This window comes from Ischnura elegans, chromosome 2 (genome assembly GCF_921293095.1).
Source record: "Ischnura elegans chromosome 2, ioIscEleg1.1, whole genome shotgun sequence".
Taxonomy (NCBI): Eukaryota; Metazoa; Arthropoda; class Insecta; order Odonata; family Coenagrionidae; genus Ischnura; species Ischnura elegans.
This window is the reverse complement of record NC_060247.1, coordinates 135837361-135981539: the sequence shown is the minus strand read 5'-3', so window position 1 is coordinate 135981539 and position 144179 is coordinate 135837361. Positions and strand designations below refer to the sequence as shown.

At 38.7% G+C, this 144179-nt stretch overlaps 2 protein-coding genes across 2 annotated transcripts; both read left to right on the top strand.

The window, feature by feature from the left end:
* Window positions 1–11850: 11850 nt before the first annotated feature.
* LOC124154668 (cuticle protein 64-like) lies at window positions 11851–18037 on the top strand. The gene is made up of 2 exons (XM_046528531.1): window positions 11851–11893; window positions 17104–18037. The coding sequence occupies exons 1-2, from the start codon at window positions 11882–11884 to the stop codon at window positions 17785–17787; spliced, it is 696 nt and encodes a 231-aa protein (XP_046384487.1). The 5' UTR covers window positions 11851–11881; the 3' UTR covers window positions 17788–18037.
* A 24106-nt stretch (window positions 18038–42143) lies between these two features.
* LOC124153261 lies at window positions 42144–119056 on the top strand. Its single transcript, XM_046526359.1, has 7 exons — window positions 42144–42234; window positions 49607–50239; window positions 94639–94815; window positions 97734–98484; window positions 100897–100949; window positions 115231–115320; window positions 118000–119056. Exons 1-7 carry the CDS (start codon window positions 42223–42225, stop codon window positions 118939–118941), a joined length of 2658 nt encoding a protein of 885 aa, XP_046382315.1. The 5' UTR covers window positions 42144–42222; the 3' UTR covers window positions 118942–119056.
* Window positions 119057–144179: the final 25123 nt, after the last annotated feature.

Sequence of the window (144179 nt, the reverse complement as noted above, 5' to 3'; positions counted from 1 at the left end):
ATCCCCGAAAAGCAATCGCTGCAGCGATCATTCTGAGAGAGAAAATCATCGAGTGATTCAGCCATTTCCGTTAGCAAGTTCTTGCCTGTTGAACTTTAAAAAGTTTTCTCTAATTCCACATATACAATTTTAAAGAACCATGATGAATTCGTTCATTCAGGGCAGACATCGCAATTTATGTAGTTGGAAGGGAAAGATACGTTTAGACGAAAAGTCAATCTTACTCATTTAGTCATTCCCTAATTCGTAACATTCAAGGGATTCGGGCGCGATAAAGCAGAATCTGGATTCATGTAAAATAAAGTGTAACCGCACCTTTCCAGAATTATTTCAATGCTTTCGAAGCGTTTCGTCTCACGGAGCCATCATCTGGCACATCTCATCTCGTATCGGATGATGCCTCTACGATTCGTATCGCGTCGTACGCATATAATAATTGTAGAAAAGTGCAACTAATTTTATCTCTATATTCTCTCGTAAGTTTAAAATAATAAAGTACGTAAGATGCCGCCCGCTTATTATTCAATCACTTAACTTCACGTATGTGAAGGTTTCATACTAACTACGCCAATACAAACGAACATCCGCTGTAGTTAAGCACTTAAACTTCATCACTGAAATCACGCATGATCTTTCAATAATATCAAAGAAGTATGATGACAATGGCAGGAAAGTAATCCAAAAAAGTTTTTTAATCCGGAGCGTTTTCAAATGTCTTTTATAAATGAACTGAACATGAATAGTTCTTATTAAAACATAAATTGGAGGTCAAATAAAAATAAAATCTAATAATAAGAAAAACATTAAATAATTAATTGCTGATGAAAGACACATCACGATTGGGAAAATGGGAATGCCAGAAAAAGTGGAGAGGAAGGAAGGATATTAGGGAGATACTCAGGGTATATTATAAAAATGAATTACCCTTATGAAAATTGCCGTAAGGTATGGGAGCAAAAGGTGCTCGATCACGAAGACGAACTGCGGGAGGCCAACTCCATTGAGAAAACTGCTATTCGAAGAATGTATCCTTTTCTGAATTAAAAGTCTGTAACATCGCTTTCACAGAATATCGTTTTCACGTAATCTATTTAATAGCAGGTAAAATATCCTCTCTATTTCATGTAGTATCTATTTGACAGCTAATCTAAAAATACTTTTCGCGGTTAAATTTTCACAAGTTTTATGTCTTCTTCATTTATTTTGACACCGCGGAAGGAATAGTATTTTTGCCGGTATGGATTAACAAAAATTAAAGTATTCACAAATCACTTCATGGAGTGTGGCATAGGAAGAAGTTGATCGAGTCACTAATAAATGTTACATTTTAGTGACATGACCTTGATGCCAATGAACTTTTGGGAAGGATCATTTGCCATTTTCCATGAGGTATCTGCCTCCTCAAATATATCTAGAGAGGAATTCTATCTCTGATTTCATAGGTTAAAAAATGTATTAAAAATAGATATACTTATTATTAATACAGAAATATATATATCTGAATCAGGAAACTATCTCCGAAGATGAGATTTCGTAAACATGATTTGATCCTCAAATATGGAAATTTTTAATCCTTACATTATAGTAACTATAAAAAATATTTTTTGTGCTTATTCTTGAGATATTTTGCGCTTAATCACTGTTCCCTGTAGTAGAAAAAATATTTGGCACTTTCCTCCAAGGAGCCTAAGCTTGCTCTTGGTAGTACTGGTGGTGATGAATGGAATATCAGAGGCTCAGTGTCGGTATCCTGCGTATTTTTACTCCTTCCCGACCACTACTCCATTTCCGCATTCCAATTCTTATCTGGCCTTTTAATCTCCACCGTTCCCTCGTTCAAACATGGTCCAGCGGGCTCCCGTTTGCCACTGGTCTACTGCTGGTCATGATGGAGGTACTTATAGATGCACTATGCACTGGGCTGCTTTTGCTGATTGCACCGGTCGCTTTGCAATATCGCCTTGTGGCGTAATAAATGAGATCTCATTTCATTAGCACGGAAATATTTTTCATTTTATACTCTTGAATCGAATACTCAAATCTTTGAAAGAAATGATGAATTTATAAGTCAAGCGATGCTATCAGATTAAACGCGATCATCAATCTAGATGTATGTGAAAGTCTCTGACCTACTGATTCCGTAATCTATTCATGAAATAGTTTCCGAATCGCCTTTAATGCAATAAAACTTGATGTGAAAACAATGAAAAAGGGAAATTCAGTGGAGGAATCAACTCCATAGATCAGGTACGAAAACCGAGACTAAGGAAGGCATGATAAATTATATGGATTGGATGAAGGTGCGGCTAACTCACTTAATTACCGTTGTCAAAGCTGGATTTTCAAAATAATTTACCATACAAAATGGGACATTATTCTCTAAAGTTTAGGCTGGTCCATTTTTTCCGAGAAATTAACTTCCGAAATTTTGATGAATGTTTATGGCTAAAGAATTATTTTGAAAGAAAACAATATTTACATTATATCTAAAGAAAACGACTAAAGAAGGGGATTGCCTCTGGTACTATGAATAGTTAATGATAGATATTCTTCAATCGTTACTGATAATCTTTTTGAAGAATTGCCTAATAACTGATATTTGTGAAAATATCCATCGAAAATAAATGGCGAATTCATGCAGTAAATTCTTCATGATCGGATTTCCTTTTGGCGATATCATTTAAGTAGACCTTAATTCGAATAGGAATCCCAGGAAATAAAAATTAAATTATAAGGGAGTTTGAAACCAATTGATTGAATATCACTTGGTTAAATTCATTCTAAATGAAGGTATACAAAAAACCATACCAAATACCACTGTAGATTTTCACAAATTTTTCTTAGGATAGATAGTTTCTTTGATTAGAGCCAACGGTGGCAATTTTTCCGGTCTTAGTTCGAAATAGGTCAAGGTAAATGTCCATTCCTCCGTGAAAATGTCACTCACACAAATTACAGCCAACATTGCTTTAAATTCAGTAGCCTAAAGTTGTAAAACCTAAAGTGGCTGATATCGAGGGGTTCAGTTCTGTTATATTTAGTTCTGCTTATGGTTTAATTCACGATGGGCTATACATAAATTGCTTTTTACCCAATTATCAAACACCCTTTCAATGCAGGAATTATTTCTCCACGTAACACGTTCATCTCTAAGTATCATCAAGCTACTCAAGAATCTTGATTGAGACTTAGGTGTTACGTATCACATTCTGTCTTAAACATCATTCGCGAGGCTCCAGTGATCAAATTAAGATATAATTCCTGTACTCAAACCTATACCTCCTTGTTAGCTAATCAATTTTTTGCCCTTAAGAATTTAGGAAGGTGATGATTATGTGCGTGGAGTTGATTTTTTACGGCGCTTACGTAAAAGCTCTTTCTTAACCGCCTTGTTTTTGTCGAACCGTGCTCTTGATTCTGCATAATATCAGTCGTAATATTTCTGCTTTCTCTGAGAGAGCATAGAGAAAGTGAAAATCGCGAGAAATGGCTCGATTTCCAATGCCTTCAGAGCTGAGGATTGTCCCATATCCCTCCTCCCTTAACCCCCTCACTTCCCATAAATATTTGCGCCGACTTGGTGAAAACGTTTTGCTTGAGCGCTGTTGATTGAAATAAAACGGATTTTATTTATTGATATTCGAAGAATTAATTCGGGCATTTTGTAGCCCCATTTTAATTACACATGATTCTTATTGCTGCTTAGAGCGGTGTAAGATTGCCCTCTATAAAATACTTCACTACTTCTTCGTCTTTCTCTGCAGCTTGGGGTCGTTATGGGTCGCTGATCCAAACTAGTCACCCCATAGTCACATGATCTTGGATACTCATTACTTTCAAACTTGTTCAAAAATTTGATTTCAAACTTCGTTGTCAAACCTTTCTCCCTCAAATCCTTCCTCCCTCTTTGATCATCTCCTAGTTCTCTTCTACATACTTAATTTCTAATTCTATTCCCCACGTACTCTTCATCCCTTCTTAAAATACCATTGCGTCCTTCCCTCTTGCCCCTTCCTTGAGATCATTTCAAAGCTAAGCTACCCTACCAAAGATAAGCGACACACCCGATCTACGTCTTTACCCCACATTGCTACACCCAGGGTATCTGTAATTAAGCGCTCACTTTTCCATAGACTCTCTTTTCTTATAAATTCTCTTCCCCGTGATATCGATCCGTTTGCTCTGACACTTAAAATTTTTTACTCACCTCGCTTCAACATATTTATCGCATTAATGACTAGATAGCCGGATAAATTTTTGCTGTTTTCTTTTATTCTATTTAAATTTGTAATAAATAATTATTATTTAATTATTTAATATTTGTTGTTATAAGTGCACTTTAAATTGGCATTCTTGCTGTATGTGTACGTCTTTATTAAAATAAAAAAATAAAAAATACCCATCGTGGTTGAGGATCAAAATCTCATATCATTCTATTTATTTAAATGATTTAGCGGTTATCCATCAATTTTATGGTTGAGAATTTCTTCAAATTCCATGGTAACACGTAGGTACAGCGTCGGTTCATCAGAATTATTTCCTGATGGAGGTCCACCGCACACGCCTTCAACTACTCATTTGAGGCATTGTTCATGGAGAAAGGAGTGTTTAGAATTTACGCGACCATGTCCAGTGAACCGCGCGACGTCAAAACCAATTTTCTCCTCTCAGGCGCGCAGCTAGGAATTAAGGCTAGGGGATGTTTTAGGAGCAACTAATACTGGGGGGTATGGAATACAGGAGATGCGGGTGCCCTCCACCAGAAATTTTTGAAATTAAATGGTTCAAATAGTGAGTTTTACGACTTTTCGAGGGATATTTTATTAATCCTTACACTATTCTATGCGTAATATTCATCCAATTAAGTAAAATGGATTAAATTTTAAAAATTTTCCGAGTTCTGGGGGGGTTTTTATCCCACAAAACTCCCCCCTTGCTGCGCCACTGTCTCCACTCTTTTCATCTTCTGGCACACACTTCTCTCCAATCGTCCCGGGCCTCCATTCAATGCAAATCCTGTATTACTTTATCCATCCACGATTCCTTCGCTCTTTCACTTGGTTTTTTTCCCTCATAATTTGCGAATTTCGGATACATTTCCGTCCACATCCGTTCCCAATTCAATCTCCTGCTTTTTAAATATCCACCGACCGTATTATCCCCATAAACATTATGTATTTGCTGATTGTGTTGCTTTATTTACTCTCCTGTTAAATCGTCCTGAAGTAGACCATATATTTTCCTAAGCGCCCGCCTCTAAAAAAAACTAGTAGTTTATTCAAGGGTCGTTTCCTTGTGCTCCAGCCTTAGCAACCATAAAGAACTATAGGGTTAATTAGTAACTTGTACATTCTTATTTTTAGTTGTGCCGAATTGAATAAGGAGATAATGTAATCATACGCGCATTTCATCATATAATATCGGTTTTCTTTATTTTTCTGCTCATTCTCAGACCAAAATCTTGTGGCCGTAAAGTACTTCCAAATGGTTGGTATTTGCTTTGAACCAACCTTCATTAGCCGTTCTGCTTTTCTGTATTTTTGGCTGCCTCACTTTGTAAGAGCTACCCTGGTCCATTTCTTTTATTAACTAAAAATGTCATTTCTCGCATTTGAAAAGCGAATATTTTATTTGGAGTCTTTTCCTCAACTACATGAGTGCAATACTATTTTCTGATTTTGTTTTTCGGTTTTTATTATATTTCATTGGCTTCATTGAAAATTCTGTTGGATGAAATTTTTATCCGTTTCGTGTCTGCAGTATATTCACGAATACAATCCGAGAAAAAATTTTCACGTTCATAGTTAAATGAACTTTCGCAATTTTCATATACCCTTATCATTTTTCCGGATCTTTTCCTTTTCTGGTACTTTCCCTCTTTCGTATAAACTTAGAATTGGCTACGCCAGAGATCAGGACCAGGGTATTTTCCCCTTTCAATACATTAAATTTTTCCCCTATAATTCAATCTCAGAATGAGCAATTCTTGTCATCACGAGTTATTCTAAGAAGTTATTGTTACCATTTTTCAATTTCAGAATGAAATGGATTTTCTTCTACACCATTTTCTCTTTCTATTATTTATTTATTTATTTATTTCAGTCCATCGTCAATAGTTGCCGAGCGAAAAAATGACCAAAATAAAGACAACCTTGTCTTCATTAAGTGCCCTGAAAAAAATCGGGTAATCGCCATGATTTTCATTGTATTTTAGCCTCGAATATTTTTTTAAAAAACTTAAAATTTTAAGAAATTTATTCTTTTAAAAATTTCGTTGCTCTGGTGTTATGGCACGTATTTGGTTGACGATGAATTTGATATTAGAAAAATAAAGCCAACCAGTACAATAGCGGTAATTATGACCATTGTGGAGAGGAACTTAAAATATGACCGGGGCGTGTATACCTGTTTCGTGTAATTGAAAAAGCATTTGATGGAGTGGACTTGATAATTTTAATGGACATTCTCAAGAAAATAGACCCCGATTGGAGGGATAAGCGATTCATTCATAATCTGTATGTGGCCAAGACCGCGCAAGTGATGGTAGCGGAGGAAGACTCAGGGTGGACAAGGAAGTCCACTTCAACAATTTCTTTCTAACGGGTACGAAGTAAAGATGATAATAGAAGTGTGGGATGATCTGGAAGTAGGAGTAAAAGTTTGGAAAATGATGTTTGAATCAATGATGTTCGTGGACGATCAGACGTTGATTAGTCAATCAGCGAGAGGGCTTCAGGCCCTAGTGGATGCGGTAAACAACCACTAAGAGGAGTATGACATGACAATCAATTACAAGAAGACTAAGGTTATGAGGTTCTGCAAAACATCGCAAGCTATGAATGTGATATTCAAGATAAAAAGCAGGTGGGCAAAAAAATGGAGCAGGGAGAGCAATTTAACTTCTTGGGGAGTACATCAGAGGAAAACGAATACACATGTATGAACATCAGGATGAGAATTACGTTAGCAAATGATGCGTTCATAAACAGAAGGGAGCGTATGAGAAGATCTTTAGAAAATAGTGGAAAGAAGAGGCTTATGAAGACTGATCCGCATCTGTAGGACTTTATTTTTTATTTATTTATTTGCAATAAACCCAAAAACAGTACATGAGACCTTTTACATTGGATTTTTAAACAAATGGATAAATAAGAAAGTGGAACAAGAAACAAAGACAAAAAAATAAAACTTGATTTAATATACTCAGATATACATAATACTCCTCTTCTATGAACGCCTCATCCGCTCATATGCTATTTGGGAAGGGTGGACGGAGGTATGGACAATAGGGTATTTTCCTTCATCAAAGAAAACGAAATGCATTGATTGCGATTCCTTACCCACTATTAGTGTATTCATAACACAAAAATTATTTGGCTTTAGAAATCCCAGTGTTGACGAATGGCAATGGTCAATTTTAACCGCATTTGAAGAAGGCCAGATAGGCGCCCATGCGATGCCACTCCGCGTGACGTCACAAGGGCCTAGTTTCTATACGAGTAGATAGGAGTTTTACATTGCATGAGATTACCAATGCATGCATGAGGCACAGAGCTCAGGGAAGCATCTCTTAATAATCACCCCTTAAAATTACCTAAGTTCGGAAAGTTTCCTTCGTTTGATAGGGGAATAATAATCCTAATTTAAGCCAAGCGTTGCCTGCTAGCAGCCTGCGTCGTATCAGCGCTAAAGCCTCGCCCCAAGGTCACCTCACACGCCGACAGCTGGAACCAGAAATACGTCACACGGACTTTCCCAGTATTCATACTTAGCCGTCGCGTTTTCGCACGCTTCAAAATTTTCACTTTTCGTTTAATCGCGAAAAGCAGATATCGTCAATCGAAAAACTAAGAGCGTAAAATGCGTACTCCAGGAGTAATAATCTTTCGATTTAGGCAATAAAAAAATAATATGAAACCACCCTATTAGGAAGAAGGACGAGAAAAGACTGGGGAAGGACGAGACATGGGTGTGGAGAAGACTGTAGAAAGTGAAGATGACGAAGAGAAGGAGGAACGAGCAAGTGCTGTGCATGGTGGGTTAGTAGAAGCATCTTCCAAATCAGATATGGAGGATACACAAGATTTTGGATGGCGAGAGTACTTTGGCGGGGAGGGTTTGTTGAAAACAACGAATGGGATTTTTTAGATAGAATGAAGGCCTTATTTTGAATTGAAGAGGGAGGCCCATGAGGGGATGGGAGACTGTCAGAATACTTCTTAAATACTCCATAAATCCTAACTTAATCGGTAGAAAACCTTAAAAAATATATTTTATTAAGATAATGTTATATCTATTTTATCGTGGGTTTTCAATAAGATGAAATAAAAATTTTCTTTAGCCATATGCATTTAATTCTTTCGTTCACCACATACGTGATTATATATGAGAATGTGACCAGCATCGGTCGGGAAACATTGGGACCAACCCAACATCAGCGCGGCGAAATGCAAAAAGGGAAATCGCATTTTAATTTGATAGTTACTCAGGGCCACTTATATCATTTCAATCATGCTGCTCTATCTAGCTGAGCAACAACAGTGGTCGGGGAAAAATTTCTTCTTTTCATATAATTGCTTCGACAATTTACTCGATACACTGTTTTATGCATAATCAATCGCAATTGCTCCTTTATCTTTTGTTCCTTACTTACAAATAAGGGTTTCCAGTGATAAAATATATGTTTTTGATTCAGGTGGATAAGTTCTTTGTCGTGATATGACTTAATGTCACTCCGTAACGCAACTCCTTAAAGTCAATTCATGTAATTAGTGTCACTTCTTAACCCTTCAGGAAGATATACGGCATGAAAGGTATACCTTTTCTTCATGATTATGTATGTTGGAGGAGAGATATGTTTACATTTAAACAGAATATTCCTGTCACTATTCTGGAAAAATAAATTAAAATTAGTTGAAATTAAGATATTTAATCAGCTGCATGCACTTACATTTTGACTGCTACCCTGTGATGGTGTCAACCGATAGGGTCCAAAACTATCTGGTCATGCTAAGGAATAATTTCGCGTGTGCTTGGACGATTTGATGAATACTTGTTGGATTTCATTGCGGATGGCCACGAATAAAACTGTCAAATTAACTGATGACTCGCGTAACATATTTGCTGAAGGAACTTCGTCAGTACGTGTTAAATCCCTCTCGTACTCCGTTATTAATTTTCGAGGTAAAATCATAGGGAATTATTGTTAAATACTTGAAAAATTATCACAAAATTAATTTAAAATTATTAAATTAATTTGAAAAAGAAAATTAATTTTTATCTACGGTTGTAAGAGAACCGTACGAGTATTTTTTTCAGTTTTTAATGATTTTAATTAGAATTTTTTATTCCTTCTCCACAGAAAAAGGAAAATAATTTCTTCTTGTTATTGATCACTCAACACAAGGAAAAAGATTTATTTTTCACTAATATTTTTACAGTGGTATCCAAATTACATCAAATTTACGGCGATCGAATCGATACTTTACGGATTTTTAATCACCAATTGAGGTATCCATGGAAATGGATTACCCTTACGCCGATTTGTGGAAACGGTCGCTTAGCATTACCGCTTGAATGTTTTGGAAGACTTCTTACGGGCGCGCGATCTCCCGGTGAAACAGCCTCCGTTGACCACTTATAAAACGTACGCAACTCAAATACCTGTGTGTGAGACTGCAGCAAGGTTCACGAGTACACATTGGAATTCTGCCGCGAGGAAAAGTTACCGCCACTAAAGAAATTCACTCTCGCTTGCGAGCTAGCCTGAGAATTGCCTCCTCGTGTGCTGCTTGATAGGGCCAACAGTAATTACGCATCACTCTCCGCCATTTGAACCACTCGGACATTTATTTGAATGCCGGCAATTCAAGGAATGAGCGTTTCAACTCATTTGAAAAGCGGTAATTCTTGAGAAATATATGGGTAGGGAAAACTGAAATACATTACAGCAGACTGTCAGTGAGTGTATAAAAAGTCGGAAAGGTAATTGAGTTAAACGAAAATATTACAATAATTTTTTTTTAAATATATACAAAACACGTTACGGCTCACGCTAAAAATATGGTAACCACGCTGTCTCGCCACATGTTCCCACGCATAAATTTTACAAAAAAAAAGACTACATGCTCAAATTGTAAAACATGGTGCGCATTTGACTTACATTTGACACAGTAGAGTGATATAAATTCATCATCATGCATTTTATGTTTTAGTTGTAGTAGTGTGATGAATATTTACAAAACTGCACAAAGAATTTGATTTAAGATATTTTGAGCAAATTTTTGTTTTTGAACATATAATCTTTTTTATTTTAACGCAGGGCCGGGGAAGGTTGATTTATTTTCTCGTTAAGTATTTCGAATAAAAACGTGGATTATATATTTAAGTTCTGATCGATATTATTTCATTTAAGTTTTAGTAAAACGTAGTTTTTTAAATAATTTTACCATACAGTTTAGAATGAACTTAAGGAGAACAAAATAATAAACTCCATGTAATAATATAAAAGAATTTATCTACATTCGGCTTACTTGTCTGGCATTCAGCTTGTCAATTGAATAACTTTATTTTCATACTAATTGTTTGCCTTTAAACTCTGTGGAAATAAGTTACTTACCTTAGGCCCCGTGCACAGAAATGGTCATTGAAATAGGGATCTATTTACTTTAATTGTATTAGTATAAAATGAATTGCTTAGTTATATTTTATTCTTTGGATTGTTTTTTTCATGTCTTAGAAAAAATACTTGAAGGCCTTATGGATACATGTTTGTACCGGAGCGATTTCAAATATTTTTTAGATTTACCGGCAATGATCCTAATGAATAACGGGAAATGTTTTCGTTCTTCACAACTAGTATCACTGTGAATACAATGGCGGGCTACGCAGAAGAAATCGATCCCTGGACCCGGTGCGGATTCCGGTAACTCTTCCTACTATCAAAACTTTAGGTAAAACAGAGATCCTTCGTTCTCCCAAATGTTTACGACGGATATCAGAGCATCACTATGGATTTTAGTGTACCTTCCGAGATCTTCGTCGTGATTCCGCTCCTCGTGAATATATTATGTCTCAGGACTTGTTCTAAAAGGCAGAATTCACATTAAAATTAAAAATCAGGCCGAAGTACAACCTAAAGAAGACTTCAGGATAGCGGACGAAACTGTCGCCCCTCAAACCAATCTGACGCGACTGAACACTCGGAAAGTAGACTGCTTACATCTGTTACGCCGTTCACTTATAAAAATAATTTTTTTAATAATATTTTTTGTTAAAAAACTATTTAAAACCAAATAAGGCACGTGAATTTATAGGGAAAATCTTTATAAAAATTTTAATAATCATCTCTCGTGAAAGGTCCCCGAAAGAGGTCAAACTGGATTTTGACAGTAAATTTGTGAGGGATAAATTTATCCCCAACCTTTTAAAAGAAACCAGTGCATTGCTGTGGTAATAAGGGATGACATAATCTTGGGAACAGTGCTATCCCAGGGCCAAGGTATCCTAAAATTCTTCTCTTATCTGCATCCGACCGATGGAGCATAGATAGATGGATCTTACGGCACTCGGCTTGGCCCGCAGCAGTTATACACTCTGTCGCGCCCCCAACCGTCGCGACGCGTCGCTCGGATTCCGACCGATTCCTGGCTGCTCGAGACGAAAAGGGTTGCAGGAGCGTGAGAGAGGTGGATTATGTAAGAGCAGAACGCCTTAAACGTGGAATCGGTGGGTATGGGGAAAGCGGAAGAGCTTCGAGAGGTGAAATTCTTTCAACGGAAGCAAAGCCCCGACCGGCCGGGGACACTATATAAATGCCTCGCCCTGGGATGTCCAATCATTCGAGTTCACCACGCCAAGCACGCAACCACTCGCCGAGGAAATGAATCGACTGGTGAGTGAGATCCATCCCCCCTTATTCGTACTCCTAAGCCCTCTCGATTTCTCTCGATAAAGAGCCAACGTTTAAGAGTCATCTTCCTATTCAATCTGCGCCATCCACCCAAAGACGTCTATGTTCGTATTGCGCTATTTATTCTGCTGTTGGATGCAATCAAACTATTCGCTTGTGTACTGTTTTTTTAATCCATTGCTGGTGGTTACCAGGGAATAAAGATTGTTGCAAATCCTCAATTGACTTTGCCGAGCCAACTGTGCATTTATACTGCATTTTTTTAATATAGTACACTAATTTTCTAAGGGGTTGATTTTTCTCTTAGTTTTTGCCCACTCCTTCAGCACAAAATTATCCCCAAAGCTTATAATATGGCTGAATTACAGTCACTGTTGGACCAACGATTGCCCAAATGATCTAATTAAAATAAATAATCACACTTCTTCTCAAATGATAAAATTGCATCCGGCTCATCAATCGGGAATTTCATCATGCTGGGACTTATAATGACTTTCTAATATTTTACTCAACGTTTATTCACCCCACTAATGCCATTGTCTACTGTAGGACAAGGATGCAATGGAGTTCTCTCTTTGATATTGATTCTATTAACCAGTGGGGTGCATAAACGTTGAGTGGAACGCCAATAAGGCCCCATTACTATCATCATCTTCTCTCCATGATTTTGCGTAAAATTTCACATATCCAATTTCCATTATTTTTGCAACATATTTTTTTTCCTTTAAGAATTTCCTCGGGTTTTCAACCGACAGAGGCGACCCATATACATCTATAACTACATAAGTACCTTCCAGCCACCAATAGGGTATTTGGCAGGGGAGATCAATCGAATTCTAATCGAGATTTTGATTAACTATTTGGTCATAATCATCGAGGTCACTTTTCCCTTCGATGAAGATGATGAGTGCCTTACCAGGTTGAAGACCCGAAAGATTTGACTCATTAGACACACAAAGATGGTGTGACATATTTCTTGCTTGCCCCTCACTGAGCATTTGGTCCGTAACTACTGTTTAGGCAATATTTTTTAAGAAAACCAATACTATTTAACGATTATCAAGTGATTCACTTTATAAATAAAAGTTGCGGATTAAGTTAAGATAACTTGCAACTTTATAAAGATAATATACCGGCAAAAAGATCAGGAATTAATTTTGCAGCAGAAAAGATAAATATTTAGAATTATTCAAGAAACAGATTTCAATAAACGATGTTTAATTTAGGAGCAGATATGTCCCCAGAAAAAATTCTTTAATTCTTGGTTTTTCATATTTTTCACTGAACACGATTAATATTCTCATCACATTATGCTAAGTAAAGACAAATGTAATTATTTATTTTAATTAGATCATTTGAGCAATCACTGCTCGAATAGTGTTTGTTTGTTTGCTCACAATCCATTTTGCGGCATGAAAACAATTCACCCGTTAATGAAAGATCTCGCACTCCTTAGAGACTGCCTTCACTTTAAAAAGTAAACGGCCTACGACAGGTAATAGGAAACCATGATACATAGCGACCGTATTTCCAAACTAGGAACGACAATACTATATTTTATCGTGAAAAAATACTTTTGTACTGAAATAAGGAGTCTCAATATGCACTCTAAACCGTAAACAATGCTAAGAAGAACTGTTTTATTTTTGTATGCCATGCGATTATGTTCCGTGAGCTACTTCCTGCCGATCACTTTTTAACACTGACGTTGTTCCGTGTATGATATTTCCATGCAGTTTCTGGTTTGTCCATCATTGAGCTTTTGGTCCGCAATAGAGTATGTGCACTCGGGAGGAATACGATTGAAATGCAGTTTATTCGATAAAGTGTATCGTAAATATCATTACTTTCGATTAACAGCATTAATTGTTGCTTAGTTTGTTTAATAATTACTATTTAATATGCATTGTTTTCGCAACGATATTAGGCAGACGAAAACGCTCATCTATTGGCTCCTCGGTATGTGACGTCATTCTGGTCTATCTCATCAGCGTGCAAGGTGTTTATCGTGTTATGATCGTGTTTATGATTCAATATACTACGTGTGCATTGGAAAAAGTTGGTGGATCTGATCTGTGTAAAGGGAAATACGTTTAAGTGCTTATCATGGAATCAGGTTTCGTGAGGGTTTCTTCAAATAATATCCCGAAGGTGGATGCTTCAATGATTGACCGTGCTGATTATGTTGGACTATACCTACATGCCTCGGCACGAAGTTTTAATGTTGAACTGGAGATTTTTTGTTGTCTTGTCTCATTCATAATAAAGAGAAATGGACGGGAAATCTCATCGGAAATTAGGTCTAACATAAGTGAATTAAGTAAGATTGTTTACAGTAGGTAATTGGCCAAAAGTTTGTTAGCACGATTCGAAGGTTTACGGAAGTAAAAGTGCCGGTAGGTAGATAACTATCGATATTTGTATTATTGTCATTTCAAATACCGATCATAATTTAATTTATCTATTTAACTATTTTCTATTCTATTATTATTTAACCTACTGACTCGCGAAAAATAATTTTTCATATTCAGTTATGGCCCGTGGTGAATGGATGAATATCCATAGTTAATTATTAAATTGCCGTTACTGAGCTGGGCTCTTCTTCTTCTGGGCTATTTAAGGTTTTAAACGTAAGCACAAATAACTGAAGTTACATTTTGGTCCAGTTTAAGCAGTAATCTGATCTTAATTTCTTAAAAAAACGCACTTTTAGTCGACGTATTTGTTCTTTCGTAGAATTAATGTATTCAAAAGCAGAGTTCTGATTATCTCAATGTTTCTACAAGTTATTTTCAGTTCGCTAACAAAGATATGTCAGTCAGATGTACATTTGCTTCGTTGAGGTTTATGAATAGCATTTGTGAGGCATATCTAAAAATTGGTTATTGAAAACTTGGTCCGGATGAATGACGGAAATCTCTCGGGCTGGAAATCAAATGTTTGATAGTTAGATCAGACGATTACTTTTCATTCATTCGGTTTCAATATGTTTCTCGAAGCATTTGTTAGCACAATTTAATAATTGGTTCATTTTATATTTCTTCACAGCATAAGTTTATTGGTTTTCAAGGTACTAAGCGTCTTAAGCGAGGAATTAAGCGAGGAATCCCTGCGCGCGGTGCATTTCCAAAAAGTAGTCCCGACTTGTGATACGTAATAATGAGCTTATTTCACATCCGATTTGGAAAATATTAGCATCACTGTGTTTGGAATTAAATTACAAACATTTTGAATGCCCAAACTATCACTTTTTATCGAAAATTAATTTTCCGTTTTTTTTGTTAGTAGTACGGGTACAGTTACTAAGTTAGTTACTAATTAGTGACTTAGTTTTCACGAATTAAGTCGTACTATTTTCAAGGATCATCACTGTTTAAGTGTCTCTTAATTTTAATGTCACTATAAATCTGCAAACGAACGCAAATGCGAGAACCGAGGAGTAAGAAATACGATTAGGTAGTTCGAGGTAGAAAAGTTGATAGAGTCTCGTCGTCAGCGTAACCGAGAAACAAATGAATTAAAAGATGTAGATGATGGCATGTACACACTTTAAATCTAGTTCATAAGGCATTCCATGGCTTCTTTCCAAACTCAGTATACGCTGTAGAGGGGCTCACCCTAAAGAACAAGGAATGCCTGAGAACACGTCGAACAAAATGACGTCACAGCCTTGAGAATATGGCCGACTGGTGTTTCAGCGCATCATTAATTTTGCAAATTTTAATAATTAATATCTCGCTTAAAAAGTACCTCTCTATTCTCAGGCTCGAAATTTAGCCTAATTGAGGTGTAAATTCTTTTTTAAGATCACTTCCCAAAAATGTGCACATACTCTATTGGGTATTTTCCTTCATCAAAGAAAACGAAAAGCATCGCTAGTGATTCGTTACCCACCATTAGTGTATTCATAATATACAAATTATTTGGTTTCAGAAATCCCAGTTCAGACGAATGGCGATGGCCAACTTTAACCGCATTTGAAAAAGCCCAGATTGGCGCCCATGCGATTTCACTCCACGTGACGTCACAGGGATCTAGTTTCTATACGAGTAGATAGGAGTTTTACATCGTTTGAGATTACCAATGCATGCATGAGGTACAGAGCTCAGGGAAACATCTCTTAATAATCACCCATTAAAATTACATAAGTTCGGAAGGTTTCCTTCGTTTGATAGGGTAATAATAATCCTTATTTAAGCCAAGCGCTACCTGCTAGCAGTCTGCATCGTATTAGCGCTCAAAGCTTCGCCCCAAGGTCACCTCACACGCCGACAGCGGGAACCAGAATGATGTCACACGGTGTTTTCCCAGCATTCATACTTAGCCGTCGCGTTTTTGCGCGCTTGAAAATTTCCACTTTTCATTTAATCGCGAAAAATAGATATCGTCCTTAAAAAATCTAAAAGCGTGAAATGCGTACTCCAGGATAAATAATCTTTTGATTTAGGCAATTTAAAATTAATAGGAAACCACCCTAAAAATGTTTTGGTACTATTTTTTAGAGTTGAGCAATATTTTTCCACCATGATCTAGTGATTCACATCATCGATAAGTGCGATGACTGAGCAAAAAATTATCTGCGACTTCGTAAACATTATTTTCGGGAAAGAAGAATCGCAATAGACTTAAGTAACGGAAAAATATATTTATATATGTACTAGCAGGCTTGGAACCCACCAACCCCCGATATATCCCACGGTTGACTCAGAACTGAGCGGAGGACTGTGAACAACCAACAATGGTGAAAACGATTTCCGTATACTTCGCACGGAATCGGCTCATTTCCCGTTCCACGACATTGATCGATATGAGTGCCTACGTGCGCAGACCGAAAACGTCGTGTTAACGTTTAGCCCAGCAAAATGAATCAGTAACCTTTGAGTTATGATTTACTTTTGAGCGCGTTAATAGGTGTACCAATCCACAAGGATGAGCACTCGCAGAAATTCTATAATGTGACGTAACAAATGGCAATAAGAAAACAGCGCAAAGGAGGCGTCGGACGCAACCGAAAGTAGCACTACGGGCTTCATGAGTATGAGAAGTACTTTCGCACAAACTTTGGTTGAAATCGGTGCAGTCAGAAACGTACAGCGGACAGAAAACAGACATCCTTTTTTTATATATATATATACGTAGATGGATTAGCTTCATATACTATGAGCAACCCCTTTTCTTTTTTTTCTACTCAGGCACTCGTCTTCCTAGTGGCTCTGGCCGTCGCGACTGTGACCGCCGAGGAAGCCAAACAGGAAACAAAACAACACGAAAAGCGCGGAATCTACGGCCTAGGATACGGAGGACACTATGGAGGCCTAGGATACGGAGGACACTACGGAGGACTCTACGGCGGACACTACGGCGGACACTACGGCGGCTTCGGCTACGGTCACGGCTTGGGCTACGGCCACGGCTTGGGCTACGGTCACGGCTTCGGCTACGGTCACGGCTTCGGCTACGGCCACGGAATCACGAAAGCAATCACCGTCACCAAGGAGATCCCCGTCCCCGTGCCCCACCCCGTCCCCTTCCCCGTCGTGAAGAACGTCGGAGTCCCCGTCCCGCATCCCGTCCCGGTCCCCGTGGAGAAACCCTACCCGGTGGCCGTGCCAAAGCCGTACCCGGTCCCCGTGGAGAGGCCGGTCCCGTACCCTGTGGAAAAGCCCGTCCCGTACCCCGTGCACGTCCCCGTAAAGGTCCCCGTGCCTCACCCGGTGGCAGTCCCGGTCCCCAAACCAGTCGCATACCCCGTGCACGTCCCGGTTAAAGTGCCCGTGCCACACCCAGTCCCCATCTACAAGAAGTACCCCGTGTTCGTGGGTCACCACGGCTACGGCGGCTACGGTTACGGCGGCTACGGAGGTTACCACGGCTGAAGCGGGTGACCCCAACGAGCCCTTGAAGATCTTTAAGACTCTTACCTCTGTCCCGTCCCCATGAGGATCTGTCGTGTGTCGTCGTCCCCTCCTATTATTTTTGTGTGCGCGCTCACTCTTTCCCCAATCTCTCGCAAGATGTCACTCACCATTGGGGAGAACGCCATCGGATTCGCCTTTTTTTCTGTAACCATTGTTCCATATCTCATGTAACATGTGTTTTGTACAATAAATGTATGTTTTGTGTGTATATCATTCGAATTTATTTTAAAAATTAATCTGAATACCCTCTCCCCGAGCGAACTAAGTAAGTTAGCAATGAGTAGAGAAACTAAGTAATGAGTAAGGGTCATGTTTTAAAAATTAATTTTACTCATTTCCATACCACCGAAAACAGCTCATATTAGACTTCTACTTCGTGGTTTTTCAATAAGATAATTCTTACACATGCACAAAAAAACGGTACCGTCAATAGGGTCCAATTTCTCTAGCGGAACTGGAATGAGCGACCTCATGTTTTGCAGGCGAGGTCCATCGAAGCCGGCAGGATTAGACATTTAAAAACGAAAACTTTAAGCGAAATAAAACTCAACAGTTCAAATAACCTTAGTGAAAATTTTCAAAAATAAAAAGGCCTTGGAAAACGTCGGCACTGGCTCTCAATTTGTGCACATATGCGGACTTTGTTTTGAAATTTTATGCAGAAAATATCGATTGAATTACATTGTTCAGATTGGGCATAATTTTGTGATATCTTTATTGATTCAGGTTTTGAGTAGCATAAAATTAAACCTGTATTGGCATTTTCATTTCGCAATTGAAATAAAAACTCCTAGAACACTCTATGGCTGCTGAAGATGAGGACTAGTATTAAAAGAGTAGAAGTATTCTCATTCTATCGCATACCTCCGTAAAATAAGGAAGCACTTTCATTAGAATTTAAACTTTCTTTCTATTGAAAACTATTCGCATCGCTCCTCTTCTTAACTAAATATTTTGCACCACTACTTCTACATAGACCATGAGGGAGAAAAACTTAACTGTAACTTTACTATAAACTATGGCTATTTACGGCGTTTTTTCAATGATTTTCATTTGGAAAGAATTCCCTATTGTAAAAATACATTTTTTTTCGAAATACAACTGAAATTTAGATGTTTTCAAGTTGCGGTTTCACGAGGGAATCGAAAATTGGATTCCGTTCGCAAGCCACTATAAGCGTGAAGGGGGTGGAACTACACGTGCAACAGTGGACAAAGCATTTTCTTTCACCTTTCTTGGATTTCGAACTAATTTTTGACCATAGTTTCACTGAATCATGGCGGCATAATGAGTTGATTATTCTCTAATACTTATCTGGTCTCAATAGACATGCGATCAATTGCAAACCAGCAAATCCTCAATTGTAAATCCTAATTTGTGGCTAAGACAGATATATTTGACGGATATTTGTGGCAGACAAAAACCTCAGCACACCCTGTGTTTACTTCATATTCACTAACTCCTCCATCCTAATACATGGTAGTTTATAAGATAAACAATTGTAAATTCCAGTTTTTCAGCGCACCCACGACGTGTATTATGAATGTAAGTATCTCCTGGAAGATAATTATCAAAGCATTTTCATTAATCCCCACTTTAAATTTAGCCGAGCCGATTTTCGCTTAAATCCTTCACATTAAATTTATTGGTTAACTACACAACTTCAATATTCGCTAATAGTTTGTGATTCACTAAGTTCTACAAGTGTGTCCATACAATTAATTGGTCCTACACGTAGTCTATATGTGTAAGTGCTGTAATAGTTTAAAAAATGAATATTAAGTATTGAAACAACAGAGAACACAACATTAGTATCGTTTTCAGGCATTAGTGAACATCCAATGTATAATAGAGAGATTGTGCGGAGAGAGTGACAAGGTTCCACCTAAGGGACAAACACGAGAAAAGATAACTAAGCAAAAAAACTGTCTAGAGTAAAAACTGTGCAGAATTCTCAGGAAATACAGGAAGGAAACAATTAAAAATCCGCCCCCGAAGCTGAAGAATCATCTGAAGTTAATCACTAATCGTTTGAAGTCCAATGTTTCCATTTGGGAACAGATTCATAAAAAATCATGAAACTAATATTTCGTATCTGTGTTTACTTTTATGGCTTTTGTTGTGCAAATAAAGTATATTTAAGTGTTTTTTAAGTGAAACACATGACTTGTGTGTACATTGGTCGTTAATTTTAATAAATTATACATAATTATGCTTTTCAAAATTGATTATTTTCATCACCTCTATAGTGAGTGTGAGTTTATCATTTATTCGATAAATTTCCCTAAACTCGCTCTCGAGTGACAAATGCTCATTTATTTTTAAAAAATCAGGATACATTCATCATCAGTAGTCAACAATCCTAAGATTGGTTTGACGCAGCTCTCCATTTCTCTCTCCTATCCGCTAATCTCTTCATAGCTACATATTTATTCTCTTTTACATCCTTTATAACCTGTCCGATATAACTCATTCGGGGCCGTCCCTTGCCCTTTTTCCCTTCCACTATTACGCTGTTAAAATCAGTTTTCTTTGTTCGCGTGAACATTTATTTTTCACGCAATAGCAAAATTTAGGTGGAGTGTTCCCGTTTGGGAGCGTGATTACAAAGCATTTAAAAACTTCTTTCGCCTTTTCTTTCATGATATTTCTTAATCAGTTGTAAACTAAATAGGATACGCAGGAAATAATAAAACTTATTAATATAATAAATTAGTTGGTAAGTTAGTTCGGTCTTTGAAGGGTTAAGAGGAAACTTGGACTCAAAACTCTGAACTCAGATAAAATTTAACGAAAAAGATACGTTGGAATTGGTAATTTTATTCCCTTAAAAAAACAAATGTATTGAATTATATAAAATACCGGCTGACTCGGCGAACGTTGAACCGCCTAATAATCTATGAACAGTTTAGTTGTTTAGTTACACCATTTATAAATCAAGAGAGACTGTACTTATTTTGATAATTTTTGAGTTATTGTAATACATTAAGAAAAAATTCAATGAAGCTACAATAATAAGCGATATAATGGCTTGTTAGAGACTTAATAACTACATAATTCAATCTACATAGGGTAGACGGAGCACGCATAAGCGGATTTACTTCAATGAATTTTCTAATTTTTATGTCTTAACTTAGGAAATTTTAGACATTGTGGTTTCAAGAAGAAGTAAATATAGCAGGAGTATATCGATTTTCGTGTGAATGTGGGGAGACTGGCGGCCCGTTCGAAACTAGAGTGGAGGAACATATACAAGGTGGCGGTGCAGGCTCTCTGGTGATACACTCTCCTCCTATTACCCGGTAATCTCCCCCATTACCCAGTGGAGCACTCGAGCAGCCTTCACTGTTGGCATTCGCCTGGAAAGCATGAGATCTTTTTTCGTATATAAGGTGTAACATAACACTACCTTTTCTACTTTGACAAGACGTAATCGATCTGTAGGGAAGACGGATATTGAGATAGAATAACAAATGAAGCAATTGAGATCCAAATTGAGGGAAATGAACTCATTAGAGATTCTGGATTTGAGCTTATTAAAACAACTTGTCTGTTTCCACACACTTTTATTTACACCGACCATGGTTTCGGCAACTTGTGCCACTATCAAGGTTTCGGCACAAGTTGCCGAAACCATGGTTGGTGTAAATAAAAGTGTGTGGAAACAGACGAGTGGTTTTAATAAGCTGAATATCAAAGATTTCCACCGTATCACGCCGGACACTGTATCTTTTATTCTGGATTTGCTTTCAGCCAATCGTGGAGGCCCATCCTTCGTAAAATTAGGGCAGCAGGGAGTGACAGGAGCCAATCAGGAGCCACCTGAATCGGAACTGACGATTCGGAAGCGAGAGATATATACAGGCGAGAACATCCCGCGACAATGACCATCACCCCCGGGCTCCCACTACGACCAAAAGACAGAGGCAGAAACGGAACAAAACAGTGAACCCCCAGCCCCACCCCAGAAAGGACGACAGCGTGCTAGTGCCCCTCCCTCCCCCCCAAACCCCACAGTGATACCAGTGAGGACTAAATATCAATACCAGTGAAGGAGGAGTAGAGACTATTTGTTTATCTATTTATTTATCGTTGCCAGTGAAAGAGGAGCACAGACTATTTATTTATTTATTATTTGTTATTCGTGTATATATCTATCCTTGTTAATATGTTAACGTAGTTTATCCTTGGCACGTTAATATTCCATAGTCTATTGTACCGTGGTGGCCTGGCGGCGGTTTTACGGGTTTCCCGTCGTCCTTAGGGTAAATGCCAGGCCAATATCCATCTCGTACAAGTGTTCAACCCCAGTAGTGCTGACGAGGCGTGTGCCTAAGCACCTTCGCGAGATGTATATTTTTTGTTATCATGTTACTTGTTATATATTTCATATTTTATGTAATGTTATTATCTGGTGAAAATAAATTTTGTTGAACTGAACGTAGCAGAAGACCTGACACGGTTGGAAACTCGAGAAAAATTCGCTTAAGGAATTAAGAAGATCACCGCTAACAAATTAGATCACCTTCACATTCGTAGGAAGATCATTGTGCTCAAAATAGTGAAACATGCGTAGGTGGCATATATAAATCTTTAGTACCTTGGGAAAAACATCAAAAATTTTGTAGGCACTTGGCAAGAAAGGAATCTTCATTAGGTGACGTCGAGTAGAGTATTCATTGATTGTGGTCAACGAGAAATTTCAATTCTTATGAAAGACTTTGCTTCTTATGAAAGAGATTGCTTAGCTGGTCTAATGAAAGTTATACAAAATATTTCCTCTTAAATCTTGTTTGGTAGTTTATTATGTAATTTAGGTCCCATAAATACGGAATATGAAGTAATTGTACAATATTTGACTTTCAAATAGTAGTCAGAAATATGTAGAGTACCATGGTGGCATTTCATGGACGACATCTATAAAATTTAATTGGAAACCAGAGGAGTGAGCAGGTTGACATGAACGAGAAAATTTGCGTTAGGAGAAAAATTCGACGGAAAACGAAATGACTATCAATCCAAGCAGCGCTGACATGCAGAGAGTCACGAATGTAATCCATTGTTGTTGAAAACGCTGCTTATGTTAATAGCACTATCGTAAAAAACATGATTTTCCAGCATATTCGAAGTATTTCAGGTCTTTCAGGAGTCTCAGTAATTAGACGCCTCAGAAATATTTCAGTAGAGATTGAGGGGAACGAATTAGTGATAAATAAACAACATCAATTCCTTGCTTTTCAGTTCTGAGATCCACATGGATTGACCTTGTTTCCTTAATTTTATATGAAGCACCATTCAACAAGGTAAAAGATTTATTTTTCCGTATGCTTCCATCAACTATGATCTTTCACGTAACAGACGTGAGTGTCCAATCTTCCTTGCTGTGCCTTGGCGACAAGCAATAAGCGGAATATTCAAAACCGCTCCTTTCCCTATCATAATTAGAAAATATACTGGCGACCCACTAGGGCTAGATTTAATAGCCTTGACCCGGCAGTAAGAAGACGTTTATATTGTGAAGCAAAATAGGGAAAAATCCGAAAATCACCGGTTTTACGTGTGCCACTTGTTTTAAAAATTAATTATGGCTCATAAATAAAATTCGTAAATAAAAAATATGACTACATTTTAGGAGCTAGGCATCTCAACTCTGACTTTAAAAGATTTCAAGTGTAATCTTCGGAAACGTAATTTTAATAGTATAATATATTAAACACATTAATTTATTTTTTGTTGACCGTGAAATCATGACTGAACGTACGTAATCAGAACAGACAGCTATTGAATTAAAAAAAAAAGAAGAGCTAATTCCCAGCGCCTTGAAAGAGACTCGCTTGTGAGATCGAGTCGCAAGGACTTCTTGTGGCCCAGGGTAGAGTTTGGTAGTGTGCTCCCCCTTCCCTGAAGAGAAATAGCATTTGAACTTTTACTAATCTAAATTATCGGCCCCTTCACTCTGTAGCCCGGGGCAATATGCCTCCCCCCTCTGTGGGCAGTCCTGCCCGTAAAAACCGTAAAAATTCCACGTAAAAACAAATAACACTGGACGGCAAAAAATAATTTTTTCTCGAGCCCTGATACCATTCCTGCTGATTCTTGTGTAAAATGACCTCCTGAATCCGAATATGACATCCGTTTTCCTCCATCACCCACCATTTTCGGGGGAAGCCCCCCTCTAATTTACAATACTTTCGCAATAAATTGGAGGAACGAAAAGGATTATTTTAGCATTTTTTTCTTATTAGGTTTTTTAGAGTGGAAGTTCTAAAACATGATAATCAATGGTAAGGATGTAGATTCGGGCGGATTATTTTCCGTTAATGATTAAAAAAACACATTAAAAATTATCAACCTTTCCCTTTTTTCGCAATTTTTTCACTTATTTTCTTCATTTTTCAGCTCCCATTCCATCTTTCCCTACCCGAAATATCTCAGAATGATGGAAAAATACATCAACAGCTCATATCAGCAATAATAAAAATATTTAACAACACGGCATAGAAAAAATAATGAAAATTTGTGCCAACAGTTTAGAAGGTACGCTACCACGCTGGCACCATCAATACCACACGCGCATCAACCAAGAGAAAAATAACAAATGTGAAGAACGATGAATAACATAAGTAATTTGGTATTTGACTTCCCTATACACGCTGAGGTAGAAGTCTCTCATACAATAACCAGCAGTAGGCCTACTAGTAATATACATACTAACATGCCCGCATTCAACTTCTCTGAAAATCTCCTCTCCTTTGGTGATATCTTCATGGAACCGTTCCCAATGTTAATTTGAAACTGCTCCAAAATATTCTATGAAAAGGTCCAGGTGTGAATGAAGGAAATGCATTTTTAGTGATATATTACACCCCATGGCCTAATACGCTGACAGCAATTCCTCGACATGGGCGACATAAACATCACTTCTTTGTCACCCAAAAAGTTCTAGCACACGTTTCAGAATCCAAGGCAAGCTCAATTTTCGTTATGATTCAGGTGTTTCATAAACGTCGAATCTTGGAAAAGTTTCCTAATCTGGGGGCCCATGAATTTCTTCCTTGGTTTTAGCATCACTAAGACGAGGACTTTAAGTTAAAAATTGAAATTCAGCTCCTGTCTTGTCGATTGGTTTCACAAAATATTTCATCTGCCCTAGTTTGATGTGCAATAGTGGCAGGTTAATATTTTCTTTCGGAACCAGGGAAACATGAGCGACATTTTTGTAACCATGAGTGAAGCTTTCTCGCAGAGGCCAGTTCCGTAAGATGTCATGTTTTTCTCGGGCGCGGCTGTTGTATTCACAAAAAAGCAGTTCAGAAGCAGCAATAGTAGTTTTACCAAGTATTTCGTCAAATTATTGTAACAAGTGGTACAGCAAACACTTGGAGCTTAATCCTAGCTCTGACAACCAATTTGGCAGCCAGAGTAAACTTTACATGCAGTTTTAAGAATTAAATAAATAGGTTATTGTTGCGATGTTTAAGTCAATTCACCGCAAACGTAGCTAAAGGGATGAGGATGATTTTTACATACGCGTAACATTATTACAAATTAAATCACGGTAATAATCACAACTCAAGTCCACATACTGAAATTCACTTGTAAAAGCCGGAGTAAAACAACTTTTAATGTTTTGCATAGTTCAAACTACTTCGAAAAAAGCATCCTTGTCCAGAACACCGAAAGAGTTGACTCTAAGATCGCGAGAGGTGTACCGAGGGAAGGTGACGACAACTTCAATATACATAATTGATTTGAGAGGCTGATACTTTGTGGAACTCAATAATTAAGGAGAAATAATACTTTTTAACTCCAATGTGAACCTAAAAATCTCAATATTATATTTTTCGTAGAATTAGAAGGTAATACTTGTACTTTTTTAGCTGCGAAAGCAAGAGAATTGCCGCCCAAGCCTGAGCGGGAGAGACACTGCGAAGGCCAGCGTAGTATAGTGAATCTTCCGAGCTATTGCTACATATTTTAATTACTGTTGCTATGCTATGCAGCAAAATATTTTTATAATTACTAATGTTTCTTGTTGTTATATGTTTTTATTATTCGGGGGAGGATGATGTGAAATGGAAGCTGGAAATTTTTAAAAATACGTGAAAATTTGCGAAAAATGCAAAATTGATCATTTTTAAAATCGTTTTTACACAATTTACGGAGACTACTTCCCCCCAAATCAACCATCTCTACCATAAATATTAATTTTTTAGCATTTTGAACCCCTCAAAACCCCTAGAAAAATTTAAATGCCAAAATAATCCTTTTAATTCCTCCAAATGACCGAAAAGTGATAAAAATTGGAGGGGGGGAGCTCCCCCGAAAATGGTGGGTGATTGGGAAAAACGGACTTCATATTCGGATTTAGGAGGTCATTTTACATAAGAATCAGCAGGAATGATGTCAGGGCCGATTTTCATGCCGCCCAGTGTAATCGGCGAATTATTCAACCTGATTACTGAATCATCAATCGACAATATTCGGCACACTTGGCCTAAAAAATGTAAAATTTTGAATAGCAATCCTTCGCTCCATGAATGCTCGTAAGAGCACACTTTCCCGTTAGAGCAAAAACTCAGCAAGGTCTCAAGATCTTCGTGATATTGTCCGCTGTGGTTTTTTTCTGTAAGGCCGAAAGAAAAAGTTGGCACTGGAGCGTTAAAATAGAGCGGTGCAAAATCAGACGGAAATCCGTTTTCCTTCATTCATCATCTGTGGATGCCATCGAGTGAAGTAATTAATCATTACCTAAAACTGCTCGTGAAAAAATTTTCACCAAAACAATCAACACCATGTAATATGGAGGGGGGCCAAAAAAGTCTGAGTTGACACGTTAATGGAATGATTCCATCAAATATTTTGAATCAATTAGGACAGTAATTTGTTTTCATCCTGAAGGGATAGCAGTCACTCAGCCACTAAATACTCATTGGTCACTGATTTCCATTAAATTCATGTTAGATTGGGATTTTATTTATATTTATACCTTCTAAATTTTTATTTTAAGTACTATTGAATTAATTTTTCACCAGTAACTTTAACGAAAGAAAAATTATTATAACAAGTTATCAGCACTACAAATGATGCAAAATATAGACTGGGTGATAAAAGCAGAAAAATATGATAAAAGTAGAATATTTTTCAGGAAAGAGAAACAATTCAACACAGATTGTAAGATGTTGATGTTGTAAGATGGTTGTAAGATGTTAACGAATATCAGAATATCTAAGTAGATAAGTCATTTCACAAAAATTATGCCTCAAAAAACTGTGCAACTAACATAAATATATAGATACCAAGACCCCATACTATGAATACCACCCTGAAACTGTGCTTGAAAACAGTTCATATAAACTACATGACCATTTGCCGATTCAAGTAGATAAAACCATTATCAACTCTCGACCATATATGATTTTAATTTACTAGAAAAATAGAACTTGTAACATCATTGATATTGCTGTACCACTCTCACATCACATCGGAAAAACAATAGCCGGAAAAATGAACAAGTACCAAGAATTTGTTATAGAAATAAAAAGAATATGGAACAGGTTTTTATAGCACCTATTTTCATCTATGCTACCGGTATCAACCAAACAAATACAAAATGTTTTACAATACTCAATATTAATCTATTTACATATATAAACTGCAAAAGGTCATTGTAATTTTAAATTGCCTCAATAAGAGAAAATTTAGCAACCCACCAACACAGCGAAGAGTTTCTTTGGTGAGATTCCTTCGTAAACACAACTTAAATAGAAGTGAAAACTGAAAAAAAATTGGCAAAAAAGATAAAAATAAAAATAATGAATTAGTAATTTTATTCCCCTAAAAAAACAAATGGATCCAATATAAAATATTTATGAACTTACTATTTCAGGTGTCTTTCTAGGCAAACGGCCTGGAGGAGGTTATCAATAAGTTTTTACATGTATTGCTCCTATTATGTAAGGATATTTCATTATATATATATGAGTACTTTAACAGAAGAAACGAATAAACTATCTTCGATAAAATATAACTTGACTCAGTTTACAGAAGAGAAAATCTTAGCGAGGTACATTTTCAATTTTTATGCAAGACTAGCTAATCTAATAAAAGTTATACAAAATATTTCCTCTATAACCTTTTTTGGTAGTTTATTATATAATTTAGGTCCCATAAATACGGAATATGAAGTAATTGTACAATATTTGACTTTAAAATAGTAGTCAGAAACATATAGGGTACCATGGTGGCATTTCATGAACGACTTCTATAAACTTTAATTTTTTTGGTAGCTTATAATGTAATTTTGGTCCCAAGAACACAATGGATCTTTTGAAAAGCGTGAGGCACCGTTTAGGCCTACGTACCCAGCAGCATATACGACGATGATACGTAATATGTCTCTCCAATTAAAACACAAATGGACTCAACATTAAATATTTATGAACATACTTGAATGTTAGGCGCCCTAGTCTAGCTAGCTAGCTGAGTCAAGCATTTCTGTGTCGATGTATATTAATATCCAATTATCATTGCGTAAAAATCTTTGCCTATTCACGCAAATATTTATTTCATGACTTCATAAATATATCCTACACTCGCTTGATTCATGGCAAAAAAACAAGTCAATGGACCTTTGCGTATTTAATCATTTAAGCATTCAGCGCGTATTGAATTTAAATGCTGGAGTTATTTTCTCCAATGGGAATGTAAAAACTAGCTCGGCGGTAATTCGAGAGCAATGATTCCATTAACCTTTGAGTCCGAGATGAGTGACGGGAAGAAATTAATAATATCCTACAACTCAGGCGACCCGCGTGACAGACAATATTTCCTCAAGGAGACGGAAAGATTTGAAAGCATCGGATGAGGTGCGAAGGATTTGTTATATCATGATATTGGAGTTTTCCCAAGAGCGTTATTTTAATAATGGCATAAATTCAAGCATTTATCATGCAAACAGTAAGATCAAAGTTTAATTGTAAGAAAAGTAACTGAATTAATTTCTGAGCCAACTGCGCAAGACCTACGGCTTTCCGCGTAATTCTTAAGTAGTTTCTTGCTATGAGATATATTCAAATAATAGGGATTAAATTACACCGACGACTCAAAAAAATAAAGTAATCTTTCCGGGCACGGACAACCGCGATTTCAACGAAGAAATGAAGCAAAAGCCTACAATCCATGAACTTAGACATTTAACCGAAAATCGATCGTTTGTGAGTTCAATTTAATGAAATATTTGCATGATAGATTTAAAAGAAAACTTTATTTTATTCCACACAGTATTTATTTTAAAATAAACTGCTATTTGATATATTCAAATGATAGGGATTAAATAACACCGACGACTCACAAATAAAGTAATCTTTCCGGGCACGGACAACCACGATTTCAACTTGGTGTTAAAGCGGCTCTCACACATCTCTGCGGAACTTATAGGAATTAACGCTTGACATGGGGGAGGGAGCAGACGCCGTGATACTTTGCACATGCAGCTAATGGCTAGGGGTGCTGCAGCAAAGCTGTACGAAGCGGTATTCGAAATTCACTCTGCAGTCAACTGCCAAAAATGGCTATGCATTGTAGAAGGTGAATTTCAACAAATAAGCCCATAAGAATTAAATTGTCAGGCGACATCTTCTGGGTCTCATAATAGACTGTGCCAAGTTATTGTTATTAGAAAAATGCCCATTTTGTGTATGCAACAGCCAATCTTCCGTACAACAAATTTGATCTTTAAAACCACAGGTCCTTAGCGTGATAATTTACCCACTACACCATAGGAGCGATTATACTCATAAAAATGTTTCATTTAGAAATGAAGCTAAAGCGCTCGACCCTGCCGTTAGTTGCGGCCTGTCTAACAGGTAATTCTAAAATCCATGAACTTAGACATATTACCGAAAATCGATCGTTTGCGAGTTCAATTTAATGAAATGTTTGCATGATAGATTTAAAACAAAACATTATTTTATTCCACACAGCATTTATTTAAAATAAACTCAACCAGTTTCGACCTTGTCAGGTGATTATCTCCACATATTATTATGCTCACCTCTTCATAATGACGCGAAAAGATCGAAGCCGGCCGAGGTTTTTAAAATAAATAATGTGTGGAATACAACAAAGATAACTTTATTGATCTGTGATTTAACTAGAAGCTGTTTTTGGAAAGGGCGCCCCACACGCGCGTAAATTTCACCTTTTCTGTTTACAGGAGTCAGAACTTTCCTTACTTCACCCCGTACTTCGAATATTTTTATTAGGTCACTTGAGAAAGTTTCAGCCGACAATTGAACTCGGGACCCTCAATCAGCAGCCAAGTTCTCCATGCAACCACGACCCTCTATGACCACGATATATGACTTTAGCAGAAATGCTTGACAGCTAAAACAAAAACCTGGAAAACGGTCGCTCCATCGAGTGTTCCACGAAATTGGGCGAATATTCTGTGCTGCTGAAATACTGCTTTGATAAATGAGGTTACTGTGATGTTATGTTTCAAGAGATAGCTGTGATTTTACAAAGAAAATCTGCGCAAAAATGGGTATGGGCATACAGAAGGTGTAAAAAAACAAACTTTTAAACGAATTAGGCTCGAAGCCGCTGGAGACTCAACTAGATCTCAGATAAAGATAGATCTTTAAGACAGATATCTCGCGCGTCTTGCGGGTAGGTACGTAGTTGTATTGATAGTCTAACCTTCCTCAGATTCACATTTGTCTCATCCATCTCCATGTACTCCTAGGCAATGCTCTGTGGAATCATTGTTGGAGGCCAAGGAAGGAAAAGTGGAAAGGAGACATTGTTGCACGCTAGGCTTTGGTAGCTTGACAAATTGAGAATATAAATGTTTCAGAGCGGTTTGGAGAACATCACATAAGAACCCAACTTTATATCCAGGTCCAACGTAAATGATAAAGATAGATCTTTAAGCGAGATATTTCGCCGAACGGATGGGTGTAGGAGTTCGTTTTACCCTGAACAATAAAGGACTTTGGTAAGAACTTGGCGGAACTTTGTCAGAGCATTTCCTTTTTATTCGCAAATGCCCAGCGACCTTAACAACCCCCGCCATACGACTATCGAGGCGGCTTAAGGGGTGTGGTATGCAGGCGTAGATGAAAGGAGTGATGCTTCTGGAGAATGTATTTCACTGCAACTACGAGCCTCGGTGACATTATTGCCTCTGCTACCTGTCCGGCGACCTTAAATGAGTGGGTTGGAAGCCAAGGGGTGCAAGTCATTTTTTTCTCATCAGAGTTATGTAAAGTCAAGCGTTAGAATAAATACACAAAAACCTGGTTGCCAATGGAAACGAGTGAGTCTCTGTTCTGTGCTGACATCCAGTGGATAATCAAATGCACTGCTAAACATCTAATTGATCTCGTTTGTTTTCTATACCTGATTGCTGTACCTAACTCTGTATAGAAAGGAGAAATCACTCGTACCTCCTTGCTTCCAACCCACTCATATATAAAAATATGGGTTTCATACATACAGGCACCAGAAATGTAATGTGTTACATTCTCGAGCCTAAATTCTCACTCAACGGCTTTCCAACGAGGATAATGCCGAGGAATAAAATATTGGCCACAGTATTTTTTTAATTATTGGCATAGAAAGAAGCCAGAAGAGGGATTATAATAATTTAGAGGCACAATCACCTCTATAAACTCTCTCGGTGGGCTGCGCTGTAATTGCTTGAGAAATTAAGAATAGATTTATTTCGGCGTGTCCATGAGAGCATAATTTAAAACCGTACAGAATTTCCTGGTCCACCAGAAATGATTTAAAATCGAGTTTAAATGATAAACATATTTTCAAAACGGATAGGTGTGGGAGTTCTTTTTCCCCCGAGAGATGAATGGCTTAAATGCATGCTAGTTGGAATTTCGTTCGCGCATTTACTTCTTGTTTTGTAAACGGTTAGTGTCCTAAGGCCTCCCGCCACAAGCCCATGGAGGCGTCTTGCGGGTTGGTTCGTGGATGTATTGATAATTTAATCTTCCTCAGAGTCACATTTGTCTCATCCATCTACATGTACTCCTAGGCAATCCTCGAAGAAAACAGTGTTGGAGGCCAAGGAAGGGAAAGTGGAAAAGAGGCAGAGTTGCACCCGCGTTTGTCATTAAATCAAAATGCCGTTGATAAATGGAACTGAAATCGCTGCCATAAAAATTGTACTAGTAAAAGGGGTTTTTCATTTAACGGAGTAGTTTAGGATTTCGTATTCCCCTCAGGAAATAAAAAATTCTGGTAGGCGCTAGGTCAAATTCTTGAACACAACTCTCTTACAACGATCACCTTTATTTTATTTTCCGGTTAATGGCCAGAGTACGAACATATCCAGCCACGCGCCTTATGAGGCTGCTTCTGAAGAATGTACGTATATGATGTAAACGAAGAATCCGAAAGTGTTTCAAAGCAAAACACGTTCATTAAATTTGGTGAACCGAAGCACCCCAACTATGATTTGAAAATAAATGTACATTTGGCTTACTTTAGAAAATACTTATATGCATTTTTTGCCGGTCTTAAAATCATGATAGATGGATATAAATCACTCTTAATCAGCATTATCATAATTCAACAATCCTAAGATTGGTTTGACGCAGCTCTCCATTCCTCTCTCCTATCCGCTAACATTTTCATGGCGACGTATTTCTTCTCTATAACATCCTTTATAACTTGTCCTATGTAACTCATTCGGGGTGGTCCCTTGCCCTTCTTCCCTTCCAACTGTCCACCTACGATTATCTACCGATTTGATCGTTGGATTATTCTTCCTCATAGAATAATCCTCCAAGGTCGTTAGTATATTAATTGCGTATGCTTGGTTTCGCTTATAGTAGGGCCCGCCCGCCTTGTGACGGTGCGGGATTCCTCATCCCTTCCCTTCCTTCCCTATCCCCTCCCCGGAGGCGTCGTCGGGCTCTCATCTCGGCGGCGCCTCCTTCCTTGCTCCTTCCCGTCCTTCCCCTTCTGGGTGCAGAGGAGAAAAGCTCGCGCTTACAGTCCCTGCCCCAGGAGTGTATCCCCGCGAGCCCGCCCTAGGGTTTCGTTCCCACTGTCCTCCTACGATTGTTTTCATCAGGCCATCATGCCTCATAATGTGGCAAACTAAGTTATTCCATCGCCTCCTTAAGGTTTTTATAAGAATTCTCTATTCTCCTATTCCCCTTAGCAGTGGCGCAGCGAGGGGGGGTTTGGGGGATAATCCCCCTCCAAAGCTCAGAGAAATTTTTAAGTTTAATCCATTTTACTTATTTGGATCAGTATTACTTGTAGAATAGTGTTAGGATTAATCAAATATCCCTCGGAAAGCCGTAAAACTCGCCATTTTGAACCATTATTCTTAAAATATTTTCTGGAGGAGGGCCCCCGCAACTCCAGCCTACCCTGGTTATTATGCAATACCCCCACACCCGTAAGTATTAGTTGCGCCTAAAATCTCCCCTAGGCTTAATTCCTGGCTGCGCCCCTGCCCCTTAGAAACTCTACCATTGAGAATCATGCTCCAATGTTCCATGTGTAGCATCTGATGAATGTTTCCCTAACAACTGAACTACTATTTTCATCTGTGTGTACAATTCTTCTTTGTGTTGCCATAATTTCACCATATCAGTACGTAATCATACCAAACATTTATTGCGGCAAAAAAACGTGAGCTGATTTCGCGTACAAACAAGCAATTAGTAACTTATTTGACCTGTTTTCTGAGCCATTAATCGGCAGTATTCAGCGCACTTGGCCTAAAAAATATAAAATTCTTAAAAGCCGTCTTTGTCTCCATAAATGCTCATAAGAGTTCACTTCCCCGTTATAACCGAATCTCAGCAAGGTCGCAGGATCTCCGTGACGCTGATCGCCGTCGTTTGGTTTTGAAAGGCCGAAAGAAAAAGTTGGCATTGGATCGATAAAACGGAGCGGCAAAAAAATCAGACTGAGTACCCGTTTTCCCTGATTCAACATCTGTGAATGCAATCGCGTAAATTCATTTATCATTACTTAAAACTGGTCGCGAAAAAAAACATTTGAATTTTCATCATTACCTGCCCCAACATGCACGTGAGGCAACAGGAAATCAGATACAAATGAAACGAATGTGAGATTAAGGGAATACAGTCCAGACCCTGACACCAACTTGAGTCCTCACTCAACCTCGGTGGTAGAGATCTCAAAGTGGAGTTGAGTTTGGGTGAGAGTTTGAGCTTGCATTTAAAAAACTAACTTCAACTCAACTCACGTGTGCTATTGATCATATATTACTTTTTGGCACATTGCGATTAGCAGAAACATGGTACGTGATGGAACTAAAATAAGGTCGTATTCAGTGTATCAAGATACGTAGCAGTCGCTCATCAAAAGTAAAAAATAGCAGAACCATCTGCGGCTGGAGTAATAGGGTAGTTTCCTTCATCAAAGAAAACGAAAGGCATTGATTGCGATTCGTTACCCACCATTAGTGTATTCATTATATACAAATCACCTATTAAAACTGGCTTAGGTCGGAAAGTTTCCTTCGTTTGATAGGGGAATAATAATCCTTATTTAAGCCAAGCGCTACCTGCTAGCAGGGTACTCAGCTACCTGCTAGCGGTCTGCGTCGCATCAGCGCTCAAGCCTCGCCCCAAGATCACCTCACAAGGCGGAAGCGGGAACCAGAACGACGTCACACGGAGTTTTCCCATCATTCATTCTGAGCCGTCGCGTTTTCGCGCGCTTGAAAATGTTCACTTTTCATTTAATTGCGAAAAATAGATATCGTCATTAAAAAATGTAAAAGCGTGAAATGCGTACTCCAGGAGTAATAATCTTTCGATTTGGCAATAAAAAAATAATAGGAAACCACCCTATTCAATGCTTCTTTCTTTAATGTAGTGCTGTTTGAACAGTGATGAGTATTGGTGTAGTCTTGATGGAGAAAAAGTGTTTCGTATCTCCAAATTAGAATAATATAAAAATTTGTGATCCGTACTAGTTTACATTAAATACTAAGTTCATTTAATTGGTGGGTCGCGTGCGAGGAAAAAAAATAATAATGGTACTCATAAGGTTGAGATACAAAAAGGTTGTATTTATTGTGAAAACTTCTTAGCACTTTTTGGATGCGGCCAAATGTAGGAACTAGTTGTTCGTGGATGAGTCGATAAATTGAAATTCTTCGTATCCGGTATCTACCGCGTCCGCTGCTGTAGCGAGGACAACAGATTCACTACTGCCAGCGTCTTCAAGTCGAAGGTGCTGGAAGTAATACTGGAGAAGCTGTTGCCTTCGTCTCAGCGACCGGCGCGGTAATGATCGAAAATGAAAAATTTCATCGCACGCCGCGCAAATCTCCGTTCTCACATTTTTGGGCTCGTTCTTTTTTTAATTACTCTCTTATCACTAATATATTTTTCAATCCATTAAAGATACAAAACCAATTGCCGAAAGTCATTGTTAGACACCCGAGTCCAATGAGTGACTATGGCAAGCTGAGAACAGGTACATTTGGCGAGAAAAGGAGGGGTGAAATATGATTCTATTCGCTTACGATTTTCGTGTAACTTGATATTTTATTTCGTAAGTAATTAAATCTGGTCATTGTAACATGAACCCCGCGCGATCAATGATCTTGGGGTGTCTGAGGCCAGTTGGGTGGTCTTAGGGAAGAGGAAAGGGTCAGAGGGGGGCCGAGGGTTGATGGAAGGGCAAATTTAGGGTAAGGTGCGACGTAGTTACTATCCTACGCCGGTGAGGTTCTCCCGTTGACCGTTCCATCTCTTGGGGAAGATTCGCACTACATTCCCGTCCTATTTAGACTCAAAAGGTACTAAAACAGTGCGTCCAGCTATTTCCACAATAGGGTAGTTTCCTTCAACAAAGAAAACGAAAGACATTACCCACCATTAGTGCATTCATAATATACAAATTATTTGGTTTTAGAAATACCGGTTTAGACGAATGGCAATGGTCAATTTTATCCTCATTTGAAAAAGGCCAGATTGGCGCCCATGCGATTCCACTCCACGTGACGTCACAGGGACGTAGTTTCTATACGAGTAGATAGGAGTTTTACATCGACTGAGATTACCAATGCATGTATGAGGCAAAGAGCTCAGAGAAACATCTCTTAATAATCACCTATTAAAACTGGCTATGGTCGGAAAGTTTCTCTCGTTTGATAAGGTATTAATAATCCTTATTTAAGCCAAGCGCTACCAGCTAGCAGGGTACTCTGCTACCTGCTAGCATCCTGCGTCGAATCAGCGCTCAAGCCTCGCCCTATGGTCACCTCACACGCTGCAAGCTGGAACCAGAAATACGTCACACGGACTTCTCCCACCATTCCTACTTAGCCGTCGCGTTTTCGCGCGCTTGAAATTTTTTATTTTTCGTTTAATCGCGAAAAATAGATATCGTCATTTAAAAATCTAAAAGCGTGAAATACGTACTCCATGAGTAATAATCTTTCAATTTAGGCAATAAAAAAATAATAGGAAACCACCCTATTACGTATATTCCTTAACCTATTGCGTATTGCTTCCTATTGCGTATAGGAAACCACCCTATTCATCACCGTGAGTAGATGAAATGTGCGTTCGTCTTGTAAGCGACTCATGCTAGGCAGGGCTGGATTTACCGTAAGGCAAAATAGGCACGTGCCTGGGTGCGTCGCAGTCCAAGGGGCGCCTTCTGTCACCTCTTGCGAGTGGCTATGCCTTCTTATAAAAATTAAATAAAATAATATAAAATTAAATACATTTTTTTAAATAAAAGGGGGGGCTAAAGGGAGGAGAGGGGCGCTCAATGGAGAGGTGCCTGTAGCGTAACTTTGTGTAAATCCGGCCCTGATGCTAAGTGCTAGCCTCATTTGCTGTTTTTTTTCCAAATCCGGGCATATTTTTACAGCTATTTTTTCTGCAAGGAAATGTGGTCATAACAAGATAAGGACTTCATGAAAAAATGGGCGAACAAATTCGTCAAAAAGTCAATAAAAATAACAATAGCAGGGAAGAATTAATTAAATCTCTATTATGTACGATGCAAATATTTACGAACTAGTTCGTCCATTAATAACAATACTTAAGTTGAAGAGAGTTCATTAACTGGTTTTCCTCTTGTTCTGAGGTACCATCTCATTTCTTTCGAGTACGTACGTATTGATGGGAAAAATTTTATTTTTGAAGAATATCATCATTACATTATATCAATAATTGGCGCATTTTACTCGAAAATAATGAAATATTTGTAGAAATCGGATATATATCAACCCATGAGGTATAAAAATCCGAGCACATTATATTTAATGAAATTAATTGCATACCAAAATGATCATTCGCTCGTGGGGACATTTCGTCACTACCTCACACAGTTCCAGCACGGACACCGTCCCAGGAGAACCCGTTTCTCAACGAGAGGTGGCTCTGTAGCACTTCAGTCTCAGTCAGAACTGAATACCTAGCGAAGACCGCGTCGGTGAATTTGAAAGAGATTGATGTGGACATAATAACTCTAAAGAAAATCCTTTTCTCCTATATAAGGGTGCCGAGGTAGGGTCATGCAATTGGAAAGATTTGACGGCCCAACTAGAAGGAAGCATTCGCAAAAATTAATGGCCAAAATGAAAAGGATATACTAAGAAGAGACCTAAAAACATGACCCTCTACCGATTAGTTGCTTTACTAAATATGGCGGACCGTTGTAGATGATCGAACTCCGGTTTTATTTGTATACTGTTATGGATTCTTTACTCATTTGTGCCAAAATGGAACACGAAAATCCATTCTTCAAGTAAGGCAGGCAACTTGTGTAGTGTAATATTTGACAGGAATTGAAATTATGTGCAGCTACGAGGAAGCTATGACGTGCAGTGAACTTGTGCCTCTAGTGTAAGCGAACTTAATTTGTGCAATTGGAGTGTCCCAAAGTAAATTGATTGCACGTAGACGATGAAGTGATTTGTGAGTGTATGAGCTTCGGCAAAATCATTTATTTCTTCCATACTTTTATGAATGGAAGAAATAAATAAAAATAATATCAACCGTATACATTTCTATCAAAGGTATATAACTGTTGCGAAGGGGATATGTTTCATATTTGAAGTAATTGTTCTTTAGGAATACAGCGAACGCGCATTAATTTTCATTCGTTTGTACGCTTACAAGTTCTGTTAGATTTTATTATTAATTCTGGTCACTTCATCGTGAGCTATAACCAGTGTTTATATGTCACGCATTTTGTTGCGCTGTTGTTTTTGTTTTAGTTACGGTACGAGAGATAGTGAGATTGGAAGTTTGTTGATGTTACAATAACTGGTTTAGCAATTTGTTTCAGCCTATTGCCGCATCATTTTCTTTTGTTCGATAGTTTTACGAATTTTCCTTGCCGCAGAGGAGTCGGCTGAAGTGTTGCCAGACGAAACCTAGCGGGTTGAACACAAACCGCTACCGAGTATCGGCTGCCGAGCTGGCTGGTAGCATACAAAGTTAGTAGCTCTTAGTTGCTCACTTAATAGAATCCATGAATACCATACCCTTAGTAGGAGACTTAAAGGTCTCAGTAGCCGACTAAGTTAGTCTCTCCTCTAGCGTGTTTTAGCGGAAATCTATGAATACAGCCGTAAGTCTGTGTAGTGAGCTATGTGAACTGTAAAGAGGTGTATTTATATATTAAACAACCAACAGCTTGTCCGCGAAACTCAGGCGTACTTGCTAGCCAAATTGAGTGATGAAATGGAAAAGAAAATCGTAGGATTTTAGGTTTCTCAGCGGATTAATATCAAGATTTGTAATAGAGTTTCACCTCGCGATGGAACAGCGCAGGAAATACGCAGAAAGTCAATAAATGCAACGGCATACGAGCGGAAAAATCAGAATCGAGTGGGACTGAAAGGCACTCGAAGGCATACATGAGGTATGTATTTACTATTATTTTATTTATTAATTTTGATCCTATTTTCACTTGGGCTCTTGAATAATCGTCAAGAGAGTAGCTACACGACTGTGCTATTAAAAATACTTATCGCATATCCTACCTATTTAAAAAGTCTTTGCCCATGAAAGACAGTAAACCATAGAGGTTCCAATCAAACAAAAGAGTTCCGCGAATGTTGATGAATTAATCGTAACATTTAAAGTTTGCGCATTTACCAGTAATTTTGGTGGACAGTTGCGTCATCATCATGGAACTAAATGAATCATTACTTCAAATACAGCATTTGTTGGCTAATAACTCAAAAAAGGAGTCCGGTGAAGAGAAGTTTTACAATTGCCATTATTCCTAAAACACAACAAACATAAAATCAATAAAATGAAGAGTTTTGGTGTGACTTCGTGAAATTTCTTCACTTTCACTGGTTATTTGCGCACAAATAATTTTACTCGACCTTTTTCTTCGCTGCAAACGTCATTTGGTGGGAAATTCACAATCATAAATTGAATGAGATGAATGGTGGTGGAATGGTAGCGACAAAAGATGCTGGGAATTGAGTAAAGGAATAGGAGTGGAAATGGAAGGAAAGGCAATAGGAAAAAACCCTCGTAAGGATCTTCTGAAAATGGGGCCAAGGGGAGGGGTTGATGTTGAGCTGGGTGGCCGGTTGGATGGGGTGGGGGTATTTCCAGGGAGGGGGAAAGCTAGGATGATTGATACAGAGTGTCCTTAACCATGGCACTAGGATAACCTTTAGATACTTCCGTAGTACAGATTTTAGGTACTAAAAGTCTACAAAAGCTTTTCATTTAACAAATTTTCGGAAAAATTGTTATTTTCAAGGTTAGGGAGTTAACAAGGTTCAAAATGGTTTTCTTGCCATTCTTTTCGGTATTGGTTTTATTTATTTATTTTCATTTCAACGCTACATCGCTATCAGTGAAGGTTTATCGGTTTTCACATCGTGTATAATTATCCCTATCTACTTACTCCGCTTCGATGGTGCACTTGAATTCCTGTGCTTCTAACGATGATGGCTGAGTCGCTCGTCGTCGAAACTTTGGAATATGAAAAATCTTACTTGGTGTGAAATCCGATAAATCTTGACTGCCATCGCTCGCCAGGGAAAGACTAAATATTCTACATCAGTATTTTGCCAAAACGACGTATATTCTCTAGGGTTGACCAATATTTTTCGAATACATGGACCACATACGAAGGATTTTTCATTGTTATTTGCAGAAAATAAAGCAATTAAATCCCATTATTTGTTTACGTCAGTGAATGTGGAAAGATTGTAATAATTGTTAAGTTTGTTGACTGGTGAAATTGTTGAATTAGCCATTTACGAAAATTCACAGTTTTAATGTATATTTTGGGAAATAATAAAAATTCTTGTAATACTGGTTATAAGTCTTTGCAAAGCTTAGTAAATCTTATTAGAATTACGTCAAAGTTTCTGCTAAAGCACTCGATTGACAAATAGAAAAAATGGCATATAAATACTAGTGCATATTTCATATATAGAAAATAACCTCTTGGATGTATTTTCAAAATAATAGACTTAACATACTTATTAACAAAAATGATGGAATAAGATTTCTTAGTCGCATATTGGAAATTAGCATTATGTTTCTACATATAAAAAAGCCAGAGTCAATGCAAAAGCAAAGGTGGTTTCCCCTTAAAGTATTCTGGATTGTATTAAATAGGTAATGTTATTGCTAAGCATAGTTTTCAATTAGAAGAGCATACTTTGAATATTTCATTACAATCACGAAAAATGAAAATGCTCTTGGTTTTTCTCGGTCCCTAATTCCTTAATTTGATTAAACAAATGTTTCATCCGTGCTCCTTCCGTTCCTTTCTCCATCAGTTGAATAATCTCGTCTACATTCCATTCATGGCCTCCGTGACCTCACCTGTCGGCAACCTCACACGTAACTAGTGCAGTTTCCAAGTCTGGGACAACTGCCGAGGCCGCGGCCTTCAAGCCCACGAAAGAGAATGTTTCTCAAGACGAATTACCACACGAAGCATTACATGATTTCAAATTATTTTGAAAAAGCAAATTCACAAAAATCAGATAAAAAACAGAATTTTTGAAGCCAGCAAGCCGTAGTAAAAATATGAATTTGGTTTGCGTAGTAGCTCTGAATTATTTAAAAATAAACACATGAATAATATTTACTACTATTCAAGTATTCAAAATGTTTTCGATATGTAACACTTCGAATATTGTTCCACATTTTTCACACTTTCATATACTTTCTCAATCCCTTATTGTATTTTGGCTCCAAAAACAAGAGGTGTAAAGGCTTACAGCCGAAATGTGGATGGATGAAGTTGAGGAGAAATAGAGGGCCAAAGCTTTAAAGGAATTTCTAGTTACCATCAACTAAGACTCCTCTCATTAAGGACCCAACACTCGCACAAAAATGCAAGCAATTTTAATTTTCCCGTTTTTTATGGAAAATATGGGGATGAAGACATCATAAAATAGCAGGCGTACTCTATTAATCAGTTATTTATATTAACGTGCTTTTCAATGAAATTCATTTGAATACAACTGCTAAATATAATTAAATACCAATTATATTTTAGCCTCTAGCAGGTTATTTTCATCAAATACATAAATATTTTGCAGGGAAAAAATTATGGACTTACTAATGGTTTCCATTTGCGGAGTTACCCGTAAGTGAACGTACAGTGCAATGCCCAGAGAACTAATCACAAGCGTGTAATATTTATTAATATATTTTTATTTCATCCACATAAAGGCATGAACGGTTTACACCCGGAAGCGAACGTACGATGCTAAGTTTAGAGACGTAAATACATGCGTATGATACAGTTGTTTATGCATATATTTTTATTTCATCCGTGTAAAGCGATGAGCGGGCTCGGATTGCAGCCGTCTAATGGATAAGGTGTGTACCCAGTAATAGGAGAGGGTGTGAGCGAGCTGAGAATAAAAATCCCAGCTCATGAGTGCGATTCCGGCTGCGCAACTTTAAGAATGAGCCTCGAGGGGGAGTCGCCGTAGTGCACACGCACACCCCATTGGCCGACGGCGAATAGAGAAAAACAGTCAGGGCGTGTGCCGCCGTGTGGACACCCGTGTGTGTGTCGGAAGCTGCGCCCGCGGTCCCTGCCAGACGCGATCGCTCGCCTTGGACGGGTGGGAATGAGGAAGGGGGTGGTTTTGTGCACATACAGCTCTATCCCAATCTCCTCTCCTCCCCCACCTACACCTCTCCACGCACGGGGAAACAAATCCCACCTCCCCTGAGTCTCGTGCCGCATGGCTTTGTCGATCAAAGGGGTGGGTGGGGGAGTGAGTGATTCCCCCCCCCCCCCGCAAGCGCTCTTTTCTGCGGCAATGGGTGAGAACAAGGTATAAATAGTGGTCGTGCGGTCGTTCGCGGCACCATACTCGATCGCAGGACGAGAGAGACGATAGGACACCGCATCATGAAGGCAACGGTGAGTAGACAACCCGCAATCGCTCCCTCTTGCACTCCTTGGCCATAAGACCAGATAGATACACAGCGACCACTTGCGCTGATTATTCAAATTGCTGACATAGGGCGTGTCCCGAAGTATTACTGCCGGAACTGACTTCTGTCGATTATTGATAAATGCAGCACTACAACTACGGTTAACGCTGTAGATCATAGCTTAATTTTTAAACGAGCGATAGATTGGTAGACCAGTCCATCGGAAGTGATACACCTTCTTAAGCCTTAGAATACTCGAAAAAATTAACCTCAGACGGCCTAGGCCAAGATACTGAGCCTCATACCTTGAATTGGGAAATATCCCACGCCTTCAGAATAGACCAGGGTGAAGTCCCATCCTAAGCCTTATATAAGTCCGTGCCGTAACCTTTTTACAAGTAATATCTTCATAAAAACGAAGATATTACTTGTAAAAAGTGAATCTACATACTATCTCGCAAGCCACATCAAAGGGCCTCCTTTTACTTTGCTCCAAACCAACTTATTTCTCGTTCTATCTGCCCATCTCATTTTTTCCATCTCTCTCGATACCCACGTTTCGTAAGCTTCTTTTCCAGTTCTTTCCTTCTTGTCCATGCTTCATAGTCATACTTGAAAATGCTCCATGAGTAGCATTTTTAAATAATTTTACAACTTTCAATACAATAAATATGCGTCAACGTCTTTTAAAAAGTTCCTCTCAGAATATGCTAAGGTGAAGTAATCAAATTGGAAAAGCTGGAAAATGTTGATGAGGCCTTTACATGCGGAAGATTTCAATATCATAGCATAATTTTTAAACCAGCAATAGGTCCTTAAAATATACCTGTAGATCGGAAGTCATGCACCGTCCTAAGTCCTAGATCACTCCAAAGAATAATCCTCAGCTTAACAATGCCAGGGTAATGATCTCCATAATCGATTTGAAATATTCGCTCGCCTTTAGGATAGACCAGGTTCAGCGCCACCCTAATCCATACCTAAGTCCGTCCCTTACAAAAAAACTACACATGACTTGAAGAAGTGAATAAGAAAGTGAGGCCTGAGTACGTATTAGTTCCCAAAGGAGGTGGCAGTTTCTATCATTTGCCTTGATTTTGAGCAAGATTCCACAATTTTCCCTCTGCTGGAATTTCCTTCTTCGAATGCGCGAGTGACACCTTAATGGTTCACCGATGGCTAATCTAAATTGCTTCATCACATTTTTAAAGGCAAAATTCTCAGCAGGCAGTAAATTGTGCGAATTACAAGGTTTCCTTCAATATAGTGCGTCTAGGTTTGCGCATCCGACCATCCCCTGTACACGTGCGTCATGGTGATGTATTCTTTTGTCTGATGACCTAAAGTGGTTGTACTGTATTAAAACACCTGTAGACTTATTTGTGAATAATTCATTGACAATGGCAATATACCAAAAGTATTGTATGGGACCATAAAGTCTCCATTTTTTTACTCAATTTTTCACTGTAATAACAAAATAGAAATCATTATAACAAATTTTTACGGAATTTCTATCAAATCTGCCCCTAGACAAGAGTTTTAAAAACTCTTTCGATGAGAAGTAAGACTTCGGGAAGCGAAATAAATTTTACATCAACCGTTTCTTGGAATCTAAAAAAAAAATCCAACGTAGACCAGATTCCTATCCCTAGATTTCCGATCCCTAGTTACCAATTATATTCGTGATGCAGAGTTGCATAAGAAAAAACAAAGGAAATTGCACGTCGTAATGTTTGTTGGAATTTGCCAAATGATTCAGTACTCAACTACAGTCTCTCTTGGTTTACAAGTACATGAACTTTTTACAGAATAAATTCCTCTCTTACTCGGATGCACTACCATAATCTAACCCTCAGTATTTTCAGCAATGAACGTTCTTGCTTAGAAACATTAATTAATTTTCTCTTTCAAACAGAGGTGATTTTTCCTATTTAAAATGCTCTAGGTTCATGAAAAATTTCTCGGGATTCCCACCGGGTGTGGTATTGGGATAATTCTCCCAACGTTTCAATGGCTGAGTCTGCCATCGTCTTCAGGGGTTTACTCTTAATGGTACTTTTTTACGGTACTTATTTATTTATTTTATGGTAGACTAAGCCATTGAAACGTTGGGAGAATTAACCCTATACCACACCCGGTGGGAATCCCGAGAAACTTTTCATCAACCTATACGCCGGGAAAACCGAAAATGTTACATTGCTCTAGGTTCAGTTCAGTAGAAGTATTCTCATGAAATTTTCATGATATCCCAAAACGGATGCTTTTTCCACACCCTACTTTGCTGGGAAACGAATATGTCCAGATGATGTGAAATGTTTCATTGTAAATGTTAGCTGTTACAGAGGAGGAGAAGTGTTCTCACGGGAATACTTTCAAAAACCCTTAAAGCTTGAAATAATGGTTATCTAATTACCCGTCTAGAATGTCCCTCTAAGGGAGCCAGGGCCTTGAGTAAAAAGAACGGCTCGGCAGCGCCACGGCAGAATGGATTTATAGGATGTCACGACTCAGTAAATCCTGTCAATGGAACCGTTACAACCTTTTCACTGCCAATAAAAGTTGCATTTGAGCGGTGCCGACCTTGGACACCACTCCCTTTCCTAAAGCGACGGCCGCTTAAACTCGTGAGAGAATGGTGGCACGATGGGCGAAGCGTCTTTCATTTTATATTTCCACATACCCCGAAAACCATCTCGCAGTGGCCTTTCACATCGAGGAGCCCAACAATTAACAGGTGTGCAAGCAGGAACACCCAAGTCGTGGATAGAGGTAACTCAACCAGGCGGGACTCGAACCCCGAAGGGCAGATAAGCAGGCGAGGACGTCACCCTGCAGTGACCGAGGCTAGCAGACATCATTTAGCCTTGGGGCTCGGGTTCAAATCCCGAGGGGGAAGCCTTTAGATATCCCACAGAGAAATAGCCACGTAATGGTAAAGTGAAAATAACTCCTCTCCCCCACCCAAGGGGAACGGTTAATTTTACACACCTTAAGCTTTGCGTGTAATGAATGTACTTCGTCTTCAACTAGTTAAACCAAGCTTCTTGTTTGCAGTAATGTAATGAGCCTTAACAATTTGTAGCAAAAAGCTAACAACAATAAGAAAATCAAGAAGCGAAGAAAACTTTTACTATTTTCAAAACATTACAATCGCTTCAAATGCAAAAAAATCCTCCTCCTTTAAGAATGTCCTCACATTACGAATTCTCTCTTATGTCATAACGAACGTACCTAATTTGCAAGGCATTTAAAAATACATACATTGAATTTCACAAGGGTCAATAATTTCAAATATTTTTCATATCTACTGTGCCTCCTGTTTTGAGACCTTAGGAGGTTAAATGATTGGACAATATCTCCATCATAAGGGGCAAATATGAAATGCTTCATCTTAAAATGGCAGAAGAGCACTTAATGTAACTCATAATTTTACTCGAATCATAGTAAAAATGCTATAAAGATTGGTAAATGTTAGAAATAGTGTGAAATTATAAAATAAATTTCATTTTAAAACTTATCATTACAAATTCTATCACAATTAGAGAAAATTTCCACTGATAATAAAATACTGTGTGAATGAGTTGACAATACAGCAATATTCCCACTAAATTTATATTAGCGCGAAAATAAACTTACTGGAAACAATTCAATGTCTTATAAAACTAATATAAATAGCTTCCACTTCATCTTGCCACAAATCATACAAGATAATGCGCAGGTGTTGACGGATATGGGAGTACTTCCAAACCAGTTCGAATTCTTGACGGAGTATCATAAAAGGAGATTGTTATGATATTTGGGAATAAAGACAAGCCTTTAGAAACGCAGTGACTGCACAACAACCCATTTGGTGGTTAAGAAATAGGAAAGACATGGAAGGTGAACCACTTGCTAGACATGAAATTGTACTCCTGGCGGGTAAAAATAGAATGTTAACAAGTATGCTAGCTAAGATGCTCAGAAAGATTGGCTAAAACAGTACCGCTTCCATAAAGTTAATTGATATAATTTGTAGCTTTGATGCACTTAAACCATAGATTTCGTTATATTAAAGGATATTTTAAAAATACCATGAGCTACTGGAATATAGTTATTTCAGGCTGTACTTCAAGGAATGTGATCAGGAAGGAATGTGATCAGGAAGGAATGTGAAAATAGATTTTATTTACTCCAATGCATCTATATCCGAGTGAGCAAGGCATCGATGTGAAGGCCAAGTAAAGGATCTGAGCCTTAGTCTCCGCTAACTTAAATTTATGTCAATATTGCCGCTATATAAGATTATCTTCTCAAGGGAATTAGGGTAATTATCGAGTTTCTGTGATAATATAAAATAAATTCAGGGTTTGCTTAGTTGAATATAATTTTCCGATAATGAAAAAAGGCAACCTTTATTGATACCACGGATTTTATTCGAAAATCATTCAACTAGAATTTCGAGATAGGTTCACGCAATCATAAAAGCCTTATGATGTTAATCGACTTGCTGATCTATATCTACATAATACTTCGCAAGCCGACTCAAAAGGCGTGTGGCGGGACTACTTAGGAAACCAGCCTTTATCCAGTAGGAGACTACTACCAAATTTAGGTGCAAGTCGTAGAACATATGCTCTGGGGAAAAAATCCATGCATCCTATCCTTTCGGAATAATATGCCATTTGTTGCTTCCGTTCAACCTGGAAATATAGCACGGTTCTGGAGTGATGTTCTGCGCATCACTGTTAATCATATACTTTCTTAAGTGCTCATGCAATCAACATCTACATACAACTCTCCTCATTTATTATTAGTCTTTATAGTCCTTTATTGTTCTAAGGGTAAAGGAATTCCCATAACTATCCGTTCGGAAATATTTCTCTCTTAATTCATTGGTTCTTTCGGAACAGGAAACACATTGGGTTTTTCTAAATTGATGTTCTTCGAACGATAACTATTCTCAATTTCTCAAGCAGACTAACCCTAGCGCGTAACCTCCGAATCTCTAGCAGTTCCCAGCCTAATTCGTTTAACATCAGTTCAACGCTTTCTGTAGGCCCTTAGCAGTTTTTTTTACGAATCCCACCGCTTACCTTAGTATTTTATTAAGTTCACGGATTAAGTCTTTCTGCGCCGGATCCCATCAGCTTGCTGAATATTCAAGGTGTGACAGGACGAGTGCGATATAGCACATCTCTATTACCTTTCCATCCGAAAGTCTTCCCTCAACTCTCTCGACCGCGTAAACTAAGCCTTGCACGTGGCATACAAGTATCTAGCGTTTGTCATCTTATTCCATGCTACATCTATGTAACGCCCTTTGTTGGCTGGCACCAGTTCTTAGCGATGTTCGTCCAAAACAGGAATCAGACCTCGTAAAAATAAAGTCAAGTAAAATTTATCTTTTTTCATCCACAATATGCCATTCTTTTCTTTCCGCGGATATAAGTTCGAACATTAATGGACTTAATGGGGATAAAAAGCAACAATAGGCTCCGCTTCTGTTCAGGTGAGCTATTTACGCGATTGAAAAAGTTCCAATTCACGCCCAGGCGCTAGAGGGTGTGGGGGCGAAGGCCGTTCGTATGCCAGTGCTACCGATGCGGTTACGCAAGCAGGAGGCCATTGAGACAGTGAAAGGGAGAATTGCCCCGTTAATGATTTCCGAGAGTGGGATATTTCTCGGTCGAGTGATTTCCCGGAACGACGCGTGTACCCCACGCACGTCTCTTAAAGAGGGGCGTGCTTTTTAAATGAAGTGGGCGTGCCAAAGGATAAGAGATCAATGGGCGACTCTAGGAAATTCCTCGTGAAATTAAAATTCCACGGCGGCAGAGGAATTTCTTCTGGAACTATATATTTTCCTTGGAATCAGTCACTCGGTTTTCCATACCTCACTTTGTTCTGCTGACACAGCAGTGAGGGAAACGGGAGAAATAGATACAAGTGAATATATCGGTCGAGGCGATGCTCGAAACATGGTGCGGAAATGTTTTTGTATGTGAATGAAATTAACTGCCGGAAGATATATTTTAAATTGATAAATTATCATTGCACCCTCATCAAATACTCATCGCATTGCTTATTCATTGTTTTTAGCGAATCCATCCATCACGCAATCGAACGGGATATCGAATGAGTGATCAAATTTACTTATACTTACACAGCCGCCAAAGAAACCACGAGGCATTTGGTATCAACATTGAATAACAATCTAATTTAGGGGTAATTTAATTTCGAATGAGTCTCTTAGTCTTCTACTTAACCTATCTTTCCTTCCTAAATTACTAATTTTCTTATAAATAAATTGAGGGTGGAAGCTTAGTTCAATATTTTTCTCCTAATGAAAGAGAAAATTGACTGTGGATAGTATAAAAGTGAATTTCAGACAAAAATAAAGTTCAAATTTTACTTAAATTAATTTTTCTCAGCTAGGGTCGTATTCCTTTTTTGTTCTCCAAGGTTATTTGAGAGGTGAAATAGACAGGTATTAAAAGCTATCAGAGTGTTGAAGGCTTACATCATTTCTAACTAAGTCACAGCTGCAGCAATACAATCATAATAGGACCCAAACCATCACCTTAGCCAGCCCTTACTGGAAGATTTTTAAAAATAATCATCGATTCCCATTGCGTTTAAATTGGAACTGATTCAACTTTGCCAATAGATCAACACAAGGTCAAATCGTCCTGAATCGATTTTAGCTTGGATCATTTTGCAGTCACATCTACTGGTTCGATTCCATCTCAATGTTAGTTAATCGAATGTAGTAGCACTAAAGAGTCCTTTGATGTTCAGTCTACGTGCCACTCACATATAGCAGGGAAGAGTACCACAGTAAAGGCATAAATGGTCACCCATCCAGGGGCGCAGCCAGGAATTAAGGCTGGGGGAGGTTTAAGTGCAACTAATACCGGGGTGTGTGTGGGTATGGCATACCGACCAGGATAAGAAGTAGGTGCGAGATTAGTAAATTGTGGAATTTTAAGATATAAGGTTCAAAATGGTGAATTTTACGGCTTTCTGGGGGATATTTCATTAATCCTTACGCTATTCTATTAGTAATATCAATCCGATAAAGTAAAATGGATTAAACCTAAAAATGTCTCTGAGTTCTGGGGGGGGGGTTATCCCCCAAAACCTCCCCCTCGCTGCGCCACTGCACCCATCCACCCTTTCGGGGTTGAAAATGGTATTATGTGCGAAAAACCTAGTTCGGTCGAAATAAAAAAAGGTTAGGAACAAGACTAAGTGGTTTCATTAAGTTAAATAATAAAAATTACTGTGGAATGAAGCCGGAACTGCATCTTTTAGCGCATCTAAACCCTGCCTAACGATTGTCCTCCACAACTCAAACTCAACTCCTTTGATCCTTACAGATTCTGGTCTGCCTCGTGGCATCGCTGGCCCTGGTCAGCTGTGCCGAAGAGAAGAAGGAGGAGGCCGTGAAGGGAAAGCAGGAGAAGAGGGGCCTTTTGGACCTCGGCTATGGCTACGGCTTCGACCACGCCGGCCTCTATGACCACTCCAACCTTCTCCTCGACCACGGCTACGGTCTCGGCTACGGCTACGGCGGACTCGCCGGACACGGCGTCGAGCACGTCTCCAAGGTGATCACCGTGACCAAGGAGGTGCCTTATCCAGTGCCGCACCCGGTTCCCGTCCCCGTCATCAAGCACGTTGGAGTCCCGGTCCCGCACCCGGTCCCCGTCGCCGTGGACAGGCCCTACCCCGTAGCCGTCCCCAAGCCGTACCCCGTCCCCGTCGACAAGCCGTACCCGGTCCCCGTGGACAGGCCGTACCCCGTCCCCGTGCACGTTCCCGTCAAGGTGCCCGTGCCCCATCCAGTGGCCGTCCCGGTCCCCAAGCCGGTGGCCGTCCCCGTGCACGTCCCCGTCAAGATCCCCGTCCCACAGCCGGTCACCATCCACAAGCCGTACCCGGTGTACGTGCACGGACACGGAGACGCCATCCACGGCGGAGAGTACCTGGGACTAGGCACCTACCACCACTAACTCACCACTAAGTTATTCCACCAACCTAAGGCGATCCACGAGACAACTTGCCAATCGCTGACATAACAACACATGCAAACAAGCACACGCAATGTCGAACCCGCGAGGCCACAAGTCCACCAACCAATCTTTTGTTTCAGAAGACAAAACAAACACTATTCCCCGAAAGAGAATTACTTAAAATCTATGGGAGCAATGTTTAGGCTTTTTTCCAAAATAAGATCCTAATAAAATCCGTAATACGCTTCTATCGACCGAGATTTAAATCTTCCTTCTGAGCTGTATTACCGAGATGGCATGCTTGGTTATAGCTCTAAAATTTTATGAGAATGAAGTCTAAACCAGACCAATTACAACAATAGAATGGCATCCCCTTTAATTATGGATCACCTAACGCCAATATAGCGTAATTTTCATCGCATTAAAATTTCGAAATCGTACAAAATAGAGCCCAATAAAAATAATTTGCTTCGTCGTTGCATCAAGTCTTTGACAAAGCGATATCCACGCATAATGCTATACTCACGCACTCGTTAGTTGGCTACTACTACCACAGGTACCACTCGCATAAAAGATAAAGATAAAGATATTTATTTCACTGCCCCAAAATATTACAACATATGTCATACATTAACAGTGAAATTAGACACCCCTTAAGATGAGTCTTGATTAGGGGTTGCCATTACATACAAATAAGGCAATGCTCGGCAGTACATTTTATATTAACTTTTAAACAAAAGTGGCTCTTCTAACTCTTGGAAATTCTTCATATCGATCCAAATTGCGATTGAAGATTACGTTCCATTTTCCATATCCACCGCGCAAGTGTGATATCGAACTTTTACTATTTCTGTCAGCTTACGACCTTCCTTGATGACAAAACTCTCCATGTCCTCCGATGACCTACTCTTTCCCTGGTAAAAAACAGCGCAAAACGGAAAATTAAGTGTCTCAATTTCCGTCAAAAGGCGAGCCCTTTTATTTTTTCATGCAATCCCGTTTCCAGGGCACGCAACGATATTCGGACCGTGCTCAGTGGAGCGTGATTCAGCGCTCACGTCACACATATGCGCACGCGAAGGGAAAGTGTGTTCTGTATTTCTGCTCGAGTGCGGTTGTTCGGAGGGAAGGTAATAACACTTCGATACTTCACACGTTTCCTTCCGTTCCGCGTCGGCGATCTTTGAGACATCTAGCGGAGGTTTGACGACGACACGCGACCGCAGAGAAGACGCTTACACAAACACAATCGGCCGACATGATGATGTTCACTCCAGGGGGATGAGGTTAACTCGGACTCCGTGGGAAGGGGTTGATGTGTAAGACCACAAGCCATTTGCCCCGCTTCGTTAGCAGAAGAGGACTTCGGCACGACCGTGTGAAAATATTTCGTCATCTCGAAAAATGAAAGAGAAACTGTATGAACATTTCATCCATCGAATCCTACCGCACTTTTTGTACCATATATTGTAAATAGACTCAATAAATGAGTTTTAACAATAAATATTACGGTGTCATTTCTGTTCCTGAAGCTGTTGATAAAAGGAAAGTGGAAATGGTGTTCCCTCGTTAACTTTAAAAAATTTTACTCCTTTTAAAAACGTGTAATCAGGATGATTTGCACCTTTTGAGAGGCCTCTCCACCATTTGAGAGTCCAGATACTTCAAAAAAATTCTTCATACAAGTTAAAATGAACATTCTAGAAAAAAATCGCGCATTTGATGCTGTAGCTGGCAGAAATTCTTTTTCAGAAACAAGTCTGCTGCAGTCAAATACAGTAGAAATTGAGTATTTTTAAAATAAATTACAACTTTTTTCATGCAAAGTGCAACAAATCCAGAAAATCAGCTTGTATCATAGGAGCGTTCTGATGAAAAACTTCCTAATCATCCAATTTACTCTGAATAAATTTAAATTATAAATATTTACCAGAATTATTTATTTTTCAATAAAATCGGCCAGCAGAGAGGAAGGTGAGAGGGATACCTCACATATTTAGCTTCACTGCTGGAGCGGCTGGAGGGAGATACCACCACAGAGTAATTCACAGGTAAGTGAAATCACAGCATAAGTATATAAAATCCATTTTACCCCTCGGTTTCCTTTCTCTACGAGGAATTTCATTTTCAAGGCGCGTTCAATGTCTTCACCAGGAGTTGAGCCCGAGATACTTCAATCAGTGGTCCAACGCTCGCATCATGATTAGTGTACACACCAATAGTAAATTTATGGAAAACAAATAAACGTTATCCAAACTTCTTTGATGGTAGACATTCAATAAGTTATTTTTTTCAGTCCTGTGTCTATTGCTACTGTGCATAACGTTTTTAATAAAATATCCTAACCAAATACAAAAATATCCCAATATCTATAAATCATATGGACTTGAAATAGCAAAAACCTATACAATAACATAAGTTTGTGATTATCCAAATAATTTTTCCACGGTGAAGTCCAGCACACAAAACTTTGCATCGTGCGCGTGACTGCGCACAAAGATAACACAGGCCAACAAAAACATTTTGTTTGAAAACATTATTTACTTTAATAGCTGATCTTTATAGAATTTTATGTGCCGAATTCAAACCTGGCCTTAGTTTTTTTGCATCACCCATAGTTTTCAAGCAATTTGTATTTAATATTTAGTCTAATACCCCTATACGGTATATAGGGAAATCAATGAAACACTGTTTTACATCATAAAATTGTTTGTATTTACTGTTCACTACATCGAGATAAAATTGTTTGTATTTACTACAGCCTGATAATACATGGTTCACTTGTCAACTGGAATTGGTCTACATTTTTTCCCTTTTTTCCTTGAAGCTTCTTGTGTAGCTTTTGCTGCGATGAATCGCTTGCTGAACTTCTCGGTAAAGTACCAAAAGTAATCCCCATTATCTTCGTTCATTAGACCTACTTTTTCAATTTTATTATAACTATAAAAAAAGCTGTTAAATTCTAAAAATATTGCTTGATTTCATAAATTTAACTGTAAAATGTGAATAAATGGTGGGTGATACAACTTTAAAACCATCATATTTGGATTCAGCAACTTTAAAAACTAAAAAATTAAGAATAAGGTATTTTCAGTAAAAAAGTTTTTTCATAGTTGGCCTGTGTAATTGTTTCATGCAGTGCTTTGGGAAACATCCGTCGCGGAATAGGGGGAAAGTAGTGTTTATTTCTCCGACAGTGGCTTAGTAAGCACAACCTCCGTTTCCTGGGCCACAGTGTGGACTTGACACGCCAAAACTTTGTTCGGTAAACCAAAGACTCAGATTCGCCTTGAAAGAAGGTGTTGTGTGGTGCACGCGGTAACATATCTTACCGGCAATAGAGAGATTCGGGATCCGGGCACACAGCTTTGCACCAAGACACCAACGGAATAACATAACTTTATTACGCAATTCAAATTGCTCATTTAAGAGGTAGTATAAAAGTAGACCAGTAGCACTGTATATGGTTCGCTATCCACCATGCGTGTCATTGAGCTATGTAGGGATATAATGACAATCAAAAATGCTACCTTGCTGCCTTGACGATGAATTATAATTATTTCAGCCGTCATGAACTTTCGACTCATTTCAATGCACGAAAAATCTTACTCCGTTGGCTATCCTCAAATCAATGAGTGAAAATTATATATATCATAAAAATCTTGAGGAAAGCGCACTAAGCGATAATATATGTATGTGGCCGATCGAGGAGAACGGACAAAAATGGCACTTAGAAAAACACAGAAACACATAAAGATGGACACTCACAAAAACTTCGCAGACGTTTCAGCGGGTTGACCCGCTATCTTCGGTGCCGAAGGTGAACTATATATAAAGAGCTCCCTAATATTTCCGAGAAGTCTTCTCTGAAATTTCGCCGGTTTATGTCATTATCCATGACCAACGTTTCCGATAATCAACTATTTCACGCGGAAGAAATCTTTTGAAGAAATTTATGGAAAAGTATCCACGCTTTTCTGAAACAACGAATAAATCACACCAGCATCCAATGATACTTTCACAGATAAGATCAAAAAATCCCGAAAACTATGACTTATTCATTTGGAATAATTATATTTCAATGGATCATTTTATACGTGCCTCATGAATTTGGCGCCTCTAGAGGTCTTCCCATAAAGTTCGTCGATTTTCAATGCTCAATCAAAAGTCGAAATGAAAGTTTTCTCAGTGATTCACATGATCAGAAATCGTGTTCAGGTACAGCATAAGAATGAAAATACAGTTCAAATGCCTAATAATAAAAATTATTAACACTTATTATTACGCGTTTGAATGAGTTTTCCTGTTCAATAAATAGTATTTTTGTTCATGAAGATGAGAACAATGCTCCTAAGTTCAGGAAATAGAGGTAAAATTGGTGCCGCCTAATTCAGATAGGAGTGGATACTCGGGTGATAAATTCAGACTGGTGAGCCAATGATCCGCATATGAAAATCCTTACATGCGGATTTCATACTGTTATTAAAGGCTTCTCCAATGTGTGGGGCCATATTTTTCTATCTATTTTATTTATTTTATTTTAAAGAAAATGGTACACAGACAACAAGAATGCTAACTTTAGGTGCACTTAAAACAGTAAAAATGAAATAAAGAAGATAATTACACTAAAAATCAAACAGTAAAAAAAGCAAAACAACAAACCGATATAAAGCCCAAATCTTCTGTATTTTGCAAGTTACTTTGCCGAATTGAATTAGATGATACCAAGTCATTAAATGTTTTAGTTGATGAAGGAAATGGATTACTATCAGTCGGGAAGGATTAAAAAAAAACCTAAATCAAAACTTTTTATGCTTCGTTCTATATCAAATACGTAAAAGAGTGTTTTATCGTAAACATCTTCCCACAGGGAATTAAGTCAGTCAGTAGCGGGTTTTGGAAGTATTTAATAGACAACCACTCCCTTCTCCCGGCAGCCAAGACAGACCTTGCTGAAAAAAAAGCGAGCTCCTGTGACAAGTGCAGCCTTCTCGATTTCTTCCCACTCTCCAGATGTATATTCGCCGCATATCGATGTGCAAGCAAGTCCCCACCTACGTCCGTCCGCTTCTGGGACGTCAAGTTTAAGCCATGCACTCCTGTCCCCTTTCGCCGAGTGAACGGCAATTCCAACAACACTGGCTTTCCTCCATATTTCCTCCTTTCTCGGAGTGAGCGACGTCTTTCAAAGTGTCCACTTGTGACTAGCGGTGAGAATTCACTCAAATGCGCGCTCAATTCACTCCATTTCCAAACTAGCTACACTTTCATCAAGGCAGATTTCGAGGTGCAATGAAAAGATTTTTGACGACTATTTTCTACTTACAAAGTTAGTTATACATAGAAAATTACACGCATAATCCTAGCATGTCCCTACTGCCACCGGTTACCTACTTTTCAATTCCACTCACAAAAGCCATTACTGTCCATGATTAGTGTCTTGGAATGTACGTCTATAGGAATCTAATGCAAAATTTTTGAGCCACGTTTCGATATAGTTTTAATACCTTTATCAGGGTTTATAAATAAATCATTTTAATTGCAAATAAGCCCCGATGAATGCATAAATATTAACCGAAACTTTGGCAAAAACTTTTGTTTTTAATATTTAAAGACCTACACTCCAAGACGTTAAAAATTGAGGTCAAAATAAAGAAAAAACTCAATATGATTACCAATATTCCCTTTGATTCCATTTATTACCCTTTTTTTCTTGATCCCTCTTCCCCACTCATCCAAAATCCGTTTAAATTAATTAATTAATTTGAGTTATCATCCAACAAGCTCCCTTCACTAATTCCTCCATTCACACCCATTGTGCCCGCGTTATCTAAACCACCAGTCTCTTCTTCACATCGTTTATCACTCTCTAGTTCTTTGTCCTCCACATCAATCTCACCCCTCACCTCCTCCATACCCGCATATCCAACGCCAAAGCTCTTTTTTCGTCCTCCCTCCTCAAACTCCAGACTTCCTCTTTGTAAAGCATGCAACCGGCACAAAATACTCTGATTGATATTATTAAACCCTTACCAAATATAAATTTGATTTATCACGTCAAATTTTGCTCCAAATCTATCTCCAATACAAGTATCCTTCTGATGCCTTTTCAGTTGGGTCATTTACGTATTCATAATCATCGGTTAACAATGCTAATATTGGTTTGTCGCAGTTCTACACTTAATTCTCCTTTCAGCTAATATTTTCACCTGATTATTCTCTGTTTCAAATCCCTCCTTAAATGTATTTTACCGAGGTCTAATCTACTCTTTCTTGGCATTCAAATGTCTCTGCACAATAGCCTTCAATAGGCCATTATGCCTTTGGAAATGGCCAATTAAGCTGTTGTTCGTTATGTCGTCGCATAAAATCATTTATTAATCTACAATATATTGCGATGTTGTTTCCACTCTTAGTAAATTAAAACGTGACGGAAATTTTCTACAAATACTTATGTATTTTTTCCACAAATACTTATATATATTTTCTACCAGACACAAGTCTCCTCCATTCCCGACATATCGATCATCTTCCCCCCCCGTCACCCTCACTCCCCCCACGTCTTCCCCCCCCCCCCCACCCTTCTATTCCCTCCCCAGTCTCGCCCTACGCTCATCACCTAATGATAATATTACATGCATTGAAACGAAAAAAGTTAAGTATTAGTCAGTTCCACCAGGTTAAGCCTAAATCAACTCTCTAAATTGTGTCCACCAACACACCTTTTCGGCCAATCATCCGTCTCCGTAAACCTTTCGCATTGCCTCAGCCAATATTCAACGCTCCCAAACATCTTCAACACAGTAATATAAAATTATGTTTTTTAAATCTATAATATATTGCCAGGATTTACACTGGTTTCCACCCATTCAAATTTGCCAACCATCTGTCTCCACGATCCTTTCACATTTTCTCAGCAAACTCTCCTCCTTCCCCAAACATGGACATGTACAATTATATTTTTTTCAATTTACGATACATTGCGAGGACTGCCAAGCTACCTTTCTCCCCATAATAGATATACAAAAGTGTATACTAGAAAAAATATTGAATAAATTGCTAGGATTACAATTATGTCCACCCATTCGTCTCCGTAATACTTTCTCATTGCCTCAGCTAGTTACTTAATGTACCACTTTTCCCCCGAAAAAATACATAAAACATACATTTTTTTATTTACTACTTCATTCACATTCACTCGGCGCCTTAAGAGCAAACATACAAATAAATTCAGAGGTAAGGAAAGAAAGGGATAGGAACATATAATGGAAAAAGGACGAGGACAACGGTGCTGTGGTGGGTGGAAAAAGCCAGAAATCTGAGGGTAAATATGCGGCCTGACAAGGACTCTATTTTTCATCTACAATATATTGCGAGGGTTGATGTTGTGTCCAACCGTTCAATTTTGCCCATCATCCGTCTCGTAATCCCTTCGCATTGCCCCATCCAACTCTTCAATGATCCCTTCCTCCCCACACAACACATTGCTCCATTTCCTCCGACCCCTCTGCCCTCCTTACGCGGATGCAGACTCCGACCGCGGAGCAAAGCGCGCGTGTTCACTCGCGCGCGGATTCCCATGTGAGGATGCGGACGAGACGGATGGACGGGACGAAATTATATCAATCGCAGCGGAGGCGGCGTTTATCCTCCTCTGCGCTACATACAGCGAATCGTGCCATAAATCACTATCCGGCACGCATAACAAACGTCGCCTAAACGGCTGGACGGAGACTCGTAAATCCTCTACGCCCGCTCATGGCCGAGGGAATGTATTTGCAAAGCGAGCAGTTAGTTAACCGCAGGACGAATGTCCCTTTCGAAGCCGCCGCGCGTCAAGGTCCGAGAGGAGGGAAAAGCGATTGAAAAACACTTGCTTCCTCAACGTAACGACGAGAGGGGACGACTGAAACGGCCAAACGGATTGACTGAAATATCGAGACGGTTGTGGAAAATTCCTCGTCTCCTTCAAAGCGTTGTTTTCATCGCGGATATTACGATTACATTGTTTTCCTTGCCCCACCCACTATGAAAGGAAGCTTACATAGATTAAAATCGGCGGCGGTTAAAAGAAAGCATCACTCCAGCTCCAGTATTTTGCTTCCATGGTCTCGTGGCCTATGGATAAAGTCGCCTCGCTTGCTACAGACGGTGTAGAATGAAAAATCTTGTAGTACCCAATTTTCTACCCTTTATTCCACGGAAAGAGTTTCTCTTAGTCACCTTTAATGCAATAACTGGCTCTAATTTAAAAAATGATTTTGCGACGGAAAAGCCAGGATATATCGTGGCAGCAGTTATTTTAGCTGGAATACGAAACGGGGAGGATTGTGGACCTGCTATAACAATTTTTTTTAAATCAACGAAGAAATGAAACTGCTAGATGAAACACTACAGAAATTCCTATCTATAGAAACACAACAATTAATGAAGGATATAGAGGGGGCTGTGACCTAAGTATGCTTGTTTCTTCTTAGGAGCAAGATGACTGATTTGTATTGTGACTGATTAGCTCCAAATATTTACCCAACACTGGTGGCGCTGCCAATGTGGATGAATGTGAATTCAAGTGTTGGATATCTTACGCTGCCTAGCTTCCTCCTTTACTAATTTAAATGTAACGGAAAAATGTTTTTCATTAGAATTTAAAATATTTTTTTTCATTTCTTGCCACTTATTGCGCATATCTCAAAATTTTCCGTCTAAATACAAATTTTTAAAAAATTCTGTTCTCCGATTCAAAAATTAAGTCACTTTCTCTGATTTTCCTAGCCTTCTTCTAGGCATCAGAGTTTTTCTTTCAAGTTTTAAATGTATCATTAAAATACAAACGAAATGTGAAAGAAGGAACGAGGGGGAAAAACTAATGGGGCAGAGTTTGATGCGGTAAATGAAGTGCCTTATCAATGATTTAACTCAAGCTCCAAACTGAAAAGATACTTTGTGCAAGTTCTCAATTGCGATATCTTTTACTGCTGCGATAAACCCCTGGAAAGTGCCTCTGTTGGCCATTTTCCCTTTCCATCACAATATCTCTCACCATAGTTTTCCCTTCATGTCTATCACACATCACTTCCTACTCCACGACCCCATCCTACTATATAAACAAAGTCCGAACAACCAGCTGAAAACTGAAATCACTCTTGTGTACAGATATAATGTTCTAAAGTATCGATAATCATAAACTCACTGTTCGAACAAACTATATAGGGGAAAAAACTGAATTAACGGCCTTCAAGAAACAAAATTACTCTCTTCTTTAAAGAAAAAACATAAATTGTTCCTTGGTTAAACTCCAAAAGTATCGATGTCCTGGCATTCTGTTATGAAACGGCCATGAGGCATCAAATACCTTGAGCGAAAGAAAATTATGGCCCAGCACGACCTGTCATTTCACTGAGAAAAACTCCTCTGTGAATTATTCATGTCAATAGTCGAGATAAGGCAGGAAATTCACAAACTAAGCAGGAGAATATGTGTGTCTGAAATCTTAGGTTTATTAGAAAATTTACTTTCAATTCCTGGGTATGGCCAACTACTACACTGAAATAACTACGAATCCTTCATTATTTTGTCCTACGTGATGCGAAACGAACTTTTGTCGACAACCATTGGAGTGCGTTTATGCGGTTAACCAAGTAGCTAATAAATAACTCAACTTAAGGGGTAAGATTTTACACTTTCCCGGCGAACAACATGTAAAAACTCTTCTCGGGATACCGTGCGGGTAAGATTATATGAGAGCGCCAACTTCAGCTTTAAACTGAAATGGTTTTGAGAGTCAGTTTCTAATAGCGATAGCGGTTACTGCTATGGTACACCCCCCGCGATTTGCTTTTGTCTAATTCCATATATACCTTTGAGGTATTCCTTGCGGTCACAAGAGGTGCTAAAATAGAAGTCTACTGACGGATGGATGGAAGGAGGAATGGCGCGTGGGTGCACGGCCGCGCCCCAGGGTGACTCGGAGCCAACTGCCGACTCCACTTCCTGCTGGGTGCGAGCTTCGCGTTGGGGTGGACAGGGGGGTTGGTGGGGGTGAATAGGGTGGGGAAGGGGAGGGGAGGGTGCTGCCCGTTGCGTACGCAACACTCGGGGTCTCTCTCGAGAAAGTATTAAATCGTAACGAGCAATAAAAGATGGACTCCCGCTCGCTTTCCTTCCATTGGCGACTGAGCTTTGCTCGTGGCCTTCTTTCCCTGGACAGGAGATTTGGACGGTCGCACAGTGGGCGGAAATCGGAAAAAGCCGGACAAAATTACAAAATGGCTTTTTTTGAGTTATAAACTTGAAACTTCGCAGGTATACTTAAAAATGATTGAAGATTATTGATATGTACTTCATTTGACATAGATCCTACCCGTTACTGAGATACAGAGGCTCAAACGTGAGCAAATTTCCATAAAAACGCCCGTCTTCAATTTTCTCTGAAAATCTTCCAAAGTAAGTGAATGGTGAAGTTATGGGTGGATTCTTGCCGAATAAAAAACCACATAATCTGTTAGCATGGTGTTCTTTCTTTAATTTTCCGTAATCTTAAAGAATACAGCCCATAAATTCTTACCGTGCAGTAACAAAATGGCGGATACTGTTTTTCGACGAAGTTTTACATTTAGGTAGAGTTTCAAATAGGTTTTCGGCAAGGTCGCGCAGAGTAACTTATATAAGAGCATTGTTTGAAGATTTCTTGAGGTCTTTATGCAGTTTTCTTTGAAATAAGTTTGCGTCGCCGGAAATTACAATGATTTTTCGATCGCGCGGCAGGGTTCTTCTCCGCGCGTCGGGAGTTGGATTAGCCGCGCCGCGGTAAGGTTATTGAAGCTGTATGGGTTTTAACGCTCAACATTCACCGTTTTTATGTTTTGCTTCAAGACACCGATTCTCAAATGCTCTATGGTGAAGACAGTGGAGGTTTTTCATGCGATGTACTTGCACGTTTCATCGAAGTTCATTTCGTTATCTTTGGATACTATCGAAGACCATGCTTCTATTAAAAGCGTTCAAACCTCGACAAAGTGAGTTGTTTTACTGGGACTCATACAACAAGACCTACCAGAAAGATACCAGCTGAGACCCTTATACCTTCTTCAATCACCGATCCCTGACCCTCAGGATTCTAATTTCGAAAACGGTCGTTTTATGACACCCTGGAGCGGAGCCTTTGGCCGTCTTAACGGAGGTATTTCCATGGGAACTTCTAGCTTTTTTAAAATGTGCATCATACCCTGTTCTACTTTGACATACAGATTTTCATGTCTTTACACGTTTACCATGCGTTCCTCCCCGTGTGCGCATTATGGCATTGGATAACCATAGGTTCGACAAATTTATTATTTCTAAATTTTACATAGGCTCCATCCGCCATTCCATAGAAAATGCCACCTCACATTATTACATGACTTGATATCTACAAGATAATATGCTACAAAATTCATATTATATTTGCCAGGCATTCCAGGGCGGCCAAAAAAATGTCGCACCTAATGTGTTAGATCACGCAGAAGAAAATTCAAACTTTAAAAACTACTGCTACTCATGCTGAGCTTGCTCTCGCGGAATCTGTGAGTTTGAGAGAGAGGGGAGACACTGCAGCAGCTCACCTAATTGCAGAAATAACAACTACGACCCCTACTCGGGCTAAGAGAGTTCTTTCAAAGTGGAGGACGAGTGAAAAGGTCCACCCTGAGATGACAGTGGAAGAGGCACTGTCATTGATGATTGCCTCTGATTTGACCAAGCGTCAACATCGGTCGTTTCGTAGGACAGCTCTGAGCCATGGACACGAATTGTATCCCAGTTATGATAGAATAGCGATAGCAAAAAAAGGCAGCTTATAACGAAGGAATAAAAATAACTGAGACCATGTGCGAAGTAAACCTTCAAGCACCACTGAACCACACCATATTGGGAACAATAGCCTGCTTAGCCACCACTTCCACCTCTCAAGATTCAAATGGGGTGGTGAACTACAGATTAATCTCTAAGTACGGTTTTGATGGAAGTTCGGGCCACTCTCAATATAAGCAAATGTGGCAACAAGTGGATGCTTCAGATAAATTCCTAGTCATGAGTTCCCTTGTATCTCTTAGTTTGATTAAAAAGCAGCAAGTAACATAGGCGCTACAGGTAACGACTGTTCTCACATATAGGCTCTACAATTTCAGATGTCATTATCTGGGAAAATCCACTGCCGACGTCGACACGCTTTTGTCATCCCATCGGCTTTAGGTGAAAAAAAAGAGACAAAAGAAGTTACAAAATCAGAAAGACATTACCTATATCGAAAGGCAGGTGGATGGCCTTAATGATTTCAACTCTGGATTTTACACGATCAAGTTCTGTTTACTACTGACCATGATCAACGGAAAAGAAATGCTTACATTGCTTACCTTATTTTCCTAATTTTTTCTTGATCTTAAAACCCATATAATTTATTATCCTACAGGGAAGTATAGTCATTTCGAAATTAAGAAAAATGATAGTTTTTAGTTTGCAACACACTGAAGGACAGCTGAATCATGGGGTTCTAAATCTGCGGTGCAATAGCGTCAGGTATTTTTAGAGGATGTAAAAATATCGTTCACCTGATATCGAAAAATATTCTGTTGGTTTGTGTACCCTGCACTGCCACATATGATTTTCTGAATGCATATTTGATATGTCGTATCGATTGGAATTTAAACAGTGGCATTTGATAATTTAAATTTTAATTTATTTTAGTTAGGAAAGGAATGCTAAGAAAATTTTCAGCTAAAATTGATAATATAAATTAAAATAATTATTTTGAAAAAGATGTTCGGGGATTTGTTCAAAAACGTACTCACAGGCAAGTGGAAGTTTGAAATTTCTACGCTCCACAAGCAAATTAAAATCACTTTCACAAATTCTGCGCACCCAAGACAACTTAACTTTCCTTCACCACAGTCAAAGTAGAAATGAGCGTATGATACACGTTTTAAAATATCTAGAAGTTCCCGTGGAATTGTCTACCTAAACTACCCTGTCTTCATCGTATCTGCTTCAACAACTTTCTAGTGCTTACTGTCGGTGCAGAACATGAGATTGTCACCCGATCCATAATTTTCGTCCATAAAATTTTGATTATTTAGTTGCCATCAGTAATCTATGTTCATGATTAGTAATGTCAAGTCACTGAACACTGCATTATTAGCCATCTTTTTGAACATTATTCTCTTCATCTGAAGAGTAAAACATTAGATTTAATGACGCTTTTTGCAGTTCGTTATTTGTTCAATTTGCCGACTTGGGTGGCGGCGGGGTAAAATGCTCGCCTGTCAAAGAAGTGTCGGGTTCGAGTCCCGCATGGGTAAGTTTCCTTTATCAAGCGCAACGTTGTCGCAGAATAATTTATTCACGCTATTTATGTCAATATTGATCCGTCGGTACGTATGAATAAAGTATGAATTTTGTAACGTAAAGCTAAATGTGGAATAGTATTTATTCAATAAATTTGAAAGAAATAGATTTTTACAAAAATACCAACTCCCGTAGAAGTATTGAGAAAGTAATGCAAAGCATATTCCGGAAATGTTATGGATTCAGCGAGCCAATTTTTATAGCGACACAAAAATCGTTCATTTTTTCGTTCCCATGGAAATACCTCCGTTAAGACGGCCAAAGGCTCCGCTCCAGGGTGTCATAAAACGACCGTTTTCGAAATTAGAATCCTGAGGGTCAGGGATCGGTGATTGAAGAAGGTATAAGGGTCTCAGCTGGTATCTTTCTGGTAGGTCTTGTTGTATGAGTCCCAGTAAAACAACTCACTTTGTCGAGGTTTGAACGCTTTTAATAGAAGCATGGTCTTCGATAGTATCCAAAGATAACGAAATGAACTTCGATGAAACGTGCAAGTACATCGCATGAAAAACCTCCACTGTCTTCACCATAGAGCATTTGAGAATCGGTGTCTTGAAGCAAAACATAAAAACGGTGAATGTTGAGCGTTAAAACCCATACAGCTTCAATAACCTTACCGCGGCGCGGCTAATCCAACTCCCGACGCGCGGAGAAGAACCCTGCCGCGCGATCGAAAAATCATTGTAATTTCCGGCGACGCAAACTTATTTCAAAGAAAACTGCATAAAGACCTCAAGAAATCTTCAAACAATGCTCTTATATAAGTTACTCTGCGCGACCTTGCCGAAAACCTATTTGAAACTCTACCTAAATGTAAAACTTCGTCGAAAAACAGTATCCGCCATTTTGTTACTGCACGGTAAGAATTTATGGGCTGTATTCTTTAAGATTACGGAAAATTAAAGAAAGAACACCATGCTAACAGATTATGTGGTTTTTTATTCGGCAAGAATCCACCCATAACTTCACCATTCACTTACTTTGGAAGATTTTCAGAGAAAATTGAAGACGGGCGTTTTTATGGAAATTTGCTCACGTTTGAGCCTCTGTATCTCAGTAACGGGTAGGATCTATGTCAAATGAAGTACATATCAATAATCTTCAATCATTTTTAAGTATACCTGCGAAGTTTCAAGTTTATAACTCAAAAAAAGCCATTTTGTAATTTTGTCCGGCTTTTTCCGATTTCCGCCCACTGTGGGTCGGGTCGAAAGCAGGAGTAATTGAAACTCAATTGCGTTCTTACCAGAAATATTTGCTTGTCGATAAAATTAGCGTTTCATGATTGAGTTTCGCAACATTATTCCTTACTTTAGGGCGATATACGTAGCAAGTGGAGTCAGAAATGAAAAGTACGGACTTAAAAGAAAGTGCGGCAATTGAAAATATTGCTGTATCAACGAAATGCGTCGTGCGAAAATAAAAGCAGTGGAAGCATTGCGATGTCTTATCTAACTAATATTTCATGCTTTGTGGCCAATAGTAAACGATAGTCAAAAGACTTATGTTTCATGGCAAAATTTTAGTTTTTAAAATTATTGGACAGTTTCGGCAGTTTTAATTCATTGATAGATTCACCGATATAATGATATTAGGTTCTTTGGATTCGTATCAGCCCCGGATGACATATAGAACATTACAAAAATAGGAAAAGTTCACCAAAAAAATCATCTTTTTTTTCGGGATATGTTTCTAGGAGTTAGTAACACTACAACACTTGAAAAGTCGGTCAAAACTACAAATTATTTTATGTTTTGTTTTTGACAATTTAATGGCTGAAATTCGTAACAATATATCATTTAAATTGTTAAATATATTCAAAGTATTGAAATTGTATTTAAAAAATTTTATTCGAGCTAATTGTAAGCCCAGCTCGAGGTGACACCTCACTACCGTGTTTGTGAACAAATCTCCAAGCAATTGTTGACAATCGGTAATGTCTGAGTTCCTGTCAACGAATCGAGCAGTTTGATTTCACTTCCTTGGAATGCTTGCAAATTAGTTTCATCTGAAGGTGAGCTCATCAACAAAGTATTCCTGAATATGATCGATCACCACAAAAATCACAAATGGTTGATTGAGCAAGCAATTTTGACAGCCTAGAACGAAGATGTGGAGGACTCAAACTAGGTAAATCAGGATCAAATACTTGGTACTCTGCAGGAATTCACATATTTTAACAATGTAACAAACGAAGACGAACTCACCACTATCTATCTGAATATTTAAAATCCTTGGACGTACCTGGCTTACCACGGCACGATTTACAGCTAAAGGTAGGCTCTGTGTTCATGATCTTTCGAAACCTAAATCAACCAAAACTATCCAACGGAACGCGTTTGGCGATTAAAAAAACTGATAATGAATATGATTCACGTGACTATACTCAAAGGAAAATTCAAGGATGAGGAAGTTGTCATTACAAATCACAAGGTCGATCTTTCAGTGTTTGTGCTCATATGATCATGAAAAACCCAAGATTTTATATGAAGTATGTTCACGAGTAGGTAAACCATCCAATTAATCTCTTTCTTCGCTTCGCTATATTTATTTCGATTCATCCGCCTTATCTTGCGCCTGATTAAACAAAAAACTGACATATATCAGAAGGTGCGATTTTGAGCGTCAGTCAAGTATCGGTCTAGCGTGGCGTAAACTTGCTCCAAGAACGGATTTGACATTGATAATTGCTTTATAAGACCACAGTGTCTTAAATTTCCTAAGTTAAATCATGAAAATTAGAAAATTCATTGAAAAAAACCGCATGTACATGCCTAATAGGCGGTACGAAGTTCGCCAGGTCAGCTAGTTTCCATATAAGTTAAAGAAAATCTAACAGACTTAATCAAATGAATGGCTTTTTCAACTTACCATTGAAGTGCATGATTAAATTACAAATTATGATTCAAATGTATATTACTGAAAAAATATGCACCAGAAGATCTTTGCTCCATTGTAATAAGTTCAATCAATATATAATGTAATATCAAATATGCTATATTGATAATGATAATATAAGCCTGAAGATCGTTTTCACGATTAATTTCGGAAAAGTATGTAATGTGTGGGATATGCAACGCGAAGTCTTTGAATCGCATAATTTTGAGTTTATGTAAAAGAGACAGCGTAAGTTATTATCCAGGAGATAAAGGTTAATGCCCAGTCATTATCACGAAGTGTTATCATTGCTAATATAGTTGAAACCCAGGTAGTGCCTAATTTAAAAAAAATGCAATTTTCATTTCCAGAAAAATTTACTCAAGAGAATAGAGATTTTTTTAAGAGAAAATTAGTACAACTATATTCATCAGTGACAATGTCGAAAAAGCAAGAACCAGATTGAAATTTAGAGAAAATTTGAAGGCATTAAATCCAAGAGAAAACTCCAAGTCTTTTATTTGATCGCTCCTTCCATTAATGCCAACTCCGCATCGACGACACCCGAGAAAATCCAAACGCTTTCTTCCCAGAGCTGCTTTTCATCTCAAGCAGTTTGGCCGGAATCTCACTCAGCGCCATCTGGCTAAGGAAAGGGCAACACTTTCGATTCAGACAGCGAGATTCACGCTTTGTTTGGGCCTGCGGGTAATACATTCATTGTCATCGCATTGTAAGTAGGAGTCCGCAAGAACGGTATTTGGAATAGCATCCGCAAAAAAGATCTCTTATGCCGTAATCAACATAATGGAAAATTATTTTAAAGGCAATAATATTAAATGTTTAAATTTTATTTTGTAAAATTTGAAAAGAAAACTCACTCAGTACGTTTTACTCTGAAACTTAATTTTCGACCGTAGCTCTGATTCTGGTAGTATATCATTATAAGGGTACAAAAACTTTTTTTTATTACCATTTAGTTTTTTTTAATGCTATAACAAGGAAATGGCAGTCTCGAAACCATTTCCGGAAATGAAGTAATAGTGTGGAACTTACAGAGTGAGTTTCCTCAAGAGATTTCACCCAATGAAAACGAAGTTCATATTGTTTTTTTATGAGGAAAATTATAAACGTAAAACGAACGCTACATCTAGTGAATTTACGCTAGAATAGAGATGACTAGATGAAATTAGCATATCCTGCAACATTGACTGACCATATTTTGCGTCTTCGAATCAGTGGAAAACAATGATGAAGTAATTTTTATGAACGTAAGTTACACGAGTGGGGTCAAATTTACTCCAAATTAGCATGATAATGATTCAGGAACGAATTTTTTATTGTCGAAAGGAATAGGGTTACTATTTGAATACTATTACCCAAGTTTTACATAGAGATAGAAGCGTCAGTGTCATCACAATGCCTGCATTAAACCCTCTATCCCACCCGTTCTCTTCATGCCATTTTTCTTGCAATCGCCTGCTAAAGTTAAGTAGGGAATCGTGGGCTAAGAAAAACTCCTACTTATTGAATATATGCGTACTTTAGTATTCATAATTTTAACTCTCAATCGCATTAATTAAACACTCCATAATTAAGAAAAGACTCTTCATAGTAACTCATTTTAAAAATCATTAAAAACTGTCCTCGTCATGTATATTTAACAATTTCGGTGAATTATTTATTATCCTTGGATATAATAACGCAATTAGAATATACCTCACTCGGGTTTCAAAAAAAATTACATGATTAATCTTGAAAACGACGGTAGACCGTCTTATTATAAAGTCCATGTAACGCAGTGGTTCAGTTACCACTGCATATCCAGAGCATAGCTCGTTGACTCATTATACCCTAAGCATTCCACGTGAAAATATGAGATCTAGCGTAAACATCATTATCTCAAATGTTGACTATATATATCCGTGATTAAGTAATTGAGTACTTTTTATTAGTTAAAAATATTTCTTTCTCATCATCAGGTTGAATTACGCACGAATTAATAAATTTCATATAGAAATAATCACCTAGGGAGAAATACTTACTTTTCGCTTAAATACTTACTTACACGAGAAATTCTCATTAACGCTTGCGTCTCTCTATACATATATTTTACTAAGATAGTTGAAATTTTTATACAATATTCCCTTCGACATTACAAACTTCATTACTCAATCAATATCACAGTAATTAGGAGTAAACTTAACACCAACTTACTTAGACACAATATGATTCACAACGGCCTGATGAAAACAATCGCCGAAGGATAGGCGGAGGGAAAGAAGGGTGAGGGCGGGCCCCGAATAAGTTACACAGGACACTTTATGAAGGACGTAAAAGAGAAGACATACGTCGCTGTGAAAAGGTTAGCTGAATTGTTGATATATGGGGATGATGACGAGATAAATAATAATTTAGTTGATGACAAATCATCATCATCAAAAGAATTCCGATCAATATCAATGGTACCCATGCACTCCAAGGAGTTTTTACTCAGAGACTTGGAGGCAGCGCGCTTGAATTAACAGTTTATATCTCAGTGTTGCTTGTGAGCAACATCAAAAATGTTTAATTTTTCTGCTCAATATAGGAAATATTTAAACCTTGCCTTATTTTGTGGAGTAAACAGTAACGACGAAATATTAAGCTGCCTCCATATTGGTGATTGAGAGCAAGATTTTCAAGTTTTCAGAGTGAAAAATCTTGAAATTTGATTTATCCCAGAAGCAGCTCTGGGTTAGAAAGGGTTAAATTGCTTTAGCAATTGAGAAAGGGTATCTTTCATGGATAAACGGAGAACATCATATAGGAACCCTCTCTATTTCCGAGTCCACAAGAAACGATAAATTAATTGCGGGATAGTATGTGGATGTGATGTGGATAAGGGGGTGGTGTCGCTAATACATAAAATTAGCCAATCTGCGGTTGTGACCAAAAAGTAATACACTTACCTACAATCCATGAAGACGATGAAATAATTGGATATCGCTGCGTCTTTTATAATAGGGTGGTTTCCTATTTTTTTTTAATTGCCTGAATCGACAGATAGCTCTTCACTCCTGAAGTACGCATTTCACGCATGTAGATTTTTAAATGACGATATCTATTTTTCGAATTAAATGAAGAGTGAAAATTTTCAAGCGCGCGAAAACGCGACGGGTAAGTATGAATGCTCGGAAAAGCCCGTGTGACGTCATTCTGGTTCCGTTGTCGTCGTGTGAGGTGACCTTGGGGCGAGGATATGTGCGCCTCTGCGATGCAGGCTGCCAGCAGGTAGTACAGTACCCTGCTAGCAGGTAGCGCTTGGCTTAAATAAGGATTATTAATACCTTATCAAACGAAGGAAACTTTTCGACCATAGGCAGTTTTAATAGGTGATTATTAAGACATGTTTTCCTGAGCTCTGTGCCTCATACATGCATTGGTAATCTCAGACGATGTAAAACTCCTAATAACACGTGTATAAACTCGGTCCCTGTGACATCACGTGGAGTGGCATCGCATGGGCGCCAATCTGGCCTTTTTCAAATGAGAATAAAATTGACCATTGCCATTCGTCTAAACTGGGATTTGTAAAACCAAATAATTTGTATATTACGAATACACTAATGGTGGGTAACGAATCGCAATACATAAATGCCTTTCGTTTTCTTCGATTAAGGAAACTACACACTATCATCACACTCGTTTGACCAGCTGAGGATATTTCGTCCGGTACATTCTCCGGAAGAGCACGAGAACAATGCAGAGATTACTTCGCTTGCGATGAGCCACCTTCAAGAGGCCACTGCTCTGCTCTGGGGCAATTGGATGCGGCTGCAACGTGTTCTTTGTCCGCACTTGCCTCGATGGCTATTTGCCGGATCGTGGCATTCACGGCGTTAAGCGGATGGGTTCCGGAAGTAGTCAGGAAGGAGGAGGCGTTTCCTGCTTTTTTTTCCACCTCACACGCCCAGGTGGGTCAGGTCGACGCGCGAATGTGGATCTAAGCTTTCACTTGCCGGCAAATAAAAACCTTTACATCCATAGGAGAGCAAATTTTCTTGGAGTGAACTGAACGATATAGGTAGAATTTACCGCAAGATTGATTATATTTTTAAGTTTCTCAAATACGATGAGCTTTTAAAATACACGCTCCAGAAAAAAATACAGCTTTCTAATCATAAGTTCAGAGATATATGTGAATGTTATGAAAGCATAAAATGAGTAACCTTTAAAACTTAAGCAAACTTTTGGAAGGCTTTGAATTTAACGAAAGCTAAAAACGTTTACTATGACATTTCTACATCATCATCAAACTCTATCATATATATAAAAATCATTCAGGAATGAATGCTGATTTATGCGTAGCCAATCGAAAAATAGGCGATAACAGTTTTACCGTTGCCTTAAAATCAATATCCGATGTTTTTTACTGTTTGAATTATACTACCTTGTACCCGCGGAATGCCAAGTAAGCTATTAATATTAGGAAATATGGACTACTTAAACTAAGCCAGTCTTGAGAGCATATTTTTTGTGCGTGTGGTTATAAAATGATTACGGGAACCTATATAATGTGATAGCGGGCAAAAGATCAGAAATTTTGAGCGTCGCTGTCTGCAACGCTGAATAGGGTGAATGAATCTGGGCTTATTAATGCTCTAGGATAACCTATCACAATAAAGAAAAAAATTATATATCGTGTTCCGGTCAAAAACAATTGAAAGTCATTTAAACAAAATATCCATACAAGTGATTAAAAATTTAATTATTTAGGTTTTAAAGAAATCGTAACAAATACTCACATGAATAAAATGTTTTGGCAACAATACAAAAATATTCTGAATATAGGTACCACACAAAATATAAGTTAGAGGGTTTAAAGAAATCATTACGAACACTCATAAAAATAATGCATTGACAACGCCAAAAAACAAAATTGGTAAACGAACTTAAATGCGGGTCATCGAATATCACTACTAGGTATATTGCTTTAAAGTTTGAAGTTATGATTAGATGTTCATCGGTAGAGCATTCCAGAATCTAGAATCGGTATTCGGAGAAGAGTTGAAACATAAGTTGGTTCGGGCTTTAGGAATTTTGAGGAGGTCACAATTAGATCGGGTGGACATCGCCGTAACTCTCTTGCGGGGGATGAATATTTTGCACAGGTACTACGCAGGAATCTGGTTTTGGAAGATGGAGAAAAGAAGAGTCCTGTTAATATGACTACGCAAGGCAAAGTCAAAGACTTTAAACACTCAAAGTAACACCATTGTAAAAAAAAATCTTTGAGCTCTGCATCTTGTTTGAAATCAACGTCATTAGGATTTGCACATTTTTAAGGAATAATGTATGGGATTAACTAAAAAAATTACCTTTTGTCCTGTTTTCCCCATTATGACTTATGAGAGCAATTGATAAGATATTGTAAGAATGAAAGGAATACAACAACGATTCGATATTCACAGGAGACCAAACTGAAAAGCTTGTGCCTAATACCGTTTTATTTTCAAGTGGAAAATGCATATTTACGTCAATATGATGAATCAGCACCCCCTAAAGCTACCGATCTATTGAGAACAAAAAAATTGTATTGAGTAGGTACCCATTGATTAAATACCGTTCCGCGCCGACCCGTTATTTAATTGATCATATCACACAGCAACAAACGCAATAAATCGTCCAATATGCATTATTTCCCACTTTTAATGATGATTATAAGAAACGTCATTATCTTTGGCATGTACTCGTGGATAAATGAGAAACTCGCCTCTCATGAGGGATTTCGTTACAGTGGGAGTACAATTGATTCTAACTAGGGGCATATCTTTTGGGTTTCTACATAACTGCCCCACTGACTGTATGGAAGGATATGAGTATGGTAAGCCAACTCCCATCAGTGGCGCCGACTCCATGGCGCCTGAGGGGGCCCGAGGCCCCTCAAAAATTCGTTATGGGCGTGAGGAAAAATGTGTCAGGCTTGTCGATTTTCCCCGGAGTGTCCAGATATCGAGATTCGAGTTATCAGGGTTCTAATGTTGATCATATGACTCTTCTAAAATGCTTAAAAAACTTTAAACTCACTACTTATAAAATTTCCCGGGGCAAGATCCCTGGTTTGGGCCCCCCCAATATTTTTTGGAAGTCGGCATCCCTGCTCCCATTATTAATATTATAATATCTACTACTCTTCTTAGAACTAGTCTTCGAAAGTAAAATTCTAAGTACAATTCTCGGCCCAGTGTATGACCAAGGCATCTGGAGGATACGAACCAATGGATAACTGAGAGTATCCGACCAATATCCCGAAATTATTGTCCAAATATACAGCAGAATATTTAGATGGTCTGGTCACGTGAACAGGAAGGAGCTGGACTCCACACTGACCATGTGGGAGAAAATCTTCCACGAGGAAGATGACCCTTGGGGCGCCACTAGAATGCGGCGTGGAGATTAAGTGCAGACAGATATGCAAAGGCTCGACGCAACACCGGAGCTGATGTAGGACTGAATTAGACGGATGGCGAGCACCTGTTGTCGACGACAAAAAAATCTATTGGGGCTTGAGTGGCAATATAGCCACTTAGCAAGGTAAGGCTTCTGTAACTCCGCCTCCTTTTATATATCGTCTTTATTGTGCTGATGCTAAAGTCAATAAAATCTGATGTATTTATGAGTTCATACGTTTGTCTTGCTGATAATTATATATACATATGTATTTTTGTTCTACTCTGCCATATATTAAGTCGCATTTTGTGACATCGATGTATAATGTAAATATACTTATCCTTGTAATACGTCTGACTCTATTATATTTATAACCACATATGTTCCTAAGGGGCGCACTTGTCCCGGAATAATAAATTTCATTTTATATTTTTTATTCTATTCGTTTTCTAAACCGTAGTGACCACTAAATTGGGAATACGAACAACACATGAAGCTTCAAGATTTATCCACATTTACACTCCCTCCGTTTCATTCATATTCATTACAATTTCATTCACTATACTGTTAACACGTTTGCGAAAAATTATAATAGGAGGAGCTTCGAAGAGAGAGACTTCAATAAACAGCCAACGCATATCGCACGATCTCGCATGTAGTAATGCTGACTACAGCCATTACGCTCCGAATGATTCAGCATAGAGGGTTCCTCTTAATCACCTATCATTAACTTAACTGGTTTATAAGTCAATTATAAAATCTCATTTTTACTGTGGGTGGATTTCCCAGGTGTCCATCGCATCAGGGTCTGCAAGATTATGATGATTCGTTGGGAATATGTTGGAGTAGTGGCTGAAGTAATAGCTTCTAACCCTTAGGGCTCGGGTTCAAATCCAGACGGAATATTTTCAAACTGCCCGATCCCAATTTGTTTGCTTCGTGGAGCAGACTTCAAATCCCAGCCCTCGACACGGGTCGGCTCTAACGCACTCAAGTCAGCTGATCAAGCGTTTTGCACCCGTTGGGCGTTTACGGTTCTAGTAAACAGATCACCCCTGGTCAAGGGCATACCCAGGATGAAAACTAGTGGGAGGGCAAGCCATTGTTGTTCAAGTTGTAGGTAAGATTTAAGCATGGAAGAGGTGGATGAAATCAACGTTTTGAGGAAACTATAACAGCTCTTTATTAGTTTTTAAAATTATTTGCTCGAAAAAATATTGTTTTCCTTAAAGACATTTGCGATTTTTGCTTCTTCTACCCCCTCCTGCCCCTCGCTGGGTACGCCCATGAATCTGCTGAGGACATTTCACACTTCACTTTTATTGATAGTAATCAGAAGGAAACTAAAACCAGCAGAGTCATTAGGCGAGGATTAGAGGATGCTAAGGCAACCACGAAGGCCAGGAGACAGGCCAGCGTTTGACGAGAGTGTCATCCATTTGTGAAAAGCATTTTTTTGTCAGTCAACAGTAGTAGGGGAGGGCACCATGTGGCAAAGGGTAGGGAAGGAAGGGTGGAGAGAAACCCGGTGTCGGTATAAGACTGATTTTAACAGAGGCGCTCATGGTACCTCGGCTTAACGTCCCATCCCACGGACGGAGGGCTGCACTTGAAGTGCCCTCCATGAATCAAGCAATTAGAGATGGGGGTGGTTTAAAATTCTTCGCCTGCATTTGAAGCCCAACCCTCAGGGCGGGAAGCTATTACTCCAGCCAGCACACTTACTTGATCCCTAGAAAACGTCGTGATCCATCATGCAGACCCTTATGCGGTGGGAAACCTGTGAAGAATTCACCCGTGGTAAAAATAAATCGATGGCTAAGTTCTAACAACACGTATCTCAAATTCTGCCGGTTTTGAGATAGGCATCTTAAACAAAGTGTAATAACATTAAAAAATAAAATACAAGCAAAAACCAACTCTTTGTTAGCAAAAGAATGCCTCTTTTACAGTTTTATGAAATTTTTGTTTTTAATTTCAGTGTACAAGTAAAAGAAATAGATCGTTTTTTAGCTCTCCTGAAAAGCTGCTATTTTTGAGATACGTGTTGTTAGAACTTAGCCATCGAAATGGTTTATTAACCAATGAGGTTAATGAGAGGTGGTTTAAGAGGAGCGCGCTGTTGTGAATCAATTGAAGCGTAATGGTTTTAGTTCTCCCCACTGCGTAATAATTCCACTAGGCCAAGGTCGTCAGCCGAAACGTTCGCGCTCAGTTGTGTGTCAGAAGTGAGATAAACAGCCGCTCATCCAAACGAAATTGTCGGGGGGGTCAAGACGGTACGAATGCCCCCCGGCGCGTTTTCCCTTTCGCTTCGCCCCCGTTGCGTGATAGCGGATGCCTCGGGATTAGCGGGAAACGACGCCGTTGCGCAAAGAGAGCGTACCTCGTCGCGCAGGGGACTCGAGCGGCCGGAGGAAGATTTATCGCAGGAAAAGGGAGAGTGTTTCTTTCCATTTCGCGTGGCCACCCTCTGTAGCGGCCTTATGCGGACGCGCTCAGTCATTAAAGTCTCTCTTTGCCGCGTTTCCTGGAGGTCACTCTCACCACTGGCATTCCGACGATGGTGGCTCTCAAAGCGCGCAATATATGGACGATGCAAACGACCACAAAAGGCATCTTTGATCGAATCGGTTAAGTTTCCGTGATCACTCACGTTCATGATTATAATTTTTGTTTTGGTATTTCACCGTGAAAATGTTGAGCTCGTCCCAGCACTTACCAACCCACGGTGGTAGCCTTCTTTAAGAAATGTCGGGGTGGAAAATGCTATAAATGGAGAAGGAAATCGTAATAAAGAGCTCATATAACGTTCAATAAAGCTTAATTTTTCAATTATTTCATAGTAAGTTATTTTTTTAGATTGGTTAGGCGGATAGCGAGATTTAAAAAAAGACAAATCTGTCTTCTTAATAACAGTCGCCCTCGGTGGCTAGGGGTAAAGACTAAACAAGAGGTCGCGGGTTCGAGTCTCGCCTGGGTAAATTACCCCAATCCAGGGAATGGCTATTTGTGTACGTTAAATTGTTAGCATGTTAATAAGCCCGAAGTAAAAGGCAGTTTAGAGCTGTTTTCGGTCGTATGGAAATAAATACATAAAAACATGTAAAAATTAGCATCTTCGACTGGACGAGCAGTATTTTATGGCCATGAATCCAATTAGATTTTCTACGCCGGAATATCTTTTCCCGTTCCTCGCGCGCGTCAGAAATTCTTTATTGCTGCATGGGTATATAGTTTAAGCTAAATACTCTAAGGAATAAACTAGATGGGGGAAACTGCACAGCGTACATTTCGGCCACCCCTATCATGGCTTAGCTCAAGCTCTACCTGAACCACTAAGGCTGAATATAAATCATCACTATCGTCTGAAGCAGCCTATTAGATCAATGCGGAAACTTGGCACCTAGGATTTTGCCATTACATCATTTCGATTAGATATTTTATTTCCATCAAATTAAATGTTTACGAAGAAGGAGAAGTGTTAGGAATGAAATAATTTGTATTAATTTGACGATATTTTATTTCTCGTAGTAATACTGAGTATGGGGTTTCAATTTTGGCTTCGGCATTTAGTTAAATCGCAGCTGTGCTCTTTTCATTTGTAGGTGCCTCGGAGCCCACGCAATAAACCTAATTCATGCCGGACCGCCGAAGTCGAGTCCTCTGAAGAAAATCAGGCGGACTCGACTTCGGCGACAACAAGAAATAATCTCGGATGTCAACAACCGTCAAATTTTTACAGTCGGCGAACATGCCTAGTTGGTGTACTCTTGAGTGTCGCCTCTGCGGGGGCAAGCAAGCGAGAGTTGAACGCACTGACGTCACATGTAAGCTGGACTCTCACCTCAAGGAACTGGAAGAGTAACGATGACTTGCAATTTGAAGCGTCTAAGATATCCAACACAAAATCAACCATTGTGTTTCCATTCCAATCGAAGGTGGTGCAAGTGGGGAGTGCGATTGACTAGAATGGGGATTGGTAGCCTTTCCGTCTCTGCAGCACCCTTTCTAATTGATTTGGATCCTTGTGGCGAGAATTAAGAATTCAATTTTATATAACTCGACTTCTTCCACCTGGAGGGTCTCGGCTTCAAATCCTGGGTGAAGATTTCAAGCACCCACACCAAAAATCCTAGAAAACTTACGTGGCTCAGGGAAAGGGACTTTCCTCTTAAGTATCTTGAGTAAAGGAAAACTCACGCTCCTTTGACTTAGTCTGAGGTGAGCTCCATTCTATCCCAACCATCCTCAAGGGGTTATAACCTAGTGACTGAATGGAGATAAACAAACTTTGTAAATTTCACTCCATTTTTTAATGATACGACGTGTTTTGACGCCAAAGCGGCATTCTTGAGTACAAAGATTCTTAACCTAGATTCTTACCCTTTAACGTTTTCACTAAAATTCAATTTGATCTAGTCACTTAATAATCTAATAATTCAAGCATGATGTTTAAACTTTCGGCAATGCATAAGATATCCTAGAAATTACTCGACCTAATTACTGCTGGCGTCTGATCGCGTGCATATTCGGAGTGCTTTGCGAGAGGAATGAAAGCAGACGCCCTGCCGTCTGGGTGGAAGCGTAACCCTGTTAACATCTAATTTATCGGCTGGATAATTTTATCCTCGGGTTTCCAGTTGCCCTAATAATTGGATTTTCAACTAAGTATGCAGTTGAATTTAAATCTGATTGGAAAACTGCTATTTCAATAGAAACATCGGGTATTCGCTGAGCGCAGGACTCGGGGTTAGTGCTGAAAACTATTAAGTCATTGGAGGACGAAAATCATCGCCAACAAATCGGAGGAGACCACAACTGCGACAAAGGAATAAATACAGGTCATGATCATGACACCAGCATCATTCCCATAAGGCAAGGAACGTATGGGAACTCTAAATCTAAAAGAAAATGGCAATATCACCCGGATGAAAACCCGAGAAAATCGTATTCAGTCCATTTTCCGGTAGAGTACCAGATCTTTTTTTCTTATTTATCGTTTTATATATTTACATAGTACTCCGCAAGTCTCCTGAATAAGCGGGTCTCTATATAACTATCCCTTCGTCAAAATAGCTCTCTTGACCTATCATTTCCTGCTACTAAGTTCTTCGTCAGCCTCGGTGGCGGCGGAGATAAATCCTCGCCTATCATACCGAAGGTCGCGGGTTCGAGTCCAACCTGAATAGGTTTCCCCTTCCTCGGCATAGGTGTTTTTGATCGTCTGTTATTAATTGTTTAAACTCCCGATATAAATGCTGCTTTGTGCTGTTTTCGGGGGTAATTGATAAATAAATGCCTGAGAACGTACAGCTTGATTATCCGATTTTAGTAAATGACTCCGCGCGACTCTCTTAAAATTCTCGACCTAATTACTGCCGGCGTCTGATCACGTGCATATTCGGAGTACACTCGTGCAGTGGACTTCTCAGTGGCTGCTCAGTCAGATAGGGAATGGGACATGTCTCGCGGGCGGTGCGGGGGGGATGAGGGGAGGCTGGGTCGTGACCAGCCTCAATCCCCGTGCCCACCCATCCCAGAGTGAGAGGAGCTGTCGGTGACAGGCACGGAAGGTCACGGGAACGATCATTGCAAGGAATAAGAATGGAAAAATTGAATATAACAAAAGAGAGCAGCAGCGAATCCAGGATGTAGACAAGGAGCACTCCTCTACTGCATATATTCGATTACTGAACGAAATTACCATTTTATCTATTGTAAATTGCCCTTCTCTGGGTTCTCCAACGCCAATCTTTTATCTCACGCACACAATCAACTCTCCCACCACGCATTGAAATGGATTGTAAAACATCCAGAATCTTCCTTGATTTATGCTATATCCATTAATAATATCGGGGTCCGGCTTATTAAAAACACTTGTCTCTTTCCACACTCTTTTATTTTCACCGACCATGGTTCTGGCAGCTTGTGCCATTATCAAGGTAGCCTTGGGTGATAGCCTTTTTATATTGGTTTTTGAGGAGGGGGTATAGGGAGAGGGATGGAGGGGAGGGGTTCCACGTTTCGGGTACTGGTTGTTGAAAAATATGTTGAGGCTTGCCACCCGACGTTTGCCTGAAAACTTCAGGAACAGGTACGCCTAATCTGCTTGACTAGCTCTTTGAATAAAAGATACATCCCTCCCTCCCTACTCCCCTACTGAAAAACCAAGATAAAAGGGCTGTCACCCAAGGCTATGTACCTTCATAATGGCACAAGCTGCCGAAACCATGGTCGGTGAAAATAAAAGAGTGAGGAAACAGACAAGTGTTTTCAATAAGCTGAATATCAAAGATTTCCACCGCATCACGCCGGACACTGTATCTTTTAATATCGAGGTTGTCGAAAAACATTCTTTTCTAACGTTACAGAATTTCATGAATTCCATCTTCAGGGTTACACAGAAAGAATCATATGAAGGTACAACACCTGCATTTTATATCTTAGTTTAGGGGGGTGAGAAGCCAAGGGGCTCAAGTGATTTTCTTGAAAAATAGAGTTAGGCACGGAAATTGGTAAAAGAAATATCCAAAAGTTAGTGGCCAAGGGACACGAGCGATTCTCTCTTTTGTGCTGACATCGAGTGGGAAATGAAATGCATAACTAAAATATCCAGTTGATCTCGTTTGTTTTCTTTACCAACTGTCTATTTCTAACTCTGTTTGGAAAAATATCACTTGTATCCCTTGGCTTATCACCCCCTCAATCAAAAAAATCGATACAATTTCAAGAGATATAACTGGCTTAGAATTTGTTAAATGTGTATGTCATTATTGCTACTTCATATTGGAATGAATTTTCCAACACTCATAAGTGGAGTAAATGAAATAACAGAACTTGAAACAGTTTAGGATGTCTCGATGAATGACCAAAAGAGACCTCTGCGAGTCAACATGCACAATATGAAAACGATATGCATTATTTTATATGACAACGTGTAGCTAGGATATCAGTATATGTCGATCCTTAAATAAAAGTAAAACGTAAATACACCCAAGAATTTAGATCAATGATTATACATGTACCATTTTCACGTATTTCTTTAGATTTCACACAGGATAAAAATAAATATAAAAATTATTAATTATCAATTACAATTATAAAATATTTTTTTCTAGTCACCACTTACGATGCTGATGGTAGAGCGATGTGAATTTCATGGAAAAATTCACGCTTACTACGGCTGTTCACCGAAATTAATATTCGACGTACTACGTATCAGGCTATGCATAGAATTCATAACTTTTCAATTGTTTTCCTTACGTGTACATTCACTCTATTTCAATTATTGTGAATAAATTAATTTCGCTCATTGACCCGCTAAGGGAATGTTACTAATGCGGTTAAAATGCGAGCAAAGCAGCGTACAAATAAAGCATCCGCGGGTCGGAATGGAGCCCCGTTGAATAGAAGACTAAAATTTAACTATGAGGATAGGTATGTGCTATGCCCGAGGTAGGATGGTGGTCTAGTCGTTATGGTGTGACAGGAGACAGAGTCACCTGGGACCTACGCTTCAAATTCTGACGAAGCCTTTGGAGAAACTCGAGCAAAACACTCGTAGACCTGAGGAAGTTATTACCCACTCCAACTTGATGTGTATATTATCCAGTCAAGGGTGGCTTAATATGAGGTGAGCAAAAATTCCACCTTTGCCACCAACATAATTATTCCTTTCTTTGTTCTATTTTTTAACTCCAATTAAGTTTTCCATAGGCCTATAAATATTTTCAGTTGTAGGGCGTTGATAATATTATTAACAGTGAACTCAAAAAATTTGTTTTAAGCTGTGTAAAATGATTTCTCATGTAAGCAAAAATGTGGTGCATGATAAAAGAGGGCACATACTTATTTTGAGATGGAGGTGTACATGAATCAAAATTTAATTATTTTTACTTGGCTTTTATACCTCCAATATCTAATAGCGCACTGAAAATTAGTGGAAATGTGATTTTTAATGGCATTTAATTTTTATTACCTCGAAATCCATCGACGGACATGGAATAAAATAAATTTACAACGTGAAATTTGAAATTTACAACGTCGGGAATTTGATCTAACAATCATGACTATTTCTGTCGCACATTTACTCCTATAGGCTACCGCAACTGCTTGAAATAAAGGTGTTATAATACGTAAAACACAAAACAACAGTGAAAACCGGTGCAGTAAATGCACACGAAATAATCATTAAATCCGACGAAAATTTAAAAAGAATGATCAATTTATAAGTAACATCTCCCTTTGAGAGCATATATCTTCACCCACAACCGAAATATTTTAGGTGAGTACCCATCGAAAACAAAAAGAGAAACTAAAATTCCTCGAGAAACAGAAGTGGCGCCACAAACTTTGTCCTTAAACTTTTGAGAGCGACTGTACATACATGGGTGTATTGTTTCCGCTGCTGTCACTTTCCTCCAGCCCTGTGCCGCACTTACGCGGCTTTCCGTCGTTTGCGTCGGATAATTGACGCCGCACATTTTTCGTTTGTTTTGCGAATAAAATCCTCGCCGCAAAGGTGCGGAATTCGGAGCGAAAGGGTTAAAAATAAAAAAAAATGAATGTATATGTATTTAAAAAATTAAATCACCCCAAACGCATTTATTTTAGCTCCAATCGTAAAATAAATCAGTTAATATGCGCACGTTTCAGTTAGTATGCGTCGTTTATTATTTCCCCGATTCCTCTACGCTACGGATTCTAAAGGACGACTTTTTTTTACCATATCAATTTATGCTGCTATAAAATCAACAATAACTTGGAGAATAGATAAATTTTCGAGCGCGCGATGAGATTACAAAGAACCGCAATTATCAAGCAAAACTTTATATTAACACCAATAGGCATGTTTTCTCTTTTTTACCGGTAAAGAAAGAAAGTAGGTACTTTCTTGAGAAAATCCACCGTATGATAATCAAGTAAACTAAGTAAACCTGTCCACAGAGATCGCTGAAACGAAGCCAAAATAAGCGTGGTATGGATATGACTTCCACTGTCACGAGAATCCAGATTCCCTCAGCAATGGTAAACATTAAAACTGTAGGAGCCACTCTAGGGTAAAAACAAGTAAAACAGGAAGTCGACCCTTAGAAAATTCCGCCTCTATTGTGAGGAAAGAGATCTGGAATGCTAGTACCGCATACCAAATGAGAGCCAGTTTGAAATGAAAGTTCAGAAAGCTGCCGAGAAAATATAATAGGGGTTGCAAAAAAACTGTAATAAATTGCACATAATTTGGAGCATTTATAAAGTTATCTTTAGAAATATTTGTTGGGCATGCTCAGGTTAAAATATTCCAAGCCAAAATGCGACTTGTATGACCTAATAAGATATTAGGATTATATTTTTGGAGACGACTTGGGCAAAACGGGCAAAAATAATATACACTTTTTCACTTTTCACTCATGTTAGGGCATCCGTTTAATCGATCAACCATTTTAATCCATTTGCGGTCAGATGCTCCAAATTACCCTAACATGAATTATCAATACTTGAAATATTTATTTTCTTTGAATTTATGGAGTTTTTTTGTGTTTATCTTAACTTTTTTATTAATAGTGATTGAAGGACATCATTTTGAAACGCATATAATTTCAATTTAAATTTTAATGACCTTAAAATAACTAGAGATTTAAAAAAATTCACATGACTTCTAACGCCTTTTTTATCTGTTTCATTCAATTTATTCTGCTGTATAATTTTCTAATTTGAGATGTTTGCAAAAGCCTGGCATAGATTCAGAGTGCATATTCGGAAAAATTCCAGATACCTAAGTAAATTTCAAACAACAGTGCGGTGGACGAGACTATATAAAGTAAAAATCCGATATATCATTCATAGTAAAATCCTTGAGAAAACTTAGATTAGAAGACGTAACAGCTCAACCAATCGGCCACGTCAGGGGGACAAGGTGATCTGACCTGACAGGCACGTTAATATCACACATTTATGGTTAGGGGGGCCAGTTCCTTTCCCTGGGCAACCTTGAACTTATATTTGGAGTATGCTTCTACACAATGACAGCCTCGGAAATAACAATGGCAGAGGCCCTCGAAATGTGGTGCTACAGAAGAATGATGAGGATCAAATGGATCGACCGAGTAAGTAATGAGGAAGTAATAAGAAGAGTAGGAGAGAAGAGAAGCCTCACGAAAACCTTGATAAAAAAACGGAACAACCGTATTTTGAGACATGATGGCCTGATGAAGACAATGTTTGAGGGATAAGTAGATGGCAAGAACGGAGAAGGATTGATGATGTAGATCAACCTAAGTAAAATGCTCATTCTTGGTATCGTGCGATTCTCATCAAGAGTCAATTGTATTTGCCCTGAAGACTTCAAGGCGATAGCAAAAGTTACGAACAATCAATACGGGAGGAAATCAATCAAGACGACACAACCACCACAGTGGGTGTAACGCATTTCCTCAAGCACATGTCTTCGTTTTCATTTTCACTGCAAGTACTTTCACTATCAATCAATTGACCTTATATCGAAGAGGTACGAGGTATAATAGGAAGACCAATGGATCCGTAAAGGCGTGATTGGCAAAAAAATAAATTCCCTCACTATGTGCAGCTACGACGTAAATGAGAGTGTGAGTCAAGGGGGTTGACTACGGTGAAAGTGCAGATGCGAACGGAATCCGAATTGACATTGCGAATTCATATCATCCAGAAATATTAATGCTAGGCACACCAGCCAACTTTAACAATCAACCTCATTCCAATCCATGCCATGAATCAACATTTCTCTGGGCATAGTTTTAGTCAACACACCCTTTAAATTTCAAGATACCTAAACAGAATAAAAAGAAGAGTAAGCGTAACTTCGCGAAATGCTTAATATTGATGCACTAAATTCTTGAGGTCTTTATCTTTTAGAATCCCGTTTTAATTTAGAAAAAATCCCGCTTTACACAAGTTAACCTTTAATCGTCACCAATGAGGGCGATTTAATGTTAATTTGAAAAAAGCAAGGTCGTTATTTTTCCCAACGCATTATATTGAAATAGAAAACTTTGTAAATTTCACATGCGTCACTTTATCAGACCACATTCTCGTCAGATGATGTCGCCCTCTGGTAAAACCGTCCGATTAAAGTCACGGCGCACAGTGGTCTGAAATCGGAAAAAGCCGGACCAAAGTTCAAAATGGCTTCTTTTGAGATAGAGACTTAAAACTTAGCATAAATACTCATAAATGATGGCTAATTATGGTTTGTATGCCATTTTACATAAATTTGATCCGTTGCTGAGATACAGCAACTTAAACATGACCAAATTTTCAAAAACGCGCGCGATCTCGTTTTTCTCAGAAAATCTTTGAACTTTAAGCAGGTGGTGTTGCATTTATGTGATTTTTATGGAATTAAAAACACAATATTTCCTTGACTAGATGCTATATTACTCATGATTTTTGAAGATATTGGTTAATATCTGCATGGTTTTACCACACTAAATGGCCTACCCATTTTTCGCGTGAAATTTTAAACAAAGTAGACATTATCTCCCGTTTACGAAATATGGTAATCGAGAAATTTACATCACAGTGTGAAGTAGAGATTTCTTAAGAATACTGCGATGAATTGTTGGAAAAAAGTTTGCGACCATGGAAATGAGAGCGATTTTTCGATCGTGCGTCAAGTCTGTGCTACGCGACGCGGGACCCTGAGACTCGGTAACATCGGTCTATTTATCAAGTTTTTTTCAGAATTAATTCTTGAAAATCGTCATTTAAAGCATGGCACATAGTTAGTATTGACCTAAAACACTATTGCCAGGATAATGGATCGATCGACTTGGCCGTTTAACGCATTACTTTAGTGAAGATGGTAAGGATTACATTTTTGTCCGAACCATTCTACGTTTAAGAAGTATGCTTCGGATAGTGAATTATTGTTAAGAGATTCAGTCGACATGCGAAAGAGAGATAGAAATAAAAAAGTTTCTGGGAACTTTGCCTTATGTACAGCCTACCTTTTCCATTAACCCCTTGCGCTGTAATGACGAGTCTATCACGTCATGAACTTTCGACGCCAAACCGCGCAATGACGAGTGTATCTCGTCATCGGATTTTCATAATTTTAGCACTATTTAGAGGAACAATATAATCACTTTGAAAGCTTAACAATGTTAAAACATGCATAGTATACATAAATAATTCATATTTCATGAAACATGATGCATTGGAAGGATTAAAATGATATTATTCGAGTAGCGATAGCTGTGTTCTCCATGTTTAATAATCAAATTTTATTTCACGGTTTATTACAAATTACAAAATATCATTGCATTACCAACAATTTAAAAGAGAGCCACAGGAAAAAAATAACAGAGAATATACACGATACATAGAATACATAGATACATAGAAATATACAGAGAATAAAAACGATATGTGGAAAATTAATCGAATTGGAAGGGGTTAAGACTACTTTCTCTTTCAATTCACGGAACAGACCAAAGCGGTCCGTCAATTTTCATGGCTCCGCACCGGTTGTGTGATCGGTAAAAAAAATTCTCTCACAATGTCGCTGGGACGTAAATGAGGGTGTGGGTTAAGGACTAGATGGTGAAAGTGTTGATGCGATCGGAATCCGAAGTGACTTTGTGGGGGTGGAAGAGGGGCGTGTGGGGGTGGGTACTCCCCCGCGAGTGCAACCTGTTCCGCCCACCCCTCCCATACTTCCTTCCGTCGACGGAAAGCTGAAAGACAGGAAGATCGAATGCTCCGCGCGAATGTTTGTTTGGCATCGATTCACGCGTGCGAGAAAAAAAGAAAGAAAATAAGAAATGTGTCAGCGAGTAGGCACTCGCTGTAAATCAATAGGAACCTACCCAAGACACTGATCTCCTTCAAACTGTAAACTATCATGAGAGGCAATGGAGAAAAGACTTAAAATTTATCAGAACGGTGCCAATCCGTTTCAGAGAGATGGATACCTAAATGTTATCTGAATACTCCCACATAATCCAAGTATCTTAGTGTTGTCTAAATACAATCAGTGGTATTTAGGAGAATACTTTTATATAGAGAGGATTTTGATTGTATACTTAGAATTTGATTGTATTTAGGTATTTAGATAAGGGTGTAGGATGATCGTATTGTCCGATTCTTTTCTCAAGGCTTGTAAACAGTTATAGCAACCGTTTATTGCCATCAGATGACAAAATAGGATAACTTAAAGATAAAGAAAATGTAAATCTACATTTAGTCCCTCTTTTATCCGAATAAAATTGAGAATAATATTTCGGCATTTTTCGCATCACCTAGATTTGGTAATCCTAAGACATTGAAAACATAAACAGTAAAAATGAAACACTTAAAGAGATTAGCATGATGAGTCTGGGGCGTTTAAGAATAAATGATAAACGTTTATTGAACGCCATCTGTCGTTGAACTATGAGTTAACGGCAAATCGGCCCACGGACTGTGTTAAAAATGAGATAAGTTGCACCTAAGCTACCTTTATTCTTATTCCCCGTTGCATGTCCATATCCATGCCGTAATTTATCAATAGATGGTATGATTTAACAAAAAACGAATGCAAAGCGTAGGAAGCCGATGACAACATTCATATTTATATATTCACGTAACTTTTCCTCCCAGATTTCGTTTTCAGTGATTCACGCACGAATATTGAAATCGAGTTTCCCCAGTTGGATTCAATTTATTTTGTTGCCCACCGCGAATTCGAACGAGTTTATGGAAGACGCCACTCGTGTCTCTTACGGGTAAAATGATCCGAATTCCAATGAAGAATTTGCTAATAATAGGGCTGTAAGCCGAAATTTACAATCGCGGCGATGTGATTAATAAAATTCATAGCGTTTCAACGCTGTTCCTTACGATTACAAATGTGATATAGTAAATTCAAACATAAACGGATGGCTCTGCATGAGTCGCCGCGGTGCGGACATTTTTTAAAACAGACTAAAATTTAAATGAAAGATGTTAGCACTTTTCCACAATATTTTAATGCGTACGACGCATTTCCGCTCACAGAGCCATCGTTTGGTACAAGACACCGTATTACATATAGACATCACCTTTATACCTTTGAGAAAGGGATGGGGGAGGGTCGCACATGTTTGAAGAAGGGGTGGGAAACAGGCGCACATAGTGGAGACAGTAAGAATAGATACAACAAAATAGATACGGGAAACCCAAGGTGGAAGGAGGACTCTAGGTGTAACTGTAGAATAACGACACGAAGAAAGAACGACAGAAAACCGGAAAGGCCCGGGGGGGTGGAGCAGAGTAAAAAAGGGGGGTTAACACTAGCATCCCCGTCCAATCCTTACACCCTATTATGCCCGAGTGGGTCACACAACAATGTTTGCATATTTTACTCAAAATACTCAATTCCTTCCCATTTTATTTATTAATATTGTTTATAAATCATTTTAGAGGGTAGTAGAATTTTTGATTAGACGAAAAATATGAAAATTGTAGTTGTTTAACAATTTCCATGGTGTTATGGGAAACTAGCTTCCACGAATTTGTGAATACCTATCACTTTTCCTTTGATGGGTTAGGGAGGTATAATGAATTTCAATGGTATCAGGTTTAAAAAAAAATAAAGTAAAATTTTGACAAAAAATCATTATAAAACACACCGATACATTGAAAATAAAGGAAAAGTAGAAAGGCTTCAAATGGATTTGATAATCTGGGTCAAAATGAGCCATCCGGGCATGGCAGGCATAAGTGATGAGAAAAAATATTAATATTACGCCTAAATTTTGCACAGAGGAGAACCAAAATAAATAATTAAAAGTCATGAAATACGAGTCTAAAATTTTTCTTCCTTTTAAAATAATCAACATTAATATATTCTCTTTTGGGTCAAATTGACCCAGCCGGGCATTCCAGTGTTAAAAGAGTGGCCGCGTGTCGTTGGAAATGCATAAGCAGGAGTAAGTAGCGAAGCAGGAAAAAAATTCCCCCATACGTGGCAACGATAAGCAAGCTTCAGCGGGACTCGAGCTCGAGCCTCCCCCATGTAGTCTCTTTGGATTCACAGTTTGAGTTAACAAAAGAAAGATGAAAAGCGCCATAAACAAAAGACGCGCGTTGGGAAATTTCCATGCACGCTCTAAAGTGACCGAAACCAACGCTACTTTTCAAAACTTTTTTACCCTTACGCCATTATTACTTTTCCAAACAGTATTAAAAAATCTTCTCGAGTTCTCAACCAGGTTAGTTCAGTCGTATAGGCCGACGTTTCGGAAGACGACTTGTCATCCAATAATACACAATAAGTGTACAACTTCACACTGAAATTTAAAATTAATTTGACATTAAAATCGGTTTGCATAAAAAACTCAATCTAAGTAGTTATCGATCAACATCAAATATATTGGTACAGAATTGTATAAAGTTATTTGATGAAAGTATACAAATTCAACGGCTTTGCTGTAATCACCTATCAATCCCTAAGTCAGAGTAACGATGCATTGCTACATGTCCTATAGTAACTTGATCTGCATTTTTACAACTTCAGTTTACTATACTAGTTGTTGCATTCTCAACATTGGAATTCTATTATTTTGAATACAATTTAATATAGGTCTATTTAAGTTTAAGTGATCGCCACAGCAAAACAACCCGAAGAAGGTGACAGATTCATATCTTGGCGTGCATGTCGGACCGTGCTTCTCGCCTTTCTTTCCTTTCGGCTTCATTACAAATACTATTTCAGGCGAGATTTTTTATGCATTATTACTCATCGGTACAAAGCACCACTTATTTTGAGCTACAGCAGCCATAGCTTGAGTAGCAGTTGCGTTTTCTGCAGTTCAAAACCAGCGAATTCCGTAGTAGCGAACGTAGCGAACTCGGCAGGACTTGTGACGTCATTTTCCCACAATTCCGCGTTCCTGCTGTTTTCGAAACCTTTCGAATTCTTCTACTTCTTTTTATTAAGTTCAGCCCAAAATACTATTCAATTTGCGAAAGCGACTATTTACCACGTATATGTTGACGGAAATAATTTTTCAGTACACTTTCAGGAAATTGGTTCAGGAGGCCATTCAGGTACTTAGATATTTTTCTCGGGAAATGCCGCTGTAAGAAGTTCGAGGAGTTTCTTCAGACTCAGATAAATGTAAGATTGAATGCCCTGTGGGATGATTTTGGCACGGAACCTCGAGAAAAATAAGAAAGAAAAGAAATGGCTTGGGGACTGGTCAAACTGCTACAAAACCGGGGAAGACGCTTTCCACCTTCAGCTCGTGAATGATAGATAAGGGCAACAAGACTTTTCCATCGCGTGACGGCAGCAGTTTAACATTCTTGTTCACTCTTATAATGTATCACCTTAGAATGAATGCCAAATGCATCTTAGAGAATACAGTTTAGTCAATTTGAAAGCAAGCGTCGCATGTTTTCAAGCCTCTCCAACGCTAGAAAGTATACTCTGCTAAATGAAATGCAACGTGAATTAAAAAAAGAAATCATGTCTATGCCCAACATAGTTTCGAACTCTTGTGAGCTTAATTAAACCCACAGAAGGGGATGAGTGCATGAGGCAAAATCTCAAAATTCTCTTAATGAGCACTGTTTTAGATATTTAATGTTTAAAAGCGTGTTGTTGTAAAACAAAACTTAAAAATAACTTGATCAAACGGTGGTACACTTTCCACTACTGCATCGGTATGTTCACCAATATCACCAAAAATAAACCATTCAATAATGTAGGCAAAGGGTCTATTTTTAGGGTACCAAAAGATTTTACATTCATTGCTCATATGATGTTACGATATTTATTTGTATACGAGAATATTTTAATAGAAGAGGCAATTAACTTCCTTTAATATACAACTTTACTCTGGCAACAAAAGAAACAAATCTTAACGAAGCACATATTTTATTTTAACGCTTTAACCATTAAACCATTGTTTATCTAATCTTTAGAAAAGTTCTACATATTGCTTCCTCTTTAATTTTTCTTGGTAGTTCATTGTGTAATGTAGGTCCTATGAACATAATGGATCTTTTGAAAAGCTTGAGGCAGACTGTAGACACAAAGACCCAGTAGCCTCTACGACGATCATAAATAGTGTGTATGTTCATACCAAAATCTGTTCATAGCAAAAAACGGAGAACACATTTTGTACTTAAATGTGGAATTCAATTTCTTTGATATTTTTTTACTAATTTGTCAGCTTTCGATTTTTGTATAAATAGGTACCTCAATCATATCATTATGACGTTTTTTTAGTCTGTCAATATGTAGCTCAGAAAGAAATAACTCGTGTCAACACTTACGAGTAGAGAGCAGAGAGAGACTGTTGATGACGGATTAGAAATGAACTACATGCACCTTAAAAAACAATTTCACTCTCCCGGTGAAAAATATAAATAATTTTCCTCAGGCTCACCGCCGGGTTATAAAATTTAACTTATATTCATTTTTATTCCCGGTGGCTAGCACGAGAAATGTCCATCCACACACTGCTTGTAGCTGTTGAACAAAACTGTGGATGCTTCTCAACATATACATTTCACTTGTTCCGGAAAATTCTGCTTAACCAAATATTGACGATATATTGTAAATCGGATGATGTAATACAATCAGTAGAGTAACCAGAAAAGGAAATGAAAAAAAAATTAAATGAAAATGAATGATGTAAGGATAACGACAAACCCGAAATTTGATTTGGATAGGTGCGGGTAGAGCTCACTCCAGACTAATCCACGGGAGTGTGAATATCACACCTTTAGAGTGGGAGTGTTTGGGTATGGGGCATCCAATTTGTGCAGGGAGATTATGTCATGTGTATTCAATTCATTTCACTTTATTACTGTGGACCTTTCAAGCTCTTGAGGCATTATAAACACAATGGCATAATTTATTATGGTTACCCTTTAATTATTATACAATGCGTGCGCAGCATTAGTGAGGAAAAATACAACTCATAAAGCCGATGCGATCTTCTTTTGTTTCCAGAGTATTTTTTCACCTGGAATCACCGCAGCGAGCGAGACGTTGCTTCCAGTGCGAATGCACGACGCGATGGACGTGGCCGTGACTGTGAATTATGCCACGGTCAAAGGCGCACCTTGGCGCTGAGCATGTGATTCCAGGGAGGGAGAATTGAGCCGCTTCGGACGCCAAGCCGAACGAGACTGCACGGAGGTGTCCTCAAAACATCACGCAGAAGCTTTAGTACAATATTTGCTGTAAATCTCACACGCACTCTCTAAGAGATTCAACCCGAAAGTTGGTTCGGATAGGTGCGGGTAGAGCTTACTCCAGACTAAGCCACGAAAGTGTGAATATCACACATTTAGAGTGGGGGGGGGGTTTGGGCATGGGGCACCCAATTTGTGCAGGGAGATTATGACATGCGTTTTCAATTCATTTCACTTTATTATTGTCGACCTTTACAGCTCGTGAGGCATTATAAACATAATAGTATAATTTATTCTGTTTACTCTGCGGCTCTACATCAAGTTATTGCTGTCGTATTGGCCGACATGTCGGAACATGAGACTTGCCCTCCATTCTCAAGGAGTGTTAATGTCTCAATGCACGAAAAAATCTTTTGTTAACATAATTTACATTGAAAATACATAGCAAATCTACAATAAAATTTCAATAGCGAATAATTTAATGCGCAAACTGATACAGTCAAGTATAACGCGCATTTATGTATGTTACGCGCAGGACGCCTTCTTAAAGCTGACTACTGCCATACCATAGAATTGCAGCCATTAAAATTCTCAAGCAACATTATCCAACTACTGATTGAATATTTGAGTGCTTAAAGATATTTCATCTGATGAACCTACATAATCATTTCAACATGAACTCTCGAGTTTTCAGTCATTTATTAAAAATCATATTTTCTGTCGTTTCGGAAATTTATTTACCATTTTAAGGCTTAATATATGGAAAGATGAGAGAGACATTAAATAGAAAAGTGGTCAAGAATCAAAAACATAGAAACTAACAAAAAAGCTAGATAACTACATAAAAGTAATGTCACGTCAATGTTCTCGGTATGCTTTTTTAAATATATTAGTTAAAAACGTTCTAATGGATATTTTTTGCACTGTAAAATTGATTATTAATTCTTTCACACTTTTGCATTTATTGTGTCTCTCATTTTTTCGTATAATAAGTTTTGCAAATGGGAAATAAATTTTCAGGACGACGGCAAATATGTTGTTCTTAAATTACCTATAGCTCAAGAGTTTACATTTAATTATAAAAAAGACGTCAAGAACACAAGAAACATACTAAATAGTAATGTTTATGTATTACGCGCAATCATTCACCTCATGTGAACACCCTTGAAAAAACTCCGAAAATTTTGCTAATCAACATGTTTTTATCACGCTTCACACTTGAGAATTTAGGGTACATGCATTACTTAGTACATTTTAGGTCAAGGTATTGAGAATTTTGGATGTTAAATAGCAAGTTATATAGAAAGTGTTTTGAAATTGCAATTGTATTTTGTATCGAAAATACAACATTCAGGAGAAAATTGTAGTTGTATCCAATGTGTGCAGGAAAATATGGCATACATATTCTACCAATTTCACTTTATTACCGTAGGCTCTTGAGGCATTATAAATATAAAAGCCCAATTTACATTAAAAATAATATATATCAACAAAATTGCAATAAAAGGCTAATAGGAGATTGTAATGCAAAAAAAAACAAAATTAAATAATGAAAATAATTCAAAAATAATTTTGAACATGCAAATAATTCAAACGCTGAAGAAAAAAAGGAGAAAATTTCATGATATTACAAGAAAAAGAAAAATAAGCATTTCATTGCTGTTGCCTAAATTTTTCGAGATAAAATTACAAATTTATTACTGCACAGTAGAATACCAGGTTACAGACCTTCTTTCCCAAAAAGTAAAGCGAAAGTATTTACGGACGAAAGAATTATGCCTTATCTTTTAATGCAGTGACCCGAGTAATTTCTTTTTAAATGGTTTTGTAGATTTCAGCGTTCTAATCTGAGGTGGTGAGATGGTAAGCAACTCCATATTCCAGCCGTTATTACTGTGGAATCGTATCTTGATCTCTCAAGTTTTCACAGGAGAGGTGTCGTTCTTGAAATAGTTTGTTAATCTATTTTTAAGAGCCTCGCTCCTACTCGCTTGGGATCCATTTCACTAGAGAATATCAGATAAGAGCCACTTTCACTCGAATCGACTGCTTTTGAGGTTCAGCAAGTGAAGGTGAAACATTTACTACACAGTCCATACATCAACGTGCCTACGCATTAAGATCCCATAGTACTTTTCACCAGCTGCATGGACATAACTGCTTCAAATGGGGACACAAGAGTAGATGAATGGGTGGGAGTGTAAGATTGATGTATCCCAAATGCATGGAAATTGGAACCCTTGAAACCAGGAACATTTTGTTTGTTTTTTTCTGCAAAGGATATGGGTTAGTTTTTCAATGATGCTTAAAAAATATATATTCACTGATGAAATAAAGTACTGAAAAGTTTCCTCATAGGTTAAAATGGATACACAAGGAAGCCTATTACTAAGGTCCAGAGCTTAAAAATTCAAATGAAGCCGTGAAAATTTTCCCTAGCATTACCTATCTGCTCCTAATTCATGTTCATTATTACAGCCAATCCCAAATTTTCAGTTCAGGACACTTAGATTATTACGCAATCCTCATTATCTGAGTAATCCTTAACTACGAGAGAACAGAAAAATAACTATGACAGCAATTAAAATAAATCAAATAAATCATATTAACTCATTTCCAAAATAATTATCCACATAAAACAAGTGGACATATTTCATGCTTATAATGTAACTGATTAAGGAAAAATATTAGTATTATTGGATTATTGCAAGAAAGGCATTACGGAATCTCATTCTAAGCTCAAATTCTTGTAGAAATGAGATTTTTAATTGATTGTGGCAGCTAACAGTGATATTTTATTATTTCTGTTTACTTAATATTGTGAATCAAAGTCATCATAAAACGCAATGGTAATTTTTTTGCAAATATTTTACTTCTCCCTCCTTATCGTGTTAAAATTTCAATCGCGTATTACTATGTAAAGTCACATATCATCATTATCGAGGCGAGAGGAATGTATGCTCAAAATGAGCGAATAGCATAATAGTCCCTATCATCAAAGGGGTATTGTAATCTAGCATATTTAGTCCATACTAAGTGGTATGCTGTTAATGGGAAAGATTTTTCTTTCTAAATAACCCCTAGGAGATTCTGGCCATTTTAAAACCCTCGTATGCAAATTAGGATGAATACCGTAAATCATGCGATTAGCCTTAAGAATGGTAGAAATCACACTTCTAGCCATTCCAGATTAACTGCTAAATGATGACACTCACTTCCTTATTCTCTTGGCTAATTAGAAACACCATTATATTTTCCTCCTCACTTTCGTCGTCATAAAATCAACGTATAAGGAAGTCTCTGATTTATTTATATTAGACAAGGTATTTCAAGTCGCCACTTCCTTCAATCGAGAACAATTAAGAAGTAGAAACATCATTAGCGTGACTTGATGTAGAAAGTTTTTTCCAGCCTCGTGTTCCAAAGTGGAAAGCCAAATGCTGAACGACATGACTTGAATTCAGAATCAAGTGCCATGAATTATTCCCGATTTGAAAAGTGACAGTGATGAAAATAGCTGAAAGTGAAAAAAATCTATGAAAATGTTCAAGATGCTTTTGCAGCATTCCGGCCTGAGTGGTTCCCATCCTCTTCTCCTGGACTTGAACAGATACTCTGCGTCGTGCCCTCGAAGAGAGCGGTATATAAACACGCTCGATGGAGTCACACTTCATCATTTGCGTCCATCCATCCCTCAGTCGCAGGCTCTAGCGAGAGGATCTATCGACATGAAGCTACAGGTAAGATTAAACTCACTCTTGCTTTCTTGGGGTTTTTAGGATTAGGAAAATAGCCCACCAGTGTAATCACCTAACTCCTTAAATTTGGGAAAATGTGTAAAAAAAACTAATAACTAACATAAACGCTGCTGATTTTTTTTTCAAATGACATCAGCCTTTGCTTATAAGTATGATTAATTTTCACTCAGTTTGCAACAATTAGCCTTGCAATTTGTTGGATAAACAACCCCAGCATTTCTTATTTCATAATCTTATGTTTTTAGTGGAGCCCATGATCCTTTGCTGTGAACTGAACTGTTCGTGTATTTTTCTATATTTATAAAGGAAAAAGTATACTGTTGCCTTCACTGATACCCTGAATTATAACTAGAACTCTCTCTCCCTCACACCTAAAAGCCTTAGAGAAAAACAACGGAGTAATGTAATTTACGCAGGGCAGATTGTCTTATTTTTCTCCCAACTCACCGCGGAGTGACCAAAGAGGCATGGTGGATGTTTTGATCTCTATTCTATCAGGCCTTTCTAAAAAAAATCACTTCTTCTCTGCGGTACCCCGACCACCTCCACTAATTCATCAAAAGTCGAATTCTTCCATTTTAACCGTCGTACATCATAGCTGAGGATGACAAATATATTTCTTAATTTCGCTCCCTCCTCCTCAAATTTCTTCCCGTTAAATGCACTTTGAATTCACACCTTCTCCATAGTCCCTTACGAAGTTTCAGAGTTTTCGCTTTAAAATTTAGTTTAAATGATTTTTTTATTGAATTCGCGACATTCCGGCGGGGAATAAAAACTGGGCGCATGGTTCATTTTGGCTCACGAATTATCTCAAGATTGGTTACACTGTTGAATAGAAATAAACTTTATTTTATCCTAAATTGATTTTTCAATGTCTTCTTTTTGTTTGGTAATGGTTTTAACGAATTTACATCATTGTTAGTATCTCTTGAAAATGGCGATATTTTTTTGTTTCCGATTAGGCAATTTAAAAACGAAGTTTAAGCTACAAAAAAAGGTTACTTTAGAATGAGCACCCATGAATTTCAAAAAAATTAACTTGACGAGGGACGAACATGATGCCAGTGAAAATTATATTCATCACTGTAATAAAAATTCACTTCAAATGTAGTCTCTCAATCACTCACGCGGGTGCAAATATAAAAATAACAAAGGAATTAATTCACATGAAGACCTCGTTTGCCTCAACTTGAATTTAAACCCTAGAATTGGGAGATCCAAGATCAACTCTCAGCGAGTTGAATAGATTTTTTTCGCACCAAAATTCTTCCTGTTATTTTTTTAATATCTTTAATGTCGTAATATTCTAGCATCTCAATCCTTGAAGCATCTTAAGGTTTTATTTTCGTGAACTAGCCACAATCTTTGATGGTATAACGATAAATGTTGAGAGAAAAATCAAGGCACCTGTCTTTTGAAGGAATTGGTTTAATTTCTAAAGAATATCTTGTAACTCCCAGGTTTTACTGGTGGTAGCTACGCTTTCCTCCACATAATCCAGTCACTTGTGATGATGCAAGATATGTGACTCCATGACTTGCTGACTCAGGCTCTGTCGTGTAACCCTGTGAGGTCAAAACACTTTCGTTGGCGAGAACGCGTAAATAATGAAATAGAAACATATCACACCTTTGGCCAAGACTAAGGAGTGGCTGTGAAGTGGTTAACTGCTCGATTGAAGCTATTGACGTCATCTAATCATCCTTAAAAGGATAAAGGCTGTATATTTCGCATCGTGAAGTATCTCCAAAAGTAGACGACGCATCAAAAATGGAAAAATATGAGTGTTTATTTATTTTTTAAATTTGACTACAATTGACAGTAAAATGAAAATGGTGAAGGAGCCAAATGTTTTCAGCTTTTGAGAATTCGTCCGTCCCTTGAGATTCCGGTGGTGCTTATAGAAATGGAAGCATTCCTAAAAAAAGACATAATAACATTTTCCTCTCAATAGCGCATCGTTACTGAAACCCGCAACTTTTAGCAGGATCATGGGAAGAAACCTAAAGGTGGCCCATGAATAAATAGATTTAAATATAAAAGAAAGGAATTTGTTCGTTCGAATATAGGCCAAGGTTTATGATTTTTTCATGCAAACGTCTTCCTCTGGCGCTCATATTTTTGCCTTGTAGTGATTGACTGCGTTTGAATTAATTTTTCTATTCAGTTATTTTCTAAAAAATATCATTTCAACAGATTTTATGCCCATTTTTCGACGATTCCTTACTTAATAATTTCATCTGTGCCATTATCCGGCGGCCTAAATAACCGGAATATAATATCTAAATCTACATACTACCCCGAAAGCCGCCACAATAGGCGTGTGGCGGGGGATGTTAGCTATTGACAAAAAAAGGAAATACACGAAACAAGTTCCGCCGAGCATCCCCTGAAGTAATTTAATATTCGGGGAAAAAAATGAATTCCTATACTTACCCTTTAATTAAAATATTTCTCTTAATTTATCGTTTCTGCTCGATCTGGAAATAATAAAATGGGGTTCGAATATGATTTTCTCCGTATCGCTCTGAGATGCATCTTCTTAACTACTGCAGCGGTCTAAGCCTAGCGCGTAGCCTCCGAGTCTCAAGTGGCTCCCACCCGTTCTTACGCCCTTAATTGTTTTTACGAATCGCGCAGCTTTCCTTTGTATTCTATTACGTTCGTCGATTAAGTCTATCTGCGCCGGAACCCTTATTCTCGCTGCATATTCAAGGTGTGACCAGAGGAGTATGAAATAGTACGAATTATACCTAATAAAAATACCTAGTAACTGCACACGCCTTTATTATAGTTATCTTTATGTTTGTGCCGATTATAATTGGTGGGTTCTCCATGCTCTCCGTGTCGCTATACTGTATTTGATTAAGTATTACAATGTACGTTCCATCCCGTAGGCTCTCGTTCTCGTCCTGGTCGTGTTTCTCGCAGCGGCCGAGAGCATGAAGGAGGAGCCGATGAAGAAGAAGGCGATGGAGCCGCCGCCCAAGAAGATGATGATGATGATGGCGATGAAGAAGGAGCCCTCCGCGACCAAGGATGAGGCCCTGGACCTTGGCGAACTCGAAGGGGGGGAGGGCGGCTTTGGCGGCGGGGGCGACTTCTTCGGCGGCCTGAGTCTCCATGGACACCACAACTTCGGCGGCCTCTTCGGCGGACACCACTTCGGCGGACTCCTTGGCGGACACTTGGGTGGGTTCTACGGGCACCACTTCGGTCTGCACGGCGCGGGTGGCTTTCACAACTTCGGTGGCCTTCACCACCACAAGGTCATCACCATCACCAAGGCGGTCCCTTACCCGGTCCCTCACCACGTGGCCGTCCCGGTCGTCAAGCACGTCGGGGTGCTGGTGCCGAAACCAGTGGCGGTCCCGGTCCCCAAACCGTACCCAGTGCCCGTGCCGAAGCCATACGCCGTGCTGGTGGACAAGCCTTACCCCGTAAACGTCTACAAGCCATACCCCGTCCCCGTGCACGTAGCAGTGAAAGTCCCCGTGCCCCACGCCGTCCCCGTGCCCGTGCACAAGCCGGTCCCCGTAGCCGTCCCCGTCCCCGTCAAAGTGCCCGTGCCTCATCCGGTGGTCGTACCCCAAGCCGTCCCCGTGTACGGCGGCCATCACTACGGCGGGGGTCACCGTGGAGGCGGAGGTCACCAATGAGATAGCGGCGAGTAGAGTGATAGGTCAGTAGCATGTGCAAAAACCTCGGCCTTGATTCCGAGGATTTCAATTACCGCTTCAAATATGCTTCATAACATTCCTAAACCTTACCAGTTTCAACACTCGAATACCAAAGGGCAAGCAAATGCTTCATCCCTTGACAGTGACACCAAAACTTCGAGTACAAAATATATGTTATGGAATATTACGAAGCACTTGATGAATGCGTTTCTCCACTCAAACGTTTTATAGGTACATTTATTCTCTCTATGTTTGGTCAATAAAAGTGTACACTAATTACTCGACAATTTCAATCTCAAGAGTTGAAAATTAACGTATGATACTGGGATATGAAAATCAACCATGTCGTTACTGAACATAAATTATAATGCAATACAAAAAGTAATTTATGTTCAAATGGTAAATTTTTTTTTTTGCTTACCAGTTTCATAAATTAATTACAATTCCTCAGGATGATAGTACGATCGTCAAACGCTGGCGAAGATTCAAAGTGCACTCTCATGGACCAAATTATAAGGGAAATACAAAACTGACTTTGACGAAGAGCATTCATTTGGTAGTGAAGGACCAAAGAAGACGTCGAACTCATCTGGAGAAGAAACTTCACGAATTTCAACCAGGGTTTCCAAGAGGGTGGTTTATTAAGTGGCCACGCAAAGCATTAGACCCAGTCTTTCCAACTTTTGGTGAGGTGAGGTTCTGACCAATAAAGTCCATAGCTTCTCTTAACGTGCGTGCGACTTGGTCACTTTTGAGGATTGGTTTTCAACGCCTTAAAAATGGGAATGAGTTGCATCAAGGACATCTATCCTACCTAAGCATCATCCGATGTGGAATGCAACGCCCCGTGAACATTCAAATGAATTCTCATTTAGTGCTTCAGCTCAAGTTAAGATGGTAGACAAATGTAATACATGTGCGGTGTGTGTAGTAAATCTGCTGACTTTAGTACCTGATTAAGAAGAACTGAGGAATACCTTGTATCATACTTGAAGCCGTTAACTCAATAACAGCCGCTGCTCAGTTACCAAGTGATAGTATTACGAAACACTTATTGGACTCATAACCGCAAGAAATAGTTCGAGGAATCTCTTCTTTTTTCCTAAACTAAGTCTTCTACAGTACAAGGTGTTTTTTCTGTCGTTAACTTTTTTATATACACTGATTATTAAAACTGTTGTTGTATAAGGATTATCCATAAGTCCAATGTTACCAAGAATTATTGTTGATTAAATATGTTGGCGAATTTTCCTAACGTGGAAAAATGTAAAATTTGAATTACATGCGTCAGTTGTTACTATATTTTGTTATATAACACTTTATTACTGAATAAAACCTTTATTCAACAATAATTGACCATGCTATGTTTTGCTTCTGTGCTTTCAACTAATTTAAATCGTCTTTTTTATCTATATTATTAGCAAAAGGAGTCTAATTATACCCTATGTTCGCATGAAACACAATACGGATTTTTCTAATTGAGCCTGACTGACTCGTGGCGACTGTTAGTGAGGCGACTTGCTAGGTTAGTTCTGCTTTCCGGAAAAGTGTCTCCACCCAGGCAGAATTTCTTCCTAGGGAGGTGATATGATGGCAATGCAGACGACATCCGCATAGCGCCAGTCATTCATCGACATCTACGTACTACCCCGCAAGCCTCCTCAATACACCAAAGGCACCAACCGTTGGCAAATAAAACGGAAATCACCCAACGAAGTTCCGCATACCATGCATTACACTAAAATTATAACTATATTCCTGCGGAATTATATGCATATTCCAATTATAGAATAACCTTCGAATTTCGTTGGAGAATTAATTCATGTTTTCGCTAGTAGTAGACCTCGTCATCCCCATGGCGGTGTAGGTTGTTCCCTATACCCTACCTTCCATTCTTAGGGTGCCTTCACAGTTCGGCGTTTCGTTGACGCCGCGGCTCGCGAGCCAATCAAAGCCCGTCTATCAGAATTGATGACGTCACGTCTCCAGCTCGCTGCGTCGTCGCAGAAAAATCTGATCGTGTCGGATTTTCTCTGCGTCAAGGCGGCAGACCGCCGGTGATTTCGAATTGGTGTTTGTTTATTGGAAGCTTAAGTATACAAATACGCAAGATTAGCTCTAATGGGAGTGACGAATGTTATTGATTTCATTATTCAATATTATTTTGAAGTTTTAACCATAGATATTTCGTATATTTCCGAAACATAAGATAAATGTTAACCCTAAATCAGGCTACAATCACTGAGGTGCATATATTAGCGTAACACACACTCTTTAATAGTATCACAAGCTAAATACAGCGTGAGAACTCCTTGCTGATGACTACGGACGTTTAAATTCCAATTTATATTTTATAATTGTGCCCTCATGATCTGCTCAGTTCAAGATATTTGGATGACATTGCTGGGACAATCTGTTAGAACAACAGTTATCGTAAATAAATGTTCCTGATAACTTTTCGCGTTACTCATGTTCACTGAGTGTATGTAACGTGTTATTTTTCGTATATTCCGAGTTGGGAAATAAAACTTTAAGGTCATAATAATGCATCGAAAAGGGCCATCACTACATATATGATTACCGACTTCATGGCCGCCGCATTAAATTCTAATGCTATTTATAGTTAAGAAGAATATTTTAAGAAATAAAATTGCGTAAAAATGCAAAAACAACATATGTATTGTGCGTTTGGTTCGAAATCATAAGATGAAATGCTCCCAGGCCGATTTTTAGTAGCCGACGCTTTTTGACTTTCATTTGTTTTCGCAACGCAGAGCTGTGTAGGTCAAACTTTTACCCCGTTTACACTACGATCGTATCGACGTTGATCCGTCCGCGCGTAACCCCAAAACGTCGTGTAAACGCGCAGAGTTACCATCGTAGGCCTTAGTACCGAACACTGCCGTAACACTGCCGAACTTACGATGGTTAGCGGTAGTGCGCCAAGAAAAAAGAGTTAGGAAATGAAGATCGACGCATATACGATTCTTTCGCGCCGTTGCAATCTTGATACAATAATTGATGTTTCATAAAGATATACGGCTACGATTGAAGACATTATTGAGCAGGTAATGGAAGGACGTAAGGGGAAAATTTTTTCTGATGTTCTATTTATCGGATATCCTTCACTAAACCAGTTTTATGTCTTTCTTTATTTACAGGTTAACCCATAACCATGCATCCTTACACTATACTTCACAGATGGTGGAAAATAACAAACATGCACAAAATATTAACCAATTAAAATCGTTACAGGATTGCACGTTGAAATTCGCCACAAATAAATATAACATTTAAATGAAGACATGGATAAATCAATACACGAGCCGAGTGAAACCGAAATCTAAGCCTTTTCTAGTTAAGTAAAAAGAGCAATATGTACTGTCTTTAATGCGTGAATATTCTTAAACTTTTTGACATATTCTCTCAAAGAATCTAGATTCTTAAAGGCTTCACGGACTGTTATGACTAGTTTTAGTTATACCTCATCATTCTGGGTGGCTTGGAGTAGAAGACATAATTTTCTCTATGGTAATTAAAAATAAGCAGGTGAAGATTTCTATAGTTATGATGGGATCCATTAATATTTACTAATAAAGGAGATAGGAACAATATAAATAGGAATTGATAATTTTCTAGAGGAAAGGGCGTTGTCGGAGGATCGTAATGTCGAGCAAGGGTTTTCAAATTGACAAGAGATTGAAGATATGAAGTGTTGTAATCAGACAGACATTCCTCAATCGTAATTATTTAATTTGAGAAATTTATTTTGGACACGTTCAAGCCAGATTGAGTTGACATTATAATAAGGTGACCAGTTAACAATATATTCTAGCGGAACATAGCAAAGCGATATATCTACTCATAGGCGGATCCAGGGGGGGGGGGGGCACGGGGGCACGTGCCCCCCCCAGACCCTCAAAAATACGAAAGATTTTTAATACGGTCCCATTATCATTGCGTTCGTTTTGTATTACGAGGTATCCTTGTGCCCCACCTAGAACAAAATCCTGGATACGGCCTTGCTTGTGCCCCTCCCAGAAAAAAATCCTGGATCCGCCCCTGTTAATCTACTGTGAATGCTATTATTGCATGAATACTATTAAATTTTGGACAGATTCTCATAATGAATCTTACATTCTTTATATTTCTACCAACAGATCGGTCTAGCTTTCGTTTTAGCACATGAAAACATTAAAATTCTTTTTCGTCTTAATTTCCAGGATTTCAACTTTCTCACGCAGTCACGTCGTCAGTTGTTATATGACACAATTCCACAACGAGGGCAGCACTGAGTTACGATGGTAACTTTAAACGTGTAAACGCGCCGTAGTTCCGATCAACGTCGATACGATCGTAGTGTAAACGGGGTATTTGCTCGCGGGGCGGGAGCTCTCGTGGCGCCGGCGTCGACGCAACGCAGAGCTGTGAAGACACCCTTATCCTCACTCTGAAGGCGTCGCGACGCGTCGTAGGGCTCTCATCACGGCGGCGTCTCCCATCTTTTTTCCTTCCTCATTGTCAGACCCTCCCCTCCTGACACGCACGGGCGTGAAGTCTCCGACTGGGCTCCAGGCCCTCACGAGTGCAACCTTCGCGCGCCCGCTCAGTGTGCTTTTGCCCGCGCTCACGAGAAGCCTGTCTTTCTCATTCTCCTTCACTAACACTGGAAAGGCTACACTGGTCCCCTGTACACTTGTATTGCCATTTTCCCCTGCGTGAGCACTTGCTCACGTTCATCGCCGCTGAAGAGGTGGTGGTATATATAAACGCCGGCAGCTGGACCGATTCCGGGTGAGAAAAAAAGTACCAAGTGCAGTGGGGGGAAAAAAAACAAAAAAATCAAAATATATAAAATTAAAAAATATTGAGAAAAAAAAATAAAAATAATATATTAAAAATATAACAAAAAATATAAAAGATAGTACTAAATGGTACTAAAAAAATGAAAAAAGATACAAAAGAAAAATATCCACTGAAAAGAAAAAAAATAACTATTCCTATCAAATAAGCATTATTTCTATCTATGCCTTTCATCAACTTATTTAATATTGTATTCCAAATAACTTCAACTTGTGCTCAATTGACCTCTCCCTCCCCTTTAATCGGGCCTAGGAACCTTCGCATCAACAAAGTGGATATTTATAATTAAAAAACTGGCGGAAATTTTTAAATGTAGCGGGTTTTGAGAATGCAATTGCCATATTTTTTATTATGTTGGTATACATGCCCATGACTTAGGATAAAATTTTCAGCTGCATTCATTGTTTATTTTTTCTATGGTAGCCGCTAAAGTTAGACGTGTTTTTATGAGATCGGCGATTTTCGTTTGTTAAAAGAAATGGATCGAAGTATGATTTCAAAGCAAAGAAATATCTGCAATTAAAGTGTAACAAAGTGTGTGTAATGTTCTCAAAGGCCTATCGTGAGTATGCGATGAATAAAACAAGAATTTACGAGTGGTATAAGCGTTTACAACATGGCCGAGAAAACTCTATAGAACTCTCTAAGACGAACGCCCCAGCACATCAACAATCAATAATTACGAGGAGAATGTCAACGTGACGATCATGAACGTCTAATTTAATGAGTATCCGATGGGGATTATTTTGAAGTCGGCGATATTAATGCAGACGAATAAATAAGTATTTAAAAAAAAAAAACTGAAATTTCCGTTATTTTCTGAACAACCTTAAAAAAGAAACTACAGGGTGGTATCCAGAAGTAGTAGGACTGTTTTTTTTCCGCACGGGTAGAAAGATTGAGGGGGGTCTGTAATACCGGATGTTGTGGGGGGGAGCCTTGGGAACAGATTTTGATGTGTGGCATTCGCCTGTGTACATTAGTTGAGTGTGGACTACTGTTTTCGTGACCTCCTGCTTTGACGCCTCGTCGTTGGTTGCGATGGAGAAAAATTTAAAGCAGCGGTACGTCATTAAGTTTTGCTACAAACTCGGCAACTGAAACCAAGAAAATGCTTACGTAGGCCTACACGGAGGATAACATGAGCCGTTCCTCGACATTTGAGTGGCACAAGTTGTTTCGGGAGGGCAGGGAGGTCGTCGAGGACGACCAATGCGCCGGGCATCCGTCAATCTCGAAATCGAAAGTGAAATCGATGTTGATTGCATTTTTTGACCGTCGTGGAATTGTCCATAAGGAGTTTTTACCTCCTAGACATACTGTAAATGCAAGATTTCACGTGGAAGTGCTCACATGGCTGCGAAATCGGATCACACGCGTGCGACCAGACCTGGTGGAGAATTGGAAGCTCCACCACGACAATGCACCGTGCCACGTCGCGTGGATTGTGAGGGATCTCCTGGCCAAATTCGGCGTTTCCACGTTGTCTCAACCCCCCTACATCCCTGATGTGGCACCAAAGGACTTCTCCCTGTTCCCCAGGATCAAGAGGCACCTCAAGGGGCATCGTTTTGATGAGGTGGAAGCGGTCCAAGCGGCGACGACGAAGGCGCTGAACAGCATCCCGGAGGACGACTTCCGGAAGGCCTTCACGACCTGGAAGACTCGCTACAAGAAGTGTGTGGATGCCCAATGGGCCTATTTTGAAGAGTATTGAGTCGATGTATCAAAATGTTCAATAAATAAATTTTTAAAAAATCAGTCTTACTACTTTTGGATACCACCCTGTATGTTTGTTGCTTTTTGTCGAATTGTGGTTTTATAGAGGGATGATGAGGGTCTAATGGATAGATCGTTTGAGTGATGCGGGAGTTCTAAGAAAAGAAGGAGGGAATATTTTTTTATAATCTTAGGTAGAGGACAACTTAATCAGCTTCATCATGACACAAGATGGTCTGATGAAAATAATCTTTGCAGGACAGTTGGAAGGATGGAATGGCAGAGGTAGGCCCAGGATATGACAGTACATAGAGTCGAAGTGTCGAAGGATAAGAAACCGAAGAATTGATTTAAATAATAATACAATGCAGTATTTATTAAGAATTCCCTTTACAAAATTAGACTCTCTTCATAATAACCTATTTTTTACTGTAAGGTGGGTGGCATAGGGCAGAAGGGGGATCAAGTAGAGTTGAATATTTTCTCATAGTTTAATGGATGCCGCTTTCATTTGCACTGCCTTTTCCATCGCATCATAATTGTGGGGAAATATGGGACTTCATAATCTATTGAGGTGAAGAATTAAGTTGAGTTAAACTTGATGAGTTTATTGCCCGCATTTCACTCGGGTGGAATGCGGGCATTAAACTCATCAGGACTCCTTTGCTATGATCTCATCATCGTCTTGGTTTACCGACCATCGCAAATTAATGAAACTGAAAAATAATTATGATATGATTTATCAAGTACCACGAGTGAATGCATTTTATTTCTATGTCAAACCTTTTGAATCGACTCATTTGGAGGAAAACGAGATTGAATGTCAAGTTATTCGTCGCTAAAATTAAGTATTTATTACTTGGTCCTACGTTATTCATTTGTTCAAATGGATACACATTACATTCATGATTTATTATTTGGCACATTTAAAACTTAAAGAGCAATAAATGTTTTCATTTTTCATGAAGCTTACTGATCTCTCAATTCATGTGTCATTGAACATTTTCCCAAACGTTTGAAAATGTATGTGTGTTGATGAATATTACATTATTGTAAGTACTAATAAAGTCAATCGATGAACACGAGAAATATATTGTAACTCAAGTAATTCTTCGGTTTTACATCCGTCATCACTTTTTATATGCATCACATTCTAGGCCTACCTCAGCTATTCCGCCTTCTACCTTTAGCAGTTATTTTCATCTGCCATATAATCTCATAATGTGGCTATAAGCTATGCATCTTTTCAGTCATAAATCGTGCAGAAACCTATTTATATTTTCCATTTACGCGCCATATACAGCGACTACGACTAGGGTTCACGTCCAGATAAAAATATTGCCTGGTTATTTTTACATGTTATAGAGGATTCATTACGTAAAATTATTTTTTTATGTATTTACATTTGGTAATTTTATTCGATCGTCTGTTGTCATCCGTTATGGACACCGATATGAACGATGTACCATTCCATCATTAATAAAAGTACCATGAATACAATAAATTTCGTTTTTGTTGCATCGCTTTCGTCTGTACCTATGATTTCTTAGCATGTTGAATCCATGAAAATTCCTAAAATTGGCGAAAGTCCGACAAAAACTGTCCATTCGATAAAACTCGGCTTTTACTGTTTTTAGTTCGAAACTTCCCTCACTAGACGTACTTAAAAATCATCCGATAGGATGTGAGTATTCCCTAAACATCTGAAATAAAGCGCGAAAAATAGCATATTCATAGGAAATTGCCAGTCCTGATATGATTCATTCAAATATAGAAATATAGAATAAAGAAAAGCATGTCTTTTCCTTATGTAGTAATGCGATTCTACGTGGGAACGGAGCCAGAAACGTAGAGATCACGTTTTACTGATAAACATGAGTCAATATGCTAATGTACGAGTCCAAGTTGGTCTCAATAGTTATAAAGAGAGAGAAAAACTACATTGTTCAAGAAGGTCACTCTGTTAACAGTGTTTTAGGGGCTTATTAAGGGGGCGCCCTAGCGTTTGAATTTCCCAATTTAACGGCTCACGAAGGCCTCTAGCCGCAGCGCCGGGATATGGAGACGGAAGCGGAAGCGCCTCGAGGGAGAGAAAGGGGGGGGGGGAAGGCAACTCCCCTCCCAACTTCACCCGCGACGACTCCGAGGAGAAATTTGATACTCAGGATAAACTTGATACGGGTCGTTGGAACAGGGTTCGCAGTCGGAGTTGACATGTGACACCTAAGTGGCGGCGAGCCAATTAAAAATATTAGAAGCCAACTTCTGGTTCCTCTCTCATGTGCTGAAAAAATAGGCCTGTGAATGCGAAGGTCCTTTTGAGTTAACACCTTTTCCGAAACTGTTGGCGATGATATCTTCATTACGTAAACAGGCATGTCGTCAACATAACACCGCCGACCTCGGTGTCAGCCGGGTAATGTCCTCGCCTGCCAAACAAGAAATCGCGGGTTCGAGTCCCGCCTGGGTAGGTCTCCCTAATCCAGGGCTTGGTTGTTCGTGAAAATAATTGTTAAACTTTTTGAATACTCAATACAAAATGGCTCAATTTGAGCTGTATTTGGTGGTTTTGGAATAAAACAAAATTAAAAAATAAAATTTCAGCATTGAATTGTGGTTTAGGATGTTATTTTAACGGAATGTAGAGTCATTTTACGTAATGAAGACATCATCGCTCGCAGCTTTCGAAACGGAAGGGAAAAACGGGTGGCAAACGAAAAGTGGAGAGGTTTCTCATTTGATATATACTTACGTGAAATATATTCAACTAACATAATTAATTATTAATAAAATTTAACAATATATGTCAGCTAGCTTGCTTGAAAATCACACTTGGATGCAAAAAGCAATGGTTACTTAAGTTAGAGCTAGAAATATTTTTTTATTAACACCGATGAAAAGAAGCAATAGAACAGAACATGATGAAAAAAACTCCGTGGGAGTGCCGAAACCTGCATTTCAAGACAAAAGTAGTACTTAAATAATAGTTGAACTTTGTTTCATCATTTTTTCTGATATAGCACTCATCATAAATCACCTCGCAAACGTTTTATATTTTGAAAATGCAATGGAAAACATGAAATTATGTATGAACCATTATAAATTCGCAAAAGTATTTAAATCATAAGAAAACATCAAGAATAAGTTCACCAGCTCCACAACTAGTTTTCATTTAAATTCAAGGGAAAAGATGACCCCGTGATCATCACTGAATCTTGGCATTGATGCTATGATGCGCGAGGCTGTGTGGTTCAGAAGCCCTTGAAGGTCCACTTTAAATTTTTTTCTTCCACTGATGTCCCCTCTGGGTATGAAGATTTTTTTTCGTCTAGCCCTTTCATAACTAGGATAAAGCTGATACCCACGGAACTTGGCAGTCTTACGAATAATTTTGGATAGAAATTTTGCTAAATTGCCATCAAAAATCAGCGAAATAGCTTCTTCTGGCGTCAGTTCCTTTTGAGTTGTAGGTATTTTCCTCCATTTCTGTAATATCCGTTTCCCTCGGGTGGAGGTGGTCGTGGTCATTTCCGTGATTATCTTCGCTGCCGCATCATTCCCTTGCGAGCGCAGTGTCATAGATGTGGCTAGCGATAGCTCAGCTGCTGTTGCTTTCTCAAACCAGTCACCTTTCTGCTCTTATTGTTAGACCTATCACTAGACCTCTTAAAGTCTTTCTATGGCCTTTCTTTGCTACTTTACCCAGAAAAACCAGGAATTAGATAGCAATAGTGACATAAAATCTCCTATGAGGAAAGTAATACCAATACGAATACGTTAAACAATGATAGGTTACAAACTGTGCAAGAAGTCTAAAGGAGATTATTATGCATGTCAGGTGGGTATAACCTTCTCTAACCAACATCGACGTTTAATTTCAAACCTGTCGCTGGTTCTCTTGCCTTGTTCTCGTCCCATTTCTGGAAATACGTATTGAAAAAGTTCATGACATTCTGCATTACTTCCTTCGTCTTCACTTCCTGCTCCCAGTTAAACTTATTGAGAAGATATTGAACGGCAAATTTACGTTTTGAGGACAACGAATATCAACTTCCATTAACAATAACGTCATGAATTTCTTTTCGTGTTACTTTCATTCGCTCAATTTTTCTTATCCGAAATATCAACAGTCTAAATATCAAAGATGAAAATCGAAATTAGAATATAATACCCTGCATAATACAACACACGAAATCAGTGAGATATTCATCTTGGAAAACATAGGAACCTTTTTATCATTGCGAGATATCCTCCAGTAGTGGTAGTTCGTCCTTAATGCTGAAATCTCACGCTCTAGGGAAAATAGACCTTGGTTCCTCGCTTCCGTAGCACAAGCACTGATATCCTTTGACACTTACTAGTAAAAGTTGACTAATTTGCTCGGTAAAATCGTGAAAGGAATGTTTTTCAATCAATGGGGAAGAAGCATTTGTGGAAAACTCCGTGCGAGCCACCTCGTAGAAATCACCTGTATCGAAGATAAGCGATCCTCAAAATGGTAAAAACCCTTCATATAACTAGGCAATACAATCTAAATCAACATAGTGAAACGGTGTAAACGTCGAAACTAGTTGACAGTTAAAATAAAAGTTTGTGGAATAGTACTGGGTTTTGTTTCACCATGAACATTTTATCGTCCCACCAAGTAACGCCCAAAACAGTTGATTATATAAGTAAATATGACATTAAAATTTGACAAAGAGTTTGGATACAATTAAAACATTTAAATAATGGCATTACAATTGAGCACAAGGGGGAGGGAGGGGGCAGAAGGAGCACGTGCCCCGGGCGGCAGATTTCAGGGGGTGATTGCAAAATTTGAAAAGTTTTTAGGAAGAAAAAAAAACATTAAATTTTTGTGATTGAATTATTCAACAATAATTGTAAATTTATGTAAATTATTTAACTATAATATTAATAAAACTTCTTAATAGGAAACTTACAGTGTGTAATTCCAAGTAACGTATCTAAAAACAATAACTTAGGGGTGTTTTATATTTAACTGATCGGTTAGGGGAAGTGAGGGAGGTTCAGGGGAAGGGGACTGATCTTTGCCCTCTCCTGAAAAAAACTCCCAGTTCCAGCCCTGGCGGTTCCCTTTACTCATTTTGAACTGCTCTGAAAGATCAGAGGAAAAATGGACAAAGAACGTGACGGGTGGAGTGCGGCAGAGGCGAGAAGGAAAGAAAGGTCTTGTTGCGGAAGCAACGGGATGGACCGCTCGCCCCTCAACTGCCCTGGGCGTCGCCATTCTCATCTCGGGAGGGAGCTCTCGGATCGCATTCTGACCACTCATCGCGCCAAATGAAAGCCAAAAAGAAAAAAAGACAAAAGTCGCAGCAGCACGCGTGAAAGGGAAAAAATGATATCGCTTTCACTCGGCGTGGGAAAAATTGCAGCTCGTAACGCAAAGGTATGATTCGACCGCACTGACCGACATGCAGTTATTTCTGGCGGACGAAAATGCAATTATTTCTACTGCTTACGTGAGTTTTTAATATGAGGTACGGTATGTAGAGGAGGTGAGCGAGAGCTGGCGTCATTTGCGCCATGAGAACGGGTTGATGGGAGGGTGGAGAGAAACCCGGCGCCCCAATAACAAGATCATAAAACATAAGTGGACACTGGACCGTTACAAAAATTCAACTTCAATCCAAAAAATTCAAAAGGCCAGCTAAAATTGAAACAATGACTAGTGTCCATAGTTCCACACCACACAATTATTAAGATAGGTTTCTGGATATTATCAGAAAGGAGTATCCTGGTTTCTCGGTAGTATTTAAGGCGTCATTATTATTCAAGAGGAAACAAATAAGCAAAGGGCCAGGAATAAAATCCGTAAACTTTATTAACTTACGAAAAAAAGCTGAACTATTCGTCAAAAACTGCGTGCGGAAGTACAGAAGGCGTTCCTCAGATTCTAAAAGAATTAGGCTCACTAGTCACAGGGACTGCGCGCTACTATAGGGCAATTGAAAATAGACATTTTTCAGAGCAACATGGAGGACATCATATTAGAACCCCACTTCATTTCCAGGTCCGACGGCAACTAAGAGAGATATTTTGCGGAACAGATAAGTAAGGGAATTCGTTTTTCCCAAAACAATGAAAGAACTTCGTCAGAGAATTTAATTTTTATTTGGTAATGGCTTATATCCTAACACGCCTATTGAGGCACTTGCGAGATGGTATGTAGATATAGATATTTAGAAAAGGAATTATTCAAAGTGAAAGTGCCGTTACTTAAGGTTCCAAGGAAGCCCTTAACTAAAATAGAAAAACATAATATGTGGGAAAATTCTGGTTTTGGCTACCGTAGGAGTATCAGGTCCTCTCAAACCTCAGAATGCATGCTAACTCGAGCTACTGGACTGTCGTAATATGAGATATGAAAGGGAAAGGTGGGTAAAAAGTTGACGAACGGCACATGAAATTTTCCGCTCACAAAAACAAAGGAAAAAGTCAGGTTGTTATTTCGGCTTTTTAACTCCCCCGAAATCGTATGAGATCCATTTTTTCACTCGAAAGCCATTCTCAGCGATCATTTTCAACTCTTTTCATTTTGAAACTCCCTCTAATACTCGAATCGATTTCCTTCCGGTGAATGTTTGAAGAGCCCACCAACGAAAATTAACGCTTTCCATTATTCTTGAGTTTGTGATTACAGACGGAAATTAGAAAATGATTGACAGATCTTGGCCTCTTCAAATTTTCATGACAAAACCATTAACCACTATATAATACACTATTCAATATTTTAATACACACTTAAGCGTATCCTACTTGTATTGCTAAGCATGTTCAAAGCAGTATAATCCTTCTGCCGTTATTAGATTCAGGTAGTTTAGACAAACAAATAGAATTGAGAAAAAAATTATGTTAATGCCTTTCTTACCTCTGGCTTCCAGATATATAAACCGCTGGGAAATATATATTGATCACATACCCTGGATAGCACAGATTGTGTGGTCGCTCTTTGTGAACACTTGAATTTGATTTTGGCCGGGAGTGCTATAATACTTTACCTTACAATTCGATAAACTTAAATAAAGAGTTTTCATTTGTTTCATGATGGGACTCAGAATTTTCGGGGTTCCGGGTGCCCCATCGCAGTACCCATAGGGTACCCATGTCTCTACCAGTAAATAATTACATTTCGAGAGTCGTGGAAAGCTCGTGAGTTGAAGACAGTGAGAAATTATGAATTTTCTTCCTAAGAAATAATCTACGATTCAAACATTGATATTGGGTGGCAAGAAAACTCGTTGCTTGTTCAAACCAGCCAACATTTTCAACGACAAAAACATATCGCTTTCAATGGAAATAGTGTTGCGGATTCAAAAAGTGATTTCCTACGTGGCATATGAGCTATTTTTTTCCATATCGTAGATTGTTATCACATAATATGGACATCTGTTATACTTGAAGACTAATATAGGCCGCAAATAATGCTTAGCATACCGAAATAAGATACATTTAATTGTATTCGTAATTTGTGCGTAGTATATTATAAAATAAAAAAATATATTTTTGTACAGAATAGCAGATGTTGTAATACGTTTACAAAAGTCCTATTATAGGCTACCTTGGGGGATTTTCTATGAAAATTATGGTCTCCCGGGTTTTGTTCCGCGTTGGTTGAATGCAATATTTTTACCGTCGCCGATGACCGCAATTTCGACTTGTGTCGATGGTGATAGAGTTAGACAAGAAAAGATACGCGTATTTTCCGTTTATTGATCCGTCGCCTACTACTTGATCTATCCAAGACGATTGATTGCGGGCTTAAACCTTGCGCATATAAGTTGATGACGTCACTGGCTCGCGCCGAGCGGGTCACCGCATCTCAGCTGATTTTCGGAATAGTGCCATGGCCTCGTGATGTTAGTAGTTATTTAGTCTCCTGAGAATGATTCCTTCCCTCAACAGACGTATGAGACCCCTTAAACAAGTACATGAACCAGAATTTTAATGACGTCACCTACTCATGAAAAGTGGGCGGCAACATTCGCCTTTTCTTACGTTAAACCCACCAGAGAACGAGATCAACTTTTTTCGAAAGAGATGTCGTAGATTAGGACAGTTAGAAGACACACTATGATATCGTATTCTCAACTCAAAAACTCTACAGCAAGTTTTTGCAACTGGAACGTCGTTATCATTGCGTACAGAGATATTTAAATAACTAACGGATGTCTGGGGATGAAATTTTTAATTTAATTTAATTTTTAAATGAAAGTTGTACTTATCTTATCTTTTCTTTCTATGTACCGATTTCTGTGAACGATTCGCCATATAACGAGAGACTACTAACAAACAACCACTTAGTCAATGATTAAGATGACTAGGTATGCAAATGTGAAGTTTGATGCAAAGCTTTGTTGCAGATGACTCTCGCGAAGATGATGTTAATGGCGGCGGGGCGGTGAAGATGGAGGAAGGAAAAAGTTTGGCCAAATTCTGAGGATGGAACGTTCGACCAAAAGAAAGGTCTACTTACAGCGAGAAATTTAAGCATAGAAGTTAGTTAAAAATTTATAAATACTTATATTTGGAATATGTGAGTACTTTCTTTACGACAATGAAAGCAGCGGAAAAATCAAGGATGGATCCATTCGAAATGTGGTGCCAGCAAAGAATGATGAAGATCAAATTAAATTCACCAACTCATTTATGGTTTTCCATTATAAGTTTTCTTGGCGATTACACTATTACTTATACTTCTTTTTTACATAGTGCGATCCGGGTTTCGATGTATTTCCATCATCTTCAATAAACATCATCTTTGCGAGAGTAATCTGCAACAAAGCTTTGCATCACACTTCACATTTCCATACCTAGTCATCTCAATCGTTGACTAAGTGGTAGTTTGTTAGGAGTCTCTCGTTATATGGCAGTTATCATAAATTTGCGCCTGAAGATGATGATAATTCATTGAATCCCGGGCCGCGCTATGTAAAAAAGAAGTGGTATAAATCATAGTGTAATATCCAAGAAAACTGAAGTTCAAATAGATCGCAGAGCAAGTAATGAGGAGGTCCAATGAAGGGTAGGAGGAAAGAGTAACCTCGTCAAAGCCTTGATGAGAAGGCGGAACAGCCTAATCGGCCAAATTGAGGCATGATGACCAGATGAAGACAATCTTAGAGGGTAAAGTAGATGGCAAGAGCGGGAAAGGAAGACCTATTGTAGGCAAAGAAGGATGAGAAAGAGAAGAAGCACGAAGGTGTGAAGAGATTAGCTGATAGAATTGAGTGAAAAGCTGCCTCAAATTAACCTTACGACTTCAGACCAGTAATGACGTTGGTTACGAGAAGTCTGCAATTAGTAAATCTTCTTATTTTTAATTGAGTACTTACTGATGAATTTATGTAAAGTTTTTAAATCTATTTCCATGTGAATTTATATGAGTGAACGCATGACTACTTATCAAATGTTGGCAGTCAAAATACATATCCCCCTCCTTGTCTACCCAAAGTTACTCGGTTACATACGGTTGATAGCCAAAATACAGGTCCTTGGCTACCCAAAGTTATTCATGTTGGAGAGGTGAGAGCACGTTAAATTTACAAAAACTGATCGTGACAATTTTGATCGTGAAAAGTGAATGGCAAGGACGGAAAAGGAAGATCTCGATGAAATGATATGGAACAAGTAAAGAAGGATGTGAAAGAGGCGTGGAAAATTTAGCTGATAGTCAAATAGAGCGGAGAGCCGTGCCAAACTAATCTAATGATATTTGACCAGTGACGACGATAGCGATGATGGTGATGCGATCAGTCGTGAGTTCACCGTTACGACAGTCGATTATTATTACGCGTTTCGTTTTTTTTTTCTTCCTCCTCGAATCGCACCACTCTCGCGGCCGAAGAAAGCAGTCCGCCCCGCTGACCACCTTTCACCCTGCGTTCGCAGACCTTTCTTAAATAATAACAAGGCGTGTGCGTGGAGGAGGGGGAGCGGAGGCCCCCCGGGGGCTCGTCTCGCTGCCCGGAAAGCGGTCTCTCTTGCGGGGGGTGGGAAAAAAATTGATCGCTTTTCGGGGGAGAGCGCGTCACGTCCGGAGAGTGGGGGGTGAAACTTCCTCCCTCGTATTCTCTCTTTTTCGACTGTTGCCGTCCGCGTATAAAAGGCGTCCCGTGATCTCAAGCAAACACACTTAACCCAGCGGACCTCACCGGGATTGTATCTTCGAAGAGAACACAGCGCCATGAAGCTCCAGGTGAGTGCGCCTCCCTCTAGGGAATCAACCGATCTCCTCAGCCAACGATCGAATCCCCAGCATCAGGGCAAGGCCGGAATTCTGTGGAATATTTCAGGGAGCCAATAATTTTAACGTGAGGAACATGATCATCACCACTGGTTAACAAACCTAACAGTGGTTTGACGCAGCTCTTCACTCAATTCTCCCATCAGCCAATCTGCTCTCACCTACGTAATTCTTCACTTTCTCATTCTTCTTCGCCTGTCCCATATGCTTTGCTCGAGGTCTCCTTTTTCCGTTCTTGCCATCCACTTGTCCCTCGACGATTGTCTTCATTAGGTCATCATTTCTCAAGATATGGCCTATAAGGCTGTTCCGTCGTTTAATCAAGGTTTTCATGAAGCTTCTCTCCTACTATTCTTAGGGCCTCTTCGTTACTTACGAGGTCGATCCATTTGATCCGTATCATTCATCTATAGCTCCGTATTTCGAAGGCCTCTACCCTTGAGGAATATGATAGAGGGAAAAATAGAGAAAAGCCGTTGAAGGAAGATCTAGAGATCAGGGCTTGGGATGGATAAAAGGGACAAAAGAAAGAGGAACGTCTAAGAAGCGACGGAATTAACGCGGGAAAGGGATGGTTGTACAACACCAATCTTAGGATCACAGCACTAAAATAACAATAGTTTTGCGATTGAAGTAACCAGATATGTATTTAAATGTCTCTCAGTCTCCGATTTTTCCGTAAAAGATTGAATATTGTACCAAAGGGTCATTGTTTGTCACCGATAGCTATTCAGTATCCGAAAAAGTGTAAAATTTCATAAGATGTATTAGATAAAAATAAGTTTTTGACGAGCAGTGTAACTTGGTGGAAAATTTATATGTCCCAATGGATTTGTTTCCACCAAATTAACTCACTGAATTTCCCATCAATTAACTAAAAGTTCAAATTCTAACAGTTTAGAGGATTTATATCATACGTTTATCACATAAATTTGGCTCAGAATCATTTGGAATTCATCCAAGATAGCAAAATTTTATAAAGAAAATTCATCAGCACGCTCCTCAAGAATAGCTAATTAAATTTAACTCCCTCAATTGATTTCTTTGTTAATATAGCATTCGTTATGTTTCCTCAATTTTTTTAATGGAGGATATTTCTTGGAACTTTGGAACAATATCTCTACCAATGGAATTCAATGGTACAATTTAACTTTAAAAAGGACTCCAATTTCATATTTTGGTAAATACTTGCAATTTTACACGATAAGAAAATTTATCACGACCTAGGTTTCAAATTTAGTACCATGGAAATCTAGGTCGTAATAAATTTTATAATCGCGGATAATTGCTAGTATTTATTTCAATATTGGAAAATTCCACTCCATTACGCCTGAAACTTCGAATTTTATTGAAATTAAATATATTTTAGCCATTCATTTCAACGATGAACTTCTTGAGGACCAGAAAAATGCTATTTTCAAATATTCAAAGCTGATTCCAAATAATAGAGCAGATTTCAAATAACATTCGTGAATGTTTTCCAATCCACAATTTTTTTAGGAAGATGCTGACATTCTCTCGCCCAAAAATGTAATGATTAAGAGTTTCGTGTTTTAGCAGTGATGAAAAATGATTAAATTATTCTTCTTTCAAAAAGGGATGCATCGTTCTGCTCCTTTCTTGAAAAAAAATGGTGAGAGGTGTTTAAATAATGAAAAGTTAAATCATCAATTAAACCAGTAAGAGAGATATTTCGGATCGTTGAAGTGCATCTCACAAATATTTTAAGAAGGGCTTCCATTTACAATTTTCAGAAACGCTACACACAGTGAAAGGATTTGTATTTGAGTGATTTCAAACTGGTTTCGCCGAATCCTAAAAAAATGCCTTCTAAATTGCCATTTAATGACTTCCGCCATCCACAGTCGTTCTAAAAAGTAATTGTTCTTGTCGTGAACACTATCTTTGAGTCATTAAACAAAGGAGGCTAGTTTTTTATGGGAGATTTTGCAATTCCTAATCTACGATAATCTCGTGATTACATTTTGTAGATACGTAATAACTCTCCTCCGCTAAGGTTTTTCATTTTTGAGCAACATCTTGCCCCTTATTTCACACTGAGAGACTGAAACTGGAATCACGATTTGTTTCTATAATCCAAATGAAGTTCATCATTTAAGCTATGCACATGCATGCTTTTAACTGGCGGTGTATCTATTACATGGGCGGAGAGTTTATCGATATTTTTGGCCCATTTCCTACACTCTTAAACCGACACGCGGCGTTTAGTGATGTGGCGATTGAGAATAGGAAATTTCTACAATTGTAAACAAAAACTATTACCATTTAGGGAATTGTAGATGAGAGAAAAAATTGTCTTGAGGTTCAACTATTGACCACCGATGGTGCGGGAGTAACAGCTCATTTAAAGGTCTCATTTCCACGGCAACGGATCATATCCATCATATCAATGTTGCTGTCATGAATATTCAATGATTCTTTAAACAGTTCGCTTGAAGTTCCAAATGCTCTCCGAATGAGGTCATTTTAATTTGGTAATAGAGAATGACCACTCATATGTGAACTTGATTTCATGTAGAGTTCCGATGACACTATATTAACTATCCATTCGGATATTCGTGAGTGCATTATTGATTCCAATTTCATATCTCTCCTTCCTGGATTTTTCAGATTGCATTGTTGATCCTGGGCGTCGCCTTCGCCTCCGCGGCTGAGGAGGCCAAGAAGGACGCCAAAGGCGAAAAGCAGCAAGAGAAGAGAGGACTCTTAGGCCTAGGCTATGGAGGTCTTGGCGCTGGAGGCTTCGGAGGAGGATATGGCCTGGGATCCTACGGCGGAGGACACCTTGGTGGCCTAGGATACGGCGGTGGTCTAGGATACGGCGGTGGACTGGGATACGGAGGTGGCCTATCGTACGGCGGTGGTCTAGGATACGGAGGTGGCCTAGGATACGGCGGTGGTCTGGGATACGGTGGTCTCGGTGGTCATGGCATCCAGGAGAGCAAAGTGGTGACCATCACCAAGCAGGTGCCCTACCCCGTCCCTCAGCCATACCCCGTGACCGTGGTCAAACACGTCGGCGTCCCAGTGCCCAAGCCGGTGGCCGTCCCCGTCGACAGGCCGTACCCAGTCCCCGTCCCCAAGCCCTACCCCGTGCCAGTGGAGAAGCCGGTCCCCTACCCCGTGGAGAGGCCCGTGCCATACCCCGTCCACGTCCCAGTGAAGGTCTCGGTGCCGCACCCGGTCCCCGTGCACGTCCCCAAGCCGATCGCCGTCCCCGTGCACGTCCCAGTCAAGGTCCCCGTCCCCCACCCCGTCCCCGTGCATAAGCCCGTGCCCGTCTACGTGCAGAGTCACGGCCACCAGGGCGGAGGTTACGGAGGCGGTTATGGAGGCGGTTATGGAGGCGGTTATGGAGGCGGTTACTCTGGCATTAGCGGAGGTAGCTCTTACGGAGGAGGCTCTTACGGAGGAGGCTCTTACGGAGGAGGTTCATTCGGAGGGTCATACGGAGGAGGGTCCCTCGGTGGATCATACGGAGGTAGCATTGGAGGAGGCCTCGGTGGAGGCTCATACGGAGGATCATATGGAGGATCTTACGGAGGACACTAACGCATCTGTTTTGACCGCACGCCTTTCAGCTGATCATCGAATTATATATCGCCACTTCATGCCATGCATTCACCATTCTGTAAATATAAAACCTAATAAATGTTATAAATTATAATTCTCTCTCTTTATTTTCATTTCCTTCCGATTGTGTATTTAGAAGTTTTTAATTGTAAATAGGCAGCGTACTGTATGAAATTAGATGGATGAAACCTATGATGATTCAATATTCCTTCATTGAATATTATGACAAAATCATAATATCGTCATCAAATACATAAACCCTCAATTCTGGGAAGCCATAGGCTCGCCTACAGCTCGTCTATCTCAATCAAATGCAGGACGCATTTAAATAAGTGACCAATTTCTCAGCCCATCCAGTATGTCATTCATGCAGTCAACTTAATCAGTTCTAGAATGCATAGAACCGATTTTTTTCCTTAATATTGAACAGTAGTTAAGTAAAAATTGTACTATAACTAAGCAAATTGTGTGTCAAGAGATGAACACGGTTTTTAGTTATTTTAAACTATAATCGCAGCTTTTTTAATGGAGTTAAATGGTTTTGTGGTGCTGTTTTACGCCACCACACTTGAGTCGAATTATGTTGGGTCCAAGTTTAGCGAAGCTACTTCAGAGTTATCCTTATGCAAATGAGGTCTTTCAGTTAACTAGATTTAAATCTTATTCAGAGGTAAGTATATTGAAAAAAACATCAAGCGAAAGAGCTCGATGAGAAATCAGATTTCCATATTATAAATCAGTATAAGAATAGTTTCTGTAAAAAATTAACCGCACTCCAAAAAAGAAACACGATTAAATAATGGAATACTGATTGACATACTAGCATAAAACCTCGCATAACATTGTGGATTACGCAATACACGGCATTCGTAAATTTTGATAGTTCAATTCAACTTGTTGAGTATTTGATGTGCCCGTCCGACTCTCATAAAAAGTATATTATGAAAAATTTCCTGGCCAATGATACAACTAGTATCCACGGCAAAAAATAACCACTAATTAAAGGGAACGAATACACAAATACTAACGGTGAAGAATCCATAACAGTGAAAGTGTGGATTTTTCCAATGGAAACAATTTTACTTTCACCGTGAGAAACAGTTCAGAATAGAAGTGAGGAAGGAGTTCATCGGATGCTGCATATGGAGCATGTTACTCTATTGGGAGCTAGGCTTGGAGGTTGATAGGTGCAGAGAATTAGTACAATTATTAATAAATCTCAACCATCAGCGGGGCCATATGCATTAAACCAATCTCTAAATGATATAGCTGTATCACAAAACAAATGCTCTAATTTAAAATTACACTTTGAAGCCTGATAATCACTCGTTGGATGTTTAGTCTTTCTTTTATCAGCAGGCCCATAGAATGTGCAATGGTATGCCTTCATTGGTAATGGAATGAAAATCCATTCCACGGCTTCTTTTTCAGGACGATGAATTCTAGCGATGGCCATTAATTGATAATTTATCTTTCAACTCAAACTTAATTTTCGCAACTCCATTGGTTAATACCTATTTTTACTCACAGAATTCTCAGCATCAGAATTTTTCAACCACTAATAGAGGCTCAACCGTAACACTGACCTGCAAAAAAGAAAGAAATTCAAATTATCATTGCGAAACTGATGAATGACAAATGTGGTGTGAATAAAAAATCAGGGCACTATCGCTGTCATTCAATAGCATAGTTGAAGATAAAAAATATTAAGTCTATTTTCGCTCTATCTTTACGTTATGATCAATATTTTCAAAATTGAGACTAATATTTGCAACTGGTCAAATGGCTTTGATTTACTTGCTTAAAGCTACTAAACAGGCACCATAATATGAGGACAGACAGACATAATTCATTCGATAAAGCGTTCAATTACAAACTATCAAATTATAATGCCACAAATAGTTATCTTAACTGCCTTTCGCCTTAGGGTACATAGGCGTGCGCATTTTTCGAAGCTCGCAGCGTTGAGGCTTTGAGGAAAAGAGTTTAAATTGGTAAGTAAGTTTTGACTCCGGGGATCGTTTTGTCGGAGTGTATTGAGTGCTGGCTTTCCACCTTCTGGGCATAGGTTCAAATCCCAGCGGTGGTGGAGATATTTCACAGACAGATATTGAGTGGTATGCGAGGGGCATTGCATGACCAGCACTCCGTCCGTCGTATGGGACGTTAAACCGTAGTCCCGTTGGCGCCTTTCATCATGAGCTGGCTCATTCCTGCGCCGAGTTTCTCTCCACCCATCCCTCCCTACCCTTCCTCATGGCACAGATGATCTCAGCTTTTGATCGCTATATTCACGTACCATGTCATAACTTCCCGGGGTTTAATGCTTTAAAATGAGGAAACATGGATTCTTAGAAATTAGGATGGAGGACGAGAAAAGACTGGGCACGTTTGAGATGTGGGTCTGTAGAAGAATTGAGAAAGTAAATTGGCCGGGAAAGAAAGAGGAACGACGAAATGTTGGACATAATGGGTGAGGAGAGGAAGCTTCCAGATGAGATACGGAGGAGACAGGAGGTATGGATAGAGCGCGTAGTGAGAGGGAAGGGGATGCTGAAAAAAGTATTAAAGGGTATAAAAATGGGTAAACGAGGGAGAGGAAGGAAAATAATAGGAATTTTAAATAGAATGAAAGCAAGTAAGCGTTATTGCGAAGCTAAGAGGGAAGTCAATGGGGAAAACTGACGGATTTCTTCTTAACTACTTCACGCTTAAAAAAATCCAATCCAATCCAAATCCAAAAAAAGTCCAAACTCAATGCTAAGAAACTTAAATAATCCTTCATCGGTTGGATAATAATAACCAAACTTAGTTTTTCAAAAATAGGTAACCCTCTAATTGTGGCGGAATTTGCGCTCGCGAGTAACATATCGATGGCTAAGTTCTAACAACACATATCACAAAATTTGACCGGTCTGAGTTAATACTTCTAATACTGTCAATAAAATTCGAGCAAAAAACAACGCTCTGTTTGCAAATGTATGCTTATTTTTAATTTGTATGCATTTTTGGTTCTTAATTTCAATTAAAATTATATAAAATTAAATAAATAAATCGTTTTTTTTGCTCACAAAAGTTGCTATTCTTGAGATAAGTGTTGTTAGAACTTTGCCATCGATATGCAGACTCTCCCACGGGTCGTGTGTCATTTTTGACCCCTAATTTTATTAACTTTACATCGAGCAATATTAATGAAAATTGGCATACTTAAGGGGAAAGGTCCTAAGTTTTGTTGAGTGTAAGCAAAATTTTATAATAGGGTATTTTCCTTCATCAAACAAAATGAAAGGCAGTGATTGCGATTCCTTACCCACCATTAGTGTATTCCTGAAATACAAATTATTTGGTTTTAGAAATCCCAGTTTAGACGAATGGCAATGGTCAATTTTGACTGCATTTAAAAAAGGCCAGGTTGGCGCCCATACGATTCCACTCAACGAGACGTCACAGGGACCTAGTTTCTATACGAGTAGATAGGAGTTTTACATCGTCTGTTATTACCAATGCATGCATGAAGCACAGACCTCAGGGAAAATTCTCTTAATAAGCACCTATTTGAACTGTCCATGGTCGGAAAGTTTCCTTAGTTTGATAGGGGAATAATAATCCTTATTTAAGCTAAGCGCTACCTGCTAGCAGGGTACTCTGCTACCTGCTAGCAGCCTGCATCTCAGCGGCGCACACATCCTCGCCCCAAGGTCACCTCATTTTGCGACAGCGGAACCAGAATGAGGTCACACGGCATTTTACCAGCATTCATACTTAGCCGTCGCGTTTTCGCGCGCTTGAAAATTTTCACTTTTCATTTAATCGCGAAAATTAGATATCGTCCTTCGAAAATCTAAGAGCGTGAAATGCGTACTCCAGGAGTAATTATCTTTCGAATTAGGCGATAAAAAAAGTAATAGTAAACCACCTTATTTAGACCATAAAAGCATTACTGTCAATTCACCCTTCCCATCATCCACTCCCTCCCTATTGATCTGCATAGTCCATGCTCCACGGAAAGGGTTACATTGTTTGGCCGCGGCGTGTCCTTAGCGATAGAGAATGGGCGGATGTCCACCATTCCCTCGCTGGATATGTATCCTGAGGAATGGTGAGTCCCTCGCAATCCACCGCCACGGCCACAATGGAAGGAACTGTGCGCGGGAAAGCAAAACTGTTCGCTCTCTTCCCTCGCGAAAAATCGGAAGTTTTCGCGGGAGCAGGGAGTGGGAGGGGGCGTGTGCTTTGGGGTTGACGACCCACCGTGGGACTCGACTCAGTGTCTGCGGGATAGGGAGGATAGAACGGCCGTAGAATGGCGTTTCGACATCTGCTCCCGTCGTCTTGTGCAGTGCACCTTCCAATTCGATGGTAAAAAGAGCAAACGGGGGTTCAGCATGCCTCGAATCAAAAATAATTGCATCGGTAGTGGCGGTGGGATAGAATCCTCGCCTGCCAAACAAGAGGTCGCGGGTTCGAGTCCCGCCTTAGCAAAGTTACCCCTATTCAGTGGATAGTTGTTTGTGTACGTAAAATTGTTAACATGTTAATAACCCCGACGTAAAAGCTGCGTGTTTCGTCAAAAACTGCTACGGGCGTACAGACAGTGTTATCCAGATGTTAAGCGAATTAGGCTGGGAGCCGGTGGAGACTTGGAGGCTGCGCGCTAGGCTTAGATTGCTTGAACAATTGAGAATGGATATCTTTAAGAGCGACGCAGAGAACATAATATTAGAGCCACACTATATTTCCAGGTCCGATAGAAGCGATAAATTAAGAGAGATATTTTGCCGAACGGATAGATATGGGAATTCGTTTTTCCCCCTAACCATAAAGGACTTTAATAAACGCTAGTCCCAACTTCGTTAGAGCACTTCATTTTTTTAGCTGTAAACGGCTGGTGCCTAACACCCCGTGCCACACGCCTTTTAGGCGGCTTGCGGGGTATTAGGTAGATGTAGATGATGAAAAGGCCGTATAGAGCTATTTTCGGTGTATGGAAACAAAAATTAGTTTATCCTCATATACGAGGTATCACGCAAGCCACCACCAGGGTGTGTGACACGGAGTAGCATGCAACACTCATCATAGCCTTAATCAGAAACACGTTCGCTTGCCGGACTCAGGCCAGAAACACAGTACAGCGGCATGCGGTCAGACCAGAAATTAGCACAGTGCTAAGAATACGAGCATGCTACCATGAAAATAAAAATACTAGTAAGTGATAGAAAAGCGAAAGTTAAGTAATTAAGTTATTCAGGCATGAGCTACAACTTTCCAAAAAAAATCATGTGGATAATTAGTATTAATCGATGTAATAAGTTATTGACTACACATGCAGAGCCTATTTTACCAAGTATAATCCAAGCTATCCTAAAACTAAACTATCGCAGGTATTAAAACGATATCTTAAATTTTATCGGCTCTGCAGTATATTTCTCTATTTTTATCCATGAGATCGCTTCTACCATAATTATTATAATCTCTCAAAATATCTTGAACATCAGGCAAAAAGTATTCCACTTGCATTTCCCGCAAAATGTTTAGTTAAAAAATTTCCTTTCGCACTACCTCCCTTCATGCGGCCTGTACGACTGTTATTTGTTGAGATTTGGTCACGCGATGCAATAATCCGTGCGAGATAACATCTAAATACTTGAACAATTTTGGTGGACCGGAACGGAACATGCCATAATGCGTGAACCGAATTGGAAAATGTTCGATTTTCTATTATCTAATCGCACGAGCTCGGAGATTAAACGGTGAATTTTTTTCGTTCATTCTCATTCCCTGTCGATAGCCAATCGGAGAGTGGGTAGTAATATTTTGTCCGGAAGGGCAAACAAACCAAAGATGTTGTAAATATACTGGAGGAGGCACCACTGACTTTGAGCGTTGAGCACAGTGTGGCAGGAATGGGGGTGCTTGGGTAGGAAAGGTTACTTTGACCAAAACATTGATAATCCCATAAGAGTCATTGCTAACTATTTGGTGAAATATTCGATCATGATCGTTGTTAAGTTAAAATAAACTATCGCAAACGAACACAGTAAACCTTTTTTCTATCGAAATGGGAAGGCTTCGTGAAAAAATGCCTCGAATATCTTTTTCCAAGGAAAAATTATTGCTAATCACCACCGTTCCGCTGTGCAACTAGCTTACCTTACCTTAATTGAAAAGATTACAGCCAATGTAAATCTTACGATAACGGACCGGTCGCAATTATAGTACGAAAGTATGTTCACGACAATTTATTATCACCACGATATGACTATATGGGCAGTTTGATATAGGTACACAGTATTATGACGAACGATCGGAAAACTCCGACGACAATCAAGAAGTAACTGTGTATTTTCATTTTATAAAATCAGAGGCGATATAAGGAATAGAATAATCGATTATATAATACGTACACTGTTTGAGACTAAGTCCGAAAATGGTCAAACCAAGATGGCGGAATTCTGACCACGCTTAAAACTCCAATGCAGCGCCTCCTGTGTATTTACAACCTCCTTGAATCAAGCAGACTAGAGAAAGGCTTAATAAAGACATTGTAAAAAAACAACCCGTTCATCGTGGCTGGGCCGATCGTCGCAGTCTGGTAAGCCGTCAGTGATGCGTGCACCAACCAGTCAATGGCACACGCGGCCAGCCACACGAATCAATCTATAGCCACGCCTATTACGGCATTGACATTGACGAATCAGTGGCCTCGTCCATCCACTTTGATTTTAAAACAAAAAACGAGAACGAAATTGCACCTCGGCACGTGAGCTCAACAGAGAGTATCAGTCTAGCATTCACAAAAAAAGCGATGATTCTTTTTCAAGCAGCCATCGGAATGCAAGTAAATATCTCTTAGATGAATGGGATGCTTATTTTGTCACTATGTGTGATAAATAAATTTTATATTAAAAAAATACGGTGAAAGGAATTCACGGTTCACGGCGAGACAAAATGGAAGAAATTCAGAAAGCCAGGGAAACAATGATTGCTTCTCATGCTGAAGTTTGCACAAACATACTTTAGAAATTGTATATCTTTTAACGAAATTATTTCTCAAACTACGTTCACAGGCAATCCTAGAGGCAATCTTATTTGACCGTTGCGAGGTTTTATGCTGATTTTCTGGAAAAATAAAACTTGAGGATAATTTTTATAATAAACGCTGTCCAGTAGGTAACGTTCGTTTATATTCATCAATAATTTTTCGAAGCTATCTTTTAAGTATTGATGAATATTTAAAATTTTAAATAATATTTATTTAATGAAAAAATTATTGAAAATGATCAAAATGTCTTCTCATTTAATTTCTTTGTTTCTATAAGCTTTGAGCGTTGCATACTTGACGCATTTTACAATTGATATCTAATGATATATTTAAGGTTATTTGTTTTTATGTTTTTAAGTATTAACGACTAGATTGTTGCAGTGGCGCCGACTTCAAAGGGCCTGAGGTCCCCTAAAAAATTCGTTATGGCTGTGAGGAAAAAATGTGTCAGGCTTGTCGATTTTCTCCGGAGTGTCCAGATATCGAGATTCGAGTTATCAGGGTTCTATTGTTGATCATATGAATCTTCTAAAATGCTTTAAAAAAACTTAAAACTCACTACTCATAAAATTTCCCAGGGCAAGATACCCGGTTTGGGCCCCTTAAATATTTTTTTGTAGGGCTCCCTGGTTTGTTGTGAGGCAAATTGTCTTTTATGATTCAATATTATTTACAGTAAAGGGGATTTAAATATCGAAACTTATCAGTTTATAGTTTTTATTTGTAGATTCTAGGAATAAAATTGTGAGAAAACCAATGTCTATGCTTCAATTAGTGAGAATTTGGTCAATTATAAAAATACATATTTATGAAGTAGAAAGCCATTCTTAAATAAATTTTTGCTCATGAAATAAAATACAATATGAGATAGATGGGGAGTAAGGTACATAATTATTTACGATTTTAAAATTTCATGCTTTTTGTGATTGAACACTAATAAAATAATGTAGCGGCGCCTGTTTGTGATGTGGGCGTCGCTGGGTGACGGGCAGTTTGTTTATATCGATTCTTTGCATTGAAGTTAATCAGTTCTGATAAGATATCGTTGGTTGAAGTGTTTTAAATAAAGTGCAGCTGAATTCAAAAGTCGCGACATCTAATTTCGATCGGAAACCGTAACAATAACATGCTAATAATGTGCATGACAACTTCTCGGGTTAGCCACAGGGTAAGAAAAATTGTCCCATTTAACGGACGTAGTGCTGCAACTCAAGTACTATCCACTTAGCACTCAAACACTCCTCCGGTTCGTACTATCTCCGAAAAATCTCTGGCACCGTTTCGGTTTGAACCCAGGCTCACGGGGTGGGAAGCCAACATTACCCACCACACAAACTCCACCCCCAATTTCTTCGTAATTGATTGAACTTCTACACTTTATTAAGGACGTGTAATCCTGTTATTTTCATCCGCTAGTTCTGAAAGAGTGATAAATTTCGCGACGTTCGAATGTACCTAATGACTCTGCTTGTTTTAGTTTCCCTCTGATTTAGTTTCCCTCGCGTCCAAGGCGAGCCGTCAATCACCCAACCGAGCGAGGTTTGCGAGTGGCGCGTCCAAGGAGACAGAATTGAGGAGGCCTCATTATAATCCACAGAAGATCAAGACTGCATATTGAAGATTGAGCGTTGCATACTAGATGCATACAATAACACAGGCCAACAAAAAATTTTGTTTGAAAACGTTTTTATTTTAATAGCTGATCTTAAAAGATGTTTATGTGCCGAATCCAAAACTGGCCTTAGGTTTTTTGTATCACCCATAGTTTCCAAGCAATATGTATTTAATATTTAGTCATATACCCATATACGGTATACAGGGAAATCAATGGAACACTGTGTTACATCATAAAATTGTTTGTATTTACTGTTCACTACATCTTGATAAAATTGTTTGTATTTACTACAGCGTGATAATACAGGGTTCACTTGTCAACTGGAATTGGTCTACATTTTCTTTCCCTTTTTTCCTTGAAGCTTCTTGTGTAGCTTTTTCTGCGATGTTTGCTGAACTTCTCGGTGAAGTACCAACAGTCAATTATCCCCCCATTATAATATACATATATATAGATTGTTATTGATATATAATATATCAATAACCCCATTATCTTCGTTCATTAGACCTACCTTTTCAATTTAATTATATCTATAAAAAAGGTGTTAAATTCTAAAAATATTGCTTGATTTGATAAATTTAACTGTAAAATGTGAATAAATGGTGGTTGATACAACTATAAAACCATCATATTTAGATTCAACAACTTAAAAAACTTAAGAATAAGGTATTTTCAGTAAAAACGTTTTTTTCATTGCTGGCCTGTGTAATTGATATATTTTAGGTTAATTTGTTTTTATGTTTTTAAATATAAATTACTACATTTTTGTGAGACAAATTGTCTTTTATGATTCTCTATATTATCAGTGAAGGGAGTTAAAGTATTCAAGATTTTCAATTCAAGGTTTGAGCAAATTGGTCGCATTTTAATCGGTTTTCGAAATTGTCCGCATGGCCGGCGATGAATGGAGAACGATCCACTTTGTACAGTTTCCGTAATACGGGATGTGCAGAATAGTGAGTGAGGAAAAAGCATCGCATGCATTTGGGAAGGACATCATGAAACCAAGGTTTGTGGGAAAAAAATCTTTACCAGTTCAAGATAAAGTGCCAATCACAGGGACAAATTTAAAGCAGTTCTTCCACGTGAACAGGACCATAACCGGACTGGAACGACCCAATAGCAAAAATATTTGAGGCCTTACCGAAAAAGTAAGGTATATTTAAAAATCGGTTAAAGAAGCAGGGATGCCAACTTACAAAAAATATTGGGGGACCCAAGCGGGGGATCTTGCACCGGGAAATTTTATACGGTATTTAATTTTAAAAGTTATTTAATATTAAAAAAAATTCTCTCTCGAAATTTTTCCCTCATCTGAGTTAGTAACCCGAGTTACACTCGAACCTATTTTTTTTCTTTAACTATTTCATGTCAAAATTTAAAAAAGTATTTTCTAAGCATTCACTTTTACTTGAGGAATCACTATCAAGATATAGTATCCATAACAACTTCATATTCTTAACAGAGGACAAAACTGGGATGACTCTTGCTTGGGATTCCAACCGAGTCTGGCTCTCCATTTTCATTCACCCACGACAGTTATAAAGCCCGTCATCTGAGCATTCGGCATCAATCAGCCCTGAGAAAGATGGAAAGGAAATCCATGGAAACGTCGGAGGAAATAGAGAGCCTAACTTCGTCGAAAGACCGAGGAAGATTCACCCTATTTTCTCACCGGGAAAACATCAAGTTCTCAGTGGACAGAATTCATTTCCAAAACTTTATTCCGCGTGAGGAATGCAATATATAAAGGAATCCGCTCTCCACTCAACCCTATTCCTAAAAAATACCCATTCATTTAAAATTCAGGATAGATTTTTTAAGTTTTGTGATGTCATCGCAACTATGGCAAGGGGAAAATATAACCTATGATGGACGTACGTAAATACACAAAATCACCCAATTGGTCCGAGTTCAAATCCCGACGGAGCCGGGAAATTTTCAAAGAGTGACCGATCCTGCTCGAGTGCTTTGTGGAGGGAACTTCAAGTACAGCACATCGTCCGTCGGATGGGACGTTTAGCCGTTATCCCCTTAGAGCCTTTCTTTAATAGCAGGCTAATGCCGACGCCGAGTTTCTCTTCATCCTGATCTCCTTACCCTTCCCTATAGCAAAAATGACTTTATCTGTTGTTCGCCTCAACCAATTACCATGCTAAAATAACAAAATTAGGGTGTTTATGACATAAATTCAAAAGAAATAGGTGAGATGTTCAGTGGTACGAGTTGATTAGCGGGACTATCCGACGAGATGTTATTCTCACTTTCATTTTTACCGATATCGAACGATAAAATTTTTTGTGGAGATAATTAATAAACATTCTAATTGAACTCCCCTTTTTACAAACCGACTTCTTAAGACAAAAAATTTCATAGGTTTTCCTTTTCATTCACTAAAACATACACAATTTTTTATATCCCTCGAACATTTAAATCCTGGTTATTAACCATATTTTAATGCCCAGACAGGTTAGTTACACCAAGGACCACATCCTCATTAAAGCCAAATGTCATATCCATGATTTCAGGTTGCGATTCGGATGAATGATATAATATAGCCTAAATAGACATTGGGGTCGTGTAAGTAAACGCTTGAGCTGATAATGTGTGCTCTTATTTCGCGATGGAATAACACCAGGTGGCCTTGCTAAATTGATTGAAATTCAAAAGCAAAACACGAGAATTTGATGTACGCCCTGACATAAAGTCGACGCCCTTTATCCGAGGTCAAGCAGGCGGAAGCAACATATTAAGTAAGCTCCTCCTAAGAACGAATCACCCGGGTATCATAACATGCCCATGCACAACATGCTAGACTTGGGCGCCGCGGCGCGCCGGCAGTGAATTTTCTTTGGCACGTATTTTTATCGGCGTGCCGACGTCCACGCCGATGGTCCCAACGGTGCGAATAGGGTAGTTTCCTTCATTAAAGAAAACGAATGGCATTGATTGCGATTCGTTACCCATCATTAGTGTGTTCACAATATAGAAATTATTAGGTTTTAGAAATCCCAGTTTAGACGAATGGCAATGGTCAATTTAAACTTCATTTGAAAAAGGCCAGATTGGCGCCTATGCGATTCCACTCCACGTGACGTCACAGGGACCTAGTTTCTATACGAGTAGATTGGAGTTTACCATCATCTTATATTACCACTGCATGCATGAGGCACAGAGCTCAGGGAAACATCTCATATTAATCACACTTTAAAAATACCTCATTTCGGAAAGTTTCCTTCGTTTTATAGGGTATTAATAATCCTTACTAAGCCAAGCGATACATGCTAGCAGCCTGAATTGCTGCGGCGCAAATATCCTCGCCCCAAGGTCACCTCACTTTGCGACAGCGGGAACCAGAATGACGTCACTCGGGCTTTGCCCAGCATTCATACTTAGTCGTCGCGTTTTCGCGCGCCTAAAAATTTTCACGTTTCATTTAATTGCTAAAAATAGATATCGTCAGTTAAAAATCTAAGAGCGTGAAATGCGCACTCCACGAGTTATAATCTTTCGATTTTGGCAATAAAAAAATAATAGGAAACCACCTTATTAGTCACAAATAAATAAAAATTGTAATTAACAGTAGCGGGCGTAACTTGGTGGAAATCCATAATCGTAGTAATAGGAGGAAAATTACTTTGCTATTTCCACATGGTAATTTATTGGGACCCATGAGTCGTAGGAAAGTTATAATCCTTCTATTCCTACAGTAAAAAAATGAGTTGCAACTATAAAGAAGTGTCAATATATGATTGAAATTATAGCAAAAAAAAAAAACACTTTCAAAAGGAAGAACGGATCACATGCGTAAACAGCGTATAGGAACGCGTAAGTGGAAAAGATTAAGGAAGGCATTGAAAGGGTTAAAAATTTGATGGATCGCACATTACAAAAGGGGAAGGGGGAATCTGTGTGTGAGTGAACCTGTGTGAGACTGTTAGCCAACTGCTTGTGTTTGTGCATCTACAAACAATAAGGCATCCTTGGCAGGCTCTCTCTAGCCCTGCGAAGAAAACCGGGATGCCTCAGTTTGGGTCATCACAGCCCTCACAAAAGATCTTATTTTGTTTTTATGCATGCAACTGTCGACAGTGGCGTAGCCAGGGGGATCCGGAACCCCCCCTCCCCGAAATATAGAAACACAATATTTACCGTCATGAAAGAAAACAAAATAATGAAAAATCATAAATTTACAAAATATTTCACTAACAAAGAAGTTTTTTCGATTATGAAAAGTGTTAAAATTAGTTAAAACCCTCTACTTAGTACCCTGTTGTTAAAAAAGTTTCCCGCTGGTTTTGGACCCCCCCCCCACCCCACGAAATTCCTGGTTACGCCACTGCCTGTCGACAGATAATCCTGCAGACGATCAATTACTTATATGGTATGTAACTAAGCCTGAATCACACAATCATTTTTTCCGTCTCTCAGAGTGACAGCTGCAGCGAAATTATTACCGAAAAAGTGATCGCTCCACTTAATATTTTCTGAATCTCACGGCAATTACCACCCTCCCTTTTTCCCATCGCTTATTCCGTCACTTTCCGTATTCACAAATGTCATTCCATGAAAAGCCAAGCGTGGCGCTTCAATCGATTTATCAGCCGTTCGTTCCGAATGGCTCTGAGACGGTACTAGAGATGGTTCAGCGACGGAAAATGGGTCGTGAAGAGTGATGGAAATAAGGGATATGATTTGCATCCTTTGAGCCATTGCAGAAAATGTTTGCGTGAAACGGTCATTTTTCCGACATCATTGGAGCGATCGCTGCCCTATCACTCGGATGAGACGGAAAAAATGATCGGCTCTAACAACACGATCGGAATTTCAAGATTTAATCCCTTCGGGAGGGGGGGGGGTATTTGGAGGAGACGACCGACAGCTGAGGTCATTTGCGCCATGAGGGAAGGTTGTGGAAGGAAGGGTGGAGAGACCCCGGCGTCGGCGTTAGCCTGCTCTTAACGAAAGGCGCCAAGGGGACCACGGCTTAACGTCCCATCCGACGGAAGGAGTGTTGCGCTTGAAATGTCCTCCACACAACATTCAAGGAGGGATCGGGCTGTTTCTGAAAATTCTCTGCCACTGCCGGGATTTGAACCCGAGCCCGCCGGGTGGGAAGCAAACACTCTAGCCACCACACCAACCCGATCCCCTAATCCCTTCGGTCAAAGACAGTTATCCAACGTAAACGTATTTTACCAGCTCAAAGGCTTCATCAGGGTGGTTTCCTATTATTTTTTTATTGCCTAAATCGAAAGATTATTAATCCTAAGTACGCATTTCACGCTCTTTGATTTTCAAATGACGATATCTATTTTTCGCGATTAAACGGAAAGTGAAAAATTTCAAGCGCGCGAAAACGCGACGGCTAAGTAGGAATGCTGGGAAAAGTCCGTGTGACATATTTCTGGTTCCAGCTGTCGGCGTATGAGGTGACCTTGGGACGAGGCATGAGCGCTGATACGACGCAGGAGCTAGCAGGTAGCGCTTGGCTTAAATAAGGATTATTATTCCCCTATCAAACGAAGGAAACTTTCCGAACTTCGGTAATTTTAATTGGTGATTATTAAAAGATGTTTCCCTGAGCTCTGTGCCTCATGCATGCATTGGTAATCTCAGACGATGTAAAACTCCTATCCACTCGTACAGAAACTAGGTCCCTGTGACGTCACGTGGAGTGGCATCGTATGGGCGCCAATCTGGCCTTTTTCAAATGATAAAATTGGCCATTGCCATTCGTCTAAACTGGGATATCTAAAACCAAATAATTTTTATATTATGAATACGCTAATGGTAGGTAACGAATCGCAATCAATGCCTTTCGTTTTCTTTGTTGAAGGAAACTACCCAATTATCAAGAACTTAGCTAACGTTTAAAACATAAACACCAGTCGCCCATACGGAATTAATGTGCGCGATTGCTGCCGATCACCTCTCCCCGCCGGCGACGCCGCTTCTTATGACCCATGCATTTCAATCATATCGATAGCTCCAAAAAACGGGAGATGTGAAAAATCTGCTAATTCTGAAATGATTCGCAGAGCAACAATGAATGAGATGTGGTGACATCGTACGACGATTCTACTTGAATTCATTCTTTGAGATGAAATAAAACTGATTTTACTTAAATCTAAGCATTATTGTCCTAATTAACCTTCATCTCAGTCTATTTATTTACTTTACTGACACTCGTCAGATACAAGGAAGACAAAATTTTAGAGTATGTGTTGTATTCTGTCCGATATCGCTAGCTCGACGGCTATGGTGATGGTCGCAGGCTCGGATCCCGTCAATTGCGTGTTGTAAGTTCTATCATGGCTGTGCACTATCAATGCCATCAAAATTTATGCATGCTTTACCTTAAAATGAAGCTATTTTTTGTTCTCTATGCGTAACTATTTAACGCCAATCACTATGGCTTCCATATCGAGATTTTATAAAATTGATTAAGTAAATAATGACAGCTCAAAAAATGTTAAAATGGAGAGATATCGTAAAACATTTCAAATCAGATTCTGGCGATCAAAATCAACAAGACAACAATCATTCATGTTGCTAATTTTGGTCAAATACCGGTTCTATTAATTGTGGTCAGCTTTTTTCAATCTGGGACCATTGTGCGGCGCTGTCATCGCCCGCCATTGAGTTCGCGAATCGCAAAGTGACTGCTACGCTCGCTATAGAGACACGGAGCAGCAGGAACATCCGAAAAGGTTTAAAGAATGACGGTCATCTTAACGTTAATGTAATGAAAACTATCAAAATTTTCCTAAAATCTTTTCCGCCACTAAAAATAAATTGTAAAGTCACTTACGGGACTACGAACCTTCTCTAAATCCCGAACACTGATACCCTAAATGTGCTCTTATATATCCCAAACCCCGAAATAAACCCAAAACCTTACTTGCCATGGCTCTATAGATTGTGAAAAAAATGAATGCATAATTATTTAGTTTTGTGGAACAAATTGTACGCGAAATACCTAGGAAAACCCTCCTTCAGCCATCAAAGTTCGGCCGTGATTGACGTCCTCGACATTAACAGTTTACACAAATTCAGAGTAATGTTTATCTACATGCGTTATTATTGTACTAATTGCTTTACAGTCACCACTTTCAGAAGAGTACCATTTGGCTGGGTGCTGTCGTAAAACAACATCGATAGCGAGAACTACTTGTGCCTCATTCACATTACGATTGTTCCAGCGATTGTCGAAACCACAGATATATACAATAGATTGGCAGTGCCTATGTTTTCCTCACGGTGGCGCTGAAGCCGGCCGGCAGAAGAATTTTGCGCAACTAGCCATCTTGCTTTCACCGACCGTTGCTCATGTGCCATTAACATACGTGTATTTGAGAGGCTACTTTTCCTGCTTTTGGAGCTTTTTAAAAGAAGAATGGTGAACCACTGCGTTATGTGGGGGTGCACATTTAAGTATACTACGAGGGGAAATTTTCCTGGGGGCGAAAATGTGTCTCTACACGCGTAAATAATAGATATAAGGAAAGCATGGTTTGCGTTCAGTAATGTCTCCGCTTCCATCTCACAGAGCATGAAAATATTTTCCAAAGCCTTTTTTTTGTACGTATCGCCACGAAATTTATATCACGTGAAGTGCAGGTTATGCTCTACCTTTTTAAATTTATTGTTGGCAAAATTCACATAGTTGTAGAAATAGCATCATGAAACTGATACACGTTATTTTTGCTGAAATGCAAATTGCTCTCCAAAACAAATTCTAAAGGTGTGTGACGGAAGCGGATATTTACCGGAGTTTCTGAAAGCGATATCATTTCAAATGCAGTAGCTTCATATCTCTAGGATCGGTAATTAACCCCTCAAGCGCGGCGGGCATTTATTTAAATACCATCCCAGCGGCCGGATGAGATTAAGAAGACTTCACCTTATTGGCATACTATCATTCAATAATTTATATCGTTCATAATATACGATCATTATCATTAAAATTTTTTGTAAACTTGCATAATGTAGTGCGCTACTATATAATAATTTTTCAAGCGTTTGAATAAATATAGGCGTTGAGTTTTTCGACCGAAGTCGTCAATGTGCTGGTTTAAAACGGAATTTCATCGAATCATTTTAAAAATTTCTGAAGGCCTAAAGTCGTTATGAATATTTTATTGGAGAGGGAAAGCATTTCTTCAAAAGATAGAGCAATTTGTTTTAGTCTAAAATACAATATCTGGCGGAGAAAAAAAATTATATACAGTAGGTCAGGAAGCGTACTGGGTACGCATGACGGCGTTGAGGGGTTAATAAAATGTGCATTCTCTGTCTCGGTGTCTGTGTTTTGATGACGGAATCATCATGATGTTTTCAGTGGTGTTTTCTGTGTTTACCAAGAAAAGACTTTCTCCAGTTTCCATTATGTCATATACTTGCTGTTGCATTATTACATTGTATCGGAATTTTATTTCCGTTGTAGTATTATTATTTATTTAGATATGTAGAGCGTGTATTATGCACCTTTAACTCTATCTGGAAACTTAACGAATTTCTTTCAAAAGCATAAGTTTTGACTTTGTTAATATCTATTGAGTGAAATTCCGAGAAACCGATCGCTTAAATAATGGTTTGCATGTGCTCGCGGTGAAATGACGCGGTCACATTCATTATAATTCAACCTTTCCATCTAGCACTTATCAGGTATTTGATCATTTTGTGGCTTCTATATAGAACATGGTGTCTGTTATAATCACTTATCCCGGTAAGATAGAAATTCTAATTAAAAACGTTCCCCCTCATGATGTAAGATTTATATTATAGTCTGCTTCCCCTTCGAATATTATAACAACATGAAACTGATTATTGATGATCATGGATCAAATCGTTGAGTTTTTTAAGCCAATAACTTCTTTTCAAGTTCGCTATTGGGTGATCGTGAGGGGAAATCCAAAACACTGCCTATATAAAATAATGTAAATTATATTTCTGATGCTTAAGGATAGGAATTCAATCGCATTGACTCTTTACGACCTCAGAAAAGCATTTTACAGCACCAAGCAGCATGCCTTGCTCAGAAAGTTAGATCATAATGGGTTTAAATAGGTTGAATCAAATTTAATTACGTAATATTTTTGGCCCGATTACTTATGGCAGTGAAAGGTTAGGTAGCATTGCTTCTACGTTTTTCGTCTAATTGACAACTCTAACTGAGCAACAACTCTTTGACAACAAAAATACAGTAAGTGGAAGCATCAAACCTTTGGAATTTTCGAATTATTTTGTTTGAATAGTGTGACAATGTCGCTGGTAAATCTAATGGTGAACAATACCATGTATTCACGATTGTAGGCTACCTTCCTACACTAGCAGACGACGTAGCTAACCATTTTCCCCATCTGCTACGCCCCTTCTACATTTGGGACACAATATTTTTTTTTCGAGATAACTCATGCATATGGATTCCAATTCCATAATATTGAGCAGGAACCGAATTGGTATTAATCTTAGCTCAGCTTATATTACCAATTTCATAACTTCGTCACGGTTATGTTCCGCTCAAAGATTGGTTAATTTACCACGTAAGTGTCAAGATCGGTCCCTTTCTTTTTAATTGGATACATCTTAAACGAAAATGACAACGTTTTCTATAGTTCATAGCCTTAATCAATGCGCCATTATCTTTCACAATGTAATTTTCCTCCAGTTCCCTACTTACGCAAAGGCATAGGTCGGTGAAAGCAACATGGCCGCCAGCAGAAAGGCATGGCTTCACCCCCCCCACTCCCATTGCCAATCTATTGTATATATCTGTGGTCGAAACTATCGTGCATTCACACGACGATTGTTAAAACCTGTGCTGCCCTCTAGTGCTGACATCTAAAGTGAGCGGGAAATTGACGATTAGCAAAGCTGTTGAGGTATGCAGGAACAAGATATTACTATGTTCAACGTGTATTTACCGAATAATTTTTCTTCCGCCCATGTTCTTCCTTCCTAGGACAAATCCATGAAAAAATAGAGTTTTACGAACTTTTCGTCTTTCTCTTGTTGCTTCCGTTTCCGGTCTCCCAGCGCCTAACCATCGTAAAGTGGCAACGTTCGGAACTATGTTCTATTGCCAGGACATGTATTCACACGGCTAGTTCGGCCAACTATCGTTGGGACGATCGCTCGGAAAATCGTAATGTGAACGAGGCATTGGACTTGGACTCCCATGGCGGTGATCGAGGCGGTGACCGCCAGCGACGCTGCAGGAAGACGCACTGCTGACGTGCACGCCACCTGTGCGAGTCTTAAGTACTGCGGCCGACAGATGAGCGGCGATAGAGAGCGCGAGCGACGGAGATAACGGCGGCGACTTCATTGCCGTTATGCTCAGCAGGTCGCCTCTCTAGTGGCCCAATTATATCCGCCGAAAGGAAGAGTGAAGGGATGCGGTTTGTAGTGGTAGGAGGGGAAATGTAGGGGAAGTGACTCTCTCACGCTCCTTGGTCACGACGACGTGACGACACGGAAGAATTCGTTCGAGAGGAGAGGCATTCACGGTCCCGTAACCCGGGGCAACACTGATTTGCAACCCACGCTAAGAGAGTGACGTCTTCTCCAAAGGATTACCGCACTTGATTCACGGTTGCCATTGGTCACGATTCAACAAAGGGCGGATCCTTTGATCCAGTTCAAAAAATGAAATCTGAACGAGTGAATCTTAAATGCTTCGCTATGAATGACATTTTCTAGCGTTGGTCAACGAATAAAAAAGTTCTAGTAAATAAAAGATTTAATTTTTTTTAAACACAATTTCATTCTGATTAGAAAGAAAAATAAATCACCCTGCTTTGGCACAAGGTTCCACGTTAAAAATTTACAGATAAAAGACTCCGTGTTCAAAATCAAAACTGTGGTGTCCATTCAAACTCGAGACATTTGGAGGAAAGATGGTTTATTTCCTTTTCTTTCATATAGAATAAAAGAGAGGGTTTTTAAATATGATTTTTAAAATTATCATTGTATTTTTTCTTATGAGTTTAAATAAAAGCGCTGTTTTTAGGTTTTTATTCAATAACTTTCTCCATTTTATTCTATAAAAGTGACGCATATAAGGTTACCGAAAATTTCTAGTAAAAATAGTTTAAAAAAGCAAGAACTAAAGCAATGGGAAGCTCGCAAAGCCAGCTTTAAAAGATTTTTAAAAAAATATATGGGAATAGTAACAACGCAGCCAGGAATCGAACCCAGAATCTTCTGATTAGAAGACATGATGCTTGATCTTTTGCAACAGTGGGGCACCTTTTTCAGAGTAGAAGAATTAAATCGTTACAATATTTGCTGTGGCTCAGCATTAATACAGATTTTAACAGTTACATACACTGATACATTTTTTGTTTTATGTTCGCAGACATGGGAAAAACATTAACTTCATTGAACCAGCCAAATGTATTTCGTGTGCATAGTGACGAAAGTTACATTCATCGTTGACTTTTGGCATACGTTATGAAATGCAAATGAAAAATGGAGTGTCAAGAGGATAGATCCCCTGGGCTACTGGTCTCCTCAGCAGATGTTCCGCGGGTGGTCACCGCAAGGGAAAATATTTCGTGGGACTGGGGGGGGGGCAGCCAATATTCCGACCATATTCAAATTTAGCGATGAAAAATGACGGTAAAAACGAGCTTTTGACCAATCGATTTTTAATCGAGATGAAAATCTTAAAGTTTTAACAGAAATCGAAATTTGAACCAAAAGATCGATTAATCGAAAAAATCGACAGCTCTTTTCTTGAAAAAAAAAATACAATTCGAACAAAACATTTTTATTAATCATTCGAAAAACACTCAACATACACCTATGAAAAAATTCCGAAAAATCTACTCGAAATACATGATGCTTAAAAGTGAATTTGACCCCTTAACAAAACCGCAGTAATTCCAGGAGTAAAGGGATAATTTAAGCATAAAACAAAGACGAAAAATTTTCCCTCAAGCGGTTGCATTCCGACCTTTTTTCAAGACGATTCCTCCTTTTAAAATTTCGATATAACCTTGAAGTTTTTGGATGGATTTTCAAAACTTTCAAAGTCAAATTTTTTAAACATAATCCTATATCACAAATATAAAAATTATATTTCTCAGAGGGCACTAAGACAGGATTTACAAATTTGAAATGAAGGAAAATTTTAATTAGGGTCTGTTCAATATACTCCGAAAATTCCAAGATGACAACGTATGATTGAAATGAGAAATACGCAGGCCTGGGTGCGCCCCCCTGCATACAAATATTTTATATCGTTCTGTAAATATAAAATTATGATAAAAATGAACATTTTCATAAAATTATGTACATATTTACGTTTCTATTTCATACATTGGCTTTAAAAATATAAAACATCCTGACTTTACATCAATTTTTCGACAAATATCATGGATATCTCCCCGAGACACTGACCCCCCCCCCCCACCTATTTAGGGGCATTCCATAACACCCAACCACCCCGGCGCATAGTGGCCGACAGATTGTGCGATATAAACATCACGAGGTAACTCGGTGACCCTTTTTTTATAACCCTATATAAACAAAAAATTCAAGGGAAAACAGAGTCCCTTATTTTGTACCGTATCGGTCACAAATACAAATACTGAGTCTAGAAAGTTGATGAGAATTAAGAATATTAGGTTGCGTTACATTACTACAGAGGTGCACCATTAGTCAGTAGCGTAACTAGGGATAGGCTCTGGGGGGGATGGGGTGGCGACCCCTACCCCCCCAGACAATGGGGTCCGGGAAAACTTTTTCAAAATGATATGCCTGGAAATACATTTTACATTATTTTGGCACTTTAGATTTAACTTTTAGCAGATGCCGTTATAACATGACAAAACTAGATAATAGTTTTAAATAATTTTTAAATCTCTCTGAGACGATTGGGCGGGGGGGATCTATACCCTTATCCCCCCCATAGACTGCCATTAGTTGTAATGCGCTGAATTTCGAAAACATTAAATTAGGGCAATTTCTACGAAATGTTTTCGACTTTGAGGCCGTGCATTTTGTAAAGAGAAGAAACCTATGAGAAACGGTATTCGGCAAAATATGGACCACTGTATTGACGACAACTGCAAAGTTCGATCTCAGCGCACTGCATGGCACCCTTTCAACTCATCCACTAGAGGCTCCCAGGTCAGGTTTGAGTCAATTTGCTCGTTCAGGGAGGTATAGAGTTCATTGAGGCATTGATTACGTCATAAATTAATATCGGTCGAGAGGAGATAATACTTTCCGTTTAACATCCAAAGTGTAAATAGTTTTCATCACAGATGTCCTCAAATTTAGGCCAACTTCAAATAATCTCCATTCCATTGAATAATATCCGCCGAAACCAGAACAGACAGCAGATGCTCAAAGAAAAAAACTGAAATCTAACTTATTATAACTTGGCCTTAAAACCCAACTATATTTCCAGGTCCAACAGAAACTATAAATTAAAGAGAGATATTTTTCCTATGAGATTGAATTTGATTTTGCCTTGAGCACTAATGGTTTTTGATAAATACGACGCGCAGCTTCGTAAGAAAATATTCTTTCTATTCGTTAACGGCTGGTGTCCAAAAAAACCCCCGCCATACATTGAGACTTTCGAGGTAGTGAGTAGATGAAATGGAAATGAAATTGGTATCTGTGCGGCTGATGGAATCGCGTAGGCACTTATGACAAGTATCTACTGCATTTGAGACAATGCGTCACTTTATGTTTCATAGATTATCGCAAAGCAGCGCTAAAATGCTCTTTTAGAATGGAAACGGTCTTCATTCCAACTAATAAGTCCACTACACACGCAGCCGTAGTGAATGCTTTAACGATCACGGAAGAAAAAATATATCACGTCATTAGCGCTGAACTTGCTTTCCAAGCACGTAATTCTTTTCACTTCTGCAGATTGCGTGAGAGGTGAGGAATGACAACCGAGATGTTTTACTGCGGCACTCTCGTTTGATATGAATCGAAATTCCATATCGTGACAAACGGCGAGAAGATATCCAAACCGACCTGCAGAGATGAACAGAAGGACGGAATACAATTCCCTTCAATCTCCAAACCTCTCTTGGACCTTCGTACCAGCAAAGATACCGAAATTATGAAAAAGTATGGAGAAAAATTTGGTCATCGCCTTCGTAAAAATATATATTTCTTTCTCATTGACCTCTTGTTATATGTAAGTATGAACTCTTGAGATTTATGTTATATATTTAAAAAATCATTCCCGACGTTTTGAAAATTAGGAGCTATAATCTATCCAAAATATTATTTTAAGAAATTATTTAAATATGCAAACATAAAAATAATTGTAATAATATAACTGACATGCTAGTACATGGCTGAAGCAAAATATATTGTAATGAAATTGATCAAAACTGATGAAAATATAAAAAATATCAATACAATATTGCAATACAGCATATACCAAGCAAGATAAACAACTACACAAAAGAAATGTCACATAAATTCTCTTTATTTGTTTTTTTTTTGTTTTAAACCTATTTGTTAAAACGTTGTATTGGATATTTTTTCACTATAAATTTTAATTTTTACTTGACCATTTCTATCATTTTTGTTCTTCTCATCTTTTTATATAACAAGTCTCAAAAATGGAAAATAAATTTCTGTGGACCAAAGAGGTAGAAAGTAGTTCTTCAGCACAATAAATTATTTTTATTGTGAAATTAATCGAAAAACCAGCCTGAGAAATCAACACCAGTTTTCAATATTACGGTATGCTACATCCTAATGCGTTTCCCCTCAATTTTTCCTCTCTAATTTAAGAATGGTGATGCGTGACTAAGTATACAATTTGTAAGAAGACAGCGATAAATGGCACACGGCGAAGCCTCTTCATTCGTTAAAGCAATTCTCCGTCCCTTTAAAAGAAAATTCTTTCCTGAAAAAAGCCACTGGTAGTTATCCCATTATGGTCTGCGCAATCGTAATATAGCTAATACAGCCACGTAATATAATCGTAATATAGCCACACCTGTATTCCCGTGTGTCAACAAGGAAGCTGAGAAGGTGCGTTGCCGGGTAATTCAACGGTGGTATGCAGCTCACAAGGCATGCCATTTTTCTCGATACATTAGTGAGATCGGGAGACGCGCTTTGAAGTCACACACTGATTATGTGAGGCATTAAGATCCTAAAATCAACCGAGAAATACAAAAGAAATTGCTCCATCATCCTGCGCCTGAAGCGCGAATTGAAGTGAACAAAAAACTATTTTAAATTCTTCAGCTTAATTAGATTTTAAGTAGGAAATAGATTTGCAACATTTAGAAGTGAATGAAGAAATTTTTCTCACCACTTGGGTCAGGCCATTTCACTTAAGGTACTTAGGACTTTAATAGGGTGAAAATTATAATCAAAGGTAATATATTGTCACAACAGAAGGGAGTACGATGTGTTAACTCGGATTTATGACGCAATACTGACATTTGTTTGAGGAGTATGCAATGTATACCTCCATATTCTTGTCGGGAAAAGCTCCAGAAATGTAAGCCCCCGAATTGTAGAGTGAAGCTACCACGCTATCTCAGGAAATAATACCATTCCTGAAATTGGTGCGTATTTCATTGCATACATCTCGCCTTGAAAATGGTCGAGTCGAGGATTGGCCCAAATGGACGCCCTGACTCGGTGAACGACCTAAGAAAAATTCTTGAAGCAGACACACTGGGAAACCACCAAATCCTCACTCATTACTTCCTCAAAACTTCAGCTATAATCTTGAAATTTTCAGTTTTTTTAAATATACTTTTTCCTCAAAAATAAGAAAAACTATATCTGAGATAATACTCGGGTATAATTTTCAATTTGGAGGTGTAGCCAAGTATTATTGACAATAGCATACGCTATTCTTGGTACGAAAATTTCAAGGTTTCAGCATAACTTTTAAGCGATATATCCGTCACATGCGTAAAAGTCCAGCGGTAGGCATGTGTCTTCGTAAGATAGTTGCGTAAGAAGGAATCAGGGTCACGCCTGATTACTGGGATAACAAGTTATGCATAGGTAAGACGTCATTAAATTTTTCTTTCCATGTTCAGTGCTTTGACCGAATATAAACTGGCATAATAGATAATCGATACAGAAGAAGGATTATAAAACTCAGGTCGCAATTGATCAGCTGATGAGTTTTTTTTATTTATGTCAATTTCACTGCTCTGAAACAATATCCGTATCATCAATCACTAAATAATATAATTATGGAGAAAAGTAGTAAAAAATAACACAAATATTTTTTTAACCTACAGCACCATTTTGAAAATATAATTTAAAAAAATATTCAATGCCTTCATAGGCGAGATGAAAGGGGGCTTAAATTATTTTTTGCCCGCTGAACATAAGAGTTGGAATTCCTCAATAACCCAAAGCCTTAATGCTAAACATAGTCACACAGTTATCGTCTCACCTAAGAATGTAATTGAAACTAAACGTAAATATTATTTACATTTTGAAAAATAACGATATTGAGATATTCTATTACGAAAGTAAAAATAACTCCATTCTTTCTTTGCATAAATTTATGTTTATCAGCGGAAAATTATA

Excerpts from the sequence above, each read along its gene's own strand:
- LOC124153261 (XM_046526359.1), top strand. Across the intron at positions 98,485-100,896 it reads GGGTCACCGTGGAGGCGGAG|TTCAAGATATTTGGATGACA; the intron begins GTCACCAATGAG and ends TGATCTGCTCAG. Across the intron at positions 115,321-117,999 it reads ACAGCGCCATGAAGCTCCAG|ATTGCATTGTTGATCCTGGG; the intron begins GTGAGTGCGCCT and ends TGGATTTTTCAG.